Source organism: Sapajus apella, unplaced genomic scaffold (genome assembly GCF_009761245.1).
Source record: "Sapajus apella isolate SASKATOON/1434 unplaced genomic scaffold, GSC_monkey_1.0 scaffold32, whole genome shotgun sequence".
NCBI lineage: Eukaryota > Metazoa > Chordata > Mammalia > Primates > Cebidae > Sapajus > Sapajus apella.
Window position 1 is genome coordinate 20,899,687 of NW_022436972.1, and position 144,179 is coordinate 21,043,865.

The following is a 144,179-nucleotide window of genomic DNA, read 5'->3' on the forward strand; positions in this document are numbered from 1 at the left end:
GAGAATTGCGTGAACCCAGGAGGTGAAGGTTGCAGTGAGCCAAGATCCCACCACTGCACTCCAGCCTGGGTGACGGATAGAGACTCTGTCTCCATATCACAACCATCAACAAACCAGGGAAGTTGTGCAGTTCTCATGTTCACAGATAATGAGCGAAGGTAGCCTGGCAGCTTAATGGTGGTGGACACCCAGGCTCCCTTTGTCCCGCTGCTCTCCTGTCCCTTATCAGTTCACCATTATATTTGCCTTCAGGCTGTTGCAGAGAGAAAGAGAAAAGAAGAGGCTCCCCTCCGTTCCTTCTAAGTGCTACACTCAGAAGTTGAATGCATCTCATTGGCCAGATTCCAGCCACGAGGCTACACCTAGCTGCAAGGAAAGCTGGAAAATGGGGTTTCTGACAAGCAGCTTACTGAGGAAGACAGGAGATCGGCCTTAACCTCAAAATCACACAGTGACAGCCTTGTAAGCCAAAGAAGACACGAGAGCAAGAACCCTGAAAGCATATAACAGGGAACTCTGATCCAGACATAGGGGTGGGGTGAGGAGGTTTAGGTAACTGACTTTTTCCAGAGGAAATGATTTTGAGCAGAGATCTGACAGAGGTCACTGGATGAAACAAAGAAGGGGGTTCCAGCAGGAGGAACACTGCACAAAGGCCCCAAAATGGGAAGGACGAGGGATGTTTGAGGAATTGAAAAAGGTTTAATTTAAGGAGAAGCATAGATGGGGTTTCTTCCCAAGGAACGGAGCCTGGCTAGTGAAATACATTCCAACATGAGCACCAGCTCTCACAGATACCATTTGTTTTCTGTGGCTTGGACACATCCCACGGTGGTTTGTCTGGCAGCCCAGAGAAAGCTGACATTGGTTTGAGAAGGTCTAATTATTCCTCGTGTAAGACTTGGGTAAATGAGTAAAGTCTTTGTGTGGGTTGCTTTAGAGAATTTGGCCAAGTTGTATGCCTCGTTTGTGTTATTTATAATTTTAAGAAAGCTTAGGAAACAGTCTTATTGTCTATAATATATTGAAATGCAGTGGCTTTGAAAATCATTTGCCTTTTTGAATTAAAGGAACAGATTGGCAATTGAGTAATGGATCCACCCTGGGATGTGGGAGGTGACAGCAAAAGTGGTTGTTGACTCATCTCCATGTATGTGTGGTAACACATGAAAATCAGTTTCATTACTTTGTAGCTTTACCTCCTATTAAAGCCCTGCAAAGTGTGAGTCACAGGAAACTTGAGGTACTAGAATTTTGAGAGAGCCTAGTATAAAAAATTCATGAAATCTTTCTGCACCACTTACTCCACTTTTTCTTAGTGCAACTGGGTAATTGTTTTTTTAAATTTTAATGTGCTTCTCCTTTGCTTTCCTGAGGACACAACCTCTACTTTAGCTGACTCCAGGCATCTGTCTGATTGAAGAAGAGGAACATCTGTTTATGGGAGGAGAGCCGAGAGAAAGACCGGGTAATTTCAAATTTTTGGCACTCTAAACCAGGATCGGGAAGCTGGCTTTCATCTTGAAGGTGGATTTGGCATTTCAGCATCTTCATCACACCCAGAAACCAGGGTTTGGCTCAGTGTGGGAAAGGGCAGTGCAGCGCAGAGAAGACTCCTAAGGCGAGCTGCCAGAGAAGATACAGAATGCCCAGTTAAATGTGAATTTTAGATAAACAATGAATAATTTATTAGAATAAATATGTTCCAAATATTGCATGGAACATAATTACACTAAAAAATTGCTGTTTATTTAAATATAACTGTGCATCTTGTTTTTTTTTTTTTTTTTTGATAGAGTCTCTCTGTCACCGGGCTGGAGTGCAGTGGTGCAATCTTGGCTCGCTGCAACCTCTGCTTCCTGGGTTCAAGCAATTCTTGTGCCTTAGCCTCCCAAGTAGCTGAGACCACAGGTGCATGCCACCATGCCTGGTTAATTGTTTGCATTTTCAGTAGAGTTGGGGTTTCACCACATTGGCCAGGTTGATCTCGAACTCCTGAGCTCAAGCAACCCACCTGCCTTGGCCTCCCAAAGTTAAAGTGCTGGGATTACAGACGTGAGCCACCGTGCCCAGCCTATATTTTTATTTGTAAACCTGGCAATCCCACCCCTAGGACAGCTAGGTAAGTACCACTCTATCTATAGTGGGAAAATAAACAAGGAGGGAAGAGTGGAGCATGCCAGTCACACTGACAAGCCAACCTTGAAAGCCCCTTTCTCTATTTGAGTAGAACCCACTCCCACTAGAGAATCAGAAAATAGCAGATCTTGCTTTTCCAGCTCGTTGAGCACATGTGAAGGCACATGCCAGTCAGGGCCATGTTCCCTAATCCTGATGAGAAAGCAGGGGTTTTGAAGAAGCAGGTGCAGGGCAGAGCCCACACTGACAACAGATGATGGCAGTGACTGTAGCTGCATTATTTGTCCTGTGTTGTCAGTGGTGGAGCCTGTGAGGTCCAGGGCCCACAGCTGCAGAAGCGTTTCTAAGGCCTTCTCTTGGGCAATTGTTCCTGGCTGCGGAGCCTCGGTGCCTGGGTGTGGGCCTCTCAGGCTCTGGGCAAGCCATCCAATATCCTTCTGATAAATTCCTTTGTCCTTAAGTCCAGCAGTGTTGGTTCTGTTTCTTACACCTCAGAACTGAGTGATAAATGAAATAAACGCCTTTCGAGGTATGAGGAACTGTGCAGAGAAGAACAAGAGGAATGAAATGGGAGAACAGAGTGGGTAGAAATGTGCCCGGAGAGTGGGTGGCATAGAGTAAATCAGGGGAGGATGGGGCCCTCTTACAGGATGTCTCTGTGCCATTCTGCACTCATTCCGCACTCACAGAGCCACTGGGGAGGTTGCAGCCAGTGTTGGTTCATAAGGACCAGTTTCCATGCTGATTGTGTGGTGCTTGTACTTTACTGGCTTTTAAGCATTTTGAATGACTCCTGGGTGCACCCATTTCACGTTGGTTGGGCAGAGAGAATCTCTGAGAGTTAGTTTTCCAAAGCCTCCTTTGATGCCAGTATGTTACAGATAAAATCTAGAGTTTAGAGGAGGAGTCTGACATGGTGGGGGAGAGGTGGCTCCACAGCAAAGGACTGTGCAGTGAGCAGCACTCAAGCCAGGGCTGACTGGGAAACACGGACAGACTGCACTGTGTTAGGGCCCAGGAAGGGCTCATAGTCTAGGCAGTGCCCCTGGGCCAGGTCTAGCTAAGTTCGGCTAGGATAGCCATGGATTTTCTGCCTCAAATGCCAGCACGGCCAGCAGCACCCTGGAGGAAAGAGATGCTGCCTATGTTCTTGAAGTCCCCAACTCTTTTTGGCCATTATGAGGTTATAAAAACCATAATCTTCCAGGCTCCCTTAGGGAGAGAAGCAGAGAGCAAGGTGGGCATAAGTGACACAGTGGACATAAGTGACCTACATGGATGGCCAAATTATTGTATTATATATCTAGTCACTTTTGTGGCCTATGCCTATAATCTTAATACTTTGGGAGGTTGAAGTGGGAGATCTCTTGAGGCCAGGAGTCCAAGACCAGCCTAGGTCACATAATGAGACCCCTGTCTCCCCTTAGAATGTAAAATGAATTAGCTGGGTGTGGTGGCACATGCCTATGGCCCAGATATCTGGAAGGCTGAGGTGAGGGGATTGCTTAAGTCCAGGAGTTTGAGGCTGCAGTGAGCTATGGTCACAACACTGCCCTCCAGTCTAAGTGACAGAGCAAGACCCTCACCTAAAAAAACAAAAAAAAAGAAAGAAAGAAAAAGAAAAAAAGAAGGAAAGAAAGAAAGAAGAAAAGAAAAAAAAATTCCTTCTGCACACCTGAATAATGACATGTATTAAACTTGGTGACCCTGCTATCTTTCTCCACTTCCCAACCCACATCTTGTGCCCCAGCCGTCATTCTCCAGATGCTGCATATGTCGCCCATGGGCTCGTGAAGCCGATGTTCTCATGTGGAGTTCTGGGTAGTGGCTCAGCTGCTGCTGCTTGTGACCTGGGAAAATCAATGGTTTCCAAGGTGCCTCAGCGTCGAAGCCTATGTCCTCCTCTTCATTCTGTTCCCTCGATGTGGAACTCTGTCTTCTACACTTGAAAAAACCCATTAGCCCCTCAAGAGCCAGACCGAATGTCACGACGGAGAAATTTCTTGAGACCTGTGCTCCATTCTGTGTTCCCTTTCTAGACAGAATTAGCTGCAGCCCTTTTTCCCTGACCTTTGCATTTGAAGGCTGCGTCGCTGTCTGCCTTGCTGGGCCAGGAGCATATGGAGGGCAGAGACTGCATGGTTTTCATTGTTCCACCCAGCTTCCGACATTGACCCAGCAAAGAGCTGGGCCCTGACAAATGTCAGCTCAACTAATTAAATGAGTACCCTCCTCTGTCTCCTCCTATTTACCTACCCTAGTCTCATATCGAAATGGCCTTTAATTGTATTTGTCTTTGATCTAAATACTGGTAAGTGTTCATTCCTATCCATTTATTACAGCAGTTAGTGCCATAGCTTGTGCAACATAAACGTGCACATGGTGGTTGATTTAATTGGATGACTTGGTTGAATGCCTCCATCACAGGATGTGACTTTGAAGAGACCTTAGAAGTCATCTAGTGCTAGCCAGGCACGGTGGCTCACGCCTGTAATCCCAGTACTTTGGGAGGCCGATACGGGCAGATCACCTGAGGTCAAGAGCTCGAGACCAGCCTGGCCACCATGTGAAACCCTGTCTCTGCTAAAAATACAAAAATTAGCTAGTTGTGGTGGCGAGTGCCTGTAATCTCAGCTACTCGGGGGAGGCCGAGGTACAAGAATCGCTTGAACCCGGGAAGCAGAAGTTGCAGTGAACTGAGATTGTGCCACAGAACTCCAGCCTGGGTGACAGAGCGAGACTCTGTCTCAAAAAATAAAATAAAATAAAATAAATAAAAAAGTAAGGTAGGACATTTCAGCCAAGTTCAAGGATGGGGAAAAAAATCTCTAAGGTAGGATGGGCTTGGAGCTGCTGACATACTGAGTGGAAGGTGCCACGAGGAAGGATTGGGGATCAGAAACAGAGCAGTAACTGAGGGAGCAAGGAACTTGAAGTTGGGGTGGGAGGATTAGAGGAAGGCTGGTTCTTTCCTCTGAAACCTGGTCTAGGGGCTGATGAAGATGTTGGTTCGTGGAGGCAGATGTTGGTGCTGAGCAGGAGACATCTGAGGGAGTTCATCTCATTGGACTCTGTATTCACAGTGAACATTATCATTGGAGAAGGCCTGACTATTGAACAGTGGCTAAAAGGGCAGACTTTGGAGACACTACTAGAGTTCAAATGCTTTTTCTGCCGTTCTGTAGCTTATGATCTTGGGAAATATCCCTAAACACCATGTACCTCAGTTTTCTCATCTGTATAGTGGAGATGACAATAATCCTCAATGAATTGTGGTAAGAATCAAATGAGTTAAAATATGTGAAGTGCTTAGAACAGTGTCTGGTGTCTAACAAGCCTCATAGCACAGCTGCGGTTGTCATCACTGTCTCCATCGTTTTCTGCTGAGACGGATGGTTGTTTGCTTTGTTGTTGCTGTTTTGAGATAGGATCTCGCTTTCACCCAGGCTGGAGTGCAGAGGTGCAATCTTGGCTCACTGCAGCCACCACTTTCCAGGCCCAAGTGATCTTCCTACCTCAGCCTCCCGAGTAGCTGGGATTACCGGCATGAGCCACCATGCTCGGCTGGTTTTGAATGCATTGTTGGAAGCTGTACACATTTAGGCCACCTATTGAGTAAAATAAGAGAAAGGGCTAAGAACATGAAAGACTGCTGAGTGATATTGGGAGGTAAAGTTAAAACCAGAAGATAAAACTTTAGCAGTCTACAGTTCCACAGTTGTGTGAAGTTGCCACTGAATAACCTAAAGAGATTGGTTTTATCTCCCCTTTACAGATGAGGAAACTTAACGTTTAGGAAGGTTTGATAGCTTGTCTAGGGTGACACATGGGTAAGTGGCAGGCACAGATTTGACACTGCACTCTACCTTTTCACCACACTGGTGTACAAAACATGCAACAAAGCAGCTCCCCAAACCGTCATCAAGGCCTTTGAACCTGTGGTTGCTGGAGGAGTGATGGGGTTGTAATGTGCACAGGAAAAGAAGAAAAGAAATGGGACGGAGAGAATGGTCTGACTTTGTGAAGCACTTCTATGCCATTGGAATAATGAACATTTCCTTCAAAATGAAAAGAGTCTAGTTCTCATCTCACTTACTAGAAGCACAAACCCAAATTCTGACAGATTCTGGTAAAGAAAGCTTCTGATAAACGGACCCTTTTATTTATTTATTTATTTATTTATTTTGAGATGGAGCTTCGCTCTTGTTACCCAGGCTGGAGTGCAATGGCGCATTCTCGGCTCACTGCAGCCTCCGCCTCCTGGGTTCAGGCAATTCTCCTGCCTCAGCCTCCTGAGTCGCTGGGATTACAGGCACGCACCACCATGCCCGGCTAATTTTTTGTATTTTTAGTAGAGACGGGGTTTCACCATGTTGACCAGGATGGTCTCGATCTCTTGACCTCGTGATCCACCCGCCTCGGCCTCCCAAAGTGCTGGGATTACAGGCGTGAGCCACCGCGCCCGGCTAAACGGACCCTTTTATTCAGGATTTGCCTGGGCATTAAAACTGCTAGGACAATGTATATGAACTGGGATATACAGAGATAATGTGTATATCTGTGTATTCATCATATTATATAATGTGTATGATGGAATCCAGCAGAGTGCCCAGCACACCAGAGTGATTACAAGATAATTAGCATGTGTTTGCTGAGTGAATGATAAGTCATGACTCTGGAGGTGTGGTAAGATGGTTGTGCAGAAAGATGTGGAGGATCCTTCAGAAATTAGTCTACCATAGGAAGCTCTATGAAAAGGCTTTCTCTTGCACATTTTAAAGCATTGGCAGTACCCAGAAATTACTTAAATGTCTATCATACACTCACCTAAACAATTGTCATCACTTGACCATATTAACTAGGGTTAAGTCCTTCTAATTGCCACAGCCCACCAGCTTCTAGATGGTAATGGCCCAGCCGGTTTAAATGGGTCTCCATGGTTACACTCATGCTCTGGTTTCCATGGTTACATTTCCCAGTCTCTCATAGGAGTTAGATATATATTTGAAATTTAAAAGGATTTTTTTTCTTTCTTGTCTGCCTACACAGAAATCTAGGGTTCAAAGGTCCAGGATGAAAGTTTCAGTGACCTCTTGGGAGGTTACCAAGGAGGAAATGGGGATAATATTTGTGACAGCTGTGATCTATCATGGCCTGAGGAAGAGAGCACTCAATTGGGAAATACTGTGGAGCTAGAATGATAACCTAATGATAAACCTTGGTGTTTTGCTTCATTAGAGAAGGTGAAAAACTGGAATGAGAAAACAATATCCGATTGTTTGGATGCATAGCTCCCAGGGCCAGGAGTAGGATGTTGTCCAGAGGTGGGGTGGGGGCTCTCTATTGAAGTCCCTTTAAGATGCTCATTCATTTCTTTACCATAGCAGTGTTGTGGCCTCCCTGCATTCATTCCTCCTGCAGTTCTCATTTCAAATCATCTTTCTTGGCTTGCTCAGCTAAACCAGGCATCTGTTAACAAGGTATCAGCCGAGATCAAGACTCAGTTGGCTCCAGCTTGACTTGGCGGAAGAAGACAGGTGGAACTCTAGTGCCTCCTTGTGGAATCTCTGACATTTCCAGGTCTACCTCACCTAGAAAAGAACGCAAGTTTCTACTCCTAGGATTTAAGAAGTCTCCATTTCTTTTGATGTATCCATCTCTCCCTCCCTCCCTCCCACAAACTTCAGAGTATCTATTATAGCTAGGTCCTAGAAATAACCAATAAAAAAGATAGGATATTGCCTTCACAGAGTTCATAATCCATTGCAAAACAAGTACACAGCTCATAACAGTCCCAAGAGCTAATGGAAGGATGAGTGTGGTGACCTACTGGCTGGGAACGCTGTGTAAGCTATCGAGCTAGAGGATATTTTTGAGCTAGTGTTCACGGATTCTGTCCCTCAAGGTTGAAAGATAAAATAATGACAACGTTTTATCATTAGGTGGACTTTGTCATCAAAATAAATCAAAGGATAACATGTGGTGATTCCTGTCTTTATTTGGGTTCGTACGCTTGCTACCTTCCAAACAGCTCTGCAGGCGGAAGCAGGTACACCGAAAGTGCTGGTGGGAAAACCTGACAGCAGCTGTCGGTGTTAGACCACATACGGCAGCCTCTTTGGGACCTTGCAAGCCTCCAGCGCAGAGAAGGTAGGCATCTCCTTGCAGGAACAGGCTGTTCACTGGGCAGGGGGAGGGAAGGAGTGTGAAAAGAGTGGCAGAAATGAATGGCTTTAAGTAGGGGAGTAAAGTCATCAAACTCGAATTTTTTTTTTTTTTTTTTTTTTTGAGACGGAGTTTCGCTCTTGTTACCCAGGCTGGAGTGCAATGGCGCGATCTCGGCTCACCGCAACCTCCGCCTCCTGGGTTCAGGCAATTCTCCTGCCTCAGCCTCCTGAGTAGCTGGGATTACAGGCACGCGCCACCATGCCCAGCTATCAAACTCGAATTTTACACTTTTGTTTCTATGGCATTACATGGATAACCAAGTTCCAGAATGACTCTCTGGCCCTGGATTGGGTGACTTCATTGTCTGTGCTTCTGATTCTTAGAAAGAGGGAATATTGCCGGGCGCGGTGGCTCAAGCCTGTAATCCCAGCACTTTGGGAGGCCGAGGCGGGTGGATCACGAGGTCAAGAGATCGAGACCATCCTGGTCAACACGGTGAAACCCCGTCTCTACTAAAAATACAAAAAATTAGCTGGGCATGGTGGCAAGTGCTTGTAATCCCAGCTACTCAGGAGGCTGGGGCAGGAGAATTGCCTGAACCCAGGAGGCGGAGGTTGCAGTGAGCCGAGATCGCGCCATTGCACTCCAGCCTGGGTAACAAGAGCGAAACTCCGTCCCAAAAAAAAAAAAAAAAAAAAAAAGAAAGAGGGAATATTGGGAAAAGAGGCTGGAACATGGCCGCTACACACTGGTTTCTTGTGCTTTCTCTCAGACATACTCTTTGCTTCTATAGGCAGATTTTGATTTAAAGTAAATATTGAATTCTCTTTTGGTCCTGCTGTGTGTGTTTGAGAAGCCCATGGATTATCCAAGTGGAGAGAGCGCCAGCAAGTAGGCCCTCCTTACTTTTTTTTTTTGATAACACATTTTTCTACCCTTCAGTATTCTTACTGTATCTTGGAGTTGGATATATAGAACTGACTCATTCTTTTAATAGCAGTGTGGAATAGAGGTAGAGTGGAGGTAACAATGTGTTTACGTCCCTTTTGGTGAGCTTTCAGAGGCCACATCAATTTATATTTGACCAGCAATGCCTGAGGGAGCCAATTTCCCACCACCTTTTCCAACACAGGGTGTTTCAACATATTTTTTACTTTTGCTAATCTATCAGGTAAAAAGGGATTTCTCATTGTAGCTTTAGTTTGCATTTCCTTTTTATGAGTCGGGTTGAGTTTCTTTTCATAATATTTAAGAACTCTTTTTCTTTTCTTTCTTTTTTTTTTTTTTTGAGACGGAGTTTCACTCTTGTTACCCAGGCCGGAGTGCAATGGCGCGATCTTGGCTCACCACAACCTCCGCCTCCTGGGTTCAGGCAATTCTCCTGCCTCAGCCTCCTGAGTAGCTGGGATTACAGGCACGTGCCACCATGCCCAGCTAATTTTTTGTATTTTTAGTAGAGACGGGGTTTCACCGTGTTGACCAGGATGGTCTCGAGCTCTTGACCTCGTGATCCACCCGCCTCGGCCTCCCAAAGTGCTGGGATTACAGGCTTGAGCCACCGCGCCCGGCTAAGAACTCTTTTTCTTCTGTGAATCGTGTTCGGATTCTTTGTCCATTTATCTACTGGCTTGCTGGTTCTTTTTTTTTTTTTCTTATTTTTGTTAGCTGTTCAAATGCTAAGAGCTTAGGCTTTTGTCTGTGATGTGAGTTGCAAATATTCATGTCTTTTGATTATGCTTTCTATGCAGAATTTTTCTTTAATATAGACCGATTTCTTGATGTTTTATTTTAGGGCTTCTGGATGTTATGCGATCCTTAGAAAGTCCTTGCCAATTCCAACATTATCAAAAAAAAGTTTTATTTTGCATCATATATATATAAAATACAAAAATTAATTCTCCTACGTTTTCAATCAGAACTTTTATGATTTCACTTGCTACATTTATAAATGTTTAATCTGGCCAGTTGTGGTGGCTCATGTCTGTAAACCCAGCACTTTGGGAGGCCAGTACAGGTGGATCACTTGAGGTCAGGAGTTTGAGACCAGCCTGGGCAACATGTTGAAACTCTGTCTCTACTAAAAATACAAACAGTAGCCAGGTGTGGTGGTGTGCGCCTGTAATTCCGGCTACTTGGGAGGCTGAGGCAGGAAAATTGCTTGAACCCAGGAGGTGGAGGTTGCAGTGAGTCAAGATGGCGCCACTGCACTCCAGCCTGGGTGACAGAGCGAGACTCTGTCCCAGGGAAAAAAAAGTTTAATCTATCTGGAGCTTATTTTGATTTACAGAGATCTAAAGTATTTTCCCCCCACATGTCTACCCAGTAGTCTCAACATCATTTATTGAGTAATCTGTTTTTCCTCCCACAGATTTGAAATGCTATCTTTACATATGCATCTGTCTCAGAACTTTCTGTAGCAGATGAGCTTTAATTCCATCTAACCTTGTCCTTGAAGGAAGCTTCATTGTTTCTGCTGTTTTGTTTGTCTTGAGCATGTTTGTATGTGGAGGGAAAAGAGCAAGTAGTCAGGAAGAGGTACACAGGAGATCCAGATGGGACCATGAGGGGAAGACGGGCTTTGAAAATTAGTGACAAAAAAAAAAAAAAAAAAAAAAAAAAGGGCAAGCGCGGTGGCTCACGCCTGTAATCCCAGCACTTTGGGAGGCTGAGGTGGGCGAATCACAAGGTCAAGAGATCGAGATCATCCCAGCCAACATGGTGAAACCCTGTCTCTATTTAAAAAAAAAAAAAAAAAAAAGGCCGGGCGCGGTGGCTCAAGCCTGTAATCCCAGCACTTTGGGAGGCCGAGGCGGGTGGATCACGAGGTCAAGAGATCGAGACCATCCTGGTCAACATGGTGAAACCCTGTCTCTACTAAAAATACAAAAAAAAAAAAAATTAGCTGGGCATGGTGGCACATGCCTGTAGTCCCAGCTGCTCGGGAGGCTGAGACAGGAGAATTGCCTGAACCCAGGAGGAGGAGGTTGCAGTGAGCCGAGATCGTGCCATTGCACTCCAGCCTGGGTAACAAGAGTTAAACTCTGGCTCCAAAAAAAAAAAAAAAAAAAAAAAAAAAAGAAAGAAAAAGAAAATTAGTGACAGATCCAAAGAGCTAATGGGGGTGCCTACCTCAGCGAGGGAGGAGGATCAATGCATTTTTCAAGGAGTTTCTGGTATAATGTGAGGTAGCATCCCTTCCTGCTCATGAGGCCTTCTGTCCCAGTTTGTCAGTCCCCTCCTGGACTCTCTTCTTCCCTCACTGGTCTGGAATTCATGTTCATCACTTCAATGTTCCCTAATGGGCATTCTACTCTCTTAAGTTCCCAGCCTGGATCATTGCTGCAGTTCACCTTGGCACAGCTGTGCTGACAGACATGTCACACCACTATTTCTAACCCAGGCCGAGAACTTTAGCTTTGCAGTCTGCTTGCCTTCGTCTCAGTCCCTCTCACTTGGCCTGCAGGCTTTATTCCAAACCTTTAAGCACCCCTATCCCTGCAGTTCCTTATTCTCAGCAAATGACCTGTCTTCCCTGGGTAGAATGCAGGTTCTCCACCTGGTGTCTGTGGTTGGGATTCACAGATTAAGAAACTGAAATTATATGTTAAAATTTGGGTAATGTGCCTTTTTTTGAGACATGGTCTTGCTCTGTTGTCCAGACTGGAGTGCAGTAGTGTGATCTTGGCTCACTGCAACCTCTGCTTCTGAGCTCAAGTGATCCTTTCACCTCAGCTTCCCTAGTAGCTGGAACCACAGGCATGCACCACCACCCTCAGCTAGGTTTAATTTTTTTTTTTTTTTTATACAGACAAGGTCTCATTATATTGCCCAGACTGGTCTCGAACTCCCAGGCTCGAGTGATCCTCCTGCCTTGGTCTCCTAAAGTGCTGGGATTACAGGCGTGAGCCCTGGCTCCTGGCCTAATGTGCTTTTTTGAGAGAAAAACATCCATAGTTTTCATCAGATTCTCAACATCCTGAAAGGTTAAAAACTTCTACTCCAACCAATTGAATATACCAGGTCTGATCTCCCTTAACTTTCTAGCCCTATACCTCCAACCTTATGATTACCCAAAACCATCTTTATCTGCTCTTCTCTGGGTTTGGAGGAAGTTGGGCCTCTCTCCCTGTTTATTCTGAGCCAGCCCACTATACATCATCCCGTATAGCCTTCCCGCTGGATCTGTTTTCTCTTAGTTACTCCAGCTCTCCCCTTCCATTGCTTCTTCCTGTCAAGCTGGCCTTTCTCACTCCTAAATGTACACATAACAGCAGCAGCAACGACACCCACAGGCCCCTCTGTATTCCTCTCTCGTTCTGTCTGTTCTCAGCTCATCCCTAGGCATTCCTAGTGCCTCCCTTCTGTGACCTCAATCAGTGTCCTGCACATATCTCTGTTCTCTGCTCACCATATTGCATAATGAGAGCTATTTCTGTGTCTCTGTCTCTCCCATTAGACTGTGAAGCTGAAAACCATGTCTTTTTTATTTTTGTATCTCTAGACCAGTTTCACACATTGTGGAAGCTTGATAAATATTTGCAGACAAGAACTATTAATCCATTTAGTTGTTCTTCTCTAGATCTTCTTTTCTTACCATGTTTTTTCTTGAGATAATCAAAACTAGAATAAGAAACAGGTTTTGCTTTTGCTTTTCTGAGAGGGAATCTCCCTCTGTCACTCAGGCTTGAGTGCAGTGGTGTGACCTCAGCTCACTGCAACCTCTGCCTCCTGGGTTCAAGTGATTCTCATGCCTCAACCTCCTGAGTAGCTGGGATTACAGGCATAGGCCACCACATCCAGCTAATTTTATATTTTTTTGAGGTAAAACCCTCATAAAAATAGAGATGAGGGTTTTTAGAAGAGATGAGGGTTTCACCATGTTGGCCAAGGCTGGTCTCGAACTCCTGACCTCAGACGATCCACCCGCGTTGGCTTCCTAAGGTGCTGGGATTATAGGCACGAGCCACTGTACCCGGCCAATAAACAGTTTTCTAGATAAACCCACCATAGGTTTGTCCAAGTGTAGCACAACTTTTTTTCTTTTGTATTTGTTTTTTCTCTTCCACTATCCAATATTCTACTAGCTTTTTTTTTTTTTTTTGGCTATAACTACATCCCTGTTTTTGCATTATAACTGAGAACTCAAAGCTTACACTCTAATAGGAATAATTTGTATTATTAAATGCCTAAATTGATGTCATTATTGCTCACACTGAAGTTCAGCTACTTACTAGGCAGTATAAACAAATTCATTTAGGAATATTTACCTATGTAAGGAAAAAAAAATACTTTCTCTGTTGTTGTTTTTTTTTTTTTTTTTTTTTTTTTAAAACAGAGTCTTGCTCTGTCACCCAGGCTGGAATGCAGTGGCACGATCTTGGCTCACTGCAACCTCTGCCTCCCGGGTTCAAGTGATTCCTGCCTCAGCCTCCCGAGTAGCTGGGACTATAGGCACGTGCCACCATGCCTGACTAAATTTTGTATTTTTGATAGAGACAGGGTTTTGTCATGATGGCCAGACTGGTCTTGAACTCCTGACAACAAGTGATCCTCCTGCCTGTGGAGGATCCCAAAGTGCTGGGGTTACAGGTGGGAGCCACCATGCCTGACCTATTCTATTTGGAATAATATATTTACAAGTTATGTAATGGCCATGTATGGGAGGCCAGCAGGATTACAGCATCATATGTGATTGCTAATTATAAACAACCATTTATTAAACAACGACCTCACCATAAGGCTTTAAGAAAACCTTTTCCAACTACTCTACGTCAGGCTTTTAACTGATTGTAGTTTCTTTTTTCTTGTTTTTGCCTACCTAGAATATGTTATCTTCTTTTGGTAACCATACCTCTAGTTTCCTTTAGGGAAACATTATGGTGCACAGAGGCTAGAGAACTGCAGAGCAGCTGAGGAATCCAGTGGCCCACCAATGTCCTCAACCAGTGATAATCGTCAGCTGGGAGTTGCTAACTTTAGGCCCCTTGGGCCTGAAGTTACGGTGAATCTGCTTTCCACTTTGGCTAACCTCTTTCCAAGCCCCCTGTCACTGGACATCTCATAGCCAAGAAACACAATTAATTGGCAGAGTCAGGTAGGCTTCCTTGCTATTGATTGGGCTGGAGCTGATTATCCTTCATATTTTTTTCATTTCCCTTTCTTCTTATTTTTTTTTAAGATGGAAAGGCTAAATAAATCATTTTGAATTGTACTCTGATTTATAAGTTGCAGCAGAATGTGGTGAATAAGCTGTGACAGCTCATTTCTCATCTACCTTGTTTGTGCTAAATGTACTTCTTGATGTCAGAGGATGTGATGGAAGCAAATCAGGAAGGGACGGGCAGGCATTTTAGAAACAGTGCCATCATACTGGGCAGCACCTACCCTGGCTGAGTCATCTCTGAAGCATGTCGATGTGAGCCTGTGCCCCCATCCCCTCTGCACATGAAAATTCATAACCATGAGACAGGACTAGCTGATATCTAATGAAAGAGGGTTCACATGGCCAAATGCTAACATTGGTAAACTTGTGATGAACAGACAGGTAGGTGGGTGAGACCCCAATTTGGTAAACACAGTGTCTATGCTCTCATTAGAAAACTGATGGGAATCAAAGGTGAGATGGGGCCATAGCAAGCATCAGATGTTTTTGCCTTTCTAGTATACGTTGTTTCCCATAACATTTCTACTTTCTTTTGGGGAGCTCTTCTGCCAAGTTCTTGGTCTAGGTGGTTTAGATAGAGTTTAACCCACCCTTTGGCTTCATGGGTGGAGATATGAACTAGCCTGGGTTATTGGGTGTTTTATCTCATGACCATGTGATTGATTTAGGATGAATAAGTGAGCAAAGGTAAACCAATTGGCATCAGTTCTTGGACATCAGCAGGAACTACTGGAAAAGAGCAGCTTTCTTTTCACTGGTTTGTTAAACTGGCAGAATGTCACTTTAGATGTGCTGCTATCCAGTTTGTCCCTGTCTAGGAAGCCCACCTGAGGTGAGGTCCACACAAAGGAAGGCAGGCCAAGGAGCAGAGACAGAATCCTGTGACACATTTTGGGCACCCAGATCCAGTTGTACCTGAAGCCAGGGCTACGGTCCGGACTTTTAATTACATGAGAGAATAAATCTTTATTTTTTCTTCCTTTTTTTGTTGTTCCTTTTTTTTTTTTAAATTATATTAAAAAAAATCTTTTAATTATTTTTTTGAGAAGGGATCTCACTCTGTCACCCAGGCTGGAGTGCAGTGCCACGAACATGGCTCATTGCAGCCTCAACCTCCCATCTCAGTCTCCCAAGTAGCTGACACTACAGGTACACACCATCATGCGCAGCTAATTTTTAAAATTTTTTGTACAGACATGGTCTCCTGTGTTGCTCAGGCTGGTCTCGAACTCCTGGCCTCAAACAGTCCTCCTGCCTTGGCCTCCCAAAGTGCTGGGATTACATGTGTGAGTCACTGCGCTTGGCCACGAGTGAATCAACTACTAAGCCAATCTGAGTTGGGTTGCTATTACTTGCTGCCAAGAGTTCCAATACACGAATCTTCTGAGGTCATAAGTGAGCCTGTCTACCAAAGTTGTCTGAGTACGTCTGTTAGCCACGTGGCTACAATAACAACCATCATTTATTGCTGGATTTTGTGCTTTTTTTTTTTCTTTTTTTTGGTTTCACTGTTGTTACCCAGGCTGGAGTGCAACGGCGCCATCTCGGCTTACCGCAACCTCTGCCTCCTGGGTTCAGGCAATTCTCCTGCCTCAACCTCCTGAGTAGCTGGGATTACAGGCACGTGCCACCATGCCCAGCTAATGTTTTGTATTTTTAGTAGAGACGGGGTTTCACCATGTTGACCAGGATGGTCTCAATCTCTTGATCTCGTGATCCACCCGCCTTGGCCTCCAAACTGCTGGGATTACGAGTGTGAGCCACCGTGCCTGGCTGTGCTAATTGTTTAAATATGTCAACTCATGTAATCCTGGTAACACCTTGTGAGTTGTTATTGCCCCATTTAAGAGACAAAGACAGTTGAAATTGATTAAGAAACTTTTTCAAGTTAACATCGCTACTGTTTACATCGGAATTGACTGCAGGCTGCTGTCTCAAAAGTTTATACCATGCTTAACCGGCATGGTGTAACTTCCATATGTTAATCAGGGCTTAGTTGCAAACAAAGTAATAAGCAGACCCAGAAGTTATATAAGCAGGAATGTCCATCCACACTGCAATCCTCCTCTAGAGAAGCCCCAGTCTGTCACAGCAGTTGACACCACTGATGCTTGGAACTGGGTGCCAGACATGCCAACTCTGCTGCTGTTGAAGATCTGGCCACATCCACTAACAGGCCTATCAGAAGATGTTTCTGGGAATGCCAACTTCTTCCCTATTCTCCCTTGGAATACCGATTGCATGTGGGTGCAGCTGATTGGCAGAGACCAGGCCACATACTTGTGCTCTAGCAGCAAGGGAGCCTGGGAAAATGAGTTTTGCCTTCTATCTTTTGAATCAAGAGGCTCAGTGGTCACAATCTGACAAAACAACATCTTTGATTCTAGAAATCTTAATCTTGATTCTATTAATCTTAATGTTAGATTCTAAACTGTGGTTTGACTATAAACATTTTAAATTTTAAGAACCTCTAGAAATGTCATGTTTGGGCCAAACCAAGTTTGATTCTCATACTTCAGAGTACACAGAATCACCTGGGCAGCTTGCCCCAAATAGATGGCCCAACCATCTATTGGGCTCACCCCCAAACCTACAGATGAAATCAAAACCTGATTGGTTGGGCACGGTGGCTCACACCTGTAATCCCAGCACTTTGGGAGGCCGAGGTGGGCGGATCACTTAAGATCAGGAGTTCGAGACCAGCCTGGCCAACATGGTGAAACCCCCGTTGTTACTAAAAATACAAACAATAGCCTGGTGTGGTGGTGCATGCCTGTAATCCTAGCTACTCAGGAGGCTGAGGCATGAGATTCACTTGAGCCTGGCAGCTGGAGGTTGCAGTGGGCCAAGATCACACCACTGCACTCCAGTCTGGGTAACAGGGTGAGACTCTGTCTCCGAAAAAAATCTGATAAGGTTAGGGCATCTATGGTTGTAATAAGCTCCCAGGGGATTCTGATGAACATCAGAGTTTGAAAGACATTGATTTTGCTGACAAAGCTGGTCATCATTTTTGTTCAATCATTACCTTCCATCTGCCTAAGCCTAGGTTATACACAGTTCTGGTAAATACTCAAAAGATGCAGCCCCACTGTGTGTTCATATATGCTCACTGGAAAGATTATAAATGTGATTTAAAAGAGCTCTTTATGATTTGCTGGTAGAAGGAAATACTCTGAAGCCATCTTTTCATATCATTTTCTTACAGGCAACACAGTATAATGGATTGATTAACATCTTACAAACTGACAGGTTAAGAGATAGTTTTAAATCTTTATTGATAAACTGTCATTTGACTGCAAACATTTTAAAATTTAAGAATCTGTTTTCAAATATGACCATTTTATTAACCTATATACAAGGCTGTTGGGGAAAAACACAAATTTAAATTCAATTAAAATGAAGACTGAAGAATGATCACAATTTCTAGATTTATTTGCTGGTCAATATTAAAAATTGTATCTGTACCTGTTATAAAAAGTAGCAATCTTAGGCTGATGATTAATTGCTTTTGTTAAGTGTGCAGTGTGAGTTAGGTATTATAGTATTATTTATCCTTAGTTGAGCAAAATGTGTTGCTTTCAGCCATCACCTAGAAAGACAAAAATCATCATGTTATATACATAAGCAACTTCATTTGTTCTTTTGTACCCAGTGATTAAAAAGGAACAAGTTGATTTTCATCTCAGAGCTCTGATTGTATGAAGATAAAACTAGTAGTAAATCCCTTATCATATAGCCTCTTTGGCCAACATTACCCCATCATAAAGAAAACAAATAGAAGCTCTATAAAGGACAGGACAGTGGTAAGTAATCAGAGGTATGAAAATGAGCTTTGAAATGCTTCTTTTCAATATTCTTGAAATTTGTCCAGATCTCAAAACAATGATGCAGCTTTTATTTGTAGCTTTTATTACTTGTCTTTCATACCTAGTTCTGCATGACTTTAGTGCTTTTTTATTTTTCCTTTTTAGAGACAGGGTCTCTCTCTAACTCCCTGGTTAGAGTGCAGTGGCACGTTCATACCTCACTGCAGCCTTGAATTCTTAGGCTCAAGTGATCCTCCTGCCTCAGCTTCCTGAGTAGCTGGGACTACAGATGCATGCCACCATGCCCAGCTAATTTTTTTTTTTTTTTTTTTTGAAACGGAGTTTCGCTCTTCTTACCCAGGCTGGAATGCAATGGCGCGATCTCGGCTCACCGCAACCTCCGCCTCCTGGGTTCAGGCAATTCTCCTGCCTCAGCCTCCTGAGTAGCTGGGATTACAGGCACGCGCCACCAGGCCCAGCTGATTTTTTGTATTTTTTTTAGTAGAGACGGGGTTTCACCATGTTGACCAGGATGGTCTCGATCTCCTGACCTCGTGATCCACCCGCCTCGGCCTCCCAAAGTGCTGGGATTACAGGCGTGAGCCACCGCGCCCGGCACAGCTAATTTTTTAATTATTATTTTTTCTTTAGATACAGGGTCTTGCCATGTTGCCCAGGTTGGCCTTGAACTCCTGGCTCTCAAGTGATCCTCCTGCCTTGGCCTCTTGAAGTGCTGGGATTACAGATATGAGCCACTGTGCCTGGTCTTTTGTTTCTTTTTAACATTTTTTTTTAACCTACTGTTATTTTTCTTTGTCAGCAAATACAGAAACTGGTATCTAAAAGTAAACTTACTTGCTTTTGAAATTATTACCTTAGCTGCCAAAGCAGTTATCTAAGACTTCAAAGTAACATGAACTGGTTAATTCCCCCAAGGAAAATAATCATAAGGTAGAGACCACCCTTTGTAGGTTACCTACAGCCCACTAGTGCTCCTGTTTTGTGCTCTCTCCCTTTTCAATGTTCTGCATTTCTGGGGCATTCAGTCATCTTATGTGGCCCCAAGTCAGCCAGGGACAAGGACCTTATAATCTGACTATTCCTCTTACAGACTTATCTATTTTAAAAGGTGCTGAAGAGAGGGCAAAGTGCAGTGACACTGAATTATCACTGGCAGTAGAATCTTGAGCACTGTAGCAGCTGGTTGGTAGATGTTTGAAGGATGAATGCTTTTAGGCATTCACTCAAGAGAAGTGACAATCCATTCTTCATAAAGCAAGTATTGCTGGTACTGGTGTTTGTTGCTATGCAACATAAAGTGATCATATATTTAGGAATATACAGTGAAAAACCAGAACATATAACAAGGGAGAGGGGATTATTTATAGGAACACATGTAAGTGCAGTGGTTCTTTTTTAAAAATTTAATTTCTATTTAGAGACAGGGTTTCACCATATTGGCCAAGGTAGCCTCGCACTCCTGGCTTCAAACAATCCTCCCACCTTGGCCTCCCAAAGTGCTGAGATTACAGGTGTGAGCTACCTTGTCTGCCCATAAGTGCAGTGGTTCTTAAACTTGAGTTTACAAAGAATGGCCTGGGATAATTGTTAAAAGTGAAGATTCTGATTCTAACCCCAAAGATTCCTATTCAGTAGGTGTGGGCCTGGAGATTTGCATTTAAGTGAACTCCTAGGTGATTCTGATAGAAATGGTTAAAGGATTACAAATTAAGAGACAGACTCATCTACTGTATTTTTCAGTCCCTAAGTAAAAACATGCTACTATGTCCAGAATTCTAAAGACTTGACTAATAATTGTTGAATTCATCTGGTGCTATTCAGTTCTTAAAAAGAATGTAAATAACCCTCAATAATTTGGCCCAGGAGGAAACAAGTAATTTATAAGCTCTGAAAAAAACAGCTATTCTTAAATATTTATGGTTTTAATGATAAAGTATAGGCTTAATGTTCAGTTCAATGTATTAATGTTCCCACATACAGCATGTTTGCAGAGAAAGGGCCTAAGAGTGAATTCAGACATATTTGGGAATTCTGAAAGGCGAGCAGGGTAAACCTTTGGTGTAAGAACCATCTGGCCAACTCCAATGTCACGTTTATAACTTGGTTAAGTAGTATTCTCCATTGGAGGCTGAGTGCACTGGTTCACGCCTGTAATCCCAGCACTTTGGGAGGCCAAGGCAGTTGGAGCACTTGAGGTCAGGAGTTCAAGAACGGCCTGGCCAACATGGTGAAACCCTGTCTCCACGAAAAGTACAGAAAATAGAGGCAGGCACCTGTAATCTCAGCTATCAGGAGGCTGAGGCAGGAGAATCACTTGAACCTGGAAGGCAGAGGCTGCAGTGAGCCAAGATTGCACCATTACACTTCAGTCCGGGCAACAGAGTGAGACTCTGTCTCAAAAAAAAGTATTCTCCACTGAGAAGCTCCTTTTACCTCCCGGGACTGGGTTAGATGCCCTTATATAGGCTTCATAGTATCAGTAACAAGACCCAACCCTGAGCCATTATATTTCTCACAATATACCTGCCACACTGGTGTAGTTCTTCAAACACCAAAGAACTACTGCTTCAGGGCATTTGCATATGTGATCAGTCACTTTTGACGCTGTTAGCTTCTTTTTATTTTTTAAGTTTCAGCTTAAATGACACATCTTCAGAGACTTCTTATTACCCTAACTAAAGAGAATTCCCATTCTCAACCACTTGTTCTAGTCTCTCACTACTCTGTTTTCTAACACCTATCAACAATGTGCAATTAACTTGATCTTTTTTACTCAGATCTTTTTTTGCCCTCCCCCTAGAATATAAAATCACAAATCAAGGAATCTGCTTTACTTATCTGTGAATACCATGTAAGTGACCAGCACAGTATCTTCTTGCAGGGAGGAGGACTATGCCTGCCTGGTTCACCATTGTGTTCTTAGCACCTACCACATACTGAGGCATTTAATAAATTTTTATTGAATAAATTAACAAACATATAAGTTCCTCAAAAAATACTTACTATAGGGAAATGATCTGAGAAAGCAAAGGCTCTCTTTTTGACCCTACATGTTCAGATTCCTATCATTCAACACTTAGCTTTTAATGTTGCAAAGCATCTTTTTTGGTCACTTTCAATTTGGGAGGTAGACAGACCAAACCAAACCAAAAAATCTCATAATTAAACAATCCAGAAAAAATCCTACCCACTGTTATATGTCCTGAGATATGAGGAACAATGGAATCTTGGTTGTAACACAGTGCCATCGTGCTCTTAAGAGCATTTCCAGTTTGCCTGCCTTGTGTTTCTAAATAAACAAATATCTGTATAGTTACATTAGGATAATGAAAATCTGGCAAGTGAGTTGGAGTTAAAAGTTGTTGTTGTTGTTGTTTACAATAGCCTACAATGACCTGGTTGGCCGGAATAAACCTTTACAGAATATTCTCTACCAATGCTGCCTGCTTCAGAAAAGCTAGTAACATTAAAACAAAACAAAAATAAAAATTACAACTTCTCAGATATAGATAAAACTTTATTTACACATAAAAAATTACACTTCAGGAATTCTGTTTCTATAAACAGTCTCTTAGTAAAGCTGAAAATGAAAAGGTTGAAAGGGGCAGTGAACAGCTTTTTAATTGTGCACATACTGCAGTCACAAACAAGTTTTTAAGCTGCAAAAAACACCTCTTCTAAGTGGCATGAGCTTTTGAAACTGCAGACTTAAATCTCACAATGGCATCAAAAGCCAAAGAAAAATAAAACAATACTCTGAAATAGAAGACTTGGCTGTCGATGTTAATTGGGGGCTATCTCTAACTACTTTCTACCATGTTAATTCTTCCTCTTAGGTGTAATTCAACAAATAACTTTTTTCTAATAATACCTATCACTGCATGGAAAAAGTGAAAAGAGAAGTGATAAGGGCCTCCTGTAAGTATAGTAGTTTAATATTAACATTATCTACCCTCCATAAAAACCAAAAAATGTCATAATGTTTTGGGATCAAATTATTTATACAATAACCACAGATATATTCTAAAGCAGGTAAGCCTTGGTACCACGCAAATCTCAACCTCACTTCTAAATAAGTCGTTAATTCAAAGAATCATTCAATGTTAAAATGATAAATTAAATGTCAAGTTATTGCTACATCTAAACCAGATTAAAAATTCTTAGATCAGGGCTTTTTTTTTCCTTTTTAAGAGCAAGACTTAATTTACTATGTTGTGCCCAACACAAAAAGGATTTCATTTATCTACTAAGACGGTCTTATTAGGGGTGTAGCCACCATCTCCCTTTTTTTGTTCAACTCTCTTTACTTCCACACCTGCTAAAACCAATAACCCCACCATTTACTTACCGGTAATGTGGTTACTATTTGAAACATCTAAATCTATTGAAGATGACAATTTAGAGAGCTGGACAAAATCATGTAATTTCAAGTATTACAAACTTAAATGGCACCTTCAATGGTAAGAACATTAAAAGTATCTACTCCATTATATGAATGTAGTGTTACTCTTTTTTTTTTTTTTTTAAATATGGATTGCTTCACAAATTTGCGTGTCATCTTTGCACAGGGGCCATGCTAATTTCTGTATCGTTCCACTTTTTAGTATATGTGCTGCTGAAGCGAGCACCAGTGTTACTCTTTTTTTCTCCTTCATTTCTAAATTTCAAAAGAGGCCACAGTCCCGTGACACTTGGCCAAGAAATGTAGGAAATTAAAAAGTTATTTTAAAATGTCTCCTGCCAGATGGATAGATTTGATTCAGTTAGGCCTTTTGCAGCTTTGAAAGTGGGGAGGGGATGAAATAATGAATATCTTTCCATCCTGTGCAGTAACTACTTTGTCCTTTTGTTGTCAGTATTTTTGAATTGGGATTAGTCCCTCCATGAGGCAAAACAATCTCTGAAACTGGCCTTACATTTTGTTAAAACTGTCCTCAGGTTGGCACAAAAGAGCACTAGCTCCAAGGCCAGTAAGGTGGTAACTCCTGGAAGCATTAGGCGGAAAGCAGAGGTTTCTCTTCTTTATGCCAAGGTCATGGTCACTCCAAAGGTGAGGCATAAAACAGTAACTACGTAACACAGAAATATCCCTATTCTCTTTAAAGTAGGAAAACAAACCAAAATAAGTCTTCAAAGATAACATTTTTACTTTAAAAAATACAAATTTCTCAAAAATATATGTTAAGAATTTACATAAGGAAGAAGAGCTAGAAAATACTTTTTCCTTTCATTGGGAAAAAACGATAACAAAATTAAATGAATGCAATGGAAATACTCTTGTACAAAATTTTGTGTTCAGAAAATATTGCTCATTAAAAATGACATTTTTAGTCAAAATGTAGCTCTGTTCAATTCTGAGTAGACAAGAAACTTTTAAAATTTGCTTAGGAGAATAACTCATCTTTTTAACAGCAATGCTCCTTTAGTTCACTATGGTTTACATTGATGCTATGGAAAAAATATATTGTACTGCTATTACAAGAGGAAGAATAATTTGTACCATCATATAAACAGTTTACTCGATTTTCATAAAGCTTACATGAACTGGGAATCAGAATCTTTTTCCACTAAAAATTTGTGTCTCATCAAAACTAGAATACCAGTGGAACAATTGGGATTAATCTGCAAGAAAATATAACTTATAGAATTGGCATTTATTTAACAATAGTTTAATAGTTTAAATAGAATTTCTCATCTTATAAATATATTATTTTTAGAGGCAGTGCTTAAAGCATTACAAACTTATAATACTCCCAATTAGGGGGGTTATAATAAATTTTCCATTTCCATTTTTGTATTTGTGGATTAATTTTTTTCTATTCATAATTGATATAAAAGATATGATCCCCCTAAATTAGCTACAAACTGTTAAGTACAGTATATAAATGGGTAAAGTGAGATCATCCCAAAGCAAAGTTCCAGGACTCAGAAAGCTTTGGCTGAGATCACAGAGACTGAGTCTTGCAGATTTCACGCTGCTAACAGTTAATGGCATACTTGTCCTGATTGCCTCCCCTAGAAATACTAACTACTAAAGTTGCAAAAACCAAAATCATTTTTCCTTAGCGCATGAGATAACCCAGAGATCTTTCTGACTTAAAAACAATTCAAGAAATGAAACAACAAATAAAAAGCCCTGAGTGCTAAAACAAGCAAACTGATTATAAAACAGACAAAACTCCATACCCTCTGTTTTCAAGTAAATTTGTATTCACTGGCTGCAGTTTAAAGGGAAAAAACAACCACTTTCAAAATCATGTGTTTACAGGAAGGACTTGACACACTCACTCTAGAACAGGTCAGGTATACTTGATGAGGAGATCCAGGCTGTCGTAGAGATTCGGCGGTCAGTCCTGATCAGACCTTAGAGGGTACTTGTGAGACAACATGAAAATCAGGGGGAATGGAAGCCTCTTAAAATAATTATTGGAAGAAAAGCCCATACTTCCACAGAAGCTAAAGGCACATAGAATATTCCGTTCTACCAAAGAAACATTAGTTTTATGTTTCCACATGACCTTAAAAGGACACACGGAACAAGGCAAATTTGTGTGGTTTTTAAGACTAAAGTAATCTCTAATCTTAAGAAGCCAAAAACAAAGATGGACAAAGAAAATTCTTCAACTTTTCTTCATTGCATAGGGAAATCCCCCTGAGGTAAAAATAAGAAAACTCAGTAAGTTGGAAATATTTCTAAATTTGACTGTATTTTCCTCAAAAATCTGATTTGAATATTGATATAGGTTTCATACAATTAAAAATCATAAAGATTTTAAGAAGCAACCTCAGCTTTTATGTAATTTCTTTTCTTCTTTTCCTTTTCTTTCTTTTTTGAGATGGAGTCTCTCGCTCTTGCTGCCCAGGCTAGAGTGCAGTGGCTTGATCTTGGCTCACTGTAACCTCTGCCTCCCGGGTTCAGGCAATTCTCCTGCCTCAGCCTCCTGAGTATCTGGGATTGCAGGGGTGTACCACCATGCCCAGTTAATTTTTATTTTTATTATTTTTATTTTTAGTAGAGACAGAGTTTCACCATGTTGGTCAGGCTACTCTTCCAACCTCAGGTGACCCACCTGCCTTGGCCTCCCAAAGTGCTAGGATTACAGGCGTGAGCCACTGTGCCTAGCCTCTTTTTTTTCTTTGAAAGAGATGAGGTCTCACTTTGTTGCCCAGGCTGGAGTACAATGGCACAATCACAGCTCACTGCTGCCTCAAATTCCTGGGCTCAAGGGATCCTCCTGCCTTAGCCTGCTGAGTAGCTGGGACTATAGGTGTGCTCCATTGCACCTGGCTAGTTTTTTTTTTTTTTTTTTTGGTAGATATGGGGTCTCACCATCTTAAGCAGGCTGATCTCAAACTACTGGGCTCAAGTGATCCTACCACATTGGTCTCCCAAAGTGTTGGGATTACAGGTGTGAGCCACTGCACCCAGCTTTATGTAACTTCTTAATCACTATTCTGAACCCTTGTCAGATTGGGCTATGGATGAATATTGGAAGAGTTTTGAACCTTAACTTATAGGGGACCTTTTAAAGCAATAAACATTTTCTTGTTGGGATTTTGTTTAACATACAAACTACCAGCAAGCCTCCTTTCTTCATCTTTAATAAAGCAGGCATATTTACCCAAGCATCAATCCACACCTTCCTTTGCTATTTCTTACAAGCTGAATTTTTATTTTAGCATTTTAAATAGCAATATCCTATTAGGTTATTATGACGGAAAGGCTATTTTTTCTAGCAAGCCATATTTTTCAACCCACAAGGCTGACTTTTCTAAAACCACAGTTTACTTATTAAAAAATATATAATTTTTAATCTATTGTAAAAAGAAATTGACTTCAGCACAATTATTAAAGACAACAGAATTTTGAAAATTTCACATTGATCAGTATTAAAATATACCTCACTGAAATATACTTACTTATAAAAACATATTGCCTTTGCCATGTGAAAATCTGGTGTTTAGTTCTCTAGATTTTTTTATTAGGGCTTTTTTTTGAGCTTCATCAAACCGATTAACCTTGAGATCCTTATCACGGTCAAATGGTATTCTTTCTTGAGGCTTATTTTTGTCTTCAGCAGCCTTACTCTTTAACTTTTTATGATGTATGTCCATAAGAGATTCTGATCTTTTTGATTCCTGGAGAGAACAGGAGAGCAAAAATAAAAACTATAGTTTGTGTAGATTACTGATAAATATGATCATGAAACGGAATAATTAGATAGTAATGGTATACATTAAGGAGGGCTACTTATAAACCCCAATAGTTTTTTTCCCCCAAATTCAAGACAGCATTTATAAAGAAAATACATAATGAAAAGCATTATGGTTATTTAAATATTAGACATCAGGGTACAAACCAAGAACAGGGTTGTGAAAGAAAAAGCAATTATATTGTCACTTCATAGATTTGCTGGTCTTTGAAAGCTATATTGATGGATAGGAAGGGAAGGCACAGCCAGGCTGAAGCAAAAACAAAGGTAAAAGACAAGAGCAAAGATGTGGCAAAATTCAAGGCCTGTGCAGCATATGTTGGCATGCTCCATAGCTAATTTTTGTTCCTTTCAGTTTTCTGTTCTTTCTCTTTTTCCCTTAACTCCCTCATTTTTCTTTTCTTCTTAGCTAGGGTAGGTGTTCACATTTTCAGATGTATTTAGGAAGACAAGGTCTGAGCAAAAACAATTGATTTAATAAACTAAGGATTACAGACCTCTGAGTACTGACTAAGGTAAAGGATAGAACAGTCTTGGATGGAAGGAGCAAGGAAGGGGATGGAAAGGAGATATAGGTAGTACAGATCAGCAGCCTTCAAACTGGGGAATAGAGTTTGTGGAGGATGAAGGCATGGGTAATTTTACGGTTATTTTTCCATGATTCTCTACTTCTTCATGTAGTCTTTCTTACAAGTGATTTGGCCTAGACTGCATCTTGTGTATAAGGTAGCAAAAAGCAAACAAAAATGGAGAACTAAAGATGGCAGGTTTCAATGTACCAATTCCTTATATTAGTAAGTTAAACATCAATAGAGACAGAGGAATACATTAAATCACTGGACTATTATACAAGCAATCAAAACAATTCAAGTGCTCAAATTCATGATGATAAAAGAAATAAACTTTAATATCAGTTGTTTCAAGTGTACTACTGTTGGTCTGATTTAGGATAATTTGCACACTGTGACACACAGGACCAAATTAGTGCTAAATTATAGTAAAATAAAAATGCCTAGAGGCAGTCAATTCACTGAAAATCAAAAGCTGAAACTGATTGATGTAAGAGATTAATCTGCTAAATTACTAATTTGCTGATTTACCATATTTAATCATTTAACACAAATGTTTGCATTTTCTAACAATTTACAATATTTAGAGCATTTTTTATTTATTAAAAAATTTTTTTTAGAGACAGGGTCTTGATCTGTGTAGACCCTGCCATGAAGTGCAGTGGTGTGGTCATAGCTCACTGTAACCTCAAACTCCTAGGCTCAAGTGATCCTCCAACCTCAGCCTCCCAAGTAGCTGGGACTACGAGTTAATTTTTTACCTTTTTATTTTGGTAGAGATGGGGTCTCACTATATTGCCCAGGGTGGGCTTTAACTCTTGGCCTCAGGAGATCCTCCCTTCTGAGTCTCTCCCAAAGTGCTGGGATTACATGTGTGAGCCACCATGGCTAGCCATGAGCAATTCATTTTAGAATAAGATGGGTTTGTAATGGCTTTTGAAAACGAATGCCAAACTTCTTGACTGGTTTTTATTTTGTCTTCATTGAAGTATTTTAAAAACTGCTCAATTTATCAAAAGCTGAGGTTTCTAGAGTGGTTTAGTCTTAAGGCTATATTAATACTTTGAATAGAAAGTATCTGGAATTTCATCATGAGTAGAACCCTAATTTTTTGGATGTATTTTAAAGTAAATTGTAAACATCGCTACATGTCCTCCTAAATACCGAAGCATGCATTTAATCTGAGTTCAATATTTGTTTATACATTTTTAAGACAAATGTACATATGATGAAATGCATAAATATTAAGTGTATAGTCAGTGAGTTTTATAGTTCAAACTTCAATCAAGATCTGGAACCTTTCTATCACTTCAGGCATAGGAAAGTATGCTGTTTCCTGGTCAAATTCCATACCCCTATTCCAACTACTAGCATTCTAATTTTTTTCCACCATAGATTGATTTTGCTTATTTTAGAGCTCCGTATAAACGCAAGAAGAAGTATGTACTTGCTTGTGTAAGACTTCTTTCACTCAGCATAATGACTCTGAGATTCATCCATGTTTTACTTATTATTATTATAAAGGAAAATAATGTGTTCCTTTTTATTGGCGAGTAGTTTCATTTATACCACAGTTTGGTTTTCTCTTACTGATAAACACTTGAGCTGCTTACTGTATTTAACTATTACAAATAAAGCATCTATGAAATTCTTGGATAAGTTTTTTTGTGGCTATTAAGAACAACATATTCAACTCTTTGTGTGGATATGTTTTCATTTTTCTTAGGTAAATACCCAGAAGGAAAATAGCAGGGTACGTCTGTTTAGTTTGATAAGAAATGCCAGTTCGGAAAAAGGCTTATCTTATTTATTTTCAGCCATTGGTCTTTTCTCACATAATTCGTTATGGCTCTAAATTTTCCCTCTAAATACCACTTCATATGGCATCCCACCCATTTTGATATGTTGTATTTTTGTCATTCAGGTCTATGTTTTCTAACTGCCGTTATCGTTTTTTCTTTGATGCAAAATTTAAATTTTTGAGTTTTTCTGATTTCCAGTTTTTAAGTTATTCTGAACCCAAACTTCAATTCTTTGTGGTCAGAGAATTTGGTTTGAATGATAGTAATTCCTTCAATTTTGTTGAGACTTGACTTTTGAGCTAGTAAGTTTTCATGAATACTCCAAGTGGGCTGAGTTTTTTGTCAATTTCCAAAAATGTTTTAAGCATGCTTCACTGTGGTACTGTTCAACATATATACAATAAATCAAGCTAACTATATTTTAGAGCATGGAATTTTCTTTAGTTAATATACTGGGAACAGAAAATAATTTTCCTAAATACCTTTCAGGGACCAACAGGTTCAGTAATTTACATTTATTCTTTGAGCTGGGACATTTATCATTTTCTTTTTGTGCAGGCACCATCCAACATTTACCATTTTTTTAAAAGACAGAATATAACAAAATAATATGCCAAATGAATACTGACCATTAAGTTTGTAAATTTAGATTGAACTGCATTCAAAAAACATTTTTTCTCCCATATTTAAATATTTATTATACAACTTTCCAAATCTGCTTATAATTTAAACATTTATAAATGGAGGCTCTCCATAAGTGAGTAGGGTTCTTGCTTTCGCTCATCAAGTGCTACCTATCATCTCTAGTAATTAGATTTTTGCTAATTTAATAAGTAAAATTTGAATTGGAAGACACAGAAGAACTTTATACAAATACATATATATGTTGCATATGTATTTTTATACATTTATCCTGAAAAGTTTTTTTCAGAATAGATGTATAAAAAGTGCATGGTAAAGAGGCAGACATATCAAAGAAAGAGAAATAGGTAAAAAAAACAAAAAAAAAAAACAAAAAAAAAACAAAACTAAAAGAGGAAAAAGGCTATATATTTTGTTTCTGGCTTTTTTTTTTTTTTTTTTTTTTGAGACAGAAGGCAGGGAAGGCCTTCAAGTGATCTTCCCACCTCAGCTGGCGAATTAAAAAATTTTTTTTTTAGAAACATGATCTTGATATGCTTCCCAAGCTGGTCTTGAACTCTTGGCCTCAAGTGATCTCCTGCCTCAGCCTCCCAAGTAAGCTGGGATTATAGGCAAGAGCCATCACACCTGGCTCTACACATCTTATTTTCTTACTTACATTATATGAAGATACCTGCTCAGCCAGTCTCTTATCTCTTCCTGATAATACATGTTCTTCATCTTTCTTATTTGATGACTTCCTTGCTTCTTGTGTTTCCTGAGGAATGAACACAGATAACACACTATTGAATCATAAAATTAAGATAAAATAAAAAATATTATTTTTACTCAGATTAAGTAACAAGAGACACAACCAAGCCAGGCTTGTGAAATCCCTTCTGATTAGAAATATTAACATACTTGGTCAGGCATAGTGGTTCATGCCTGTAATCCTAGCACTTTGGGAGGCCGAGGCAGGTAGATCACCTGAGGTCAGGAGTTCAAGACCAGCCTGGGCAACATGGTGAAACCTTGTCTCTACTGAAAATACAAAAGTTAGCCAGGCATGGTGGTGGGTGCCTATAATCCCAGTGACTCAGGAAGCTGAGGCAGGAGAATTGCTTGAATCTGGGAGGCAGAGACTGCTGTGAGCTGAGATTGCAGCATTGCACTCTAGCCTGGCAGATGGAGTGAGACTCAGTTTCAAACAAACAAACACACAAACAAACAGAAAACCCTGAAATATTAACATATTTGATAAGGGATCAGTAACTGCTCTAGTCTATGATTTTCTTGAATACAAGGAAAAAAAAAATACCCCAATCAATCACCCTATTTATTGAACTTCTATATCTCACTAACAATGGTGAGATATAGAAGTGAAAATAAGGCTTAAAAATGAACACAGATAACACACTACTGAATCATAAAATTATAAAATATCCTACATTACTGCTTTCAAAAATAATAAAATCAGCATGGAGGGAAAAAAAACAGAGAAAAAGAAATAAAAGGTGTATATTTTGAAAAAAAAAATGCATTTATTCACAGATCCTAGCACTATGTAGCAAACTGTGGACTATGTAGGAAACTCCAAAGAATTTACCAAAAAAGCTCCTGGAACTACTAAGCAAGTATAGCAAAGCTGCAGGATACAAGGTCAATACATACAAATACAGCAGCAAGAGGCCGGGTGTGGTAGCTCACGCCTGTAATCCTAGCACTTTGGGAGGCAGAGGCAGGTGGTCTGCCTGACCTCAGGAGTTTGAGACCACCCTGGGCAACATGTGAAAGCCTCTCTCTACTAAAATACAAAAAATTAGTTGAGTGTGGTGGCAAGTGCCTGTGGTCCCAGCTACTTGGGAGGCTGAGGTACAAGAACTGCTTGAAGCTGGGGGCTGAAGGTTGCAGTCAGCTGAGATGGCGCCACTGTACTCCAGCCTGGGTGACAGAGCAAGACTCTGTCTCAAAAAAAACCCAAAACATTATATATATATATATATAATATATATATGCAAGAAGAAACTGGCATTTAAAACAAAACTATCATTTATATTAGCACACACACACATGAAGTACCTAGTCTAACATATTTTAATTAGAAAAAATGTTAGAGTGATATTCTAGAGAATATGCTCCCAACCAGGAATGGGGAAGGCCCATATAAAAACTACTGAAAACCACTGGTCTCTAAGAATATATATATATATATATATATATATGCACACATACACACATATTTTTGAGATGGAGTCTCCTGTTACCAGACTGGAGTGCAGTGGCACAATCTCAGCTCACTGCAACCTCTGCCTCTCAGGTTCAAGTGATTCTCCTGCCTCAGCCTCCAGAGTAGCTGGGATTATGGGCGGCCACCACCACGCCCAGCTAATTTTTGTATTTTTCGTAGAGATGGGGTTTCATCATGTTGGCCAGGATGGTCTCAATCTCTTGACCTCATAATCACTCTGCCTCAGGCCCCCAAAGTGCTGGGATTACAGGGGTAAGCCACTGCAACCAGCCTCTAAGCACATTCTTATATTGCTTTTATTTGCTTAGGAAAACTAAGGAGACCTCATGGACTAAAACAACACTGTATTTAATAAAGCAAGTTAAAAACATAGAAATAGCTCATTTCTACATTTTCCTGGAAAATAGATGCTTTTGCTTATAAATATTAAAAGAAAAGTGATGTTATGGTATAATGGAGATAAAAACCTAACCATTTAATATTAAAAGGTAGTAGATATTGTCGAGAGTGGGAAGCGATGAGGTAACTGATCTCATTCAATTAATGTATGTAAAACATTTTCATTACTTTCTAAAGAGCAATCTTATTTCTTTGAGGTCACATTGGCTAAATTAATGTGAGAACAGTAGAGGTATGAGAGGTATGCTGGAAAAACAAATATAAGAAGTAGGATGGAGTGGAGAGGACCTATCAATAAGGAAATATGGCTAACATCTGTCATAAAAATTAGTTGTGAACTTTACACAGGATCAAAGACGACAGAAAATGAATAGCTCTGTGATACTATCTAGTTTGTGACATAAATATAAGTCTGTGGTACTATACTCTGTAATATAGTATTCTATAAAATTTAAGAGGTATTAATCATCCCTTTATGAGTCCACTGCAAATACTAAACAAAACATTTCAGCACAGAAAAGAATGACCAGGTTTAAAGAACTCAGTCACAGGGATTATAAAATCTCTTAAGTTCAAACAATACAGGTTTCCATGTGTTCCATTATTCCATGGTATTTTCCTCCAAGGAAGACTCCCTGTATACCTGGCTGTAAGCTAGACATTCATCTACAATGAGAAACAGAAGGATATAAAAAAGAACAAATAAATACAGACACAAATAAAAAGACCATGTAAGCAAGGGAATTAACTGTCTTTTTGGAGATAATTTTAGAGGCTAAATTATAAAAACTCCAATAAATAATTTTTATTTCAAAACCAGCTAAGAAAGAATAAGCATTCCAACACCAGCATTTCAAGGTTTTTGTGGCCCTCTTGGATCCACATCCTTGCTGCCTCTCCTGCCCCCATGTGTGTTGGTTCACCTCACCTTCCTATTACAGCTCTCAGATTCTTTTTAATCTTAGGACAAAAGAGCAATTATGTATGATGCCGCCCAATATGCAGGCAGGGTGCTCAAGTGTGGAGTCTGCTCTATGCCCTCCACACTTTAGGGTACCACTGTTTATTTCACAGGCAGTTTCCCACTAAAATGAAAACTCCTTAAGGAGCACTTGCATCTTTCTATCACTTGCAACCAAATACAATTCCTGACAGAGCAGGAGAATTGATCATTACAGATTGAAAACAGAAATCCTGAAACTTCTAGGTATTGATGAATGAGATAACAGTTAGTGGAATGAACTAAGTGTGGAAATGCTTTAGTCAGAACTGATAAATTTATAATCGTGACAATTAGTCAAGCATTTGAGAATTGAATAGGATGTCTTACAGAAATTAAAACCTTTAGAGAGATGTTGTGCACAGTGGCTCATGCCTGTAATCCCAGCACTTTGGGAGGATTGCTTGAGCCCAGGAGCTTGAGGCTAGCCTGGACAACACAGCAAGACCTTGTATCTACAACAATAAAAAATAAAAGAATTAGCTGTGTGCCCATAGTCCCAGCTCCTCAAGAGGCTGAGCCCACGAGTTTGAGGCTGCAGTGAGCTATGATTGTGCCACTGCAGTCCAACCTGGGTGACACAGAGACCTTGTCTCTTAAAAAATGAACAAACAAAAAGAAAAACAAAACCCACAGATAGAGTAAATTTAAGGAGTAGTGCTGGGGATACTAGTTTAATTCCTAATAGACAATGAAATGTTTCGTAATAAACAGAAAAAGATTCAAGACGAGAAACTTAAAAATAATGTATTCTATGCATACATTTTGTTTTGTTTTGTTTTGTTTTTTTGGATGTAGTCTTGCTCTGTCACGCAGGCTGGAGTGCAGTGGCGTGATCTTGGCTCACTGCAGCCTCCACCTCCTGGGTTCAAGTGATTCTCCTGCCTCAGCCTCCCAAGTAGCTGGGATTATAGGATCATGCCACTATGCCAGGCTAATTTTTCTATTTTTAGTAGAGGCAGGGTTTCACCATGTTGGCCAGGCTGGTCTCGAACTCCTGACCTCAGGTGATCTATCTGCCTCAGCCTCTGAAAGGGATGGGATTACAGGTGTGAGCCACCGTGCCCAGCTGGTATTTTTTGGATAATTTATTAATGATAGTGCTTCTTGTCTATCTTGACAGTAACATAAAGCTTAGTGCACCTGAGATATGATCATTTTGAGAGAGATTTCTCTACGTGTCACTTATTTGCTAGGTTAATATGCAGCTTTATTTATTTTTTTCCAAAATATTTTAGAAGATACATGTTCATAAAGATAGTATGGTATGAAAAGACCAGGGAATCTGGAGTTAGAAAGGTCTAAAATCAAATTGTTTTTCATCACTTACTAGCTCTGTGACCCTAGAAAAGTTGACTTCATGCAGGTTAGTTTCTCCATCTGTAAAATAAGGTCATTATCCCTACATCTCAGAGTTTTCTTGAGGTTTAAATGAGACTGTTTATTGGTAAATAGTAAACAGCATGCAATTGGTGTCACTTTCCCTCCTCATAACCTTCTTCCAGAGGAAAATCTGTTTTATCCTTTTGGAATCATAATTAAAAAAAAAAGAGTAACCTTAATTAATTTTGCATTATGTCTTTTCTAAATCCAGCCAACAAGAACAGAAATACATGAACAAACAAACAAAACCTCTCACCTTAGCTTTCCTTTCCCTATCAGCTGGAGTATCTGTCCAGATTGATCGATCTCCAGATTTGTCATCAGCTCTTCTCTTAAAAGTCCTTGGCCCAAGACCAAAGTCTTTCATTTCTGGAGGAAGTTCAGTCATCCATGACTCTCTTACAATGGGTTTAGATGAATCCTTTAAGAGAAAAAAAAAAAAAAAAAGAAAAAAAAAACAGCATGGAAAGTATACATAGTGTATAAGATGGGTACATATATATGTATAAGCAACCATGTCATGCAATTGAAGTTTTAAAGTGACTTAACAAACTCTAAAAGAAAGGATTGATGTTTTGTCACATATGTTTGTCACAAACATTACAAAGACTTTAATCCAATTTGTTATTTTTCTTTTACAGTTTCTGGGTTCTAACTCCTAAGTTAAAAAAAAATATATGTTATACATAAAAATAAAATGTATTAAAAGTTATATAGTTTAGTGTTTATTTCTAAAATTTACATTTTTAATCTATTTAGTTTATTTCCTAAAATGTCTTTAAAACTTACATCATCTCCTTTAGTCAGTTTTTCTTTCATTCTCTGGGCCCTTTTCTCAAACTCTGTCGTTATATTATAGTTAACTGGTCCTTTTGCAGGCATTGGTCCAACAATGTCCTCATCTTCACTGCTGTCTGTTTCCTTTTAAAACAAGACATTACCTTTAAACCAAGAGGAGAGCTACAGGTTATAAAAAATAATTCTGAATTACCTAATTTAACTGAAACTTATTTTCCATAAAAAATAAAAAAGTAAACAATGTATTGCTGGCTCATCACTGAATCATGAGGACTTTTTCCTCACCTTCCTCAAGTGCCTAGCACAGAGATGACAAATCCATGGCACGCAGATCTCTCCCATCTCTCTTCCTGATGGACATAGATGTAGACTTAAAGGTCTTCTCAAAATAGTATAATTAGACAATTATATGCTGTTTTGTGGCTTACTCTAACACACACAGACACACACACACGCACACAAACACATTCTTAATAACTATGGATTTTGGCATACATCTCACTTGATCCTTGTAAACAAACTATAAAATGGCACTACTTCTGTTTTTTCTTTTTCTTTAGGAGACCTAGGCTTAGAGAGTGTAATTAGAATAGGTAAACAACTTGCCTGGTTTTATAAAACTATTATCTAAGAATCAAATACTCCAAGATCAAGGCCAGCATTTTTTCTGTGTATATGACAGGGGTCCCTCTATTATTTTATCTCAACTGTTAGTGATTTCAGTGTTTCTAGCTTGTATCTACAATAGTAAGCTTTCTAATGTCACAGACATTATGTTAAACATATTTATAACCCCTACAAATATAAATATTTGGTGACACAAAATGTTCAGATGTAAAAGATATAATGAACTTTTTAAAACTATGAGACGAAAACAAAACAAAGCACAAACTATAAAAGTCATGGCACCAATACAGGGTTAGTGGAATAAGCTAATGACAGTCTTACTTCCATCTCAATAAAAGATGGTTTTATAAAGGTAGAATTTTAGCATGTATTGGTAAGATGATGCCTTTAATTTTTAGAAATAAATATCACTTATGTTTGGAGGCAAACAAAAAGGGGATGGAGAAGCAAACAGGAAATCAGGCCAAACACACCAAATTGAAAATCAGAAACAGAATAATATGTCCAAATCCTATCTAGGCATTAAATCATTTTGGTGTCCTGGATATTTCTTTTAATTAAAAAAAAAAGGTGTATACTTTATACAGAATTACAATAGAAATTAGGTACCCTACTGGTTTATACTTTGGCCTGACTTTGCGGAAGGCCTCATTTGCCAGTGTACTAGCCCTGAGACTTCAGGTATGTTATTTAACCTAAGTGCTGGTTTTTTTGTCTTTGACATGGGAATTATAACAGCTTCTACCAATAGCTATTCTATTGCCAAGAGAACCCAGCATTTTGTTTACCCTCTTTGGAGCCACACCCTTCTGAGGGAACTGGGACCTTCTCTAATACCTGGGGAAAAATATTCATAATTCTAGGCCAGTCACTAAAAAAAAAAGTAGTAACTATTGTATGGACATGTTTATAAAGTAGTTACTTTGGTCTTATTCTTTTTGCTCAGCTGACTGGTTTAGGCATATGACACAATTTTTGTGAAATAAACACAAAAGGTCTACAGGAAACTGGTAGGGTTTTCCTTCTTCTACAAAAGAGGCACAGGGAAAGGACTATTCCTTCTCTGTGTCTGGACACTGCTAGCTGTGTGTAAGTCTTAGAACTTTGGCAGGCTTCTTGGTATGATGAAGACAGCCAGCCAAAGAGAATTAACTCTTAGTTAATTCTCTTATAGAGCAGGAAGGTAGAAAAAACTGGAGCCCTTTATGATTTCATGAGGAGAATGAATTAATCAATCCTGGAATGATCTTACCTCTAGACCTCCTATTATATACGAAACATATTTTCCTTGTTTTGAAAATACAGAACAAGTATCACCAAGGAAATTAACCCATTTGCTAACTAAGTAAAGATAAAGTTCCATTTTGAGTTGGATTTTCTGTTATTTGCAGCTGAAGGCATTCAGCTGATACACTACCTCCCTGGGTTGTTGTTTGGATTAAGTTAAGTTTATGCTGCTATTGCAGTGTCTGGCTTGTGGTAAGTGTGCAAGAAATGTCAACCATTATGTTGTGTATTTTTTTTTTTTTTTTTTTTGAGACAGAGTCTTGTTCTATCACTAGGCACCAGACTGGAGTGCAGTGGTGCGATCTCGGCTCACTGCAAGCTCTGCCTCCCAGGTTCAAGCAATTCTCATGCCTCAGCCTCCTGAGTAGCTGGGACTACAGGCACATGCCACCATGCCCAGCTAATTTTTGTATTTTTAGTAGAGATGGGATTTCACCATGTTGGCCAGGATGGTCTCGATCTCTTGACCTCATGATCCACCCGCCTCGGCCTCCCAAAGTGCTAGGATTACAGGCTTGAGCCACTGTGCCCGGCCTACTGTGTATGTTTTAATTTGGGGAGATATGCTGGGAATGAGGCTAAGAGAAGTCCATCTTTGAGAAATGAAAATCTGAAACGGGTCTTTTGAAAAAGGTTCAATTAAAGGGAAATTATAAACAATCAGAGCAAGAATACCTCACACATGGTCCTACAGTGTAATCCCTCACATTTCAACAAAAGAAGTTAGGGAATGTAGAATGTGTACCACCTAGGAAATGATGTAAGCAATCCATTTGCTAACTAGGTAGGTTAGGACAAAATTCCAAGTGTGAATAATGCTAAATTACTCTACACCTTTGGAAAGTATTTTCCCGATTTTTTATTTTGAAAAATTTTGAACCTACATAAAAGTGCTAAGATGAGTGCAATAAACACCAACACGTCCTCACTCAGATTTACCGAGTGGTACATTACACTTTACCACATTCATCTTTTTGTTTGTTTGTTTTCCGTTCCTCTCCCCCTTGAGATTGACAGACAGACACACACTTTTTTTCAGAACCATTTTAAAGTAGGTTACAGATAGTATGACAAGGCTCTAGGCAGAAGCAAATTTCCTTGCCACCTTCCTAAGGCGGAGATAACTGAATCATGGGGTCATCCCCCATCCTGTTCTTGTGATAGTGAGTTTGTTCTCACAAGATCTGACGGTTTCATCAGAGGCTTCCCCCTTCGCTGGACACTCATTCTTCTCCTTGTTGCCGCCATGTGAAGATAAAAACATTTGCTTTCCCTTCTGCCATGATTGTAGGTTTCCTGAGGCCTCCTCAGCCATGCTCAACTGTGAGTCAATTAGACCTCTTTCCTTATAAATTACCCAGTCTTGGATATGTCTTTATTAGCGGTGTGAAAACAGACTAATACACCTACTATTCTGATTTAATCCTTATAACAACCCTATGAGGTAAGGGCATGTTACGGATCATGAAGCTAAGCTTGACACAAGGCTTCGAGCAGCTCTTACCTGCTTTCCTCACCTCTCCCTCGGCATTCTCCCTGTGCTCTCCTTTCTAACTACACTGAACATCTTTAACCCTAACTTTCATCCTCTTCACACTCTCTTTTGCCTTCAAATAAGCCATCTGCTTTCTGGAACAATGTTCCCTACCTGCTTTGCTGAGCTAGCTCCAATTCATCAAACTTCAGATTAGTAGACATTCACTCAGATAAAAAGACCTTTTCTTTTTCTTTTTCGACAGGGTCTTGCTATCACCCTGGCTGGATGCAGTGGCACGATGTCAGGTCACTGCAACCTTTGCCTCCTCGGCTCAAGCTATCCTCCAACCTCAGCTCCCAGGTAGGTGGCAACAGAGGCATATGTCACCGTACCTGGCTAATTTTTTTGGATTTTTGGTAGAGATGTGGTTTTGCTATATTGCCCAGGGTGGTCTTGAACTCCTGAGATCAAGCAATCCATCCACCTTGGCCTCCCAAAATGCTGGGATTATAGGCATGAACCACTGTGCCTAGCTGAAAAAGACCTTTTCTCATTTTCAGATTAGATTCCCCCATCATGGTTCCAGTTATATTTTGTCTCACCTTTAAATAATTCGTAATGTTAGAAATTGATGTATGTATTCCCCACTACCTTGTAAGTGTGATTAGGGCAGGGACTGTGCTTTACTTATTCATTCAACAAACACTTCTGAATATCCACTATTTATAAGGAACTAGTGGTAAGATAAAAAATCTGTTCTTACAGAGTCACATTCTAGTGGAAAGAGGCCAACAGTAAAGAAAAGGCAGAAGGAAAATTAACGGTATCTTTAGTGGTAAAAAATACTATGGTGAAAATTAAAGGAGGGATGAACAGGTTAGCATATTTTAATTTGGAGGCCAGAGATGACTGTATTGGAAAGATAATATTCCAGCAAAAACCTGAATGTCTAGGAGGTCAGCCATACAGATATCCAGGGGAAGACCATTTTGCATAGACTTGGACAGCAGGGGCTCAGGAGTAGGAGCTGGCCTGCTATATTTGAGGACGAAAAGCAAGGAGCCCAGTGAAGTCACATCAAAGCAAAAGATAGAGTACTAATAATGGAAGCTATACTGTACAGGACCCTAAAAGGACTTTGGCTGTGACTTAGGGAAAGGAGGAGCAATTGGTGGTTTTGAGTGTTAGTGATATGATCTGACCTTGATCTACCTTTGTTTCATTTGGACCCCTTTAGCTGTTGTGTTGACAAGGGGTAGTAGAGTAGAAAGGACTACATAAAGCATGAAGACCAATAAAAGGGGTAAAATGTGATGGTCACTTGGACCAGGGTGGGAGCAGACGTGGCTGGATCCTGAACGTCTTATGAAGATAGGAACAAAATAATTTGTTGACAGGTTCATTTCTGTGACTATGGGCCTGCCACACTGCAGGTGTTCTACAAGCATTTGAAAGAATAAGTAAATGACTCTGAAATTCATAATTTTAACAACCACTGCATTATATGTCCTTTGAGTAACAACCTCAGTGTAACTGTTGAATGCTTAGTGGAGATAAACAGGAGTCTCTGGAATATATGAATTCATATATAGGAAGACACTGCAGTATAACAGACTGAACAAGTGATTTAAAGTCATAGGAACTGGGTTTGTGCCATGGTTTTGATCAGTAAAAATTGTGGAATCTTGGGTAAGGTACCCAATTTCTTTGGTCTTTAGCATTTGTAAGGTGCAGATAATATCTATTTCATGAAGCTGTGGTGAAGATAAAATAAGGTCCACATGCAGGGGAAATGCATTACAAATTATAAAGTACTTTACAAATCTCAAATCTTGTTAAGGAGAAAAATGGCCTTTATACTTTACTCCAAAGTCATTTGGTCTATCTTTTCCTAAAATTACTTATCCACCAGTGCATTGTTTTATACACAGGTCCCAGAGCTGGGTAGAAGAAAGTAAATTTCAACATAAAGACCATTATTAAAAAGCTCTTCAACTTTCTCTCCTCCAGGCCAAATCACAATCATTCCTTAAAATTTTCTTCATGTTCCATCCTTCTAACACTTTAAAGTCTCCCTTCAAAGATAAGAAGCATGAATAGGTAACACCCTGTTAACCTTGTTATTTGCCTAACAGAATCTCAGGTTTATGAACAGCTTTTGATTTCATCTGCTTATGTTACAATCTTAAATTAAATCCATCTGAATATAACTGAGTCTTACATTACATTTGAGTCCAGTTACAATACATCTTATTCTTTTATTGAAAACCTTCCAAACCTTAGAATTGAAATGGGATGATACCTGTTCTTCTGGATCGTCTCTGCCTTTGTCACTTTTCTGTGTAGCTTTAATGAAACCAGGTGGCAATGCAGGACCTATTATAGGCCTGAAAAATAAAAGGTACTTTTATCATTCTGACTTTAAAAAGCAGTTTTCAGAATAAAAGTTCACAAAATAATAAAGTCAGATAGTAACAAATGTTGAAAATAAGAATTTCATTTGACACATTTTTACTAGTATTACCTAGTATCTTTCTGCTAGATATCTTTTAAAAACCTAATTTTTACATTTCAATTTTCTACTTGTTAGACAATAGAGGCTAAGCCAATAATTCTCAATCTTTGTGACATTGACATATGTCCACTTCCTAAAAATATTAAATAAAAATGGCAATGTTTTAAAAAAATTGATGTACCAAAATATGTGATGGTCTTTTTTTATTTTGTGCCTTGGTGTTCCTTCAGTTTGATATGCGTTATCCAGTGAAAAAATACCGTAGGGGCATTATAATTATGGTCAGAACTGCCAAAGTAGAAATTGAGTTCTTCTAAGGACATATGTCTATATGCCATGGCAGTATTAAAAATCTATACATTGTTCTCACTAATAATACAGTAATTATATGGAACTGTAGAAGAATGCAGCTAGTTCATTCAGACTCATAGAAAGGGAAAAAGGTACTATGCTAACCACATTCCAAGCAGTGCACCTGTTTCCTTAAGACAGTCCTGGTCAGTAGTCACTCTGCTTTTAAGATGAGCAAAATAATGTCCAAGATTAACACAATTACTAAGTGGCTGAGCTAGAGTTGAAACCCTGGTCTTCTTGATGTCAAAGTTCATTTTCTTTCGAGCTGTCCTATTTCCACATAATGCGGCAACTGCCATCACTTCAAAAGAGAGACTTGTCTGAATACTGGGTCTTAAAAAGAGACAGCCTTACTTTACGTAGAAAAAAATTAAAAAGATAAAAATAAAAAAGTACTCTCTTTCATACTTTTAAGTTTCTTCATCCTGGCTTTTGCACCAATGTTTTTTCCATAGTTGTCACTGTGCCAGTTACCAACCCAGATGGCACTGAAGTCCTAAGCTAAAATTTCCAGGTTGCACTGTGTTCTATTAGAACCCCACAGACAGGCATCCTGGCAGGGGGAAAAAACAGTACTGTCAGTCAGAAAGTCTGGATTTCCATCCTGACCATTTAATAATCTCTTATCTTTGGTTCACGAAACTTCTTTAAGCAGAACAATTTGCATATGAAAGACAGAGAAGTTTGGCACTGTTAAAAAGATGAAATTAGGTGTCATTTATAAGCTAAGAGTACAGAATAGGTTTTTTCTGAGTAAAATTTTTAGCAATCTACAAATGCAAGTATAGCTTAACTTTCTGGCCTCAGGGGATTGGTCATGATAAAATTACTGATATATAAAATCTTAAAATACAGTAAAGGAATATAACCATGGCATGTTATGGTACTATAAAAGGTTTCTAACTCCAATATATGATGCCAGCTGTTTATTTTACCCATATATTTTATTATTGTTCAAATATAATTCTCAAGAAAAAAACCTACTACACATTTAAGTAACGTGTTTTCTTAAAAGGCATGTTACATCCTAGGGGTCAGCAAACTTTCTATAAAGGGCTAGATGGTAACTCTTACGCTTTGAGAGCCACATGTGGGTCTCTGGCATATCTGTCTTTGTTTTTTTAACTACTCTCAAAAATGCAAAAATCATTCTTACTTTGGGGACTGTAGACTGCCTATCTCTGTATATCTAAAAGGATCAAAGTAAATGAGAAAGTCAGGAGCTGCCAATTGTGATTATAAATTTTGAATATAAAATAAACAACCTTTTCTGCTTGCTCTTGCAAACTGGTGTACAGTATTATGAATTATCAACAATTTAACATGTAATCTTATATTTGGCTTTTAAAAATTTACAATTCTGGGAAAGAGACAGGAATAAATATTTACTATATACTTACTCTGTGCCAGGCTCCATATAAATTAAACACACACACACACACACACCCCCCCCCCCCGCCAGGTATATAACTATGAAACCTCAAACATCACAACAATTCTGTAAAGTACATGCTGTTATCCTAGTTTACAGATAACAAATTTGAGATGTAGAGAAGTTAGTCCAATTGTCTAATATGGCACACGGGGATTTGTTTCTTCTATTGATAAATAATTAAGAAAACAAATGAATTAAAAGTTAGAACATCAAGATTCTAGCCCTAGGTCTGCTACTTACTATGTGTGTGACCTTATCTGTTTATAAAGTGGGGAGAGGGATAATCCACCCCGTTTACCACAAAACATTTTTGTAAATATCAAATAAGAGATGTGGAAGTTTTTTGTAAACCATATAAGTGTCATAATCATGTAAATAATTAATTTTATTATAGGAAACTTCTTTTGCCTATGAATGACCCATTTCAAAATGTTATATAAATATTTCAGTTAAAACACAATTTCAGACAATTCTTTAGTTAATTAAGGATTTATTAGTTAAAATATTAAAGAAAGACTAGCCTAAAATATTACACATTATCACCTTGGAGGAGAATCATCCTGCTTTTTAAATCCAGGAGGAAGGGCTGGTCCAAAAAACCCATCATCATCATCATCATCCTGATTTTTCCTCTGTTTTCTGAAAACACAGTAGTATAACTTTATGCATATATGTCAACATTGTTTTCACAAAAACACATTTGAAACATTAAATCTAGTTGTATAAATACTACAACAATAAATTAATCTTGCCAAATAAAAACTGGATACCACAATAGTTCTTTGTGTTTTTTTTTTATTTTTTATTTTTTGAGAGAAGTGTTGCTCTGTTGCCCAGGTTGGAGTGCAGTGGCATGATCTTGGCTCACTGCAACCTCCACCTCCCGGGTTCAAGTGATTCTCCTGCCTTAGCCTTCCAAGTAGCTGGGATTATAGGCACGCATCACCATGCCTGGCTAATTTTTGTATTTTTAGTAAAGACAGGGTTTCGTCACGTTGGCCAGGCTGGTCTTGAACTTCTGACCTCAAGTGATCTGTCCACCCTGGCCTCCCAAAGTTGCTGGGATTACAGGCATGAACCACCACACCAGGCCTACTACAGTAACAATAGTTCTTAACTAATCTTTTCCTGGAATTTATTTTTGGCCTAAAATACAGATTGGTTATTTCTTTACAGCAGTAATATATCACTATTCTATATTTTCTGTGGTATTAAAGATTCCCTTAATGAAGTTGCCAAGTCTACTAGTCAGATGTTTCTCAGTAAAAAGTTTATGACTGTGACTTTTATTCTCATTTAAGAAAGGGTTTTAAGTTGTTATTTCCACCTGATAATATTTAAAATGAATCAAAAAAGCTTGCTACCCAATAATAAACAAAGATTTGACTTCTTACTAGACCCATAGTGGGTAAGGCTAGATTAAAAGAAAATCATTCAGCTGAGTGAGGTGGATCATGCCTGTAATCCCAGCACTTTTGGAGGCTGAGGCAGGTGGATCACTTGGGATCAGGAGTTTGAGACCAGCCTGGCCAACACGGTGAAACTCTGTCTCTACTAAAAAACACAAAAATTAGCCAGGTGTGGTGGCATGCGACTGTATACCAGCTACTCGGGAAGCTGAGACAGGAAAATCACTTGAACTCAGAAGGCAGAGACTACAGTGAGCCGAAATCACACCACTGCACTCTAGCCTGGGTGACAAAGTGAGGCTTTGTCTCAAAAAAAAAAAAAAAGAAGAAGAAAATATTAGTTTATTTAAAGGAAATATACACTGCATATATAATTTTAAGAAGAAATTCTATGGTTTATGTAGCCTATTTCGTCAATTCAATGACATCTTAAGAAAAATCCTGCCAGGTGCAGTGGCTCATGCCTGTAATCCCAACACTTTGGGAGGCCAAGGCAGGCGGATCATGAGGTCAGGAGATCGAGACCATCCTGGCTAGCCCAGTGAAACCCCATCTCTACTAAAAATACAAAAAATTAGCTGGGTGTGGTGGCGTGCACCTGTACCCACCCCGGCCAGCTACTTGGGAGGCTGAGGCAGGAGAATCACTTGAACCCAGGAGGCAGAGCTTGCAGTGAGCCAAGGTCGTGCCACCGCACTCCAGCCTGGGCGACAGAGCGAGACTCCAACTCAAAAAAAAAAAAAAAAAAAAAAAAAAAAAGAAAAATCCTTTACATAAGAATTTTATTGGCTGGTGTGGTAGCTCATGCTTATTATCCCAGCACTTTGTGAGGCTGAGGTGAGCGGATCACTTGAGTCCAGGAGTTTGAGACTAGCCTGGGCAACATGGCGAAACCCTACCTCTACACAAAAAATGCGAAAATAATCTGCAAAAAATACAAAAATTAGCTGGGCAAGGTAGTGCACACCTGTGGTCCCAGCTCAGGAGGCTGAGGTGGGAGGATCGCTTGAGCTCGGGAGGCAGAGGCTGCAGTAAGCCAAGATAGTGCCACTTCACTACAGTGTGTGTGACACAGTGAGACCCTGTCTCAGGAAAAAAAAAAAAAATTGAAATTCTAGATATCTCTATAGCTGCACACTACTAGAATAAACTTCCTTGTAAAAGGTGTAGTTCAGGGTGAAATGCCATAAAAAATGATTTCTTCCGGTGCTGTGTAAACAGAATATATCTCCTTACTAGCTATCTGTTTCAGCCAGCTTATACCAACTCTGAAGTTTGGCCTATCATTTAATTTAATTAAATGACTGACCTTGCAGTTGGACCAGTGTCATCTTCTTCAGATTCTTGATTTCCTTCTTCGTACAAAGAACTACTGTCTTCATCGCTGTCTGATGAATCGGAACTACTGCTTTTGTAATTAGGGGGCAGAGCTGGTCCTGCAACTAAAGATTTGTTGTGTGTTATAACTAGCCACTACTGTTTCAAAGAACCCTTCTAGCTGACATTTTCACTTTCTTTTCTGAAATAAACAGCACTGGCTGTCTATCATTTATTATTCACTTTAATCTCACTTGCTGTTGTTTGTGTAGTGATTTTGTCTTTTCAACTCTAGGAAGGCAGAAATCATGTCTTACACAATCTCTTTTTACGAGATTCACAAAAACTTTGTTAATATCTGAACTTAGAAACCTGAACTTATAGATATAACAATAGCATGTCATTTCTTTGATAACATGCAGTTTTTGCATTGGTTGGTGTACCTGCCAAAAAAAAAAAAAAAAAAAAAAAACAGGCTTCATGATTTTTTTTGTTGTTGTTGTTACAGTTTATGGTAGAAACAGTACTTCAAAAAAAATCTTTCCTGGCATCTCCACATTTCTTGGTTCATTTTCTTTTTGAGATGATTTTTCAAGCAGAAACAAAATTAGAGTCACTCTAAGTTTTACTGCTTGCTAATAGAGATACAGGGAAGAGAATGAAGCTGCATTGTAATGGGGAAGTTAGGGAGAGTGGTGGTAGGGGTATTCTAGGCCCACCTGTCAGAATGACTTGCTCTCACTTTAAATCTCAGCAAAATTACAAATTACTGCATGGTGTCACTGCAGTGTTATGATGTCACTGATCATGTCATACAGACACTATTTTCCAGGTTGATCCTAAGTAATGATGCTAAAAGACTACCATCATAGTTCCCAAGTTTGGATATTTATCAGACTCCCTAAAATATATTTTTAAAAAAGATTCATGGGCCCTTTTCTCTGATATTCTGACTCAGTTGGCCTGGAGGAGGGCCTGGAAATATGATTTTCCATAGAGCATACTGGGTATGCCATTTATTCAATATTATAATAATAGTAACAAAAACTTAAATGTAATAAATAAAAAACAAATAACATGGTTTGAGTTATTAGGATTTATAAATTGTTTTAAGAGATATGTGCATTAACCTATTTAATTCTGATAACAATCCTATGAGGGAGGTATTATAATTATTTCTATTTTACAGATAAAGAAACTGAGGCAGAGAATTAAGTGACTTGCCTAACTTCACACAACTAAATAGTAGGGCTGGGATATGAACCCAGGAGTCTGATTTCAAAGCCTAGATCCCTAACCATTATACTAGCCAATATTCAACAGTCAGCAACCATCCATCCAACAACAGTTATTAAGTAAATACTTCTAGAGAAACAAACATAAAAAGAATTAAGATCAATTCAGGTAGTGTAAGTGCTGCTATGAAAATAGGAAAAAGGTGACACTGTATATGTGGGAGGGTAACTTTAAAGATAGTGGTAAGGCAAAAATCTCTCTGAGAAAAAGACATTTGAATGGAGATTTAAATGATGAGATGACAGAGGCCATGGACAGAGGAGCAGCCAGTGCAAAACTCCTATGCAGAGAGCAAGTATGATGTGCTCGAGAGACAAAAAGGCCAGTGTGGCTAAAGAGAAGCAAAATGACAAGATCAAGTTGGATGGTATAAAGGGGCCAGATTCTATGCTTTGGAGTCAGACTCTACGCTTTGAATTCCAGGTTGGCCACTTACTAGCTGTATGATTTAGATGAGTTACTTAACCTCCCTATGTTACACTCTTGCTTTATAAAATGAGGTTAATAATAGTTTCAACCTCACAGGACTGTTGTGAAGATTACATCAGTTAATATATGCAAAGCACCTAACAAAGTCTTTGGCATATAGTAAGCGCTCAATAAATGCTAGTATAGGCTATAATAAGGAGTATGGGCTTCCCTTTCCCATTCCATTTTCTGTTCCCTTTCCCTAACAGGCAAGGTCTCACTGTGTTGTCCAGGCTGGAGTGCAGTGGCTATTCACAGGTGTGATGCCACTGCCGATCAGCACAAGAGTTTTCACATACTTTGTTTCTGATCTGGGCTGGTTCACCCCTTCTTAGGCAATCTGGTCCTTCGCTCCCAGGAGGTCACCATACTGATACTGAACTTAGTGTGGACACCATACTGCATAGTGCACTATAGCCCAGAACTCCTGGACAAGTGATCCTGCTGCCTCAGCTTTCTGAGTACCTGGGAGTACATGCATGCACCACCACATCCAGCAGGAGTTTGGATTTTTAATTACAGCAGGCAGTCATTGGGAGGTTGTGTGTCAGGAGAGACATGATATAAATTATCTAAAACAAAACAAAACAAACAAATGAACAAAACGGTCTGCTTGTGGACAATAAAGAGAGATCAGCAACAGGGGATATGCATTAGAAAGCTGATAAAAAATGGTTTGGGCCAGGTGCAGTGGCTCACTCCCATAATCCCAGCACTTTGGGAGGCCGAGGCGGGCAGATCACCCAAGGTCAGGAGTTCGAGATCAGCCTGGGCAACATAGTGAAACCCTGTCTCTACCAAAAAAAAAAAAATATTAGCTGGGCATAGTGGTGTGTGCCCGTAATCACAACTACTCGGGAGGCTGGGACAGAATTGCTTGAACCTCGGCAGTGGAGACTGCTGTGAGCTGAGATCAATGTGGATATGGTGGTGATAGTTGTTCAACCATGTGATGTATTTAATGCCACTGAATTGTACATTTAAAGATGGTTAAGATGGTAAATTTCATGTTATGTGTATTTAATTATAATTTTTAAAAACTGAAAAAAAAAAAAAAAAGAAAGAAAGAGGCTGGGCACAGGGGCTCACACTCCAGCACTTTGGGAGGCTGAGGCAGGTAGATCACTTGAGCCCAGGAGTTCGAGACTAGCCTGGCCAACACGGTGAAACCCTGTCTCTACTAAAGACACAAAAATTAGCCAGGTGTGGTGGTGTATACCTGTAATCTCAGCTACTTGGGAGGCTGAGGCAGGAGAATCACTTGAACCAGGAGGCAGAGATTGCAGTGAGCTGAGATCATGCCACTGCACTTCAGCTTGGGCAACAGTGAGACTCTGTTTCGAAAAAAAAAAAAAAAATCCCCTTCCCAGCCAGCCATCAGGTTTCTTCCAGACTCCATACAAAGGACTGTGGTTAACTACATTCATGCAGGTCCTGGCTTCCCCAGCCCCCATAAATCCTGGGCCCCTCTTAAGGAATTTTGTTTTTGAGACAGGTCTTGTTCCAACACTCAGGTTGGAATGCAGTGGCGTGATCACAGCTCACTGCAACTTCAAACTCCTGGGCTAAAGCAATCCTCTTGCCTCAGCCTCCTGAGTAGTTGAGACTGCATGTGCATGCTACCATGCCTGGCTAATTCTTAAGCTTTTAGTAGAGATGAGGTCTTACTATGTTGCCTAGGTTGTTTTTGAAGTCCTGGGCTCAAGTGATCCTCCCACCTTAGCCTTCCAAAGTGCTGCGATTTAGGCATGCGCTACTGTGCCTGGCCAGGAATTTTTACTCTGTCCTCTACTTGGCCAAAAGGAATCTACTGAGTACCCACTTTGTGCTGGGTACCCTGCTAGTATTGGGAATTACAGAGGCTTGGGAGGTGGTTCCTTTCCTGATGGTTTAGTGGGGCAAACCAGCAAGCAATCCAGCACAATAACTGCAGATAGAGAAAACCACATGTACTCCCATCCTTCACCACAAACACTGTGGTCCTGGCACCAGCAGGACCAGCAGCAGCAGCTGGGAGCTTGTCAGAAATGCAGAATTGCAGGTCTCACCCAGATCACCTGAATAAGAGTTGGCATCTTAACAAGATCTCTGGGTAATCCATGTACATGTTCAAGTTTATGATGCACTCCTACAGAAGACAGAAATAGGGTGACCAACTGTGCTGGTTTGCCTGGGATTGAAGGGCTTCTTGGGATATGGGATTTTTAGTGTTAAAACTGGGACAGTCCCAGGGACTGAGGGGTTAACTTAGTCTTTGTTTCTGAACTTGGAATACATTAAAATCCTGAAAGGGGAGGAAAGAAGAGAAAGAGGCTGGGTAGGACATTGAAATCTTTTTTTTTTTTTAGAAGTTCATATCCTGTTTTAAAGATTCTGATAGGAACTTTTATTGGGAATCATTAAACAAAGATGTTAGATAAGCATCTAAGTTTTTATATAAAAACTTTCACCCTATGGGTGGGAATATCATCACTGAAAGAAGAGAACAGCGTATTAAAAAAGAGGGCTTGGGAGACAGCTTTGAGAATCTTTAACACCTGAAGGTTTAATAGAAGATAAACTATTTAAGGAGATGAAGAGGAGCTGCCCGAAGAGAAGACAGAAATGAGGAGTATGGTATCGCAGAAACAGAAAGAAGGGGGGGTGTGTGTGTGTTTATGTGTTTAAAGATAGGGTCTTGCTCTGTGGCCCAGGCTGGAGTGCAGGGGCATGATCCTATATCACTGTAGCCTTGCCCTCCTGTGCTTAATTTATCCTCCCATTTCAACCTCCCCAGTAGCTGGGACTACAGGTGCGCACTACCACGCCTGGCTAATTTTTAAATTTTTTAGTAGAGATGTGGTCTTGCTATGTTGCCCAGGCTGGTCTCAAACTTCTGGGCTCAAGTGATCCTCCCACATCATCCTCCCAAAATGCTAGGATTTATAGGTGTGAGCTACCATGCCCAGCCGCATGAGAGTTTTAAAAGGAGTAGGTAATATTAAAATACTGTTAAGCATCAAGTAAGAGAAAGACTGAAAAAGTTCCATTTGATTTAGCAGCATGGAAGGATCTATATACATATTACCTGTGAATACAAATGCAAAAAACAAAAACAAAACTAAACCTTCAATGACATCTGTTGCTCTTGGAATAGAGACCAAGGTCCTTCACATGGTCTCTCCAGTCCTTATTTGCGGTCCTGCCAGAATGTGGCCATCCAGGCAGCAGCGATCTCATCTACCCCTCCCTCACTTTCACTGCTTCTGTTACCTGGTCTTCTCTTGTTGCTGCTGTCCACCATGTCCCATCCTACCTTAAAGTCTTCATACATGTTGTTCCCTCAGTTTGAGTACTCCCTCCCATCCCTCAGTTTCATTCATTTTGCTAGTTTTCAAAGCTCAGTACAAAACTTAATCGTGGGATTCAGGTGTTATGGACCTCCTCATGTGATTAATATAAAGTCACACAGTTTTCCAAAATACATGGTTTTCTTCTTAATGTAAGTATTCTTAAAATTATTTATTCTTTTTTTTTGTTGTTTTTTTTTTTTTTTTTTTTTTTTTTTGAGACGGAGTTTCACTCTTGTTACCCAGGCTGGAGTGCAATGGCACGATCTCAGCTCACCGCAACCTCCGCCTCCCGGGTTCGGGCAATTCTCCTGCCTCAGCCTCCTGAGTAGCTGGGATTACAGGCACGCGCCACCATGCCCTGCTAATGTTTTCTGTATTTTTAGTAGAGACGGGGTTTCACCATGTTGACCAGGATGGTCTCGATCTCTTGACCTCGTGATCCACCCGCCTCAGCCTCCCAAAGTGCTGGGATTACAGGCTTGAGCCACCGCGCCCGGCTAAAATTATTTATTCTTTGTTGTTGTTGTTGATTTAGGGTCACTGTTCAGAAATATCACATCATATATATCTATAGACAATTAGAAATGTGAGGCATTGAGGAGAGAGCACTGTTTTCAGACATGTTACTTCGGAAATTAGACTCTGAATTCAAGTTTGTTTGTTTGTTTCTGAGACAGGGTTTTCAAACATTTTACTTCAGAAATTAGACTCTGAATTCAAATTTCTTGTCCTTCCTTCCCCGCTTCCCTCCCTCCTTTCTTCCTTCCTGTCACCCAAGCTGGAGTGCAGTGGCATGATTGTAGCTTACTGCAATCTCCAACTCCCAGGCTCAAGCAATCCTCCCACCTCAGCCTCCCAGGTAGCTGGGACTACAGGCATGCACTATCTGTATTTTTTGTAGAGATGGGGTTTTGCCATGTTGCCCAGTCTGGTCTCGAACTCGTGGGCTCAAGAATCTGCCTGCCTCAGCCTCCCAAAGTGCTGGGATTACAAGCGAGAGCAACCACTCCTGGCCCAAATTTCTTAAAACTGGATGCACAAGCGATAAGCATATGAAAAGGTGCTCAACATCACTAATTGTTAAGGAAATGCAAATCAAAGCAATGAGATACCACTTCACACCCATTAGGATGAGTACAATAAAAAGAAAGACAAACAGAAATTAACAAGCATTGAGAGGATGTGAAGAAACTGAGACCCTTGTACACTGCTAGTCGGAATGCAAAATGGTTCAGCTGCTGTAGACAACAGTATGCTAGTTCCTTAAAAAAAAAAAAAAAAAAAGTATTTTTTTCAAGACAGAATCTTGCTCTGTCACCCAGGCTGGAGTGCAGTGGCGTGATCTTGGCTCACTGCAACCTCTAGCTCCTTGGTACAAGCAATTCTTGTGCCTAAGCCTTCCGAGTAGCTGGAACTACAGGTGTGCACCATCATGCCTGGCTAATATTTGTATTTCTAGTAGAGACGGGGTTTCACTATGTTGGCCAGGCTGGTCTTGAACTCCTGACCTCCGCTTCCTTCTGCCTCCCAAAGTGCTGGGATTACAGGTGTCAGCCACCGTGCCTGGCTTCTCAAAACGCTGTAGAATTACCCCATAGTCCAGCAATTGCATTTCTGGGTGTAAGACCAATAGAAATGAAAGCAGGGACTCGAACAGATTGTTTGTACACCCATGTTCATAACAGCATTATTCACAATAGCATACATAGCAACCCAAAGGTCCAACAACAGATGAATAAACAAAATGTAGTCTGTACAGTATACACATACATGGAATGGTGTTCAGCCTTCAAAAGAAAGGAAATTCTGGCATGCTACAACATAAGTGAAGCTTGAAGGCATCATGCTAAGTGAAATAAGCCAGTAACCAAAGGACATGTATAGTATAATTCCATTAAATGAAGTACATAGAATAGTTCAATTAACAGAAAAAGAAAGTAGAATGGTGGTTACCAGGGACTGGGAGAGAGGGGAGAATGGGGAGTTATCGTTTAACAGGTATTAGGTTTCAGTTTTGCAAGACAAAAATAGTTCTAGAAATGGATGGTGGTGATGATTACACAACAATGACTGTACCTAGTGCCACTGAACTATATGCTTACACATGGTTAATATGACAGATCTTATGTATATTTTACTGGAATAAACAAGAAATAAACTAGATGCATATATATGGTTGCCTGATTTATAAAGAAGGTGACAGTGGAGAAAGGATGGTCTGTTCAATAAATGGTACCAGGATACCCTTCCCAGGCAAAAAATTTTCATCCCTAACTCACACCACATAGAAACATCAATTCCAGACGAACTACAATGTGAAATCTGAAACCATAATCCTCTTAGACGAAAACATAGAACAGCTTTATAACCTTGGGGTTGGCAAAGTTGTCTTAAATAGGATGCAAAAAATTCTATCACAAAAGAAAAAAATTAAAAGTCCAAATATATTAAAAACTTATGTTAATCAAAACATACCAACACGAGTGAAAAACCAACCTCAGAATTAGAGAAGGTATTTCTGATACACATATCTGGAAAATGACTCATATCCAGACTCTATAAAGAATTCTATAAATCAATATGAAGACAGACAACTCAATGGAAAAATAAGCAAAAAACGAACACGGCACATAACCATATGGTCAGATAACACATGAAAAGATGGTTAATTTCATTTGTCACCAGGGAAATACAAATTTCATTTGTCACCAGGGAAATACAAATTAAAACTACCATGAGATATTGCTGCAAACCACCAGGTTTAAAAGAAAAAACTAAGTATTAGTGAAAATGTGGAACAACTAGAATTCTTGTACATGCTGAGAACTGTGGTAACTTTGGAAGCTGGGAGTATCTACCATAAGACATATACTACAATGCATAGCAGCACTTTTTATATCAGCCTCCAAATGGAAGTTACTCAAATGTCCATCCACAATAAAATGGATAAATAAATTGCAGAACATTCATCCAATGGATGACTATATAGCAATGGAAAGAAACAATCTATAATAATTCCATTTCTTTAAAGACCAGATTATGAACTTCAACAATCTATAATATGCTAATTTACATGAATGAATCTCACAAAGTAATGCAGTACCAAGATAGGAAGCCAGTTACAAAAAGAAAACATGTAAAATGAATCTGTGATGTTATCAATCAGGACAGCAATTACCCCTTGGTTGTAGGAGGGGTGGTGATGCAGGTAGTAACTGAAAGATGGTCCAAGTGCAGCTTCTCTGATACAGTGAATGTGAAGGCCATTGGTACTGGCAAACTTCTTAAAAAGCCAGATAGATGAAGTAAAGATGATATATGCAGATTTTTTGGCAACTGTTTTAGGTTTAGCCGTCTAGGAGGTTATGAAGGGAATGGAATTATAGCAGGGGGATTATGTGTTAAAAATGACACACTATGCATAAGATATTGTGCTTGACAAAGGGGTGAAGTCATTCAACAAATATATACCAAGAATCTTTTATGTGCCAAGCAGGTTGTAATACAACTCCTTCGAGTAGAGGTCAATACACACATCACACACGCACAGTGTTAAGTGCTGTAAGGAGCGGAGAACAAACACACACAAGAAACAAAAAGAAGAGAGTAGAGAAAGACAGACGTACTTGACATAAAAAGTGGTAGAATGATGGAAGCAAGCCATAACAAAACTATCTATGCAGGCGATGGTGTTTGCTTATCTGCAAATCCTGCCTTGGTTTAAAACCAGGGAATATGGGCTGGGTGCTGTGGCTCGAGGCTGTAATCCCAGCATTTTGGGAGGCTGAGGTGGGCAGATTGCCTGAGGTTGGGAGTTGGAGACCAGCCTGGCCAACATGGTGAAACCCCTTCTCTACTAAAAATACAAAATTAACTGGGCGTGGTGGCACATGCCTGTAATCCTAGCTACTGATGAGGCTGAGGCAGGAAAACTGCTTGAAGTCAGGAGGTGGAGGTTGCAGTGAGCTGAGAGCAAGCCACTGCACTCCAGCCTGGATGACAGAGTGAGACTCCATCTCAAGGAAAAAAAAATCGGGGAATATGGTGAACTAGAAACAATATACACATAGGAACCCAACTAGATAACTTAGTTAACCATAATTTTCTTCAGCCTTGGTTGAAAAGAACCTTTCTTGCTAAAATAAAATCATTATTTATTTATGTATTTATTTATTTTGAGATGGAGTCTCACTCTGTTGCCCAGGCTGGAATGCAATGGCATGATCTTGGCTCACTGCAACCTTTGCCTCCTGGGTTCACGCGATTCTTCTGCCTCAGCCTCCTGAGTAGCTGGGATTATAGGTGCACACCACCAGGCCCGGCTAATTTTTGTATTTTTAGTAGAGATGGAGTTTCACCATGTTGGCCAGACTGGTCTTGAACTCCTAACCTCGTGATCTGCCCACCTCAGCCTCCCAAAGTGATCACAGGTGTGAGCCACCGCGCCTGGCCTTATTTTATTTTATTTTATTTTTTCGAGACAGAGTGTCACTCTGTCTTCCAGGCTGGAGTGCAGTGGCACCATATCGGCTCATTGCAACCTCCGCCTCCCGGGTGGACAGGAGTGCGCCACCATGTCCAGCTAATTTTTTGTATTTTTTTTTTTTTTTTTTAGTAGAGATGGGGTTTCACTGTGCTGGCCAGGCTGGTCTCTAACCCCTGACCTCATGATCCGCTTGTCTTGGCCTCCCAAAGTGCTGGGATTACAGGTGTGAGCCATCGCACCCGGCCTCTTATTTTTTTAAAGCTATCTTCTACGGGAAGAAAAGCCTAATTTTTTATTTTTATCTTAATTCGAGACCAACTCTTGTTCTGTTACCCAGGCTGGAGTGCAGTGGCGGGATCTTGGCTCACTGCAACCTCCGCCTCCTGGGTTCAAGTGATTCTACTGCGTCAGCCTCCCGAGTACCTGGGACTACAGGGGCCTGCCACCACAACTGACTAATTTTTGCATTTTTAGTAGAGAGGTGGTTTCACCATGTAGGCCAGGCTAGTCTCGAACTCCTGACCTCTAGTGATCCGCCTGCCTCGGCCTCCCAAAGTGCTGGGATTACAGGCTTGTGCCACCACACCCCGCCGGAAAGCATGATTTTTAACATGGTTATGACAGAAATTAGATTAGAAGGAGGCCTGTAGTAGAAACATGGCCTCTGGGTAGACAAGGAAGACAAATTAGATTCAGAAACGGCAGGGTTACTCTTTCAGACTTACTCTTCTCCAACTGAGTTGTCAGTCCTAGTCTACAAATGTGAACAAACATTAAAGCAGATAGGTATGCATGGCGGAATGTGAGAAGCATTTGTTTGGTATACACGAAGTGCCTGTTGTGTTTTCTGGTAGAAGACCATAATGCATTGGTGGAGACAGATATGCCGACAAATTATTCAGATAAAAGTGTACTAAATATGCAGTGTAATTAGGAAAAACCCGAGGGCAAAAAGAAAGGCGTGACAATGCTTCGGGGAATTTGAAATGGTTTTATTGTGTGACATTTAAGTTGGCCCTTGAAGGATAGGTAGAAGTTTGTCAGTTATGCTTAGAAGTGCAACCAGCCGGGCGCGGTGGCTCAAGCCTGTAATCCCAGCACTTTGGGAGGCCCAGGCGGGTGGATCACGAGGTCAAGAGATCGAGACCATCCTGGTCAACATGGTGAAACCCCATCTCTACTAAAAATACAAAACATTAGCTGGGCATGGTGGCGCGTGCCTGTAATCCCAGCTACTCAGGAGGTTGAGGCAGGAGAATTGCCTGAACCCAGGAGGCGGAGGTTGCGGTGAGCCGAGATCGCGCCATTGCACTCCAGCCTGGGTAACAAGAGTGAAACTCCGTCTCAAAAAAAAAAAAAAAAAAAAAAGAAAAAAAGAAGAAGTGCAACCAGAGGAAGCCCGTAAGCCTGGAGCGTTAAGGAACTGCGCAGAAACGCAGGCTGGTTTGAGTATTGGGCTGTGTGTGTCAGGTGCAATAACAGAATGCGAGGCTAGGAAGGCAGGTCGGGGCCGGAGAGAACAGGATCTGCAAGGTTCTTGTACATCAGAAGGTAATACGGCACAGAGGTCAGGAGAACCGCTTCCTTCTAAGTCGCGCTCCATCACTTGCTAGCAGTATGATGTAGACCCTGGCATGGGCGTACCCATTTGCAACTTGGGAAAATAGTCTTTTCCTTAGACGGATTAAATGACTGAATGAGTATCAGTCAGTTAGGGCAGCGTGCAGCTCACATTAAGCGCTACATGAGAATGTATTGTCATTACGAAGATTACTACGCCAAAACTCGGTTTCTAGGAGGGTACCCCAGCCTCTTCCCTACTGCTAGCGTTTGGGAAGAAAAGTTCTCTCGGGTCGGGCGGTGCCCACTCCCCACTCCTCCGTCCTCCTAGGCCTCCGACCTTTCTTCAGCGTGCAGGGCCCGGCCAGGGAGGGGGCAGATAGGCCTGGTGGGCTGCGGAGACGCCGCCGCTTACCGGGGCTTGGATCCCGCTCTTCGTCCTCCGCTGTTCCGCGGGCCTTGAAGCCGGGCGGCAGGGCCGGTCCGATCAGGTCCCTTGCCATCCGCGGTGGCGGACACTGGTCACAGATACGAGTCTATCCAGGTACGTCAAACCTATCCCAAAGTAATCTCGCGATCCGCATAGAAGAATGGAAGGTTCCCCGGCGCCGACTAATGACGTAAACTCTGTGGTTGGCTGGACCGTGTAGTTTACGGTCACGGAAGTGACGTCTAATACTTGCTCCACAGTCGCGTGCTAGACTCAGGACCCGGCAGAAGGTATGGCTGAGCCGGCTAGTGATTTCGTAAGTCCTGCCGGGTGGCGTGCGTCTCCCGAGCTGACTCCCACGTTAGGGCCCCAGAGCGACACTGCCCCGCGGCGGGACGGCTGGATGCTGTGGACAATGCCGCCACCGCCACCGCTTACGTCTTCGTCTCCCGCAGCCGGGTCAAAGCCTTCCTCTGAGTCGCAGCCCCCCATGGAGGCCCAGTCTCTCCCCGGGGCGCCGCCCCCCTTCGACGCCCAGATTCTTCCCGGGGCGCAACCCCCTTTCGATGCCCAGTCCCCCATTGATTCTCAGCCTCAACCCTATGGCCAGCCTTCCTGGAATTTCCACGCTTCCACATCATGGTATTGGAGACAGTCTTGTGATAGATTTTCTCGTCATCAGAAGTCCTTCAACCCCTCAGGTAGGCTATTCCTGCACGTGGGTCGACCCCTTTACCTTTTTTCCGTTCTTTCCTCTCCGCTTTCTCCGTTTCCTCTCTCCACTCTGCCTTGCCTCTGCACTCTCGGAGTCTGGTCATTAGTGCCTCAAAATACGTCTGACTAGAATGTTTCCCTGGTGCCTGTTAATTCCATTTAGCAGTTACTTATTGAATTCCAACAATGTATCAGAATCTGGTTATATAGCAGTGAGCAAAACATACAAAAAAATTCTTGTCTTTGTGGAGCTTAATATTAATATCTCGTGTAGGAAGACAGACAATAAGCAAAATAAAAAATTGTGCATTAGAAGGTTATGAGTGCAGTGGATTGAGATAAAGAAGAATGATAGGTAGTGTAGTTTTTTTTTTTTTTTTTTTTTTTGGTAGAGTGTCCCTCTGTCTTTCTGGCTGGAGAGAAGAGGAGCGCGATCTACTTCACTCCAGCCTATGCAACCTCTGCAGAGAGGCTCACTGCAACCACTGCCTCCTGAGTTCAAGCAATTCTCCTGCCTCAAACTCTCGAGTAGCTGGGACTATGGGCCTACGCTACCAGGCCCAGCTAATTTTTTATATTTTTAGTAGAGATGGGGCTGCGTGGTGTTGGCCAGGCCTTCCTGGATCTCCTGAGTTCGGGCAATCCGCCCTCCTCGCCTCCCAAAGTGTTGGAATTACAGGCGTGAGCCACCTCGCCTGTCCAGGTAGTGCAGTTTTAAATGTCATTGTTAGTCACAAGGAAGGTGACATATTAGCAAAGACTTCAAGGAGGTGAGGGATCACAACCATACATACATCTGGGAGAATAGGGTACAGGCTGAAGGAACTGCAAGTGCAAAGGCCTTGAGGCTTAGAAGCTATGCATCAGAATGGGAAGCAATCTGGCTACAGAGGACTGAGCCTGGAGTGTAGAAGATGAGGGAAGAGGATAAGACCTGGTAGGTCTTTGTAGATTGTGGGACACTGACTTTTACTGTTGTGAGGTGGATGGTAGAGGGGAGTGACATGATCTGATTTATGTTTTAAGAGGTTTAATGTGTCTGTTGATGGGAATTGACTGAAAGGAAAACTGGTTAGGAAGCTATTGTAGTTACTTGTCTAAATGAGAGATATTGGAGACTTGAACCAGGGCGAAGCTCAAGGGATGGTGAGAAGTAGTCGGATTCTAGATCCAGGGATGCCTTGGAGCTCTTGGGGGTTCAGTTACAGACCACTGCAGTAAAGCAAGTCACATACTTTTTTTTGTTTTGTTTTCCAGTGCATATAAAAATTTTCCTGCAGATCATATGGGGCAAAAAAGTTATTTTTACATTATATCATAGTCTATTAAGTGTGCAATACCTTTATGTCCCAAAAAAAAAAAAAAAAAAAAAACTAACATACCTTGATTAAAAAATACTTAGGCTGGGCAGGATGGCTCACACCTATAATCTCAGCACTTTATTTATTTATTTATTTATTTATTTATTGAGGCAGAGTCTCACTCTGTTGCCCAGGCTGGAGTGCAGTGGCGCAATCTTGGCTGACTGCAACCTCCACCTCCCAGGTTCAAGTGATTCTCCTGCCTCAGCCTTCCAGGTGGCTGGGATTACAGGTGCCTGCCACCACGCCCAGCTAATTTTTGTATTTTTAGTAGAGATGAGGTTTCCCCATGCTGACCAGGCTGATCTTGAACTCCGGACCTCAAGTAATTTGCCCTCCTTGGCCTCCGAAAGTGCTGGGATTACAAGGGTGAGCCACTGCATCCACCCTAATCTCAGCACTTTGGGAGGCTGAGGCAAGAGGATTGCTTAAGCCCAGGAATCTGAAACCCGCCTGGGCAAGAAAGTGAGACCCCCACCTCTACAAAAAATAAAATTAGCCAAATATGGTGGGATGCCTGTGGCCCCAGCTACATGGAAGGCTGAGGCAGGAGGATTCCTTGAGCCCAGGAAGTCAAGGCAGCTTTATCAACCAAGTTTATGTATATTATAAATCCTTTGTTCACATTTCAACAGTGTTCACAGCATCTTCACCAGTAGATTCCTTCTCAAAAAAGCACTTCCTTTCCTCATCCATAAGAAGCCACTCCTCATCCATTAAAGTTTCATCATGAGATTGCAGCAATTCAGTCACATCTTGTGGCTCTACTTTAATTCTACTTCTCTTGCTGTTTCCAGTACATCTAAAGTGACTTCTTCCACTGAAGTCTCGAACCCCTCAAATTCATCTGTAAGGGCTGGCATTTCTTCTTTCAAACTCTTGTTAATGTTGCTCTTTTGACCTCCTTCCATAAATCATGAATGTTCCTAAAGGTATCTTGAATAGTGAATCAAAACCTCCTTTCTAGGAGGTTTTTAATCTACTTTGTTCAGATCCATTGGAGCAATCACTATCTATGAATCACTATGAATTTCTTTCACAAACTTTTTCAGTCAGGCACGGTGGCTCACAACTCTTATCCCAGCACTTCAGGAGGCCAGAGCAGGAGGATATCCTGAGCCCAGGGGTTTGAGGCTGCAATGAGCTATGACTACACCTTTACGTTCCAGCCTGGGTGACAGAGTGAGACCCTTTCTCAATAGTTGCATTCACAACTTGGCTAGCCATTTGGCACAAGAGGCCTAGCTTTTGGCTTGTATCTTCTTTCAACATGTCTTCCTCACTAAGCTTAATCTGACTTTTGATTTAAAATGAGAGACATGCGACTCTTCCTTTTGCTTGAACACTTAGAGGCTGTGATAGGTTAATAAGAATGGGGAGGCCTGAGGAGAGGGAGAGGAGGACCACCGGTTGGTGGAGCAGTTAGAACTTACATAGCATTTATAAACTTCACCATCTTATATGGCCACTGTGTCTCAAAACATTTACAATAGTAGTATCAAAGAGCACTGATCACAGATCAGTATAACAGATGTAATACAAATGAAAAAGTTTGAAATAGTTTGAGAATCACCAAAATGTGACACAGAGACAGCACATTGTTGTTGGAAAAATGGTGCTGTTAGACCTGCTCGATGCAGGGTGGCCACAAATCTTTAGCTTGCGAAAAGCTCAGTAAAACAAAGTGAAGAGAAATGAAGTATGCTTTTATACTTTAAAGTTGGGGACAACATGATTTACTAAAGGTGGGATATATGGGATGCAAGATAAATAGGAGAGAAGGATAACTTTAAGTCTTTTGCCAAACAATTGGAAGGATGGAGTTGCTATTAACTGAGATAGGTAAGAACGTGAATGGAGCAGCTTTGGAAGGAAGTCCAGGATTTGAAGTTGGAATATATTTGTGTCAGGTAGAGATATTGAATAGGCTTTTAGTCTGTACTTTCAGGGGAGATTTGTGGCTGGAGCTATAAATTTGGGTGCTGTCACCATATAGATCATATTTCAAGCTACAAGATTGTTCACTTAAAACCATTCTCCAACTCCGCCTAAAATTCAATTCTGAATCCAATTAGTGTTTTATTTATGTATTTATTTTTTGAGATAGAGTCTCCTTCTGTCACCCAGGCTGGAGTTCAGGGGCACCATCCTGGCTCACTGTAAACTCTACCTCCTGGATTCAAGTGATTCTCTTTTCTCAGCATCCCAAGTAGCTGGGACTACAGGCATGCACCACCATGCCTGGCTAATTTTTATATCTCTGGTAGAGACAGGGTTTCACCATGTTGGCCAGGCTGGTCCCAAGCTTCTGACCTCAAGTGATCTGCCTGCTTCAGCCTCCCGGACAGCTAAGAATACAGGGATGAGCCATGACGCCCGGCCTAAACAGTTAGTGTTTATTGCATGCTACATGCTGGAAATACGGGCTTGACTAAGTCAGATGAGATATGTTCATGAGTATGAATCAAAATATAGTGTGACTGATGATAGAGGCATATAATAGCTGATTTTAGAATATTGAGGAAATTGGGAAAAGGTTTTGGAAGAAGTATCTTAGGAGATATATAGAATTTGGTAAGACATGTTTCCTAGGTAGAGAAAGAGGTGTCAGTAAAAGGCAAGTTCTGGAGATTGCAGGGTTCTGGTGAGACTGAAGCAGAGTGTGTGAAAGGTATGGGGGAAGTGTAAGAAAATAAATTGAAGGCCGGGCGCGGTGGCTCAAGCCTGTAATCCCAGCACTTTGGGAGGCCGAGGCGGGTGGATCACGAGGTCAAGAGATCGAGACCATCCTGGTCAACATGGTGAAACCCCGTCTCTACCAAAAATACAAAAAATTAGCTGGGCATGGTGGTGCATGCCTGTAATCCCAGCTACTCAGGAGGCTGAGGCATGAGAATTGCCTGAACCCAGGAGGCGGAGGTTGCGGTGAGCCGAGATCGTGCCATTGCACTCCAGCCTGGGTAACAAGAGCGAAACTCCGTCTCAAAAAAAAAAAAAAGAAAAAAAAAGAAAATAAATTGGAACCTCCCGGAAGGTCTCTGAGAAGCTGTCTTAGTCCCTATTGTGCCGCCATAACAGAGTATGACCTGTAGGGTATTATATAATGTACAGAAATTTATTTGGCTCACAGTTCTGGAGGTTAAGTCCAAGATCAGGAGGCTGTTGAGGACCTTCTTGCTGCATTGTAACATCAAGGAAGGCATCACATGGTGAGGAGAGAGAGAAGGTCAAACTCATCTTTTATTATTGTTACTTTTGAAACAGGGTCTTGCTCTGTCGCCCAGGCTGGAATGCAGTGGCACATACATGGCTCACTGCAGCTTTGACCTGCTGGGCTCAAGTGATTCTCCCACTTCAGCCTCTCGAGTAGTTGGGACTACAGGCAGACGCCACCAAGCCTGGCTAATTTTTGTATTTTTTGTAGAGACAGAGTTTTGTCATGTTGCTCAGGCTGATCTTGGAACTCCTGGGTTCAAGTGATCTCCCTGCCTTGGCCTCCCAAAGTGCTGGAATTATAGCTATGAGCCATCATGCTGGGCCCTTTTTTTTTTGAGAGACTGGGCTAGGGGCTGTGGCCTGTAATTACCCCTGTAATCCTAGCACTTTGGGAGGCTGAGGCGGGTGGATCACTTGAGGTCAGGAGTTTGAGATCAGCCTGACCAACATGGTAAAACCCCATCCCTACTAAAAATACAAAATTAACTGGGCATGGTGGTACATGCATGTAATCCTAGCTATTGGGGAGGCTGAGGCAGGAGAATCACTTGAACTTGGGAAGCGGAGGTTGCAGTGAGCCAAGATTGAACCATTGCACTCTAGCCTGGAAGAGTGAAATTCCGTCTCAATCAATCAAGAGACAGGGTCAGCTGGGCATGGTGGCTCATGCCTGTAGTCCCAGCACTTTGGAGGCCAAGGCAGACAGATCACTTGAGCCCAGGAGTTCAATCAGCCTGGGCAATGTAGTGAGACCCCATCTCTATAAAAAGAATAATTTTTTTTTTTTTTTTTTTTTTGAGACGGAGTTTCGCTCATGTTACCCAGGCTGGAGTGCAATGGCGCTATCTCGGCTCACCGCAACCTCCGCCTCCTGGGTTCAGGCAATTCTCCTGCCTCAGCCTCCTGAGTAGCTGGGATTACAGGCACGCGCCACCATGCCCAGCTAATTTTTTGTATTTTTAGTAGAGACGGGGTTTCACCGTGTTGACCAGGATGGTCTCGATCTCTTGACCTCGTGATCCACCCGCCTCGGCCTCCCAAAGTGCTGGGATTACAGGCGTGAGCCACCGCGCCCGGCAAGAATAATTTTTTAAAAAAGAGACAGAGAGAGAGAGTCTTGTGCTGTTGCCCAGGCTGGAGTGCAGTGGCATGATCATAGCTTACTGCAGCCTCAAACTCCTGAGCTCAAGTGATCCTTCCACCTCAGCCTCCACAGTAGCTGGGACTACAGGTGCATGCCATGATGCTAAGCTAATTTTTAAAAATTTTTGTAGAGATGGAGTCATGCGAGGTTACCCAGGCTGGTATTGAACTCCTGGCCTTGAGCAGTCCTCCTGCCTCAGACTCCCAAAGTGCTAAAATTACAGTCATGAGCCACCACGCCTGGCCCATATGCACATTTTGAGCCAAGTTATGACAGGATTGGAGAATTATTTTTGTAGTGTCAGTATGCAAGGTTTGTTGAAAGAGGGGGCTTATCTAGGATAATCTGGTGGAAGATCAGAATTTCCGACTTGGGGCATGGTAATAAGAATGGAAAAGTACAATGGGATTTGAGAAGAGATGTATTTCACAAGGTTCTGTTTTCTTGGTGTGAAAGTGATGCTGAAGGAGCTGTGTTGGGGATTTTACTGGTTACATTTCTAATATTTGAAATAACAAAAGGAATTTCATCAGGTTAGGTTGTCCATTTCTGCACTTTGATGCCTAAAGCATCTATGGACATATAATCACACCGGTGTTTCTTCATTTGAAAAATATTCATTTGGTAGACTAATTTTAATCTTTGTTGTTTTGTTTGAACTACTATTCTTCCTAGAAAAGTAGTTTACCAGTGTTTTACTGAAATAATCTGTAACATGCTATAGTAGATAAAATTTAATTATTTAAGTAATTATATTGTTGCAAACATTTATGGATCTCTCTTTTTTTTTTTAGTTAAACATTCTTATCCACGAAAGTATGATGCAAAATTCACAGACTTCAGCTTACCTCCCAGTAAAAAACAGAAAAAAAAGGTATTTGAAAGATGTTCTTCAATTTGATCCCTTGGTCCCTATGTTACTGTTTTATATCTTGCATTTCTGTCATAACTGTCATCAGTGCTTTGCTTCCATTGTTGACATAGTGGAGCCTTGCTATAAAAAGGAATTTTATGGTTAAGCATGAATATAGCAAATTGGGATTCAAAAATAACTAATATTTACCTAAATGTTTTTTTTTTTAATTTTATTTTCTGTGGTTTTAAAAATAGATACAGAGTTGATACTTTTATTTATTTATTTTTTGAGATGGAGTCTCACTCTGTTGCCCAGGCTGGAGTGCAAGTGGTGCGATCTTGGCTCACTGCAACCTCCGCCTCCTGGGTTCAAGCAGTTCTTCTGCCTCAGCCTCCTGAGTAACTGGGACTGCAGGCGCCCACCACCATACCTGGCTAATTTTTGTATTTTTAATAGAGACAGGCTTTCAGCATGTTGGCCAGGCTGGTCTCGAACTCCTGACCTCAAATGATCTGCCTGCCTCGGCCTCCCAAAGTGTTGGCATTATAGGTGTGAACCGCTGCACCTGGCCATGTTGTCGATACTTGAAAAAACAGTAGTTGGGGTGCAGTCAAAAGTTTGTGTATAACTTTTGACTCCTCTAAAACTTAACTACTAATGGCCTGCTGTTGACTGAAGTCTTACCAATAACATAAATAGTTGGATAGAATGGTGTCTACATATATTTTATACGTTAATGACATACTTAACTGTTTCTTAATTTTTTTGATATTTCTAAGGCTATGTGGTTTATCTGTTTTTCTAAATTGTCACAAATCTCCAAACAAATTTTCCAATATATTTATTGAAAAAATCCTTTTGTAAGTGGACCCTTGCACTTCAAACCTGTATTGTTCAATGGTCATCTGTAGTTATTTTTTTTTAAAGGATGAGCTGCTGTTTTTTACTGTATTTTCAGATCATTTCAACATATTCTGTACTGAGTTAGATAACCAATTTGCAATCTGCTCATAATTTATATTAGCACTATTTGGATTAAAAAAATAAAATTATGCCTGGGTTTTACTAATATATTTGTTAAAAATAAAATGAAAGAAAGACATAGAATATTCTCTTCACTGGAAATATACTCACAAGTTTCTCCCACATGGAAGGGTTATTGGAAACATCAAAATATGTATTACTAGAATGATAGTTGTGTTTTTACTGATTTGACATTTTTCACCAAAGCCTAATTTCTCTCTGTTTTTGTTTGCAGAAAAGAAAGGAACCAGTTTTTCACTTTTTTTGTGATACTTGTGATCGTGGTTTTAAAAATCAAGAAAAGTATGACAAACACATGTCTGAACATACAAAAGTAGGTTTTCTTAGTTGTCCTGAAATTGATACAGCAAAGTGGCCTTCTTCTATCTGTGTATTTGGTAGCAATTCCAAGCTTGTTTTCCTTTAAAGTTTATGGTTTCCATAGAAATATAGTTTGATGACTTGACAGTTGGGGGCAGTGACCCTAGGGTTTGAAAGTGGGGATTCCACTGCTTCAGGGACGAGGTAAGGTGGCAGCTCTGGCAGCTTTTTGTATGCGTGTATCTCTACTGCTTGGGAAGAAGTTGTCCTCCCCGTCAGTTTCCTTGTGCATCTTAGTGAGTTCTTTCCCCTTTAACCTGCCCTTAACTGTTAAACCATGCTGTATAATGTGGCTGTGCCTGTCACCCTCAATGGCTGGTCCACAGCTTGTTAAGTACTTTTTAGAAAACTTTAACCAAAATGCTTAAAGAGTTAAAAAGGAAGCCTTTGGTTTGGAAAGGTTCTCTTTCTGTTTTTGGGAATGCCCCTCAACTTTAGGAATTAAGAACATTTTGAGGCCGGGCGTGGTGGCTCACGCCTGTAATCCAAACACTTTGGAGGCCAAGGCGGGCGGATCACCTGAGGTCTGGAGTTCAAGACCAGCCTGACCAGCATGGTGAAACCCCGTCTTAAAAAAAAAAAAAAAAAATTTAAAATGAAAAAAAAAAAGAACATTTTGCTGTTTTACTGATGTATGGTTTCACTCGAGTGGTGAAGTAAATGAGATAAATTATTGTGCCATGTTCGCTGAGGGTGTCATTCCTTTGCCTAAAAGCAGCCCTGTTTTGGTGTAACCTTTGTTTTGCCACTGACATAAGTATGCAGAGATAATGTCATATAGATGGGATAACTATGTAATATAGCCAGAGTTTGTCTGTGTATGTATAGTGGGGTAAATTTAACATGGAAAACATTCATTACATAGTTTTCTTTTTTTTTTTTAAACTCTTGTAGTGCCCTGAAGTAGATTGTTCTTTTACTGCACACGAGAAGATTGTCCAGTTTCATTGGAGAAATGTATGTTCTGTTTCTTTTTGTCCTATTTTTAAATACATGCTCTTTTTATTTTATTGATCTGTTATCTTCACAACTGTTCATTTATATACCTAATAATAAGTAACATTCATGGAGTGCTTTGTAAGGATTTTGACATCATTTATTCAGTTTTGTCTTCACAAACAACTGTGGTTGTTTATATTGGCCCCATTTAAAATATTTTAAAAAATGATTTGCCCAAGGCTTGAGAACTGATTCTTGGACTTCAGTTTCTTGACTCCAAATTCTATACTGCTTTACTATACCATGCTGCTACTGATTGTCACGTCTACTCATATCTTTGGTGGACTCCCTAGGTTTTGGTTGGTAAGTCATTCATTTGGGTGTTTAATGTCTTTTGAGAAAATGGGTGACATATCTACTTTGTAATCAAAATTACGTTACCCTCTTCCCCCCTATTAATAGCACCAATTAAATCCATGATAGATTCTTCTTTTTCCTTTAAAGGAAAAGCTATAATACAGTTAGATAAAACCTGCTTACTTAGTTTTAATATTATATCTAACATAAGTTTACTTGTAGAAACAAAGTCTCCAATTTAGTCAAAAGCATATGATATTGCCTCCTGATATTAATCAGGCTTTTTTCCCCTAGATGCATGCACCTGGCATGAAGAAAATCAAGTTAGACACTCCAGAAGAAATTGCACGGTGGAGGGAAGAAAGAAGGAAGTGAGTAGAGTTCAGAACTGGTGAAATAACTATTTTGCTGTGGCAAGGCTTAGTAATGTAGTTAAATTCATTGAATTCTCTTACAATGTTGGAACTAGGGAACAGGGCTGTAAGCCATATTATAGAAGACTATCATTGAATGTAGTTTTGGGAAGACCTAATAAGAACTCTTCATTTAAATAACAAATGTGTCATAATGGGACTGTATGTTACTCTTTGAGGGTGGCTACTACATTTCACCTGTTAAATGTTCAGTGGTTGAGGCAATATGAGTGGGTACTCTTACTGCAAAGTGTATTCTACTTTGCTACATTTAGTCCTTTATTTTTTTCAACAAAATATTGTTGAGTGACTGCTTGCTATATACTAGGCGAAGGGGACACAGCTGTGGATAAGATATACAGTTGCTTGTTAACAATGAGAAGATCGGGAATTCATTCCTATAGTTAAAGAAATTTGAGCATCACTGTGTAACTTGTGGTTTTACACTTAATAGGGAAGAAAGTTTAGTTGATGTCTAGCTGTAATATACTTAAAATTCCACTAGGGCACTGTTCTAGTCTCAGAAAAGACTAGAACACTTCATCCTGAAGCAGAAGACTACGCAGAACTACTCTATTGATCTCTTGCACTTTTAAAGTCAACTGCTCTTTTCCTGGAATTAAAAAATAAAGAGAGCATGGGATGAAAACAAAAGAACTATCCTTAAAGATCAAGAAAGGTACTTCCAAGTCTTGTGAGCAGCAGGTTACATTTGTACTTAGTTCACTGTAGTTTAAGGTTTCAGTTTAAATCCACTGACATGGTGGTGATGGGCCAGATGTACTGTTCTGTGAAGAAGCTAGATGCTGCCCTTTAAGGCTTTTGGAGGTAATTCTGGGGAGACCAGCAGAAGCATGAAGATTCAGAACTAACTGACAATAAATATAATTCAGTAAAAGTGTATGTAAATATCAGGTATTAATACTATGTGCAAAGGAAAGAGTTGGATGACAGTGAAGGGGCAATTATAGGAATTCAGTTTGTGTGCGTGTGTGTGTGGCAGTCTCACTCTGTTGCCCAGCCTGGAGTGCAGTGGCACCATCTCGGCTGGCTGCAATCTCTACCTCCTGTGCTCCAGCGATTCTCCTGCCTCAGCCTCTGAAATAGCTGGGATTACAGGCATGCCCCACCACACCTAGCTAATTTTTGTATTTTTAGTAGAGATGGGGTTTTATCATGTTGGTCAGGCTGGTCTTGAACTTCTGACCTCCAGTGATCCACCTGCCTCGACCTCTCAAAGTGGTGGGATTACAGGCGTGAGCTACCACACCCAGCCTAAGAGTTCAATTTTTAAACAAGTCAAGTCCAGCCACCAAGCAGATACTTGGTGGACATAATAGCATTTCAGGAGCATCTGTGGCTAACAAATGAAGGAATCTAGGCAACGTGGAGTAGAGTATATGAGTATATTAGCATATCCTTTGATCTCTTTGGAAAAAATCTTACCTGGTAGGCCTGTTTTAAAGGTTGGCTGACTTACTACTCTCTTACTCTTCAGTTACTCTTCTGTCAGTGCTACCAGAGTGCCAGTCTATAACAAAATAAAGAGTTTGTACCAGAGTATAAATCAGTATATTACTTCCTTTATTGAAAAAGTCTTGATAAGAAAAAAGTGAATAAATGTCAGCTGAACTAAATAGCATGCTTAGTGACATACTTGATTTGCACTCTGGTGTATGTTGATTGGCCGGTTGCCAGTCCCTGAAACACAGTACCCTAAAGCATTATTTACTGTCTCCTTTGGAAATTCATAGCTTATTTATACAACCATAGTACATTTGTCACATTCCGTTATAGTTGGCCCTAGTCTTATGGATTTTTGATTCCACTGTGCTTTGCACGGTGCCTAGAATTTAGTATGTGAGAAATACATATTTGTTGGCTGAAGTAATGTTAAGTGGTATAGTGTGGGAAGACTTAACCTTGGCAGTGATAAGGCAGCCTTAGCCAATTGCAAGGTCAAACTTAGAAGCTGAAGGAGTTTGAACCATGCTGTGGTTTGAGTGTGTGCCCCAAAAGTTCATTTGTTGGGAACTTGAGTCCCAGTGTGGCAGTGTTGAGAGTGGGACCTTTGGGAGGTGATTGGGTCATGAGGGCAGAACCCTCATCAATGGATTAATCCATTCATGGATTGGTGGACTAATGGATTGAAGGATTAGTGAATTATGGAGGGAGTGGGCTTGTTATCATCAGAGTAGATCAGTTATAAAGGTCAGTTTGCCTGTCTCCTGTGAGCCAGCCCCCTTGCCCTGTGATGCCCTCTGCTGCCTTGGGACTCTACAGAGAGTCCCCACCAGCAAAAAGGCTCTTATCAGATACAACCCCTCAGTCTTGGATTTCCCAGCCACCAAAATTGTAAGAAATAAATTTCTTTTCTTTATAAATCATCCAATCTCATGTATTCAGTTATAGTTCATGTATATAATTATGTCATATACATAGTTACAGTGTATTTATAAGTCATGTTTGAACTATACCTTTGTTATTAGAGAAATTGGGCAGAAATGTGTTGATATGATTAATATGCTTGTAAATTATAGTGTAACTAAAAGCACCTAAACTGCTATGGTCTTGAACATTAAATTCTCACTACATAGGGTAGACCATCACCGAGACAAATAAAATTGATCTATATTTTAAAGTATTCATGGCTTTTCCCTATGCGAGTTGGAACTATTCCCCCTTGTAGTTTTGTGCAACAAGTGATTAAAGGAAAAACTTTCCACTGGCTAGAGAAACTTGAGGAGTATTAATATTTGAAGATGAAAACTAGCTTAGGCAGCATGTATTTATATAAAGTTCCTGGTAGAAGAGTAGTTTGATTTTCTAATGTTAGCAAGAAAACTCAGCAACCTTTCAAAATATGTTAATAGACATGCTTATTTTTGAATAACCTCTTGACAATAGTTTGAAAATTAGAGGTAAACATTCAATATTTGAAAGAACAAAGATTTTGCTGTATGTGGCTGAGTTCCCGGAAAAGAGACATAAGTAACCTGCCTTTAGGATTCTCACTGTAATGTGAAATGAGCAAATATACATAAGGTGGCCATAAGACCACAAGTAGCTGAAGCATTAATTTTAGCCATGTAGGGATAATCCTGACTGGTCAAGGGATATTTGAGTTTTTGGAGGGCAGGGCTGTCAATGTGTTTGCAAGACTTCCTGTAAGAGGTGATGTGCCTCCCTCCCCCAGTTTATCTTAATGTGTATTATATGTATAGTGAAATTCACCCTTTTAAGTGGATAGTCCTGACAAATGTATACTGTCATATAAATAGCACCAGAATCAAGATACAGAACAGTGTTTCTTCACCTGGAAAAATTGCCTTATGCTCTGATGGCAGCCTCCCCTTCACCCACTGGCAACCACTGATTTGTTTTTTGTTCTTATATTCATGCCTTTGCAGAAACATCACATAAATGGAATCATACAGTATGTGGAATTTTTAGTCTGACTCACTTATTTTTAGTTTGCATTTGAGAGTTGTTGCATGTAGCAGTTGTTTGTTTTTTATTGCTGAGTATTACTCTTTTCCATTGTATGGATGTATCACAGTTTGTTTTTCCATTCCCAGTTGAGTGTTGTTTCCAGTATTAGACTTTATATAAAGTCTTCATAAACATTCATATGTAGGTTTTTGTTTTGAATATAGGGTTTTATTTGGCTTGGATAAATATCCAGGAGTGGGGTTGGTTGGTCATATGGTAAGCATATGTTTAACTTTATGAGAAACTGCCAAACATTTTAGGAGGATGGTTTTAAATCAAGATACGCCTATTTGAGCATGGAAAGTATTCAGATTAAAGGAGATGGTAGGGTGCATTGGTTCTAAGAAATGGAATGGGAACTTTACTACCATGGCTTAGTGCAAAGAGGTGTCATTTTCCCAAGGTTAAAAAAACAAAACAAAACCCAAGGCTGCTGTTGCTGCATGACAGTACCATGGACCTAGGCCGTCTCTTGTTGCTCCTTAGTAGGTGGCTCTCCTCTTGCCTGTCACCAGACGGTTCTTGCATATGCAAATATTAAGCCACATTATAGGCAGAAAGAAGAGAAAAAGGCAAAAGGTACATGTAGCCTAGTTGCCCCCCCTTTCATTGAGAAAACAGTAGCTTTGTTTTTAGTTCCAACCAGGAGATATTTATATGGATCTCACTGGCTGGAGGTGGGTTGCTTGACTACCTCCAGTGGAGTGGAGTTGATGGGAAGACCGAAACAAAATTGTTAAGAAATGGAGGAGAATAGACAATTAGCAGTATTGCTTTAGTGCTTGGTGGCACAGTGGAATTTCAAAACTGTAAGTGAATTTTGGAAGCAGCTCTATCCTTCTGAATAAAAGATCAGCTTGAGCAAGTGTTTAATAGGCTTGTTGGTGATTGTTTTAATGTGGGACAAGTGGAGGCAGAGGGGATAGACTCTAACTCTGGTTTCCAGAGGTATGCTATGACAGCAGGCACAGTACCTTGGAAGGGGAATGAGCAAAATCTGTTGAGGGAATACGTGAAGTTACAGGTTTGTGAAATTAAGAGGTGTTTAAAGGGAATGAGGAAATGGGGTGAGGATGACAATTCTGGATGAGGTTTATTTGTACCTGTGATGTTGCCTGGTTAGTAAGTGCTCTGGAATTTGTTTAGGCACTGGCTGAGTTCATCTGAGGTTCTTCCATATTTTGTTTCTCAGGTTCTTGCTCTTTAATATATTCTGAAGTGTTCATTTTTTTCCTATATGAATATTTTATTAATAGAAGATATGGGAAATGTTGCTCCTCTTTTGGTACATTTGATAGATTTCTCTAAAATACACAAATACTGCCCCTACTAGCCATTTTAGAGGCCGAGGTGGGCGGATCACTTGAGGTCAAGAGTTTGAAACCAGCCTGGCCAACATGGTGAAACCCTGGCTCTACTAAAAATACAAATATTAGCTGGTCATCATGGCATGCACGTGTAATCCCAGCTACTTGGGAGACTGAGGCAGGAGAATTGCTTGAACCCGGGAGGCAGAGGTTGCAGTGAGCCAGGATCGTGCCACGGCACTCCAGCCTGGGCAACATAGTGAGACTCTGTCTCAATAGAAAACAAAAAAACAAACCAAAAATGCCCTTATTATGAAAATATATTACTTCCTACACTTCTGTCATTCTCAATTTTTAAAAAATATTACTTGAACTCCTAAAAAGAGTAAATTCCACATGGTATGGCCGAATAGTCCTTTTATGAATTTAATCTTTCTGTGAGAGCTGCATTCTTTCTGATGAAGCCACTATATTCTTTGACATTCAGGAAAAATAAAGTCTTTATGTAATTGCTGTGTTAGAAAAGGCTTGTGAAAGATTTCGCAGAGTAAGAATTTCAAAGCTTAAAGAAAATTGTAAAGGTTTGCTTGGCATATGGCTTCCTTATCTTTAACAAAAGTGCATCTTTGTCTTTATTTCTTCATCTCTGTATTTTTCAGGTTAGTCAAACTCAGAGGTACCCACTGTATTTAATAACTTAAGGCTTCTACTAATAGCCTGCTTTCCCTACCATCCCCCCCAACCACCGAAAAGCCACTAAAAAAAAAGTGGTTCTTTCTTAATTCCTGAACTGTGCGGTACCAGTGCTGTATGATTTGGCTTTATGGAAAATGAGAGGTGATTTGTTTCCAAAACCTTGCTTTTATTGTAGAAATGGTGGAACATTTTTCACAGCAGACTGGGAGTCCACTAGGTGGAGTAGTTTTACAATGTATTTCAACACTTAACTGTGGGTCTGAGGAAGTCCTTTTGTTTCCCTGGTTCATGCAGAATTCCAGTCCAGGAGATCTGCTCCTAAAGAATGCTACATCTCTTTGATGTTCAGAAAGAAATAAAAGTACAAAAGTGTAGCTTGTGTGGAAGCAGTTGTGGTTCAATAAAAGTGGGAGAGGGGAAAAGCCAATAAATGGTCATGATTTGAGCATAAGGAAAAAAGTGGAGAGAATAATGTGACCAGAATGATTCTGTGCTAAGATAATGGTTAGCATGGTTTGCCCATGTGTTGGCTTTCTAGTGCTTAAAGACTGTCACTGGGGGCATAAAGTATAGGCAATGCAGAAGGTGAAGATGAGGTAAAAAATGAAAGAAAGAAGAGAGGAAGGAAAAGAGCATGGTTTCAAGACCATTTCATTTTAGTGAACTGGGGAAAGATAGAAGTACAGGGAGAAAATAATTTTAGTAGATAAAAATATAGAGAAACCAACTGAAAATTTTTCTTGTCACAGTCTTTATAACTTCATATTATCCATTCTCTAGCAGGGGATATGGACTAAGTTTTACATATATGTAACTGCAGTGTAAGACATAATTTCTGTTTTTTTCAATAGGTTTTGGATTTGTTATTTCTTGTACATTGGGAACCTGAACTCCTTCATCAGAGCTCCTTTCTTTTCCTTATTCACTTTTCTCAGCTTTATGTTGGTGGAGTGGGGCTTCCTCCTGTTGTTTATGTGTGTTACTAGGTCTTGTGTTTCTGATTTCTCTTTTTTGGGTTAATTTGCTTTCTATCAACTTTTTTTTCCCCCTAGTTTTAAATCTCTGGGTTCTGTATAAATAAGAATGGAATAAATTTTGGGAGAGGATTTTATTGAGTTGAGCACCAAGAAAAATAAAACCCTACACCTCTTTTTTAACTCCAATCTTAATACCTTTAGGAATGTGATACTTAATTTTAGGAAGACAAATTTCCTTACCTTTACGAACATGATACTGCAGTCTACCAGAAAGAGAAAATCAGCTGTTTTAAAAGGCTTCCACCAAAGGAGTTTCTGCAAATCTTTGATGTTTCATTTAGGGAATTCTTTCTTATATCTTCTCTAAAGTCCATTTGCTATAACAAGTTTAAATTCTTTCCTATTGAAAAGCAGTTACTTAGCATCTGCTCTCTGGCACCTCGTGTAGCATATGGCCCAACATGGTAAGAGTCTGCAATACTCTGCAAAAATGTTGAAGAAACGTAAGTAATAAGAAGTTTTGAGAGTTGTAGAGGATGTTTAGTAGCTGTGAGTTACATGTCTTGCCACTGTGGGGGCTGTCAAAGTCATCATTATATTCTCATTTCTACTTCTGCATATTCTCTTCAGCTTGAGAACCACTGGACCAATCCTCTCTGTGAAACTGTTTTTCTTGTAGCTTCTCATCTTCTTTTAAAGGCTGCAAACGGTTCCTTTCATCTTTCTTTGGAGGTTTTATTTTTCATCCTGTTAATCATCTTTGAGTCTCTTCTGAATCCCTTCCAAGTCTTTTTTTTTTTTTTCCTTCCATGTTCCTTTAGTTTAGAAATATGAAACTGGACACAGTCCCTGAGAGTATCTGACTACTTTTGAGTATCCTGGGAAGAAGATTTCACACTTGTCCAAGTGCCAGAGTCTACTTCATATAACCTTAGATGATATTTGCTTTCCAAAAATGTAGTCATGTGTTGCTGACTGGCTGTCAGATTTTTATCTCCTATGACCTTGATCTTTTCCTCTTATGTTTATTTATAGTTTGTACATTCATCATCTTTTATTTATGGAGTCTATTTTTCTTGACTGGTTATATATTGCTTCACACTGTCCTCATTGAAATTCATTGCGTTTTTTTCTGATTACTTAACCACTTGCCCAATGTCATTTCCATTGCTGTCTTTCAGTGTGGCCCACCCATAGGCTTTATATATTGTCTGTGCTATTCAAGTCAGTAATGCAAATGTTAAAAAAAGGAGAAAGGTAGAGAAGTGTTCTAGAAGCAGTGACAAAGCACATTTGTTGATGTTTCTCAAAATTTACTTTGATTGGCCAGGCGTGGTGGCTCATGCCTGTAATCCAAGCACTTTGGAGGCCAAGGCAGGTGGATCACCTGAGGTCTGGAGTTCAAGACCAGCCTGACCAACATGGTGAAACCCCGTCTTTAAAAAAAAAAATTACTTTGATCAGCAGTCAGACTTAGTAGTAGAGAGCTGTGTTCCCCTCCTTCTGTGTTTTTTATATGACTAGAATCTATTGCCCTCACCCCGAAAGTTTGGTGTCTGCATCTCCACACAGCTATGCAGAAAAATAAAGCAATTCATCTTTCATACTTCTGTCAGATTTCATCTTAGTCACTGCCTTGTATATGTCTCTCCCTGTTCATAACTTTCTGTGGCTCTCCATCACCTGCTGAATTAAATATAAACTTTCTAGTGTAGTATTCAAGGCACATTTTGGCCTGTGTCTCCCTTTCCAGTCTGATTGCCTGTGACTGTGTTTCATACCATATTAAGTACTTACCATTCTCCAGATATCTCTTTCTTTTTCTTTTTCTTTTTTTTTTTTTGTGAGACAAAGTCTTGCTCTGTTGCCCAGGCTGGAGTACAGTGGCACGATCTTGCCTCACTGCAACCTCCCCCTCCTGGGTTCAAGCTATTCCCCTGCCTCAGCCTCCTGAGTAGCTAGGATTACAGTCACCTGCCACCATACCTGGCTAATTTTTTGAATTTTTATAGTATGGGTGGGGTTTCACCATGTTGGCCAGGATGGTCTCGAACGCCTGACCTCAAGTGATCCACCCACTTTGGCCTCCCAAAGTGTTAGGATTTAGGATTACAGATATGAGCCACCACGCCTGGTCTTTTTCACTTTCTGAAGTCTTGGTTTGCATTGTTTGCTCCACTTAGCACACTCTGATTTCTGTTACCGTTTAAGATCAATTTCTTTCATTTCTTTTCTTTATGGATTTTTCCAATTAAATATAATCTTGCCCTTCCACTGTCCAAATCTTTATACCCTTTTGGGTACTTTTGTCTCATGTTTTAGCTGTTTGTGTGCTTTTCTTCTTGTCCTGATAGACTATTTTGAGAACTGTCTTTTCCTAATCTTGGTAACTTTGATATACTTAGCATGTATTTGCATAAGAAATTGAATAGACTTAAATTTTTTCTTAAAGTATTTATAGGTACATGCCAAATAGATGAATTAGATCAGTTTGAGCATGTTGTATGATATATTTGATTTAAATTCTAGGGCACGCTCCTTATCTAGTTGCAGACTGCTAGCAAAATTTGTGGATCAGCAGCTGGTCCACACTTTCAGTAACATTGTTATAATGTACTTTTTTCACCTCTTAAAAAATTGTAGAAGCACTTAAAGGTTTATAATGATTTGTTGTATTGGTTGTTAACCAAATTTCTAAATTCAGCAATTTCTTGATTGCTTATTTAAAGCTGTACTCAAAATGCTCTATTATAATTAACTTTTATTATTTTCTAGAAACTATCCAACTCTGGCCAATATTGAAAGGAAGAAAAAGTTAAAACTTGAAAAGGAAAAGAGAGGAGCAGTATTGACAACAACACAGTATGGGTAAGTTCCTTATGCTTATGACAAATCAAAATCTTAAAATCTTTATGTACTCAATTCTGAAATCTTTGCTTTTGTAACTTAATTTTAAAAAATTTATTTTTTTGACACCAACCTGATAGCACTGATAATTATATCTTAAAATAAGGATTACCCTATATTCATATGGTTTTCAAAAAATAAATAGTTAATAAGACCTTTCAATCTTTTTTTTTTTTTTTTTAAAGTTGAGGTTTCACCATGATGGCCAGGCTGGTCTTGAACTCCTGACTTCAGGTGATCCACCCACCTCGGCCTCCCAAAGTGCTAGAATTACAGGCATGAGCCCCCGCGCTGGCCAGACCTTTCAATCTTTGTCCCCCACCTAATTAGTTTCCTTCCCAGAGGCGATCCATTTTATTCTTCCAGAGATACCTGCTCCCCTGAGATTAGAAGCATGATAAAGATGTCCGATGTTACCACTTTTATAAATGAATTTAGCAAGGTTGCCAAATACATGTAAGATCAATATTTAAAAAATCAACTCTATTTCTATAAAGTAGCAACAAACAATTAAAAAGTGAAAATTTAAAAGATACCATTTAAAATAGCATCAAATGCCTGGGAATAAACCTAACAAAAGATTTGCAAGACTCTATACTCAAAACTACAAAACATTGCTCAGAAAAATTCAAGGCCTGTATAGATGGAGCAATATATAATATTCATGGACTGGAAAACAATGTAATTATCTTAGTTCTTCCCCAAATTGATTACAGTCAAAATTCCAGCAAGGTTTTTTGTTGTTTTTTTGGTGGAGGAGGGATAGGGGACATTGGTAAGCTTTAAAATTACAGTTGTGTCACTTAATGACAGGGATACCTTCTGAGAAATGTATTGGGCAATTTTGTCATTATGAACATCATAGAGTGTACTTCCACAAACTTAGAGAATACAGCTTACTACATACCTAGGCTGTGCAGTAAAGTCTATTGCTCTTAGGCTACATCCCTGTACAGTGTGTTACTGTATCCAATTGTAAAACAATGCTAAGTATTTGTGTATCTAAATATAGAAAAGTTTCTGTAAAAATACACCATTAAAGGTAAAAAAGGTAAAAAGGTATACCTGAATGGGACATTTACTATGAATGGAACTTGCAGGACTGGAAGTTGCCCTGGGTGAGTCAGTGAGTGAGGGTGAGTGAATGTGAAGGCCTAGGATGCTACTGTACATTTCTGTAGACATTACAAACTTTGTACCCATAGGCTACAGTAAATTATTTTATAAAAGTAATTTTTCACTTTATGATTTTATGACATTACTAGGAATTATTTAGCTTTGCTATAATCTTCTAGGAGTACTGTCATATATGTGGTCCATTGTTGACCAAAATGTCATTATGTGGCGGATGATTGCATATGAAAATACAGAGGCTCTAGAACAGCAACTAAGAAAGTTAGAGTAATAACGATAATGTGGTGTTGGCCAAAGATAAATTGCTAAATAGAACAGAATAGAGCCCACAAACAGATCCACTGAGAAATAGTCATCTAACTTATGATAAATCTGGCAATATAATGCAGTGGAGATAGGATCATGTTTTCAACAACCTATTACTTTTAAACTTTTTATATTTAGAGTGTATCTATATTTAGAGTGTATCTTTTATATATTGTATAATTTTGTCTTTTTCTTGGTAATCCAAACTGAAATCTTTGCCTTTTAACTAGTGCTTAGTTCATTTACATTTAATGTAATTCCTAATATAGTTGGGTTTTTAATTTGTTCTTTGTTCTTTTCTTACCTTCTTTTGCTTGTCTTTTATTTTTTTTTTTTTTTGAGACGGAGTTTTACCTTTTTTTTCCAGGCGGGGGTGGAATGGCGCGATCTCGGCTCACCGCAACCTCCGCCTCCTGGGTTCAGGCAATTCTCCTGTCTCAGCCTCCTGAGTAGCTGGGATTACAGGCACGCACCACCATGCCCAGCTAATGTTTTTGTATTTTTAGTAGAGACGGGGTTTCACCATGTTGACCAGGATGGTCTCGATCTCTTGACCTCGTGATCCACCCGCCTCGGCCTCCCAAAGTGCTGGGATTACAGGCTTGAGCCACCGCGCCCAGCCTTGCATGTTTTTTTTTTAGTATTCTGTTTTCCTCTCAATTAGCTTTTTAGTTAAAATTATTCCTTAATATCTCCATTTTATGTACATCTACACTTTTATTTACATTATGCCTTTTAAAACTATTTTTAGATGGTGGATTAAATAAACTTTTCTTTTCAAATGATTGTCAAATCGTGATAGAACTATTCCCTTGAAGGTGAAATGGAGTGCTAATACCAGATATACTACTTTCTCAATTAAGTCTTATAGATGTCATTACTGAAGGATCTTCCTAACTTACTATTTATTAGTGAATACCTTAATAATGATCATTCAGAAGCTAGCTGCAGTCACATGCTATAAGAGAAAAGATACAGGGAAGGCATCTGTGAATGGGAGCCCACGGAAAGTGGCACCTCTTCATTATCCTCATGGGGTCAGTGGACCAGAGGCAGAAGCTATACTTCTTTTCTTTGCAGTGACCCTGTAGGGTTCTTAGTCTGACATCTGTGGATGGACATTGGAGATTGGTCCATGGCTTTCTGCAAAATTTGGACTATATATATTAATTTTTTATAATGAGATTCTCCCAGGGTTATTGTGACCCTAAAAGGATTAAAAATCTCTGAATTGCAGATATATAAATTAATCATGTTGGTTTAACAAATTATTTCAAAAATTTTATGATAGTAAACTGCCATTTATTAAGGTTTTCATGTGTTACCTTGCTCTGTGAAGTACTATATTTATATTATCTTAATTCTCTCCATGCCCCTGTGACTCCCATTCTGTTTAAAAGAGTAAACAGGTTTAGGCATACAAATATTTATAACAGACACAGCCTGTAAGTGACAAAATTGAGATTTAGATACAGATTTCTAATTAATCTATTTACTGCAGCCTCCATTATTAAGGAAAAATAAAATTTGCATGATAAATGGCAAACTGGCAAAGCCTGTCTTTGTGAAAACTCAGTCCCACCAAAGAATACCTTGTGTTGTTGTCTACCATGAAGAAACCTTTTTTAACTGTCTCCTGCACCTCCTGCCCCACACGGTTTAAGTTAAAAGATGCTCACAAAAATACTTGCTTTCTTTTTCTTTTTCCTTTTTTTTTTTTTTTTTTTGGAGATGGAGTCTCTCGCTGTTGCTCATGCTGGAGTACAGTGGCACGATCTTGGCTCACTGCAACCTCCACCTCCTGAGTTTAAACAATTCTTGTGCCTCCGCCTCCCCAGTAGCTGGGACTACAGGCACCTGCTGCTACCATGCCTGACTTATTTTTTTGTATTTTAGTAGAGACAGGGTTTCACCATGTTCCCAGGGTGGTCTAGAACTCCTGAGCTCAGTGATCCACCCACCTTGGTTGGCCTTCCAAAGTGCTGATGAAATTACAGATGTGAGCCACCGAGCCTGGCTGATACATGGGTTTCTGTTTAAAAGTAGTTGTAGCTGTTGAGAGAGTACTTGATTTGGTCTGGCTGTGAAATTGTGATAGGCCTATGTATTGTGATAGGCCTATAAAGTAGAGACAATAGTACCTGTCTTCCCTATTTCAGAGGGTTTGTGAAGCTCAAACAAGACATTTATAAATGCTTCAGAAAGTCAAGACATACTTGTAAATGCTTCAGAAGCTTCAAATGAGTAGACAAGGCTGCGTGTAGTGGCTCAAGCCTGTAATCCCAGCACTTTGGGAGGCTGGGGCAGGCAGATCACCTGAGGTTAGGAGTTTGAGACCAGCCTTGCCAACATGATGAAACCTTGTCTCTACAAAAATACAGAAATTAGCCAGGCTGCTGGTAGGTGCTTGCAATCCCAGCTACTTGGGAGGCTGAGGCAGGAGAATCGCCTGAACCCAGGAGGCAGAAGTTGAAGTGAGCCAAAATCGTGCCATTGCACTCCAGCTTGGGCAACAGCGCAAGACTCCATCTCAAAAAAAAAAAAATAAAGAATAGACAAAAGTGAACATACTTTATAAACTCAAAGAAATGCTTTCATTTGTAATAGAAGAATGAAAGAATGCTGCCAGTTAAATTGGCCTTTAATGATAATACGACACAGCCCAATTTCAGAAGGATAACAATATGGGTAGAAATTTGCGGCCTAGAATCAATAACGTGTGGTATATTGTGTGGGGTATTGTCCTTCTAAAGTTCTACCATAAGCTTCTCTGTCTTTGGAAGTCACTGGAATTTCTTTTATTTTGGTCTCTTTAATGTACTAGGTAGGCTACAAGTTACCAGTTTTACAACTAGATTTCTTTTGTATCCAGTAGTCTTTTTCAGAATTTTCTTGGAAGGTCAGTGCCTTTTGTATTAAGAATTGCAATTTTCTTACTCCAGCAAGATGAAGGGGATGTCCAGACATTCACAAATGGCAAAGATCAGAAGTCCTGGCAAGAATCACATATGGAAAAACGACAATGCTAGACAGAGAGCAGTCACTGGACCAGGCAGTCACTTGAGTGAGTTGAAGCCAGGAGGTCCACCTGAGGCAAATGCAGATCCTCTTGGTGTTTTGATAAACAGTGATTCTGGTAAGCTAAACAGGAAAATAACATGTTTGTAAGTGTATAGACAATGATGCTGAAGTTGATTATTCACAGCCTTGTTTGTGGAAAGTTTAATGTCAAGTGTGTAACAATGCAAAATGATGCATTTGTTTGTTTTTTTTTTTAAAGGAGTATCTTATTTAAAACGCATTTTAGAACATCTTTTCTGAGTCTTGGTTGGGTACATGGGGCAGGGAGGCTATGGCAGAAAGACTATATTTGCTGGATAATTTTTATTAGTATGATATAATCATAGAAATTTCTTAAGATTGTTTCAATGTATTAATGCTGTACATTCAAATTTGCCCAAATATGTGGATTTTCCCTTCACCTATGAAGCAGCAATTCTAATGGAAGTCAGTATACTTTATGCTACTGAGTATGACCATGATCTCTGTGCAAGTAATACTAATTCATTATGTTTGATTAGTACTGTTCTTCAGAGCATAGATTATATTTATACATATTTGTCCTTGAATTTCCTCTGAAATGCATAGGGCAATTTAACTTGCTTATTAGTTGAAAAATGAAAGTATTACAATGCTGCTATTACATGTAGATATCGTTCAGCCTTTGAGACTCCATTTCTCTTTCTGAAAAACTAAAATGTATATGTAAATACACCACCTTTTTTTCCAGTAACATTGTGAGGCTTTACCTAATTGCAAATACTTTGCACTGCAAAGGAATACCCAAAGATTATTAGTGAGTGAACTAACATTACTGACATTGAAGGGTTTGATTGTAGCCTGTTTAGTTTGGATGATGTTGGCTTCTGTGATAATCACATGGCAAGTTTTTGAACTTATGGATGGCAAGAAAAGAGAGGATAGCTACTTTGTTGGCTGAATTTGGATGGAAAAAGATCATGGCATAAGGGAATATTGGGCTAAGTATAAGAAAATTTAATAATATTAATGATTATAAATTAATGTCAACACTTACTGAGCTCTGTATGCTTTGTATAGATGAAGTCTTCTCATGACAACCTTTTACACATATACCGTTACTGTTTCTATTTTAGAAATGAGGAACGTAGAGACTAAGTATGTTTATGCCATTGAAAGCAATAGTAAAAATGCAGTTACTTTTGCATCAACCTAATAGTTTATGTTAGTGATTGTGCTCATTAGTGGCAGAATGAGAATTTGAACTTATGAGTCTGACTCCACCAGTACACTATACATCCTCTAAATATGAAGCCTGAATTTGTGTAAAAAAAAATTGTTTGAGTCTAGGATAGTTGAGATGTGGGAGAGAGCAAGAAAAAGGCAGATGATATTTTGAGCCAGTGCTGAGTTTACTCTTGGGCACTGATTGTTGTTGTTGTTGTTTGTTTTCTTTCAAAAAATTTTAGAGAGCGCTCACATGCTTCTTCAGACTTGTAATGTGTGGCCTTGATGACAAAAGACCATCTGTACTCAAATATAAACTTTATGTCATTAAAACACTTAAAACACAAATGTGAAGACTACCATTATAATCAGTAAGTTACTAATTTGAAAATTACATAATTGTTTTACTTTGTGCAATTTTCTAAATGAACACTTGAGGACTCTAAGACTCTGATATTGGATAGTCTTTGTTGTCTTCATTTTGTTAACTTAGCTTTGGTAGATGGTTAATTCTGTTTCCCCTTTTTTTAAAAAAAAAAAAGTATTTCAGTATGTACTAATCTGGTAAAACAACTAAAAGATGATTGTATTTTGCTTCTATTTAAGCTTGGCTAGTCCTCAGTAGGTGCCTTAGCTTGAGAAACAGTGTTAAATCCCTCTCATCCTCATTGATAGAAATAATTCAGTTGGATTCTGAGGAGCAGTTGAAAGAGAGATCATAGGCCAGTCATGGTGGCTGATGCCTGTAATCCAATCACTTTGGGAAGATGAGGCAGGTGAATCACCTGAGGTCAGGAGTTCGAGACCAGCCTGGCCAACATGGTGAAACACTGTCTCTACAAAAAATACAAAAATTAGCCAGGTGTGATGGCACATGCCTGTAATCCCAGCTACTCAGGAGGCTGAGGCAGGAGAATCTCTTGAACCCGGGAGGCAGAGGTTGCAGTGAGCTGAGATGGCGCCATTGTACTCCAGACTGGGTGACAAGAGCAAAACTTGGTCTCAAAAGAAAAAAACAAAAAGATCTCAAATAATTTTGTTTTGATTTAAATGTTGAAACCCTTACCTATACTGAGCGTCAAGGATAGGAACATGCCTTTTTTGAGGGTCAAAGATGAGAACATATATCTTCAATATAAAAATTATCCATATAAGCCACAAGTTCATATAAGCTACATAGATCTTGAATATAAAAATTATCCATATAAGCTACAAATTTATAATTTTGAATATTTTTAAAATTATTATTATTATTATTGTTATTTTTTTTTTTGTGATTGTTTTTTTGAGACGGAGTTTCGCTCTTGTTGCCCAGGCTGGAGTGCAATGGCGCAATCTCGGCTCACCGCAACCTCCGTCTCCTGGGTTCAGGCAATTCTCCTGTCTCAGCCTCCTGAGTAGCTGGGATTACAGGCACGTGCCACCATGCCCAGCTAATTTTTTGTATTTTTAGTAGAGACGGGGTTTCACCATGTTGACCAGGATGGTCTCGATCTCTTGACCTCGTGATCCACCCGCCTCGGCCTCCCAAAGCGCTGGGATTACAGGCTTGAGCCACCGCGCCCGGCCCTTAAAATTATTAATTTTTATAACATAACCAAGGAAGTCACAATAACAATGATCAAATTATGGTGGCTTCATTTTGTAGGAAAGATGTCATTTAAATTCATGTTATTCTTTACCTGGGATTTCCTCTGGACTTTGACATTTTCCAAATCAGTGTTTTAGACCAGGGGTTCTTAACCCCTGGGCCACAGACTGGTAGCTGGTACACGTTCTTGACCTGTTAAGAACCCCGGGAAGTGGAGCAGGGATGGGGAGGCAGGGAGCAGCAAGCAAGCAAGGCTTCATCTGTATTTACAGCCATTCTCCATTGGCTGCCTTACTACCAGTGAGCCCTGCCGTCTATCAGATCAGCGGCAGCATTAGATTCTCATAGGGGCAAGAACCCTATTGTGCACTGTGCACACGAGGGATTTAAGTTGTGTGCTCCTTATGAGAATCTAATGCATGATTATCTGTCACTGTCTCCCATCACCCCAAGATGGGACCATCTAGTTGCAAGAAAATAAGCTCAGGGCTCCCACTGATTATACATTATGGTGCTTTGTATAATTCTTTCATTATATATTACAATGTAATAATAATAGAAATAGAGTACACAGTAAATGTAATGCACTGAATCATCCTGAAACCATCCCCCCCCCCCCCCCCCCCCCCCCCCCCCCTTGGAAAAAGTTGTCTTCCACAAAACTGGTCCCTGCTGCCAAAGAGGTTGGGGACCGCCGTTTTAGACCATAGGTTATTTAACTTTTCACTGCAGGTATAGCTACAGGCAATTTATCCTCCTGTTTTCATATGTCCTAAATCAGACTTGTCCAACCCATGGCCCATGGGCCACATGCAGCCGAGGGCAGCTTTGAATGCAGCCCAACACAAATTTGTAAACTTTCCTAAAATATGAGATTTTGTGTGTTTTTTTTTTAAGCTTATCAGCTGTTGTTAGTGTTATTTTATGTGTGGCCCAAGACAGTTCTTCCAGTGCGGCCCAGGGAAGCCAAAACATTAGACACCTCTGCCCCAAATATTCTCCACTCTCCAATATATGTCTTCCACTTGAGTGGAGGCATCTTCTCTTACCTTGGGCCAGAGCCAGCCAACCTTAAAATCTGGTTATTCAAGTTGTCAGTGGCAGACCAGCGGCCAGCATTGTGATAACATGACCCACTGTTCTCATACAGCAGTTGACATTTTTCAGCACTAAGCTCACTTTAAGAACAAAGTTCTCCCAGTTGCTTCCATTTTTTGCCTTTTTCCGGCTCAGAACTTAATCCAGATATGAGCACTCAGATTTTAGACAAGACCGGAAGTTCTAGAGGATCTTCATAAACTTCAGATCATGCTTAGAAAATCCTTGCCTGGGCTCACCTTTTCTTTGTAGTTGGTGGTATGTGTATTCTCAGTAATTGTGCAGCTGCTTTGAATTGGGAATTAACGTTGTTTTGATGGGAAAGGCTTTTATTTGGAGTCTCCCAATTTATAAGTTTTGCGTGTGGCTTATTGGCTGTCATTAGATTTCCTTAGTAGCGTATTTTCTATTTTCTTCTGTATTCTGCTGGATGGCCTAACTTAAGGATTGTTTTTTCTTTGTTTGTTTTGGTGCCTCATTAGTTAGCATCCAGTTCATTTTGTTGCCATTGTTTAAATATACATGTGACAAGTTTATGGCTTTCCTAGCCTGTAGTTTTAAATACTGAGTTAGTTGTCTAAGCTAGAAAGAAAGCTGGTCAGTAAGGTGGCATTGAGCATCTGTGGCTGAAGTGCCTCAGCATCCACAAGACAAAGGCAACCCCACTTACTAGTCATTTGTTAAAATATAGCTATTGTCGTGGAACACTGGGACGTGAGTCTAGCTATATGCTCGCATAACCTAGGTTGTTTTAAGGTAGACATTAAAGTAAGAAAATAAGCTGGCCCAGCACATTGGGTGTCATGGACACCCACTGTTAACTGTCTTCTTAGAGAGTTGGAGACTATAAAGCACAGTCTCTATTTTGAGGGTGACTTTTAAACTATATCACATTTTTAAAAGAATGCTCAATTACAAATCTTGGGGTAGAACATATAATTGTGCTTTGCTCAATAAAGGTAATAGGAAATAGTGGGATGGGGGTTCATGAGGGGGTGGGGGAGATCAATAAAGAAATAAGTTTTAGAAAGAAGCCAGATAGGAAGCTTCTACAGCTGGTGTTTAGAATAAACAAGACATTCAAAGGGCAGTGTTATTTTGCTACTTTTCTTTTGGTGGGAATTTATAAGGTCCTGCGTTTGGCTCACCGAGCACTGTAATTGACTAAAATGTCATGGATTTCCAAGGAGTCTCCCTGCCTTCTAAAAACTCATAGTCTAAGGATAATTTTTAGATCATTGCATTAGATTATTATTTTTTTTTTTTGGATGGGGGAACATGATGTGTATATATGAGAGAAAGGGGTGAGATTTACCCTAGAAAAAGTGTCACTAATGTTTTAATGGTAAGAGAAGTAGTTTGAGCTAGAATTTTATAAAAATGCTGAAATCTGGTTTTATCAGATCAGTTGCTGCTATCTTTATACTGATATTTTCAGTTTAGAAAGATGTTTTAGCTGCTTTTATAAAATGAGGTTTCTTGAGTATTATTTGTCAGCCAGTACAATGCCTTCAGCACAGTCTTTACAGTTAGGTGCTAAAAATGCCTGCATTAGAACTGGTAGGTAGATCCCAGGCACTTTTTTTTTTTTTTTGAGATGAAAAGTCATTGTAGAAGATGTTCTGATAATGCCAAAAGGACAGTATTTTTCGAAGTGTTACTACATGTGGTGTGTCCCTTAAACATTTAACTGAGGGGAGAAGAAAAAATAGGGAAAGAGTTGTTTATTTGTGTGAATTTGTAACTTACCCTTTGGGTAAGTCAAATATAGTGAGCTTTGTGACCCTCCTGGGAATAAGTACACCCAGCACTCTAATTGTGGTTTCCAAATACTATTCTCTTGGTAAATGAACCAGAGCCTCTTGGAGAAATGGCTGATTCTGGGGTTGGGACAGGGGAAATATAAGGTGCCGGAAAGTAAGAAAATGTTCAAAAAATGTGAAGATGTGGGCATGTGAGAAAGATACCAGAAAGAGTTCCCAATGGCCAAAGTTGGAACAATTGGAGCCACAAAATAAATAATAAATTATAGCCCTCCATCGAATAAATATCCATGGGTCTATTCTAAGTGCCTAAACAAATATGAGAGAGGAGGGACAGATCTTTCTTACAAAAGAATTCTAAAAATGTAGAAGAAATGAGAGAAATAGCAAGTCAGCATTAGAGCACCACAGTAATAATTGTTTTTGGCAGGAACCACTGATGAGTGGTAAAATTAGTGGTGAAATGTTAAAATGAAACTATTTGTTATAGCCTCAAAATATCTCCCCCCAAAATATTTGTTAGTTACAATAATTATTAATTACTGTGGTTTTAACATATGTCCAAAATTCTTTGATACTCCTTACTTGAGTTGAAGCTTAATTCTTCTTCCCTGGAGTGTGAGCTAAACTTAGTAACTCATTTTAAGAAATAGAATAATGAAAGAGAAAAATAGTAACTGTGTAGTAGAGAAAGCAGAGTTTTCTTACCTTAATGGTCAACATTACCAGTAATTAGTCCTACTGACATCATGGACCCTGGGATGTGATGAGAAGGGCACATCTCTGTGGTATTACTCCCCCAAATTCATAGCCTCAGTCTAATCTTCAAAAATGTCAGGCAGACCCAAATGGGGGGACATTGTACATATACCTGACAATAATCTTCAAAATGTCAAGTTTATGAAAAACAAGGAAAGACTCAGAAACTGTCACAGATTTAGAGAAGATTAAGGAGTCAAGACAACTGAATGCGATGTAGTATGGCAGATTGTATCCTGGAACAGAAAAGGGATATTAGTGGAAAAGCTGGTGAAATTACAGTACAGTGTTGTAGTAGTTTAAATACTAGTGTGGTACCAGTGTTAACTTCTTAGCTGTGATAAAGTACTTTGGTTATGTAAGATTGTAACATTAGGGAAGTTGGATGAAGGGTATATGAAAACTCTGTACCATCTTTGCAACACTTGTATAAATCCAAAATTGTTTCAAAATATAAAGTTTAAAAAAGAAGGGAGGAGGGAAAGGATTGTGTAGGCCATTGCCCTTTGCTTCATTAATTAGATTGTGAAGATTATAGTTTTTCAGGGTCAATTTCCCTTTGTTTTTTTTTTTTTTTTTTTTTTTTTTTTTTCTGTTATTTTCTGATTATAAAGGTAATACAGAAAATGTGGGAGCCAAGCATAGTGACTCACGCCTGTAATCCCAGCACTTTGGGGGGCCAAGGCGGGCGGATCACTTGAAGTAAGGAATTCAAGACCAGCCTGGCCAGTACAAAAATTAGTCCAGATTGGTGGCAAGTGCCTGTAATTCCAGCTACTCAGGAGGGTAAGGGAAGAATTACTTGAACCCAGGGCAGCAGAGTGAAACTCAGTCTCAAAAAAAAAAAAAAAAAAGGAATTATAAAGATGAATGAAGCTAAATAAAAGAATAGAGAATGGTAGTCAGAGAAGAGGATATGCTGTTTTATCTGGAGTGATCAATAAAGGCATCTCTGATACGGTGACATTAAGGCATCTGAATGAAATAAGGAGCTGATAACCTAAGGGAATAGCAGTCAAGGCAGAGAGACTGCCACAGTCACCCCAACGTTTAGAGACCACAACTCTGATCAGTCAGCAGCCAGCAACATCAGCAAAATATCACAACTTCCTGAAGTCTCAGATGATTTTTAGCATTTTTTTAGCAATGAAATATTTTTAAATTAAGGTACAAACATTGTTTTTTAAGACATAATGCTGTTGTACACGTTATATGCTACAGTGTAGTGTAAACATAACTTTTATATGCAGTGAGAAACCAGAAAATTTGTATGACTTGCCTTATTGCCATATTCACTTTATTGCAGTGGTCTGGAACCAAATCCACAATATCTCCAAGGTATGACTGTATATCAAATAACTATTTGGAGTTTGACTATAAAAGGGAATGGAGCTATAGCTAGAAGACATTATTAGCATTATCGTGGACCATAGAAGCACTTCGATAGGATGGCTTCATTTTAAGAAGACTTTATATGTCTGTAGGAAGCATTCTAGCTCACTGATAGCAATTTGGATTTGGAGTCAGATAGCCAGGCTTTAAATTTGACCCAACTAATTTATAGTTGTGTTAAGGAAAAGTTACTCAAATTCTCTGGATTTTTGTTTCATCACTCATCACATACCTAGGATTAGGTCAGATCATGCTTTTGAAGAGCATAATATTCAACTATTACTGTACTTTTTGTTACCTTTGAGGCTTGGAAATAAATGATCTTTAATTATTTAACCAATGAATGGAAAGTCTCCATACTAACACTGTGATAGATTTCTGCTTAATCTACTAGTAATTCACATATATAAACTGCATACTTTACTTTCCCTTTATTAATCAGGAGAAAAGGTATTTTAGCTTAAAACTGACAAGGAGTACTTTTGTAGGTATGATGGTGGGTAGTGAGGAGAGAGGATTTAGCTTCATTCAGCAGAAGCTGGCTGTTTAATATTCACATAAATGGATATTCCCATTTCCCATTGGCATGCTTTGGTTTCCCCTAGACTGATTTGGTGAACATTGAATGCTCAGTCTTGAAACATTTTATGTTGGTTTTGGGTAGAGTTGGTTAATTAAATAGACAAATTACTTATTGTCTTCAGTGAAGCCTTATTTTTATTGGTTGTCTAGAATAGAGTTAATACTTTGTTAGAGATGCCAGAAAGAAATGTAATAGTTGCTGTCCTGGGGCTACAACCAGGCTTGCTGGGCCCAGATCAAACACTTTACCTTTGGCAGGCACTTTATTATTATACTTGGTAAATTCTCATGGTTTCTTGTTTATTTAAGTTCTTAGAAGTTTTAATTAATAAAAACTTTGGGTGGGCTGGGTGCAGTGGCTTACACCTGTAATTCCAGCACTTTGGAAAGCCAAGGTGGATGGATCAACTTGAGGCCAAGAGTTTGAGGCCAGAGTGGCCAACATGGTGAAACCCCAACTCTACTAAAACTACAAAAAAATTAGCTGGGCATAGTGACACACGCCTGTAATCCCAGCTGCTCAGGAGGCTGAGGTAAGAGGATTGCTTGAGCCCGGCAGGCGGAGGTTGTCATGAGCCGACATTACACTACTGCACTTCAGCCTGTATGACAGAGCAAGACTCTGTCTCCAAAAAAACTTTGGGTGGATTAATTTCAGCATTTCTGTTTGACTAAGCCTCTAGAATGGTTTGAATATTATTTGGATCCCGAAAAAGTCTTGAAAACAATTAAAAGTATAGATATTTTAATATTTTATTTATTTCTAAACTTAATTTTCAGAGTCAGTGATCCCAAATCCAGTGAAGTTGAATAAAGTTTTGGCCTTCTTACTATCTGTAAAGGAACAGCAAAGACTATGTAATTAACTTAGAGCACATCCAGATTGTATAACCTGTGAAGCATGCTAAGTAACTGAGCTCTGTAAAGCTTCCATTTGCCCCACTGTCTCCTCTGGGGCAAATGGTTTCTCTGCCCATGAAGATGTGTAAACCAAGGGAGAATGTTTCTGACCTCCTAGAATTAGTTTTTTGGAAAGATTGAGGAAGTGATCAGAAATTACTCAGTTTTCACTAGCAAATGAAGGAGTGGGAGATGGTCAGCTTTTTTATGGTGGTAGATGTTTTGATGTACACTTTTGAATCTCAGTTCTTTTCTTTTCAGAGTCTGATAAGGAGGAGAAACCACAACGTTCTGTCATACCCAAGGAAGTGACACCAGCCTTATGCTCACTAATGAGTAGCTATGGCAATCTTTCAGGGTCAGAGAGTGAGCCAGAAGGTAAGTCATGGTGTGTGTTGTTACAGGGTTTTGTTGCTTTTTGCCTTAGGTACATACTGTGTATTAATAACATTCAGGATGTGCATTCTTTATTTGGTCTTCAAATTCCTTTTTCATTTGAATCAGAAGTAAAGTTAACATGGGTTAAAGGAACTCTGGAGTAATAAAGAAATGTGTTGCTACTCTGGGAGAAAAAGGCAAAAAATACAATATAATGAAAGATAGGAAGGGAAAGAGAGAATATCCACTAATGGAATTGAAGAAAATTCTAAAAGAAATGGCAAAAAGAAAATTCATTTCTTCTCTGTGCTCTCAAGAACGCTTGTTATAACATGTTTATAGCATCTTTGGTAGATGGAGAGAGGTTCTTTATGACAAAGAGTATGAGAAAATTGTTTTAATGCATAAGGCATTGTTCTTCCTAGAGCATGTTTACATAAATTATTTCATTTGGAAAACACAACAACTTTACCTATACTTGTGGTTGCATTAGCTTGTGCATTTGAAAGGTTGGAAGAATTGGAATCTTTTCAAGAGTCTTTCTGAGAAGTCAGTAATGTTCAGGATAGATGTCTTACTTTTAAAGATAATGTCACAGATGATAATGTGTGAGGCTTCACTATGAAATTTAATTGTGATAAACCAGTTTAATTTCCTACAGCATGTCTTTCAGGGCTACCTGAAAGAGCCATGAGCAGGCTCTTGATCTGATGCAGTGTGGCAGTTTTTAATCCAAGGTTTATATCAATAATCTAGCATGTGTTTAATGAATAAATCTATGTCCTACTATTATGGAAACCTGGCTCTGTGTGGTAATTTTGTTTAGACTTTACCAGCCGTGAGAGAATTCATGTGTATGTCTCAGAACAAGGTGTATAATCAACTAGGAGCTGTACTGAGGATAAGAATACAGGTCTTTGAACACATGGACTGAGGGAGAGGAGCATCACACACTGGGGGCAGTTGGGGGGGTAGGGGAGAGACAGTTGGGGGCGGGGAGGGATAACATGGGGAGAAATGGCAGATATAGTATGCACCTAAAGTAAAATAAAAATAAAAAAAAGAATATAGGTCTTAAAGTGTTTATATAGAATGAAGAGAAGATTCAAATGTAATTGGATGGGCTGGGCACAGTGGCTCATGCCTGTAATCCCAACACTTTGAGAGGCCATAGAGAGTGGATCATCTGAGGTCAGGAGTTTGAGACCAGCCTGGCCAACATGGTGAAACTCCATCTCTACAAAAAATATGAAAGTTAGCCGGGCATGGCGGCACATGCCTGTAGTCCCAGCTACTCGGGAAGCTGAGGCAGAAGAATTGCTTGAACCCAGGAGGCAGAGGTTGTAGTGAGCTGATATAGTGCCACTGCACTCCAGACTGGGTGACAGAGTAAGACTCCAGCTCAAAAAAAGCAAAAGAAAAAAGAAATATAGTTTGATGGAGATTGGAGATGGCAGCACTTTTAATGTTGACTAGGCTAATCAATGTTTATGTATTTGGAAGATGTTGAATAAGGAGCCATGAGGCTTTAATATGAAAGATAATGTTTATATGTATCTGTAACATGGGAAGTTTTTTTCTTTTTTAAGTGGGTCATGGCTTGCTATGGTAGCTTCTTAATAGCTACTTAAATTTTGAAATATAAGCTGCTGTGGCTTTATCAGAGTATTCCTTAACAGATGGTTGCCTCTTTTTAATTTTAAGAAAAACAGCATTTTTGTACTCTTGTTTCTCATACACTGGTATGAAGATGGAGTTATTCTTTAAACACATATTACATTTCCTACTTATCAGTTGTATTCGTAACAGGTGATAACAAAGAAAACTATTACCAGAATTATAGAATCCCATAAAAACATGCTGGACTAATGCTTTCTTCTCTATCTCTTAAGATGGAACAGCATTTTTATACTCATGTCTTTATTTTGAGACTGCCATTATTTTAAATTAGCAGGAAGAAAGGAAACTAGAAGGGATCTTTGAGATCACCTTTTTATTTTATAGACTCTTAAGCTTAGAAAGGATAAGCTTGGCTGGGTGCGGTAGCTCACGCCTGTAATCCCAGCACTTTGGGAGGCCAAGCCGGGTGGATCTCCTGAGGTCAGGAGTTTGAGACCAGCCTGGTCAACATGGCGAAAACCCTTCTCTACTGAAAATACAAAAATTAGTTGGGCATGGTGGTGCATGCCTATAATCCCAACTACTCGGAAGGCTGAGGCAGGAGAATCTCTTGAACGTAGGAGGTGGAGGTTGCAGTGAGCTGATATTGTGCCACTGCACTCCAGCCTGGGCAACAGAGTAAGAAACTGTCTGAAAAAAAAAAAGTGGGGGTGGGGACATAAGCTTGGCAAGTTAGTATGTAGCAGACCTGACATAAAATGCAGGTTTGGAGACTTAAAAGTCCAAAGAAGCCAACTTACTTTGCCTTCCATCATTGTCTTTCTGTCTTTGGCATTTATTGTCATCCTGCAGAGCGATACATAGACTTTTATATGTAACAGCAGAAGATATTATCTGTTAAAAGATATATATGATTTTGTATGAAGTTATTTTGACTAATTGTTAAAATGTCCTACTTTAAGAAGAAAACTCTTGTTTCACATTCCTAAGTCTTAAGAATTATTTTATATAGGTTGAATTCAGCTTTATAAAGCCATGCAGGTTGCTAGCAAATTTCTAGATTGCAGTATTAATTCTGGGCTGTTGGATAGGATATTGACACATAGGGAGTTTTAAATAAATAAACCAAGGAAACAAAGTGGGCTTTTGAGCCATGAAATAGTATCTAGAACACTGCTTATTTACATGGGTTCTAAATGTATAGGAATAGTCTGTTTCTTTCTACCAGAGTTTAACAATTGTGTCTTCATAATTAAGATCTGTCTTGACTTAAGAATTAACATGAAAGTGTTTGGAATCTTAAACATGAATAGTGTTTTTCTGGAAAGATTTTTAAACAAGGAAAGGGTCCCTCAAGTAAGACTCAAGCAAAGGAAGAGGTAATACTTCTGGGGCTATAAGAATCACTAAGATATAGATTTAATAAGAAATACTTCCAAATGGGTTGGTTTAATATCTGTTCTGCATGTTAGCATTTTAGCATTTTTAAAACTGTATTGGAATTTAAGCACAGTTTTACAACTCCCCAAAATTATGTTTCCTCAAACCAATTTGGCTATGATGGGAAGATTTCCAAATTAAAGACTGTTTCAGAAGGCTGCAAACCAAAAAGAGTGTTAAACGTTTGATAGAACCGAATGGCTATATTTAAAATGTAATTGGTGAACCTTACATTAATATGTCATACTCAGCTGGAAAATGTAGTAAATCTCAAGAAAGAGAAAAATACAAATGTTAGTCCCCGTCCTCAATTCTTAGTAGAAATTGATAATTATAAGCTCTGATTCATTTGATTTTGTGTTCCTGAATTGAGTGATCGGTACTTGACAGGGAAGGAGATAAGAGAAAGTGGTGTTCTGATTTTTCTTATTTATCATCTCTATTTTATAATGAAGAAATTTAGGTAAAGAGAAGTAGCTTGCCCAAAGGTCACATGGCTAGTAAGTGATGGAACTAGGACTCAACAGTCTGGCACGAGTCTGCTTTTAACACTTGTCCCTATACTTCTTTTCAAATGTAATTTCTACATTCAGTCCTATGTAATGTTTGACTATTACAGATTTTGCCACTCTTGTCTAGGCAATTGCACCCTGTCTCCCAACTTCTAGATTAGAATTCTTTGTCATATCACATTGATTCATAAATAATGGTGAAATGTTAATTGATTTTCAGTTGTCAAACCAGCCTGTGTTCCTAGGATAAAATCTACTTGGTCATGATCTATTACCCTTTTAATATATTGATGGATTTGATTTGCTAATATTTTATTAAGGAGTTTTGCATACATCTTCATGAGGGATATTGGTCTGTGGTTTTCTTTTTGTAACATTTGGTATGGGTAGGGATCTGTTTCTTCCTTTTCAGAGGTTTGTGTAGGATTTCTACCAGTTTTTCTTTTTGTTTCTTGTTTGTAGAATTCAATAGTGAAGCCATCTGAACCTGGCATTTTGTTTTTGGGAAAAGTTTTAAATTATGAATTAAATTTCCTTAATAGATACAGAACTATTCATATTTTCCCATTTCTTTGAGTGGGTTTTGGTAATTTGTGTTTTTCAAAAGAATTTGCCTTACCTAACTTGTTAATTTATTGGTATATAGTTCATAATATTTTCTGTGATATCTGTGGGATATATAATGATGTCCTCCTCTTTTATTTCTCAAATTGTTAATTGATTTTTTTTCTCTTTTTCTCAAAAAGTGTTTATGCATTACTGTTGTTAATCTTTTTAAATAAACAACTTCTGGCTTTGTTGGTTTTTCTCTATTGTCATTGATTTTCACTCTAATCCACTGATTTTCACTTTTCAGTATTTCCTCTTTCCTCAGACTTTACCTCATCACAGTAGAAGCTTAGATAATTGATTTTAGACTTTTCTCATTTCTGACTTAAGCATTGAAAGCCACAAATGTATCTTTATGAACTGCTTTAGCTCTAGTCCACAAATGTGATACATTATGTTTTCATTTTTATTTATTTCAAAATGTTTCCTAATCTCTCTTATGATTTGTTCTTTAACTCATGGTTTATTTAGAAGTGTGTTGTTTAGTTTCTAAATATTTGGGGGTTTTCTAGCTAGTTTTCTGTTAATGATTTTAGTTTAATTCTGTTACGGTCAGAGAATAAACTTTCAGTTTCTTCAATTTATTAATACTTGTTTTATGGCCCAACACATGGTGAATGTTCATATGAACTTGACAAGAATATGTGTTAGGTCGGGTGTTCTTTGTCAATTTGAGTTCATTGTTAATGGTATTCGGTATCCCTACTCATTTTCTGTGCAGTTTTTCTTTACTGAGATTGGAGTGTTCAACTATCCAATCATAATGATGGATTTGTCTATTTCTCTTCTCAGTTCCATCAGTTTTTGCTGCATGTGTATTGAAAGTCTGTTCTTGGGTGTTAACTGTTTTGTCTTATTGATGAATTGACCCCTTTAGCATTATGAACTGTTTCGTTTCTCTTTACCCCGGTGATGTTCACTGTTAAGTCTTTTTTGTCTGATATTAGTACAGCCTTTCTAGCTTTCTTTCTTTCTTTTTTTTTTTTTTTTTTTAAACGGGGTTTCGCTCTTGTTACCCAGGCTGGAGTGCAATGGCGCGATCTCGGCTCACCGCAACCTCCGCCTCCTGGGTTCAGGCAATTCTCCTGCCTCAGCCTCCTGAGTAGCTGGGATTACAGGCACGCACCACCATGCCCAGCTAATTTTTTGTATTTTTAGTAGAGATGGGGTTTCACCGTGTTGACCAGGATGGTCTCGATCTCTTGACCTCGTGATCCACCCGCCTCGGCCTCCCAAAGTGCTGGGATTACAGGCGTGAGCCACCGCGCCCGGCCTCTAGCTTTCTTGTCATTGGTATATGCTTGATATGTTTTATTCTTTTAACTTCTTTATTTTTTTATGAGTGTGTCTATAGTTTATATGGTATACAACTTAACTTTTTATAGTGCAGTTTCAAATGATACTATCTACTTCACATGTAGAATTTTACAGCAATATACTACTTACATATTCCTTCTCCCTTCCTTTTTACTATTGTTGTCATAGATTTTATTTCTGTAGATGTTATAAATTCCACATACACTTAATATTTTTGCTTTAAATAGTCAATTTAAAAAATTTTTCTTTTGATGAGAAAAAAAGTATTTTATTATTATTATTATTATTATTATTATTATTTGGGATGGAATTTCACTCTTGCTGCCGAGGCTGGAGTGCAGTGGCACAATCCGTGCTCACTGCAGCCTCTGTCTTTTGGGTTCCATAGAGTCTCCTGCCTCAGCCTCCCAAGTAGCAGGGATTACAGGCGCCCACCACCACGCCCAGCTAGTTTTTGTATTTTTGGTAGAGACCAGGTTTCACCATGTTGGCCAGGCTGGTCTCGAACTTCTGACCTCAGGTGATCTGCCCACCTCAGCCTCCCAAAGTGCTGGGATTACAGGCGTGAGCCCCTGAGCCCGGCCAAAATAGTCTTTTATATTTATTCACATACTTATTTTTCAGCACTTATCATTCCATTGTATAGATCCAAATTTCCATCTGGCATTATTTCCTTCATAGAGGTCACTTTCTGTAGCTCTTCGTGGTAGTCTCCTCAATTTTTGGTAGTTAGAGCTCCCAACTTGAAAAATACCAGAATAGCCGGGTGCGGTGGCTCAAGCCTGTAATCTCAGCACTTTGGGAGGCCGAGGCGGGTGGATCACGAAGTCAAGAGATCAAGATCATCCTGGTCAACATGGTGAAACCCCGTCTCTACTAAAAATACAAAAAATCAGCTGGGCATGGTGGCGCGTGCCTGTAATCCCAGCTACTCAGGAGGCTGAGGCAGGAGAATTGCCTGAACCCAGGAGACAGAGGTTGCGGTGAGCCGAGATTGCGCCATTGCACTCCAGCCTGGGTAACAAGAGCGAGACTCCATCTCAAAAAAAAAAAACCAGAATACATTATAAATGCCTTGCAAAAATCTTTCACAGTTTAAAGTTATTAAGTGACCAGTATTATGGCTAGGAGGATTATTGTGGATTTTTTGGGTTACTTTTGAAAGGTCTACCAGTTTTTTATTTTTGTGTTTGTTTTTTTATCATACTTAGAAACTCCCATCAAGACTGAAGCAGATGTTCTGGCAGAAAACCAGGTTCTTGATAGCAGTAGTCCTAAGAGTCCAAGTCAAGATGTTAAAGCAACTATTAGAAATTTTTCAGAAGCCAAGAGTGAGAACCGAAAGAAAAGTTTTAAAAAGACAAAACCTAAGAGGAAAAAAGATTATCAAAACTATCGAACATTATTTGAACCAAGAACACACCATCCATATCTCTTGGAAATGGTAAATTATTTTTCTTTAGGTTCTAATCTTTGTGTTCTCATGTCAGAAAGATAGAGCGTGTGTGTGTGTGTGTATGTGTGTGTGTGTGTGTATGTGTGTGTGTGTGTGTGTGTGTGTGTTTGTTTTAGGGTTACCAGAGTCACATTCTCCTTGGAGACTTTGTATCTTAATTCTGCAGCTACATTTGGCATATAGCTGGTATGTTCAGTGAATGTAGAATAATAAAATTTTTAGAGCCACTTAAAAGAATCTAGGTTTGACTATTTGGTAAGGAAGTATGTGTTGAGGTTTATTGACTTTTAAGTTTCCAGTGAAAGCACAGCTAAAAGTACAATGGCAAGCTGAAGGGAAAAAAAGATTTTTAATGCAAATATCTATTGAGAACCATAAAGTAACAGAAAGAAAAGGCCTAAGATTTTCTGACAATTCTCATTTGTTTTCTTCTGGGATTGTCTTCCCTGCCTCCCTGTCCCACTTTATTTTTTTTAAAGAGTTGGGGTCTTGCTTTGTCACCCAGGATGGAGTGCAGTGGCGTGATCATAGCTCACTGCCACCTCGAATTCCTGGGTTCAAGTGACCCCCCGCCCCAGCTTCCCAAGTAGCTGGGACTACAGCCATGTACTACCATGCTAATTTTTTTCTTTGTATACCTTTATTTCTGTTTATTTTGTGCATTCTTGGCTTTATTCTCTGTATTATGTGCTCAAAAATCTAATAGCTTTCTTCAAATTGTAAAGAAGAAGTAGTGCATCTGAGTTCTCAGTAGTGGACATGAAGCTATTCAAAGATCAAAGATTTTCATGTCTAAGCAGCAGAAGTATTCCACAGTTTTTAGTGGAGTTGTAAAAATGCTGACATTCTGTGAAAAGTTTGTTTGGTTTTGACTTAAAAGATAAGTGCTTATTTTGTAGCTAAAGTGTTCAGTGGCTACCCTCTTGAGGTGCCATATGTAGACTCAGTTGCTTCCGATTAAAATGGATCCGAAATATACTATTACATTTTTTTAAATGTTACCTTATAATTGGTAAATTAATATTTCCACTGAAAGTTTCTGTATGATGTTTCTGAACTATATTAATCACATCAGAAAATAAATTCCTTTTTGGCAAATTACACGATTCCTTGATTATGTGCTTATTGTAAATAACATTGATTTTTAGCTTTCTTTTAATTACAATAAGCATAAAAATGGAAAGTTATAAAAGGCCAAGAATATTGGAATTTTTTACTGCTATTTTCATTGTTATACGTAAATAGATGTACTTATCAATTTCTAGACTGCTTATGAATTTGGGTTTGGGCAATCCTCTTTGACATAATTTTTAGATTAAAAGATTGCAGACTTTTTTTATTAAAGACAGGGTTTCACCATGTTGGCCAGGATGGTCTTGAACTCGTGACCTCAGGTGATCCGCCCACCTCAGCCTCCCAAAGTGCTGAGATTACAGGCATGAGCCACCACGCTCGGCCAAGATTGCAAACTTTTAAACCCATTTTCCTGTTTTATGCTAGATACTCCTAGAGAGGACTCCAAATATGAGCATTAGTACTGTTTAAAAAGCTAGATAGTCTTGATGTAAATTTAAAGGACATGTTCTTGGATCATTTTTTAGTGAATAGTAAATATAATACATACTTCTTATTGTTCTGTCTTCTTTATATGGAGAGGGTACATGCAGTAATATTTTAGATTGTATTTCCCAGATATAATTTATTTACCAGTTAATTTTTTTTTTTAATTTTCTTTTAGCTTCTAGCTCCAGATATTCGACATGAAAGAAATGTGATTTTGCAGTGTGTTCGGTACATCATCAAAAAAGACTTTTTCGGACTGGATACTAATTCTGTGCAAAGTAAAGATGCATAGGTGTCTGATGTGTCAGCACATGTATCTGAAGCATGTGAAACGGTATCATCCTCGTTAGTAGAGGAAAACCAAAACCCTTTTTTCCCTTAAAACTGGATTTGTAATTAAATTGTAAGCCTCATAGGATGTATGTTGGAATTTTAAGTCTTTCCTATGGTTCTATGCAAATAAATACATAACTGATTTTTAAGACTGTGTCTGTATTATTGGGATTGAATCTAATATTTGCTGGGAGAATTTTTTTCTTTGTATTTATTTTAATGTATTGTTCTCATGTAAGAAAGATTGACGTGTCAGTTAAGAATGGAAGATAGTGGTTTAGCAGTAAAGAAGAAAGCTTTTAAAAGGATGATTCAGCTAAGCAAAGATGGGCAGAGAAATACAGCCATTTTGCTTTTAATGCAGAAAAGGAAGATGTTCTATAGCAAGGGGGAATATTTTTAAAATAAACCAGATTGAATTAATACAATCAGAAGGTTTTGAAATGTAAATATTCCCTGTTTAGGACATGTTTAAATTCACCTACTAGCACGACTTACATAGCTCAAATATTGAATGTTTAAAATATTAATACAGATGGGGCCTCTTTGTATGTTTAGATACAACTGAAGTGCTTAATTGAAGCTTTTTAAAAATTATAAAGTAAATGAAAGCTACTGAGATCTTTTTGTCTCCTATAATACCAAGGAATTTGATTTTGTTTTCTAGTCATTTTACTAGCTGTGGCTATTGGTCTGCCCTTTTGACATACAGCTAAAAGGGACCGATTTTTTTCAAAAAATTAGTCTGTTATAGTTGAAGATTAATTTTACCTAACATTGTGATTACGGAAGTTCATGCATCTTTGCTGTCAAGGAAGAAAGGTAAGAAAGCTGATAGCAGCTCCTCCATGTTGGTAAAATCCTTTCCAGAATCCTGGAACACCTGGCATGTGACCCTGGTGACATCACAGACCAGGGATGAAGATTCATGTTTAGCCACTGTTTTCCAGGCTTGTACTCGCCACACAGATCTGTTTATTCTATTTCACCCTACTCCTTCAATGCCCTATTTTGGGAAATTATCTGCCTCACACATTAGTTAATTCAATTCCTATAACACTGTTGAGTGTTTACTCTATGTGCCTCTATTGTGCCTATATTCAAGGTATACAAATAAATAAGGCCATGTCTGACTTTAAGGAACTCAGTTTAATTTTGATATATTCAAAGATGTGATTCCCAGCCAACTCATCTCATCAGGCTGAAGTAACTACTGTTACAACTGAGTTGATATTCTAAAATATAACACAGTCTGTATATTACTGGTTAGCATTTTATAGGCGTAAGGTTAATAAATGAATTTAGACTTCTGGCCTACTTTCATTGATGACCATATCTCCAGGGATGTTGTTGATCCCCACACTGCCTTAAGGTGTATTATATAAATAATTTTATTTTCTATTTTTCTTGTTTCCTGATAATAAATGTATTTAGGACTGAAAGTACTCCTCTGAGTACTCCCTTGATTATGTCTGACAGTCTTTAGCTGTGGTGACTATTGTTTATTTGTAATGGTTATTTCAGATTCAATTGCCTTTATATTTAACCCAGAAAGTATTTCAAAGTATATTTAAAATTTCTAAGCAGATGTAATATAGCCTGTATGGCTTCTACTTTATGGAATTATATGGTCAATATTTGCAAATATTCTATGAGTGTTGGGGGGATAGAGGGGTGCTTTGCCTATTTTGGGTACGAGTTTTTTTGGATTTAGCTTGTTAATTGTTCAGACTTACTGCCTTCTACATTCCTATCTATCTTATTGTTCATTTAATCAATTTCTGACATGTAAGAGCATTACATGACTGTTGGTGAGTTGTGCCTTTTATAACTATGAAATACTTCACTTTTTCTCATATCCTCTGTAATTGACTTCTATTTTCCTTAATATAGTCAAAACAGCTCTGGAAAATTTAATCCCTTCATATTAATTGAGATTATTAAAACGTTTGGACTATTCCTGGCTGTCTTATTTTGTATTTTCTATATATCATGCTTTCTTGTTTTTGTTTGTCATCTCATTGGCTCGATTGCTTGTGCTTCATTTTCTCCTTGTTTTTCCTCCAGTGGTTTGGAAACAACTACACCTATTGCTATTTCTTTAGTGTTTACCTTTTTGCTTTATGTTTAAAGTTAATTAGCAGCCACATTATCCACCCATCTCCCAATTAAGTCGGTACCCTTAGCGCTGTTTCACTTCCTCACAGCGGCCTCTTCTTGTGATGTCATCAGATGAGATTAATTTAGTTTTAATCTCTATGATCTTCGTGTGTATGTGTAAATAGTTACTAGGCAGCTATGAGTTTTACTGTTTTCTTCTGATTGCTTTCTCTTGCATCCCAGGATTAGTTTTCTGGTGTGCTGCTGCATATCTTCAAGTAATTAAATGTTGAATCTTCAATTTACAATTTTTAAGATTGAGTTACGGTTTTAGACTCAAAATCATTTTCCTTCAGAATTTGGAAGCAATAACTCATTTGCTATTATCCAGTATTGCTGATTAAAGTCAGACACCAATGTGATTACCTCTATTTATTGGTAATTAACCTATTTTTTCCCATGAAAAACTTTTAGGTTTTCTTTTTATGATTGGAGTCCTAAAATTTCACCAATTTGTGTCTAGATCTGTGGGACATTTGTCGTTCGTGGTGCATACACCACAGTCCTTTCATCTGGGTCATTGTACCATTCTTGTACTAAAGGCAATTTTAAATATGATTTTTTAAATTATTTTTCTTAGGTGGATGTCAGACCTATTAACTTACCTTCTTCATTGTACTTTTGTATTTTGTCTTGATCTATTTATTCTGAAAGAGTTCTTCAAATATCACCTTCCAGAACACTAATTCACTCTTTGGACATATCCATTACCTTATTATTCAGCTTTTCTATTTCATTTTAAGTTTAGTAATTCTTTATTTTTTATTTTTTAGGGACAGGGTATCACTCTGTTGCTCAGGCTGGAGTGTGGTGGCATAATCATAGCTCACTGTAATCTCAAACTCTGGTGCTCAAGTGATCCTCTCACCTCAGCCTCCTGATTAGCTGGGACCACAGGCACACATACCACTATTAGCCTGGCTATTTCTTTAATTTTAATTTTAATTTTTTGTAGCGATGAAGTCTCACTATGTTACCCAGGCTAGTCTCAAACTCCCAGGCTCAAGCAGTTCTGCCTTGGCCTCCCAAAGTGCTGGGATTACAGGTGTGAACCACCTTGCCTGGCTACTAATTTGTATTTAAATATTCAAGATTGCTATCTCTAATTCTTTTTTCTTTTTTGAGACAGGGTCTTGCTCTGTCACCTAGGCTGGAGTGCAGTGACACTATCTCAGCTCACTGCAACTTCACCTCCTGGGCTCAAGAGATTCTTCTTCCTCAGCTTCTGGAGTAACTGGGATTACAGGCACATGCCACCACACCCGGCTAATTTTTGTATTTTTAGTAGAGACGGGGTTTCACCACGTTGGCCAGGCTGGTCTCAAACTCCCGACCTCAAGTAGTGCCCACCACATCCAGCCTCTAATTCTTTTTTCATACCTATAGTACCCTTACATCTCAGAAGAGATCAACCAGAATTCTCACATTTTCTTTTCCTTGAGTTGTTTTCCCTTTTGATTGTCAGTGGTTCTGTGTGCTATCTGTTGTCCTTAAATGTTCCCTCTTAGGAAAGAGGGAGTCCTTGATTAATATATTGGTAGTTGGTGTACGTTTTCCCTGCATTTGTATAAGCCGTCTTTCTGCATTTACCTTGACTGAGAAGGGAGCTTGTTAACTGGCAAGATTTAGAGCAGTGGTCCCCAACCTCTTTGGCAGCGGGGACCAGTTTCATGGAAGACAATTTTTCCACGGACAGGGCAGGGGGAACTTTCACCTCAGATCATCAGGCATTAGATTCTCATAAAGAGTACACAACCTAGAACCCTTGCATGCACAGTTCATAACAGGGTTTGCCCTCTTAGGAGTCTAATGCTGCTGCTGATTTGACAGGAGGTGGAGCTCAGGAGGTAACGCTCGCTTGCCAGTCGCTCACCTCCTGCTGTGCATCCTGGTTCCTAACAGGCCATGGACTGATACTCGTCTGCAGACTTGGGCCTCGGGACCCCTGGTTTAGAGGACCCGGATGGAAAGTGGTCGGAAGATCTAGGCTCTTGTCCCTTCTTCATTCCCATCTCTTTGCCAGAATACAGAACGCTTTATTCTGAGGATGGAGCTCTTCTCTCCTTGGCAGACTATCTCCCAGTCCCACCCACCACTCGGTTTGGAGGTGAGGAAGATAAGGCTTGACTCTCAGCTGCACACCTCGCTTCCTGTCACTCCTTACTCTGAACTTACAGCATCCCTGGGCTGGCTCTGACCTTTCTGATTGTTGGCTCCAGGGCTAGTTTGGGCTGAGGTTTTCCTCTCTTGTTGGTCTGATCAGCTTGACAGTAGTTCACAAACTTTAGTGTGCATCAGAATTACCTGGAGGGATTGCTAAAATCTAGATTGCAGAGTCCCACTCCCAGAGTCAATTGTTCAGAAGGGTTGGCACATGGCTCAGGAATTTGCCTTTCTAACAGGTTTCTAGGTGAGGCTGATGTGGTTAGTGTTGGGGACCACACTTTGAGAACCACTCTGAGTAACTGATGAGAAATTTTTCAAAATCACTGATATTCTGATACTGTTCTTTTTTGTATTCCTTCATTGTTGTGACTCTGGTTCTTTTAAAATATGTCATTTCAAGGGATTTGGAGCATAAGAAAAGAGGTGGTCAACTGTTTTAACTCAGACTTTTTTTGAGACAGAGTCTTGCTTTGTCACCAGGCACCAGGCTGGAGTGCAGTGGCGTGAGCTCGGCTTACTGCAACCTCCGCCTCCCGAGTTCAAGCGATTCTCCTGTCTCAGCCTCCCAAGTAGCTGGGACTACAGGCACGCGCCACCACGCCCAGCTTATTTTTGTATTTTTTAGTAGAGATGGGGTTTCACCATGTTGGCCAGAATGGTCTCGATCTCTTGACCTCGTGATACACCCGCCTTGGCCTCCCAAAGTGCTGGGATTACAGGCGTGAGCCGCCGCGCCTGGCCCTTAACTCAGACTTTTAACAGAATCTCTTTAAATATTCCTCAGGTATTTGTTTGTTTGTTGTTGTTGTTTTGGTTTTTCTTTGAGGCTCCGCCTCCTGGGTTGGAGCGATTCTCCTGCCTCAGCCTCCTGAGAAGCTGGGATTACAGGCACGCACCACCACTCCCGGCTAATTTTTGTATTTTTAGTAGAGACAGGGTTTTGCCATGTTGGCCAGGCTGTTCTTGAACTCCTGACCTTAGGTGATCCACCCGCCTTGGCCTCCCAAAGTGCTGGGATAACAGGCGTGAGTCACTGCTCCCTGCCTATTCCTGTTTTTTGAGCAAGCATCTTTAATTTCTTGTGTCCTTTCAATGACTTTTTACAGCAGCATTTTATTTTGAAAATGTTTATGTGTAAAAATAATGGAGTAATGTAATGACACTATTCTCTTTTTTTCGTTTTCAAGAGACAGGGTCTTGCTCCGTTGCCCAGACTGGAGTGCAGTGGCATGATTATAGCTCGCTGTTACCTCGAACTCCTGGGATCACAGAATCCTCCTGCCTGAGCCTTCTGAGCTGCGGGGACTACAGGCGTGCACTACCATGCCCAGTCATGACACCCCTCTCAACCATCATACAGCTCCAACACTTTAACAATCTGTGGCCTCTCTTGCTGTGATCTACACCTCACCCATTTCTCCCCACCTACTCCATCTCCCTTGAGATTATTCTTATCCCTATGTATTTTGATATATAAGAAGATAAGGACTTTAATACCACCAACTATTTAGTAAGTTCCTGAAACTTTTTGAGATAATGTAGTTGAGATCATTCTGTAATATTCCATATCAAAAGTGCCATATTGGAAAACTACATTTTGGACATATTTAAAAGCACATCCAGAGTCCAGTTACTGTATTGTGACCTTCCTCCTTTTTTTTTTTTTTGAGATGAAATCTTGCTCTGATTCCCAGACTGTAGTGTAATGGCACAATCTCATTGTAACCTCTGCCTTTCGGGTTCAAGCGATTCTCCTGCCTCAGCCTCCCGGAGTAACTGGGACTACAGGCATGCACCACCACACCTGGCTAATTTTTGAATTTTTAGTAGAGATAGGGTTTCACCATGTTAGCCAGGTTGGTCTCGAACTCCTGACCTCAAGTGATCTGCCTGCCTTGGCCTCCCAAAGTGCTGGGATTACAGGCATAAGCCACCGTGCCTGGCCATCTTCGTCTTCTTCGTTAAAAAAAAAAAACAAAAACAAAAACAAACAAACAAAAAAAACAGACTTTTAATTTCTGAAATGCAGTGAGGTGCTGAGTAGTTTTTATTTAAATGTGAAAATGGTGGTACCAAGTGCTGTGGAGTTGCCAGCTTCAGCTAGGTGGTCAGCAGGTTCTTTGTGGGAGAGGAGAGGAAAAGCCATACAGAGTCCATACTGTGTACCAACCTTTGAAGTTGCTCTATTCACTTCCTTTGTCCAATAGCTATTAGCCTGAAACAAGAGGTCAGAATGGACTGAATGGTCCCTCTGGGAGAGGAGAAGCCACTGAAGCTTGGTAGAAGCAGGTGCTTCTGAGGGCAGACTCGTTCTCCACAACAGTCTCCTTTAGCACAGCTGGAGACTGCTTGTGGGGGTAGAACAGAGAGCAAATGAGCATTGCTTTTTCAATTATGGGAAGAGAAGTTTGGTAAATGTGAATAAGTGGAATAATAAAGAAGATAAATATTCAGAATGTACAGAGAGCCCCTGGAGGAAGACCCCAAGTTGAAATTCTGCTTTTGATCGGGTGCAGTGGCTCACGCCTGTAATCCCAGCCACTTTGGGAGGCCAAGGCAAGCAGATTACTTGAGGTCAGGAGTTTGAGACCAGCCTGACCAGCATGGTGAAACCCTGTCTCTACTAAAAATACAAAAATTAGCCAGGCGTGGTTGTGCGCACCTATAGTCCCAGCTACTCGGGAGGTAGCTGTGTCTGGCCTTATTTTTACTCAGGAGGTTGAGGCAGGAGAATCACTTGGACCTGGGAGGCAGAGGTTGCAGTGAGCTGAGGTCATACCACTCCACTCCAGCCTGGGTGATGGCGTGAGACTCCATCTAAAAAAAAAAAAAAAAAAAATTCTGCTGAAAAGCTGTTCCGTGGACTGTACTCTGCAGGCAGTGCGTACGGCGAAGCACCAGTCACCAGTAATGTTTGGAACACTTTCTGGGTCTCATAAAGAGAGACAAGTGTCTTCTATAGACCTGTACCCAGTTGATTTAAATTAGCTTTTGTACACACTCAGGAGTACAAATGCCTTCAGTTCCCTTTCATAGTTTTGTGTGAAGGTTTCCACATCCCAGCTTCTGACAGTCCTCATCTTGGGTTATTAGTAGGTAATGCCACCATTTCCTGGGTCACAAAATATTTGCAGCATAGCATCTAGATGTTTTTCTGATTATTTTAACCTTTTAATTCTTAAAGCTGAACTTTTAATTCTTACATACGGTTGTCAAGGGTTTGGTGTGTATTTCCAGACTTTACAAAAACATGCAATTACTGGCTTTATTTGGAGTTCATCCGTTTTTCTGGGATGTCCTTTTTGATGATTCTGTCTGAGATACTATATTGCATTTTGTCGTTCTGTCTTGTTACCTTGTTTTTAGTTTAGGTTTTTTTTTTTTTTCCTTTTTCTTTTTATTTGAGACAAGGTCTCGCTCTATCACCCAGGCTGGAGTGCAGTGGTGTGACCATGGCTCAGTGCAGCCTTGACCTCCTGGACTCAAGGGATCCTTCCACCGCAGCCCTCTGAGTAGCTGGGACTACAGGTGCCACCAAGCCTGGCTAATTTTTATTTTATTTTGTTTTGTAGAGACGACATCTCACTGCATTGCCCAGGCTGGTCTTGAACTCCTGGGCTCAAGACATCCTCTGGCCTCAGCCTCCTAAAGTGCTGGAATTATAGGCATGAGTAGAGATGGGGTTTCACCATGTTAGCCAGGCTAGTCTCGAACTCCTGACCTCAGGAGATCTGCCCACCTTGGCATCCCAAAGTTTTGGGATTACAAAACTTTGGGATGCCAAGGTGTGAGCCACTCTGCTACTCTAGCCTGGGTGACAGAGTGAGACCGTCTCAAAAAAAAAATAATAAAAATGAAAAAGTTTGAGAAACAGTGTACTAGAGAACTGTCAAACAAACTCACCTAATTAGGGTAGTTGACATAATATGACTATGATTTACTGTTGATTAGGACCCAGACTCTAGAGCTAGATGTTAACTTGTACAATATTGATAAGCTGCAAACGATTATCTGGTAGAGTGATATGTTATTTTTCTGTGATAGAAAAGAAGTTACAGTTTTTTAGCCTCGTAGAACATTAACTACATTAGCATTTAACTATGAGATCTTATTCCAGCATTCTTGTGTGACATTCTGTTTTGTCATCTCGTGGGGTCCTTTGGTAATAAGTTAAATACGTTTTTTGACCTGTTACTTTGTTATGTTTTATACTCTCAGAAAATTATTCTTTGACTAGTACATGAAAATTTCTTTTTACCCATGTTCTTACCAATGTATTATAAATCTTTTTTACTAGTTTTGCCAATGCATGAAATGTGCCAGTGTGTAAGATGTATCCTAATTTAGAAAAAAAAATTAAATATTTCCTCAGAGTTCAGTTGGGGCTTTATCACTCAGGTGCGTCAGGAGAATGTGAGACTGGAAGAAGGACCAGGTAGTGTCCTGGCCTCCTTTTTCATACCCCACATGACTTTGGGTGGGGAGTTGTGCCTTTCCTTCCGGAGCACCCTCTACCCTGAGGACTGATCCAGTCAATCCGCAGCCCCCAGTCCAAAGCAGTAGTGCAGGGATCCCAGCGTTGGACTTTTTAAACGTAACACAGTTGCATTTAGATGATCTTACCTAGAGACAAGAACATCCCACAGCAGCACATATGGTAACGTTACTCTGTCAGGTGAGAATGCCTTTTTATTTTCTTGCATTCCCCCGACACTAGTGAAGCCATGCTTTTTTTTTTTTTTTTCAAATATGTGTCGTTTTGGCCCTTGTATTCTGTGAATTATCTGTTCTAATCCTTTAATCCTTTCTCTAATCCTGTTGCTTTGCTTACCTTTTTCTTTTTTTGAAACAGAGTTTCGCTCTTGTTGCCCAGGCTGGGGTGCAATGGAGTGATCTCCACTCACCACAACCTCCGCCTCCCAGGTTCAAGCGATTCTCCTGCCTCAGCCTCCCGAATAGCTGGGATTACAGGAATGCACCACCATGCCCAGCTAATTTTGTATTTTCAGTAGAGACAGGATTTCTCCATGTTGGCCAGGCTGTCCTCGAACACCCAACCTCAGGTGATCCACCTGCCTTGGCCTCCCAAAGTGCTGGGATCATAGGTGTGAGCCACCACGCCTAGCGCTTTTACTTCTTGATTTGTACAAATACATTGTTATAGATCTCAATCTTTTGTTAAGTATTTCAATGCTAGTATTTTAACTTTTGCAGAGGTTGGATCTATTACTTTTTCTTTGGCTTTGGGGCTTTGTGTCATCCCCAAATACATATTTTTTCCTATTTCGTGATATTACACGTCAGTCTTTCGCCTGTTTTCCATATGGTATGAGATAGGGATCTGTCATGTTTTTCTTTTAAACTCTCTATTTTATAGAGTAGAAAAGAGGACCTCCAACTTTTGTGTTTGCTTTTGCTCTAATCCCCTTACTTTTATAGGTAAAATGGGCTATCTTCTTGATAATGCCTTCCAGGTTTTGCGGGGCTTTTTTCCTTTGAAAATGCTAATACCATACCACTGCAAACAGTTCGCTATCATTATGCAGTTTTACAGTTAGCGATTTCATTTTCGCTATCTTCAGGGGCGGGGTAATGCCCTCAAGCCTACCTTTTCTTCCTTCTTATGCTTTTTTCCATTGTCTTAAAACTATTAAATTGCCTCCTTGTTTTATTAGAGTCGCAGTAGCAGCTACTTTATACATTCTGATTTTATGTCCTCAAAGGTTGCTGGCTGTAAGCACGGAAACTATCCTAACCAATAATTGGACACTTTTTACATATTAAAGTGACCACTTATTTTTTTTTCCTCTTCTTATGGGGTTGCGACCTTCTTAAATCCTGAAGGAAGTGTGTCACATAACATTATCTTGCTTAAGAGCTTCTAAGAAATGTAAAATTACCTGTAAGAGACCAGTCAATATTATCTGTAGATCAGCTGAATAAATGTCGGCATATGGAAAAGTTCTTGAAAATGCTAATACTTGAAAATGAATCTAGGATAATAACTCTTCTTTCAGCTCTGGAAGGCTTTTTGTTTGCAAACATAATACATTCATCCCACATTTATTTGTATGTTTATTTAAAACAATGCTTAGGCTGGGTGTGATGGCTCACACCTGTAATCCCAGCACGTTGGGAAGCCAAGGTGGGTGATCACTTGAGGTCAGGAGTTTGAAACCAGCCGTAGCCAACATGGTGAAACCCCATCTTCACTAAAAATATAAAAATTAGCCGGGCATGGTGGCAGATGCCTGTAATCCCAGCTACTTGTCTGGCTGAGGCAGGAGAATTGCTTGAACCCAGGAGGCGAAGGTTGCAGTGAGCTGAGATCATGCCACTGCACTCCAGTGTGAGCAACAGAGTGAAACTCCGTCTCTAAATAAATAAATAAAACAATGCTGAATCACAATAATAGAAAATGCATTTCCTCTCAGAGGCAGAAAAAAGAAAAAGTTCTGAATTGGGTGCTTATTTGTATTACAAGGTTGGAGGATTTTCTTTTTGATATTTTGAAACTGACATTTTCCAGAACAGATTTTTAGACTGCAGCTGAAAGCATAATGCTTGAATTTGGTAAGCACTTATTAAATCTCATCCAGTTTGTGGTGGTTGTGATGATATGAGACTGAGAGACAATGAAAAATTTCTCAATAAATGTGAAAATGGGAAATGTCTAAGATATGTTGTTTTAAAATTGAAGAGCTAAGGAGCTGGAAGATAACAATGAAATAATGTACTGAATTTGACTGGTAGAGCCTGAGGTACTTACTACCTTTAATTACTTGGCAGGGACAAATGGCACTTGAAATTAGCTGCTCATTCTGTCAGACACTGTGTTACTTTGATATAGACCAGTGGTTCTCAAACTAGGGTGACCATCTCAATATAGATTCCCAAGCCTTACCCTGAGATTTCAATTCTCGTAGGTATTGGGGTGTGGCCCAGGAATATTTTAACAATCTCCTAGATGCTTCGGATGATCAGACAGGTTTGGGAAGCACTGATTTAGACTATTGTCTGTGGATTAGAAGCCCCTATGGGGCTTTTTGTTTGTTAAAATTCAAATTGCTGAGCCCTACCTCCCATATTTCTAATTCATAGGTTTTGAGTGGGGCCTGAGAATTTGCATTTCTAATAAGTGTTTAGGAGATGCTGATGTGGCTGGTCCAGGGACCACACTTTGAATATCACTGACATAGACCATCCCAAGACTCTGGGGCACACTCTACAAAGAAAACTTCCATAGTGAGCTCTTCAGTTTTTGTGGCTCATGTTTTTGCATTTCCTTTTTATGTTCTACTTTGTGATTTCTTTTTTTACCCTGGAATGGGCATTAGCTAATGGACCTCTGTCCCAGGTGACAGTTTTGAGAGGAAAGAAAATGATGACTGTTGACTAGGAAGATGGTGGTATAAGGAAAGTATCCCAGAAGCTGTGTAGGTGTGGGCAGAATTCTCGTTCTGTGACCTTGGTTTTACTGTGATCTGGCAGGTCCCCTCATCTTCCTGAGCTCCAGCCGTGCTTCCTCAGCGTGCTTCCGCCTGCCAGGAGATGTTTGCTCTTCTCTAAGCCTGGAAAGCGCTTCCCATTTCCCTATTGTCTTATTGCTTGCTTAAACTTGGGTCTCTGCTTGGTCATCGCTTCCTCAGGAAAGCCTTTGCTGACCTCCCTTTTATACACACTCAGCACCATGTACTTGCCCATCTCAGCAGTTACCACAGGGGCAGTTTTTTTTCTTTTTTTGCGTGATAATTTGATTTGTCTCTCTCCACTAGACTGTAACCTCTGTGCTTTACAGTGTAAAAAACCGTATCGTTTGTTTCCTATTGTGTTCCGGCCTCAGGCACTGTGCCTGGCACACAGTAGCTGAATGAGCAGCAACGAATGGGGTCACACTGTACAGGGTGGCAAGGGCAGGGTAAGTACTCCAAACTTGGCTGCATTTCTGCCTGCGGGTTTCTGGAAGATACTGCTATTCTTATAATTTCCTATTTTTTGCTCAGATTCTTTTATTTGCCAGAGTCCTGACAATACAAGTACTATTTATTGAGTGCTGACTACACAGGCCAGGCATCTGCTATGATCTCACATTTGACACTGATGGAGAGATCAAGAGTCGTAGTCTACTAACATTTAAGGTAGCATTTTTCCTCTAACATTCTAAAAACCACAGTGTGTGTTGTAAAGATATAATCTATAGATAGAAATAGGTTTTTTAAGTTTTATATTAAGGAAAAACAGCAGAAAGCAATTTTATTTTTAAACTAAGGCTTTTTATGGAATTGGGGAGAGGTGGTGCCAAAGGATAGATAGTAAGGTCATTTCCAACCACTTGCAAACAGGACTGCCCTCTAAATCTCATAATTGGTAATGCCCAGAAAATGCACTCACTTTATAGAGACAGGGTAGTTTAGTTATTGGCCAGAACAAGGCTTGACTAACAATACTTAAATATCCAAACCGTATCTATGTCAATAAGAAAGGGATTTGGGGCGTGGTGGCTCACACCTGTAATCACAACATTTTGGGAGGCCAAGGCGGGCGGGATCACCTGAGGTCAGGAGTTTGAGACTAGCCTGGCCAACATGGTGAAACCCTGACTCTACTAAAAATACAAAAGTTGGCCATGTCTGGTAGCACATGCTTGTAATCTCAGCTACTAGGTAGGCTGGGTCAGGAGAATCACTTGAACTTGGGAGGCAGAGGTTACAGTGGACTGAGATCGTGCCACTGTACTCCAGCCTGGGCGACAGAGCAAGATTCTGTCTCAAAAAACAAAAAACTATTGAGTGAAACAGGTTTGTTCCATTAAAAAAACAAAACAAAAAAAAAAAAACAAAAAAACAAGAAAGGACTGGGGGAACCCTGGCCCAAAGTCTCAACTACTGTAGATCCTGTTGATAGATCTCTGCTGTGGAAACCAATTGAATTATCTAACTAATTGCTCTCGGTGGAAGTCCATGTTTACATCCAAGCTCTAAATGAGTGTTGGGAGATAGTTCTTCCAGAGTCCCTCATGCTTCTTATGTGCTGGACTTTATTTTCAAGGATATTTGCGTAGCAAACAGCCTTGGGAAAGAGCCATAATGGCTCTCTGTGGAGCACAGGGCAAGCAAGCTTACATAAAATATATGAATTTCCTAAGACCAGGGTTCCCTCTGTAACTCAATCCACCGCATATGCAGATATCACCTAGTCCTCTTCATAGTGTCACGTGGCAGTTGGGGGTTGGGGAATACTGACACTCCGGCTACTGCTATGGCCATGAATAGAAAGCCCTCTGTCTCTGACTCAGAGGTTTTGTGCTTTCCAGCATCCATGAAATTGTGGCAGGCTAATTGTGGTCATGCTGGCTCAGATGTCTCTTTCCTCATGACAGTGACATGAGGGACAGATTTCCTTTTGTTTTTTTGCTGACACAACCAATTTCAGAGCCTAACAAGTTGAAGCCCAGCCCCTGGAACAGGAATTAATGAAGATAAAGACCTCCTGGGAGGTTACAATGGCAGCTGCATCCTTAATTGTTCATGTGAAAGCAGAAGACAGAGTTCCTGTATGGGACTTGTATTAGTCTGAATCCAGTCAGGAGACAGAAACCGTGACAGAAATTCCAACAGGTAGCTTAATATAAAGGATTGTTAGCCAGGTATTAGGGAAGAGAAAGGCAAGAGGGGATACTCAGGTATCACAGCGGTAAGAATAACAGGAAACAGGCCAGGCAAGGTGGGTCACACCTGTAATCCCAGCAATTTGGGAGGTAGAGGCGGGCAGATCACTTGAGCCCAGGAGTCCAAGACCAGCCTGGCCAACAAGATGAAATCCCTTCTGTACTAGAAATACAAAAATTAGCCGGGCCAGGTGGTGCATGCCTGTAATCCTAGCTACTTGGGAGGCTGAGATCGGAGAATCGCTAGAACCCAGGAGGTAGAGGTTACAGTGAGCTGAGATTACTCCACTGCACTCCAGCCAGAGTGACAGTGTGAGACTCTGTCTCAAGAAAAAAAAAAAAAAAAGAATAGGAAACAGCAATCACCTCTGGGGCTGGATGAACAAAAGTCAGAGACAAAGATTTTTTGAAACTTAGAGGCTTGGAGCAGGCCCTGCAGGGTGGGGACTATGCTGAGGAGGGGATGCCAGCCAGTTAGCACCGGTGTCTCTGAGCAGGGAGAGACAGGGAGGAGGTGGTGAGGCTGATTCTGGAAATGCTGCAAAAACTGGAAGCAATTGCTGCTGCTGGGATGAGGTGTGATCTTGGTCACTTTTTGGAACAGGAAGCCAACAGCTCCCTTCCTCTAGCGTCCCTCTTGGCAAAGCCAGAGAGAGCCATCTGCCAAAAGGAGCCTGGGCTTCAGGGTCCCAGTCCCGGCATCCCAAAGGATAAAAAATAATCAGCAGAGGATTTTAAAAGGCTGTTGGACTACAGGTTAGAAAGTGGGAGGAGGGAATGGCCTGAGAGGGAGTTGGCCAGTTGTCTAGGGGGTTCTCCAGCATAAACTTGAACTTGAATCTTTCTTTAGGTCGGGAAGGGAGCAGCCAGAAACAGCTGACTTGGTAACCCGGCGATTACCGGGACTATTTGGCAGGGCATGCTGGAGGGAGGCAGGAAGAAACATGTTCATATGCTGTAGGGGAGATGGTCCCATTAGCTACTTTTTAAGATTGCATACAATTTTATGGGCTTCACAGAGAACTGTGCAAATTCTTATGTCTGTCCCCCACCCTGATAATGACTGCTATCTTTTAAGAGAAAGAACTCAGCAGATGTTTGATTATATCTCACCCACTATTTGTGGCCCACATGACTTTACATGAACTGATTTGTAAACCATGAAGCAGGATGCAAATGAGAAGTGGCATTTATTATTTGTATCCTTTCTGGCCATTGGCTGAGTTCCAGCGAGCTGATGATGGGTTTTTGTCTTCTACAGAGATTTCAGATGAGACCAAGATTACAGAGAGTAAACACTCAGAACTTATAAAATTAACAGAATAGTCTCACACTTCGGATTTGGCGTTTACACATAATGGCCCTCCTGAACACTCTTTTTGAATCTAGAATTTGGACCCAGATAAACTGCGTGAATATCTTAAAAGAGAGCATTAGTGCATGTATTGTTGCAGTTTAAAAATAGCTGTGGACTGATTTTAGACATGTATATATTTGAAAGCTTTATAACGGACAGTTTAAAAAATTATTTTGCTTGTTTTTGTTTTTTTTTGAGATGAAGTTTTGCTCTGTCGCCCAGGCTGGATTGCAGTGGCACCATCTTGACTCACTGCAACCTCCGCCTCCTGGGTTCAACCGATACTCCTGCCTCAGCCTCCTGAGTAGCTGGAATTATAAGTGCGCACCACCATGCCTGGCTAATTTTTGTTTTTAATAGAGAAAGGGTTTTACCATGTTGGCCAGGCTGGTCTTGAACTCCTGAATTCAGGTGATCTGCCCACCCTGACCTACCAAAATGCTGAGATTATAGGCGTGAGCCACCGTGCCCAGCCATATATTTATTTTAATTGAACAGAACTTATTATAGTGCTGGTACTGGGTACTGGGCAAAAGCTCGAGCCACATCAGGCTTTCCTGGAAGATAATCCGAGGTGTTTCAGGAGCCAATCTGAATCTAGGTAAGGGCATTGCCATATTGCGATGCTGTTATGTTCGCCTTTATTAGGCTTACCCAATTTATTTTGTAGTTCTGATTGTGAATGTGGAAGGCTGATTTCATTCTTTTTATTGCCATGTGGCTTTAGTTTAATAGCTATCATAGGTGAAATCTTAATTAAATCAGTACCTGGGTTTCATTTACACATCTAGATACTGATTTAATTAAATTCTCATCTATGATAACTATTAAATGTTATTTAATATTTATATACATATAACATCGGGTGTTATATATAATTTTGTCACTCCTCAAACAGAGCTGGGAAACTGTTTTTCCAAATGTAGAGGATGCACACAGTTCTGAAATGCCTCTGCTGTGTTTCTAAATTTAAAAGAGGGCCTGAGGAGAGAAAGCTATCACCCAGGGCCAAGCAGATGATGTGAAACTCTTCTGTCTGGTTGACTGGCATTGCTCTCGGTTTTTCGAAGGCATAGCTCTGTCTTTTATCCTTCAGAACCATTTACTAAGCACTTCTCTGCGTGTGGCACTATCCCAGGCTCTGAACAGTCTTGGGAAGCAAACATAGCCACTGTTATTTATGTTAATACCCCATGATAAATATGTGTACTTGTAAACAAGGACCCATAAACACTAGAGAGAAAAGGGAAACCGGAGTTTTTTGGAAGGGGGCTAGCATTAGAGACTGCATGAAAGTGATTTTCTTTTTTTCTTTTTTTTTTTTGAGATGGAGACTCACTCTCTTGCCGAGGCTGGAGTGCAGTGGTGTGATTGTTAGCCAGATGGTGTTGATCTCCTGACCTTGTGATCCACCCACCTCAGCCTCCCAAACAGGCGTGAGCCACCTCACCCGACCTCTTTTTTCCTTTTTCTTTTTTGAGATGAAGTCTCACTCTGCCGCCCAGGCTGGAGTACAGTGGTGTGATCTTAGCTCATTGCAATCTCTGCCTACTGGGTCCAAATGATTCTCCTGCCTCAGACTCCCAAGTAGCTGGGATTATGGTCATGTGCCACCATGCCAGGCTAATTTTGTATTTTTAGTAGAGATGGGATTTCACCATGTTAGCCAGGCTGGTCTTGGACCTCCGACCTCAGGTGATCTGCCCACTTCGGCCTCCCAAAGTGCTGGGATTACAGGCATGAGCCACTGAGCTGGGCCAAAGGTGATTTTCAAAATAATTTTAAATATAAAAGAGATGTCTTGCTCAAATAGGTGAGGTAGGAGGGATGCTACAGTGAGGAAAAGATGAAGGGAAGATTTAGCATTGTTGGGCCTTAGGAGAGGGGTGCAGGCTGGCAAGTGGAAGAAGAAGTGAGGGGACACTGGATTATACCTTGTCATGCAGCAGAGTTTTGAAGGAGCGGGGAGACTGCTGACCCTCCTGGAAATTGAGAGGCTGTGTACACAAATGGGCAATGGCTGGACCACATGTAAAAATGGAGCTATGGCCCACAGCCTGCAGCAACCCGCCCAGGAAACACCCCCGTCTCCATAATAAACAGCCCAGGGAGCCAGCCTGCTCTGTCAGACTTGGAGGAAGTCACACTGCTATCTCTAGAACAATCCAGGAAGCTAAACAGTAGCTTCTGTACTAAGAAGCTCCAGGATGTGATTAATAACTTACAGCTTCTTTAAATATTTTTTTTTGAAATACATTTTTTTTTTTTTTTTTTTGAGACAGGGTCTTCCTCTGTCATCCAGGGTGGAGTGCAGTGGTGCGATCTTCGGCTCACTGCAAACTCTGCCACCCAGCTTCAAGTGATTCTCCCTCATCAGCCTCCTGAGTAGCTGGGATTACAGGTGTGCACCACCATGCCCAACTAATGTTTATTTTTAGTAGAGATGTGGTTTCACTGTATTGGTCAGACTGGTCTCGAACACCAAACCTCAGGTGATCCACCTGCCTCAGCCTCCTAAAGTGCTGGGATTACAGGCGTGAACCACTGCACCTGGTCTGAGACAGAGTCTTGCTCTGTAGCCCAGGCTGTAGTGCAGTGGTGCAATCTCGGCTCACTGCAGCCTACGCCTCCCAGCTTCAAGTGATTCTTGTGTCTCAGCCTCCAGAGTAGCTGGAACTACAAGAGCATCCCATTGCACCCCACTAATATTTAAATTTTTAGTAGAAATGTGTTTTTGTCATGTTGGCCGGGTTGGTTTTGAACTCCTGGCCTCAAATGATCTGCCCTCCTTGGCTTCCCAAAGTGCTGGGATTACAGGGCGTGAGCCACTGCACCGGCCTCTAATTTTTGTTCTTACTTTTAATTTAGGACCAATCAGGGAAAGCCAGATATGCCCCCACTAACCAATCCTGTAAGATGTTCTTCTTCTAGTTTGCCTGCCCCTGTGCAGGTAGCCTCCAATCAGGGCACACCTGAAACCTTTTTCCCACTTTCTTTCCCGCTTCTCTGCTTGCTTTGGAGTCTCACCAAAACACAAGTGATGGTGGCTGTCTCCCTTGCTACGGCAAGTTCTGAATAAACTGCTTTAACTTTTCTCATTCAGTTGGTCTTTGTTTATTTCCACAGGACTATTGCTGCTGCTGGTTCTGATTCACCTGCTGCATAGCTTCTGTCTTGCATTTCTGCTTCTCCTCTGAAAAGCATTGTTCCTTACGCAATGTTTTTTTCCGGGGAAATAGGGGAAAAGATTAACAGCAATGCAGATGGGTATTGATTGTTTACTTGTAGGTAGAGTGGAAAGACCCTGAGCTTTAACAGAACAGGCAATGGGAGACAGTGCTGTTCTGATGTAGTCTGAATAGCCTTTTAATTTTAAAGGATTGCTAAGAGGAGATTCAGCTCCTCTTGGGCCAGTAATGAGCAGCTGACTTAACCTGTACTCAGTAGTACATCCCAGTCCCCTTTATAAAATTATTATTCTGAGAAGAGCTCCAAAGAAAGATATTGTTCAACAGTTTCTAATGGTAGGGAACTGTCTATCAACTGCTTGGAAATTAACTGCATGTTCTAGTGAACGGCCCCCTCTCCAAATCACATTTGCTTAACAGTTTGAGGCAATAATTACTTAGCTTGCTTTCTAAGTTGTCAATTTTCAGTCATATACCCCTAACACTAGTATAAAGGAAATCATAATATACTGACTGTAAGAAAAATTTCAACTTGTCCTTAAGTTTTACAACTAGATTGTATACACTGCTGAAAGTCCTAGCATTCAGACCTTTGGGTCAAAGTTGCCTTTCTGTTCTTGGTGTAAGGTCTTTTTTTTTGTTTTTTTCTGTATGAGATTGGTTGATCATGAGGCTCCAAGGGGCAAGCTGGCCTCAGAGTTTCCCAAGTCCACATTTCTTTGCCTCCAATTTTTACGTGTCCAAAGACAGGGAACCACAGACACGCCTTTGTAGGAGGGTGGTGTAAGGTCTTTTAGGCCAACTGACTGCAACGTGGATGGATGGCATGGTAACCTCTGTGACCTGCACATACACTCCAGATGAATTCCTGGAACTAGAAAGTCTGAAGTAACTGGAAAACCACAAAAAGTGGAAGAGTGACCAACCCCTGCAGTGCCTAATTAACTTTGAGACATTCTTCTATTGTTCCTTATTCCCACCTCAAATGATAAGGCAACTGGACTTTGTAACCGACCGTGGTCACCCTCTTGACTCCAGGCCCTACGACCCCCTCCCAGCTTGCAAAAACTGCCCTGAACTGTAACTTCTGTAACTTTCCACCGCCCGCCCCAAACCTATAAAACCAACTCCTATCCCACTGCCCTGCACGGACTCTCTTTTCAGACTTAGCCCGCCCATACTTGGCTGAATAAACAGCCACGTTGCTCACACAAAGCCTGTTTGAGGGGGTCTCTTCATTCAGAGTGTGCATTTAACTTGGGAAGCAGCAAGTTAGCTGCCTCCTGAGTAGCTGGGATTACAGGCACACACCACCATGCCCAGCTAATTTTTTGTATTTTTAGTAGAGACGGGGTTTCACCATGTTGACCAGGATGGTCTCGATCTATTGACCTCGTGATCCACCCACCTCGGCCTCCCAAAGTGCTGGGATTACAGGCTTGAGCCACCGCGCCCGGCCAAATGTTCATTTTTATCAGTTTAAGAAGAACCTATAGCCTCTTCCTCATTCTCCCTTGAAGATGGCATCAGGCTTCAGAATGTATGCTGCCACTGCTGCTGAAGGCACTATTATGATTATCTATGACAGTGCCCTGTTTTATGCAATATGCTTATAATAATAGGGGTAGATTTATTAAGGTATATGAAGATACATTAAGACTCCAGAGATGAAATATCTGGGTTTGAATCCTGAATCTACTACTTATAAGTTGTCAGACTTCGGGCAAGCTACTTAACCTCCCTATGTTTCAGTTTTCTAATCTGCAAAATGGGAATAATATTGGTACCTATATCATTGGTTCATTGTGAGAATTAAATTGTTAATATAGTAAAGCATTTAGAATGATCTGGCACATAGCGAATCCTATATGTGATAGCTATTGTTTTTATATCAAGCACTGTCAAATATATATTGGGTGCCATGATGAACACTAAACTTGGCATAATCCCTGGCCATGGACCTACTGATGATTATTGAGATATATTACCTCATGAGGAAAGAAGAAAATTAGTTTAGAAAGCTCACTCCACTCTGAACTACTGCTGAGAAGTTCAGAAATAAACCAGAAATAGTTTTAACCTCCCATAGAAGGTCCAACTTGATTTCAACCTAGCACCTAAGGAGCAAAGTAAATTAATTGAGGGTCTCAGTGGGCCATAATTTCAATATTTGAGCAATTGCAACATGGAACAAGAAACGATAATGGTGGGCAAGTTTTCTGGATGCCAGGCCATGAAGTCCTTGTGCTCACAATTCCTTAATGTATTCTTGAAGAAAAACAAGAAAAGCTCATCTCATCCCACATCTGAGCCCTGCTAGGAGCACACAGATGAAGGTGAATATGATGATGGTCTGGTAAAGCTCTTCCTGTCTTGTTTTGTGCTATCGGATGTTGTTACTTAAATATTAAAGTTGTGGCCCTCTGAGACTCTCAGTTAGTTTGTTTTGCCACTTAGGTGCTAGGTAGAAACCAAGATTTCTCTGGGATGGATTGATTCATTATTGAATGAAGGAATGAAGCAAGCCATCAATCATGCAAACATGCCATGAGTGCTGATGATGTGCAAAGATGCCACACTGTGGAGATATTTTTACCTAGCTAAGGAATAGTTCTCTCTTGTTATATGCTGATTTAAGGAAAAAGTTACTTTTATAGGAGGATGGCCAAAGAAATCAAGATATTTTTAAGTAGTTCATTAAGTTGGTGCAAAAAGTCTTACATGAAAAAACATAAATATTTAAAAAAGAGATTCATTAAGTAATTAAGCCCAGATGCAATGCCTGGATTTGAATCCTGCTTCTGCAAGTTACTTAATCTCCTATGTTTCTGTTTTCCAATTTGTAAAATAGGAATAATATTTGGTACCTCATTGGGCCATTGTGAGAATTAAATCGTTACTATATTAAAATGCTGATTAAGTCATTATGTGTGCCAAGCACTGTGCTGAAAGCTGGGAATACCAGACTCTGCCATGAGGGAGCTTACTGTCTACCACAGGGAGGGAACCAGGGAACCACATCCAGCCTAATGATTGACAGGGTGGGCCCACAGAATGAACACCTCACCCAGCATTGAGAGTTCAAGGATGTTTGCCCTGAGTCACAGAACAAGTAGGAGTTGCTAGATTTGGCACAGAGGTAAGGGACAGAATTCTACGATCTAAACAAGCCCTTGAGGAAGCTCTGTCATTCCACTGGCCTCCTGAGATCAAACCCTATTTTAGAAACTGAACCTAGTGTTAGGCCATGAAGATTAATTCACACTGACTGGTCAGCAGGGGCAGGTGCTGTTACTCAAGAGAGCTTTGAGGTTCACTTTGAGCCATGGGCTGAGTTTGGGCTGACCAGTGCTCTTGGGAGAGTGGAATTTAATTGGTGCTTATTTGTGATGGCCTTATAAAGGATGACTCCTAGGCCTACTAAAGTGGAAACCATTCTAACTCCTAAATGACTGGCAAACATAAACCTGAATCACACCCCAGATTGCTTTGGCTAATGGAGATGCCTGGCAAGTACAATATGTTTGGGGCTTTTTTTCAGTATCAAATGGTGGATAAAATGGGACAGTTGCCCAGTGAAAAGCAGACCTCGATGCATGGGAACAGGAATAACTGTTTCTTGTGTCAAAAAGAAGGCTTTTTTTGTGTGTGCGGAACTAAAGAAATGCAGCTCACTTACTGGTCTGGCCAAACTTCAAAAATTCATGTTTTTTTTTCCCTCCTACCAGGAACATTTTGTTCCTGCTGATGGTTAAAAGGTGGCAGCTTTCATATAGAAGTGCAGCAGGAAGTATTTAAGTTAGAGAAAAGGAAGGACTATGTGACGGAATGATTGAGTGCAGGACAGGGTTCCCAGGGGGATTACAAAATCTGATTTTTATTCATGGGCTTTCCTGCTAAATAACTGAAATAATAAGGGTGGCAAGACGTAAGCTTATATCACCATTTTTTAAAGATCTGTGCTTTGGGATTCAGAAGAATTACGAATGCCTTGTGACCAAGAGGACCTGAGGTGGCTTCAGAGGCTGAGCTGACCTTGGGATTGGGGTCGGGCTTAGAAAGAAGAGTGGGAAGGCAGTGCAGAGCAAGGCGGAGCAAAGGGATGGGAAGGACAGGGCAGGTGGGGTGATCTGGAATGTGGCCCCTCTGAAGAGGACCGCGGCAGGATGGTATTGGCAGGCTATGACAGGGCTGGACTATGGAGAGCCTGGAAAGCTTCTCCAGAGAATTTAGATTTTACTCAACAAGCAATGAGATGCCATTTTCCCAGGCCTTTGATCAGCAACGGGAAATGATAGAAAGTGTGCTTCAGGGATCGTGGGCTTTTAGCAACTGAAGGGGTTTTACTGTCGTGTGGTTCAGTGTTTCTCAGACTCTACTGGCGTGAGAATCATTTGAAGGTGGAAGTACTTGTTAAAATTCAGATTCTCATTTGAAAGTCCTGGTGGGTGGGGCTGGGAATCTGCAGGTGAACAAAGCCACTGGCGATCCTGATACCAGTGGTCTGAGGCCCACACTGGGCAAACACTGCTACCCTGTCCAAGGGACCCAGACAATCCTTTGAGAAACTCACAGGGTACCACTGAGAAAAGGAGGAACCAGCCCTAAAACAAGTTTACGCCCAGAGAGCTGGACGCTGACTTTGGACAATGCCAGTTGAGTAGGAAGCTCTGTGCCCCTTTTTCTTCCTCTCCCTACACTCCAATCTTGGAGGACCCTAGAGCCTCGAAAGGCAGAAGGCCAAAGAGAGAAAGATGGGGAGCACGCCCTGTGTGATATTTAACCAGAACACTGGCTTTTCAAGGAAAAAGCCCTGCTAGTAGCATTTACCTGTTTCCATGGTGCAAACACTCCTAGTGTGGCCATCTCAGGCTACCAATGTGATGTCACTGAACACAGAGTTAGGAAGAGAAGCCCACAGTGGGCTCTTGTGAGCCAGCAGGAGTCTGCTCCAGCAAACTACTGCTTCGAGCTGGAAATCAGGCCGAGGCTGGGCTGGAGCAAATGATTTGAGGATGCAGACTGAGCTGTTGAACAGTGTATTGTGCTGGGCTGCGTTTTATTACTTAAAGTGACCACAGGGCTCCCAGTACTTTGGGAAACCAAAGTGGGCCTCTTGAGCCCAGGAGTTTGATACCAGCCTGGGCAACATGGTGAAACCCCATCTCTACAAAAAAGACAAGAATTAGCCAGCCTTGGTGGTGAATGCCACCAGCAGTCCCAGCTACTTGGGAGGCCGAAGTGGGAGGATCACTTGAGCCCGGGAAGTCAAGGCTGCAGTAAGTCTGCACCGAGTGAGACCCTGTATCAAAATAAATAAGTAAGTATAACTAAAGTGACCATAGGAATTTCTGCTACTGCTCGAGTTTTCATCCACTGATAAAGAGAAAAATGGAATAAATTTCAGTTTAGGGATAGTGAGAAACCAAAAGTAAATTCACATTTTGTTTACATTCTAAGGATGGTGCCCGTCCAATGGATGGGTTACTGTGAGAAATTAGACCCTGAAAACTGGTAAGATTTTTTTTTTAAAAGAATTATCATCAAAGGGAAATATAAAACTGAAAAGTATTTATGAAATCTGAGCCCCCAAATGGAAAACCAAGAATGTCAGGTATTCTGTAGTTAAAAGAGTTTGTTTTGGAGTTTTCTTTGGTGTTCCAAAGCAGATATCCTTAAAAGGAAAGCAGCTGTCTGATTAAAAAACAAATGAAACTCTGTACTCTGTTCAAAGATAGTACAGGAAGAACCAACCTTGTAGGTACACTATGAGGATTAAATAAACACATTTGAATGTGTCTGATACACAGAATAAGTTTGCTGTCAATTCTTCTACTTTTTCTTCAGAGCCACATTCATTTTTTAAAGACAGAGTCTTACTCTGTCACCCAGACTGGAGTGCAGTGGCATGATCTCAGCTTGTTACAAGCTCCTCTTCTCAGGTTCAAGTGATTCCCCTGCCTCAGCCTCCCAGGCAGCTGGGATTACAGGGGTGCACCACCACACCTAATTTTTGAATTTTTAGTAGAGATGGGGTTTTGCCATGTTGGCCAGGCTGGTCTCGAACTCCTGACCTCAGGTGATCCGCTCGCCTTGGCCTTCCAAAGTGCTGGGATTACAGGCCTGAACCACCGCGCCTGGCCCACATTCACTTTCAATTATGCTGGGTTATGTTCACTCCCTGTTGGGGATCTTCATCGTGGTAATGGGTGCAAGGCAGAACAATTTCTATTTCGTCTATTCCCGCCCCTCCTCTTTTGAGGATGACTGTCACAGGTGAACCTTGGCCTCAGAGGGAGAAGGAGAACCTGCGAAGGCCCTGTAGCAGGCGGGGTAGCGAGGAGTGAGCTTAGCTTTTAAATGGGCTTCTAAGTGTCCTCTGCTAGTTGAACTCTTCGAAGCTTCCACAATTTGTCCCCAGACTTCCATTAACACGGTTTCTGCTAGTAAACACAGTTTGTGTGTAGCTTAAGCCACTGAGGACACCAGAACCACAGCTCCCCTCCGCCGGCCATCCCCAATGACTGACACTTTGCATTTCCCTAATTCCAACGGTAGACTGCTAAGGCATCAACCGCTCCCTTGAAATGCTGCTTCAAATCGAGAAGGGCCTAGGAAACCACAAGGAGTTTCCGTCTATCATGAATGCGGGCAGTAAGAGACTTTCTCCACTTTTCCAAGCGACGTTTACAGACCAGCGCTGCCTGCTTTCGGTGACACGGGTCCTGCCTTTAGCCGTTGGGTCATCAGAACCTGGAATGTTCCAGGCTTCCGGGCAGTCCCCATTGCTGTTTCTTCAGAGGAAAAGATCCACTTTCAAGGACGGGGTGGTGCCTGTGGCCAGCCTGGACCAGCGCAGAGGGTAGGGGCAGACTCGGGCAAGGCACTGCGCGGCTGCGGCACACACCCTGTGGGGGACCCCGGCCAGCGCGGCGTGGGCTGCGCGGCGCGCTTTGACGACGCCCCGCCGTCCTCACTTCTTCACCAGCCTCTGACGTTCCAACCCCAGCGCTTTTGGACTTTGCAGGAGCTCTTGTGAGGCATTGTGAACAACAGCGCATCAAATCTAGTGTCTACATCGGGGTCGACATGGTATCTAGCGCCAGGAGAGTGGGTGACATCACGAAAGACGCGAGTGTAGATAGAAGAAAGATTTAAGCGGCCCGGCAAGAAGAACAGTAGAATGCGAGCCAGAATGGGTAAAACGGCTGCAGATTCTGCGCAGGCGCAGGTGCAGGCTTGACGCCTACAAACGAGCTAGGTAGAACGGGCGGAAGCTGACTGAGAAGACTCAATTTGTCTGGGCTTGGGTTAACGCTCATCGTCTCCCACATGGTCTAGCGGTTAGGATTCCTGGTTTTCACCCAGGCGGCCCGGGTTCAACTCCCGGTGTGGGAACGCCAAGATTTTAGAATCGCATTTAGTCAATTTAGATTCTCCCTAACTCTCAAGAGGCTAGTTTTTAGCCAAAACTATAATTCTATTTCAAAGCACACAGGATGCAGTGGGGCTGAAGGGAACGCAGGACCTACCCCAAGAGAAGGAGTAAAGGTCAAACGCACCCAGACCCCAACAACCTGCGCAGGTGGTGGAAGGGACATAGCTGGCAACAGCCGGAAGTCAGCTTTTGAAATGAGACATTAGGTCTGAGGTGAAGGAAAGAGGAGGAACCAATGCCAAAATACACCCACTGGTTTTTCTGCAGTATTTTCACCTTGTACTGTAGAGATGAGCAAATGACCAAAAAAGTGCTCTTTTTTGAAAGAAACAGAAAAGATGCAATTTTAGAACATTATGGGGCCTTTTTTGTTGTCAGGAGGATGCTGGGAGGCGGGAGAGGCATTACATGGCTTTTAAGTTACCTAAAGTGATTCTAGGACAGCAAGATTTCTAGAAAATACATATGATTAAAGGTTGGGTAGTTCAATGTACAATCTATTGCCATTGTGATGCAGAGAGCTAACTAAACCAGTCTGGAAGGTGGGGAAGAAAATTAAGTAACAAATACTGAGGCTCCAGCCGATGGCAAAAAACCAAACCAAAACCAAACCAACAAATTTTCCTTTTAACATATTTATTTGACACATTGTGTTTTAAAAAATTTTGTGATATGCGAGATTAGAATTAGAAGTCTTAGTATTGACATGTGACAGTTTGCAATTGTTATGCAAATTAGTGCATCCTTCTGTTATTAGATGAGATTATCTAAAATGAAGACTATTTTAAATGAAGACTAAAAGACTATAATCTTATCTAATAATAACATTATTTTTATTTTTATTATTTACTTATTTTTTGAGGCAGTGTTTTGCTCATTACCCAGGCTGCAGTGCATTGTAGCGATCTCGGCTCACTGCAACCTCTGCCTCCTGGGTTCAAGCGATTCTCGTGCTTCAGCCTCCCAAGTAGCTGCGGTTACAGGTGCCTACCACCACGCCCGGCTAATTTTGTATTTTTAATAGAGATGGGATTTCACCATGTTAGTCTGGCTGGTCTCAAACTCCTGACCTCAAGTGATCCACCAGCCTCAGCCTCCCGAAGTGCTGGGATTACAGGCATGAGCCACCATGCCTGGCCTTTTTATTGTTAGTGTTATTTTAGATTATTTTACTTTCAGATGATATTATTATCCCTGTATTGGCCAGAGGCCCTGTAGGAAACTGATGACACATCTTAGCAGAGTGCTTAATCAGGGATTATTTAAGTTTTTCTTAGGGTTTAGGGAAACAAGAAGGGGTGATGCAGCTCTCATGGCTCCTGAGCCTAAGGGGCAAGGCCAGGAGGGTAGCTGATGCCGGGGAGTTGCCAGGCAGAAGCTGTGTGTTTTTTGTTTGTTTTAAACTTGTTTTCAGGCCAGGCACCGGGACTCATGCCTATAATCCCATCACTTTGGGAGGCAAAGGTGGGAGTATCACTTGAGCAAGAGTTGGAGACCAAGACCAGCGTGCACAGCTTAGGGAGATAACGTCTCAAAAAAAAAAAAAAAATTAGCCAGGCAGTGGTGTGTGTCTGTAGTCCCAGCTACTCAAGAGGCTGAGGTGGGAGGATCACTTGAGCCCAGGAGTTGGAGGCTGCAGCGAGCTATGATTGCTACTGCACTCCATCCTGGGCTAGCAAGAGACCATCTCAGAAAAGCAAGACAAAACTGCTTTCAGGTGGCAGGTGAATTCCATTTATATGAAGGCTGTCACATCCACTCATCCTATTAATCATTTTCATAAAATAGAGTTTTGACCTCGTGGATTTGATAAATGCTTTCTTGAGATGCCTGTAATATTTAGTGGACTCAGAGCATAATAGATATTTCTGAAGACAGGTTCTTAATGAAATGAAAGAGTTTAACTTCGTGGGGAGATGGTTACTCAAGTTATATTTGGCATTTTTATGGCTTTGCATTTTTGTAAAACATTTTGCCATAACTTCCATTCATCATTCTCATAAGTCAGTCTTTAGATTCATAGACTATTTGAGCTGGAAAAGCCCTTAGCAGTCGTTTGAGACCCTCATTTTACCTGTGAAACGTCTATTCTGAGATTTTATTCCTCTGATTCTCTAGTATTTGACCTTAGATAGTATCCACAAAAAATTGAATTCCTGCATGGTGCTGTAGCCAGACATCACTCCCTCCAAATCCTGGCTTCAAGGAGGTAGGCTGAGGGGGATTGAGTGCAGAGAAGATTCATTTAAAAATTTTTTCTTTGAGACAGAGTCTCACTCTGTTACTCAGGCTGGAGTGCAGTGGCACAATCTCAGCTCACTGCAATCTCTGCCTCCTGGGTTCAAACAATTCTTGGGCCTCAGCCTCCCAAGTAGCTGGTATTATAGGTGTGCGCCAGTGTGCCCGGCTAATTTTTGTGTTTTTAGTAGAGACTAAAAGATTACCAACTCGGGCCGGGCGCGGTGGCTCAAGCCTGTAATCCCAGCACTTTGGGAGGCCGAGGCGGGTGGATCACAAGGTCAAGAGATCGAGACCATCCTGGTCAACATGGTGAAACCCCGTCTCTACTAAAAATACAAAAAAAAAAAAATTAGCTGGGCATGGTGGCGCGTGCCTGTAATCCCAGCTACTCAGGAGGCTGAGGCAGGAGAATTGCCTGAACCCAGGAGGCGGAGGTTGTGGTGAGCCGAGATCGCGCCATTGCACTCCAGCCTGGGTAACAAGAAAGAAACTCCGTCTCAAAAAAAAAAAAAAAAAAAAAGATTACCATCTCGGCCAGGCTGATCTTGAATTCTTGACCTCAAGTGATCTACCTGCCTTGGCCTCCCAAAATGCTGGGATTACAGGCATGAGCCACCACGCCAGGCTCAAAAAAAATTCTTTTGTATTTTTGGTCAGTGTTCATAGTATAGCTACATAAACACAGTAGTAATTTTTCTACTTGAAGTTTTTTTTTCTTTTTTTTTTTAAATTCATCATATATAATCATTTCTAGAAAGTGATGAGTATAACCTACTGGGGTATTTGAACCATCTGCTCTGGTATGCTTTCATTTTTGCATATAGTCGTAGACTCTGAGGGATTCTGCATGAAAATTGCTTTGTGTCCCTCGACAAGTGTACTTATAGTCATGCAGATTCATATGTATGTTCCCTCAGAGTATATCTGATGCTGTAAGCAAAAATATCCAAAATAATTACAACATTAAAACTTCATATGTTCACATAAAGGCAAATATGAATTTTAACTCACCCACACTGTAAAGCTGAATAACTTGGAAAAACACTGACTGCTTGGAAAATCACTGGAACAAATCATCAAAAAATCAATTTGCAAACTCCTAGAAGACCACAGGGTACTGGGTAATCATCCCACATTACTTTGTGAAAAACAAAGCTTATCAGATGAATCTAATTTCCTTTTGTCGCAGAGTGACAACCATGGTAGATGGGGGAACAGTCAACATAATCTATCCTGATTTAAGAAAGCTTGGGCTTTTGCACCTTGTTGTGTGCTCATTAAGAAAATGTAGGTAAGGCTGGGTGCGGTGGCTCATGCTTGTAATCCTAGCATTTTGGGAGGCTGAGGCGGGCAGATAGCTTGAACTCAAGAGTTTGAGGCCAGCCTGAGCAACAAAGTGAGACACCGCTCAACCCCTGCCCCCTCTTCTCCCCCTCCCCCTTGCCCATCTCTACAAGAAACACAATAGCGCCTGTAGTCCCAGCTACTCAGGAGACAGATGGGAGGATGGCTTTAGCCTGGGAGGCAGAAGTTGTAGTGAGTCCAAAGTGCACCACTGCACTCCAGCCTGGGGGTGACAGAGCCAGACTCTGTCTCAAAAACAAACAAACAAACAAACAAACAGAAAATGTAGGTAAGACTATTCCTGTTTGATAGAGATACATCCAAACTGAAGTTGGGGGCTCAGCTTTTTGCAAATAGGCAACTTAAACACAGTGTGTGCATAATTGACCTCTTTTTCCTTCCCAACTCCTTTTCTGCCTGGATTCCTTATTTTTTAAAGTGTCATTCAGGTTCTCCTTGTTTGAGTTATTTAATCTCCTTGTTCCTCAGTTTCCTAGAATGTAAAATGGGGGTAAGAATGGGACCTACTTCACAGGGTTGTGAAGATTAAATGACACAATGCACATAAAAGGCTTAGCTCAGTTTAAGGTCATCACCATCATCACCATCGCCATCATCATCATCACATCATCGACATGTTTAGTCCCTCTTTCTCCTGTCCACATCTAATTAAAGCTTATTTTATTTTAGTATTTATTTATTATTTTACTAAATCTTATTCTACATCTTCAGTGGTGCTCACATACACTCTTATCTACTTCCCTGGCCACTCTGCTGGTTTAAATCGTCTCATTCCCTGGACTATTGCAGTAGGTGCCACACTGGTTTCCCTAACCAATCTTGCCCATCTTTTCTGTCTTTCATTCTCCTGTCTGTTACAGTGTAGAGCTGAGCATGCTGCTCCCCTGCCTTAAACCTGATGGGTTTTGTCTTGCTGAGTGCTCCCAATATGCCTTTGCAGCCTAATTCCTAACTCTTCCCTCCATGTATCTGAGATTCTTGTTCATTTCACATGGTTTCCTATATCTGGCCTTTACTCAATTTTTCTTCTACTTGAGTTGCTCTTATATCCTTTCCTGAAATATCTATATCTTATCCATCCTTTAAGGCCCAATTCAAACATCACATGGTTCCTATGGCTTCCCTTACCTCTCCTGCGGATGCTGGTTGCTTCTGATTCCCCTGGCATCTTGTGTACTTCTCTTCTGATACTTACTCCTTTCTAAAGTTCGGTCCTAGCTTAGGTGTCATTTTGCCTTGACTGTGGGTGAGATGTTTTCTCTGCACTTTTCCCTGTCATTGCATTTACACACTTGTTGTGGCCCTGTTAGATTGTGCTCACCAAGGCCAGTGCCTTGCACACAGTAAACACTTAATAAACATGTGTTGAAGGATGTGTGAGCAGGACAAGGACTTTATTGATTGGAATACCTTAAGTTTCAAGTTACAGACAGCCATTGGAACTCTACTGGGAGAGAATTGCTGGCTAACGCCACCAAACTGTGGGAAGTGGAATGGGATGGCTGGCCTTGGGGACAAACAGAATCAGTGTTTTCTCTCTGTGTCTCTCTGTGTGTCGGATTTGTTCTTAGCTATCACGGACCAACCGCTTCCACATGGCAAGGGAGCTGGGCACCCTGGCTCAGTATTCATTCCTCTCAGCTTCCCCACCTGAGAAGGAAGGTCTTTCTTAGTTTCTGTTGGAAAGTGCTGGGGGAATGTGACCTTGCCTAGGTTCTGGGCCCTGCCTAGGGTTGATGAATGTGGGCATTATGATTGGCAGCTCCTATTAGAACCATAAGGTACAGAGGAAGGGGGACCTGGTATTAAAGTTAAGCCAGAGGAATTAAATAGTGATGGTTTAACATGAACAGTGGCGATTTACCATATTTACAAGCTTGCACAAAAATCCCTGAATTGTAAAAGACTGAATTATACGGAATCTGAATCATATCTCAAACAACTAGGAAAAAATTAAGCCCCAGATAAAATCTTTTGGCAAAAATAAGCATTTTTATATTCTTTACATTTGGGCTATTCATGTGTTCAGCAAACATTTACAGTGTGTCTAGTATGTGCTGGCACTGATCTAGGTTTATATTGTAGTGGGAAATCACGCACACACACTCACACACACTCACACACACACTCACACACACACACACGCACACACACACACAAAGGGTAAGAAGGTTGGATTTCATTCTAAATGTGATGGGAAAGTTCTGGAGGTTTAGGCGTGGATGGATGTCCATCCCCTGGATGAGAGTCCCTGGACTCTAGGGTCTTCTGCCTGGTGCTTTGCTGTGGTCAGCACAAATCACACCTTGGAAAGAAGATGAGACTGTTTTAAGAGGTCTCTTGCCATGGATTCCAGAACGCTTATTTTCAGAATTTGGCAACCTTGTCCTAAAATAAAGTTTTCCTTGTGGACTAACCCAGATCACATTATGCTTTGCTTTAAGCCTATTTGCCCAGAGTTAGCAAAATTGCAAAATTTGAGGGCACAGTTTCAAGACTGCCCTGACTTCTAACACCAACTGCAAGTGTCAGGGGTTCCCAGTACCACCCTCAGGTTTGATGATGTTCTAGAAGGATTCCAATAACTCAGTGGAAGCTGTAATATTCACGGTTATGGTTTATTGCAGGGAAATGACAGAGGCTGAAATCAGCCAAAGGAAGAGACAGAGACTGGAAGTGTTCTAAATGCGGAATTGTGTTGCCCTCTTTCCATGTGGAGTATGTGGACCCTCCTGATACTGATGTGTGACAAGATACACGCACTATTGACAACCAGGGAAGCTCACCTGAACTTCATCATCCAGAGTTTTTACTGGGGCTTCATTACATATACATGATTGATTGTCCGTGTGATTGAGCTCAGTCTTCAGCTTGACTGATACCATGTGACACAAAGCCCCCACTCTAAGGCACATGGTTGGTCTTTCTAGCATGACCACCTCCCACCCTAAGACTACTGAGTACGGACAGCCCCACCCTACAATCTGAAGTGATCAGATGATCACCTTAGGTGATCTGCCTGCCTCGGCCTCCCACAGTGCTGGGATTATAGGTGTGAGCCATCACGCCTGGCCTCCCACAGTGCTGGGATTATAGGTGTGAGCCATCATGCCTGGCCTACCACTCACTATTTCTTCCCGTTTTCTTCTCAGTAGAAATGAAGGAGAAAGGATTGTCTGTTGCCACAAACTGTTTGCCAAAAGATAGGTCAGTGTTCAGAGCAGCAGCTCAAGAGAAATCTGGAACATGCTGGCCCTGACCCCTCTCCACCTTTTCTCCAGACTTTCCAAAGGGAGGTTCCCAAAAGAGGGGTGAGGAGGGGCTGGGAGGAGTAGCCGGTTTTATGTGAAGCCTGCCCTATATGCCCTGAATTTTAAAATGGAAACAGTAGGTCCTTGGGGTGGGTCTGATGCTGGGGATTTCTGCCTCATCAGAACTGCAGGTTAGTTGGGGGGATGACGCCTGCATTAGGATTTCCACTGGAAGCTTCAAAACAGTTGCAGAATTGGGATGCTGCTGTGTGCGGCAAAGGGGGGCCAGTCAGGACTTTGCCTGGATGTTGCAGCACTGAACAGTGGAACTGGGGAGCTCGCCTTGCTGTTGTCAGGGAACCCCCCACCGTGGGTTTTGGCTCTGTTGGCGGAACACCTGCAGCCAGATCAGCTGCATCACCTTCCACCTGACTCTCATTATGCATAAGCTTAGCAAGTCTAAGCATTGACCCACCATTTATTTCTTGTCCCTGGGTCCCTCTCCATCCAGTGCTGTTTTCCACTGTCAGCGCTCATCCAGGGGGACTGTGTTCAATGTGTTCACTGAGTCTAAGGTAGGAACAGTAAAATTGACAGTTATCAGAAGTTGGAGTAATTTTCCATAACCTGCGCTCGTTAACGTCCTGATTGGGGTTAATAGATTCAAGGGAGGCGGAGAGAGAGCGAAGCACTAAGAGAGGTGAAGGAGGAATAATCAGAATTTGGCAACAGCTTGGTGGTGGGGCGTGAAGGGAAAGGATGATTTGTTGACAACCCCAAGATGATAATCATCCCCAGAGAGACAGGGAAGTGGGGCAGAGAGAATGAGATTTGTCTCCTCTGACAAATTTGAGGCACTGCTGGGATATCTAAATGGAGCAGCCTAAGAGGGCAGGAAACACAGGCTGGAACACCTTTGAAAGCAGACACCTCTGGGGGCAACTTTAATTTCCAGGCAAATAGGAGGTGCTGGGGTTTTCTAACTGAGCAGTGCCTGGCTGTTGCAATCACAGGGCGGTGGAGAAAAGAGAGAGACTGAGTGTGTGCTCCAGCAGGTGTGAGAGGTTCTGTCGTGTAGTAGGCCTGCTGTGACAGAGGTCAATTTTTGCATGGAATCCTCTAGACCTGCAGTGGCAGACATCTTGAGAGTGGCAAATGTGCACCACATGGCTCAAAGGACCTGCCTTCCCATCCCAGTCATCGTAGATTTGATATTTATTATGATCATTTTCTGGCAGATGGAGTAAAGTGCCTTGAGGAAGATGTGACTTTTTCTAATTTGTGCAAAGTTACAGCATGAGTTAACAGGGGCTCTGGGGTGCTTGTTAGTCTATTTTTCAAAAGTCTTGGTCAATAAAGCCTGAAAATTTTCCAATCCCTTCTGATCTTGTAACATTATGTGAGGAATCAGTCAAACAACCTGGCTCCCCAAAGGCCCTGTAATAATTGGTAAATGGGGTGCATTAATGTTGGTACTTAGCATCTTGCAGGCTGTGTGTGTGATTGTGGGATACACTGGGAAGGTGAATTGGCACCATTTCACAGAAAGTTGTTTAGCATGTAATACATAGTAAAGAGCCATAAGCATGCCTTTCCTTTCACTTGGTAATTCTACTTGCAAAGGTACAGATTATGAACAACAATGCTTTTCCTTACAGCATCACTTACAATAATGGCAGAGAAGGAACAAGGTCCCAAGCCAGCTGTGCTGCAACACTCCCTCCCCTCCCCCAGGGCTTGGCAGCTGGTCCCTCTTCTCACCCTGAAACAAAACTTAGATGCCCTGGGCCTTGCACAGGGAAGGTATTTGGGTTGTAGGTGACATTTTTTAGTAAATCAAAACTGTCAAAACCACTCACAAAACGCTCTTCTCTAGCGTTTGAAGACTTTTTAAGCACACAACCTAGGTCCCGTTGATCTTTTCCCTCTTGTCAGAGTATACCTTTCCTTATCCTCTCGCAAATGAAAATTGAAGTCTTTTTTTTTAAACTTAAATTCTTGTAAGGTGAAGTTTTGATCTGCTATTCCTTAGCCGGGTGTGGAAGGCCCTGGGGAGACTGATCAAAATGAATTTCTATATCGAGAATTACAATAATTTGAGCTCTTATTTAAGGGTCAGCAGAAACAACTGGTACTTTCACAAGCTGGAAAGAGGCCAATGTCAGATATGACAAATACGACTATAGAAAGGGAAAGTAAAATTCACTTCCTGTGAGGCTCAGCAATCACAAAAACAGAATGAAAAGCTTGGATACTTAGAGAGAGGTTCTGTCTCTCACATATATATGTATGTGTGTGTATAGTGTGTGAGTATATATATATATATACATATGGATTTATTCTCTAGAGAGGTTGTCTCTCACATATATATGTCTGCATTCATATATGTATATAAATATATATGTAATAATTCTGCTTGCAAGAAAATTAGACCCTAAGAGTTCACGAATGTCTAATCTCTTATTACTCTTGCCCTCATGTTGTGTCCCCCATAGGGCAAACAGACCTCCAAGAAAGGAAGATACGGTAAGTAAGACCACAGCTCTAGGCCAGGCATGATGGCTCATACCTGTAATCCTAGCACACTGGGAGGCCCAAGGCAGGTGGATCTCTTGAGGTCAGGAGTTCAAGACCAGCCTGGCCAACAGGGTGAAACCCCATCTCTACTAAAAATACAAAAATTAGCCGGGCATGGTGGTGGGTGCCTTAATCTCAGTTACTTGGAAGGCTGAGGCAGGAGAATCACTTGAACCTGGGAGGCAGAAGTTGCAGTGAGCTGAGATTGCACCATTGCACTCCAGCCTGGGTGACAGAGTGAGACTCTGTCTCAAACAAACAAACACTACAGGTCTTGTCTCAAGTACATTATTATTAAATTTTAAGAGTTCTGCAACTTCTTGCGGGCCTATCATTATTTCAAAATAGGAAGTTTTAAACAGTGAGGAGAATAAACATAAGGAACCTATGGACTATGTGAGTTCAATATGCAGACTACCACAATCTGCCAGCACACCTAAGTGCAGGACACAGAGGTAAAGGTAGGTCACTGGTTGGTGAGGGTGACTGGCTTGGGAGTTGCGGGTAGAGAGGAGGCAGAGGACCTGGAAGAGAATACCCACGCTTCCGCTGCTCCATCAGCACAAAGAAGCAGCAGCTGCTGTATTCCCTTGGTTGTTTAGTTTTAAATGACCAGGTATATAGATGTGAGTCCCTGGCAGTTCTCTGTTCCTTTCCTCACCACCAATTGCTTCCTTGTTTCACCCAAGGTTGAGTGGGTGAAACAACTTCAACAACCCTTGGAGATGTTCTGAGGGATCAAGTGTGCAGCCAATGCAAGATTCTTTTTGAAGTTCGTGTCATAGATTCATTCTCCAGCTTTTGCTTGGTCTATAAGCTCCTGGCAAGTAAAAGGAACTCAAAGACCAGACACCAAGCACAAAGCCTGACAGCAGGGCATCACTACTCCCCCGGCTGTGGCTGGCTTGATGCGCCAGCTAAACCCAACCTCCTCTAGCGAGTTTTCCAACTATCCCAAATTACGAAAAAGCCAGCAGATCTGGGCAGAGAACCTTGGCTACTTTCACCCGCCTTTTTGAGCCCAAAAGCTGGTTCCTTGTTGTAAGTGGTTGCCCAGCACACGGCTCTGAAAGGAAACCTTCACAAATGCTTTTCACTTGGCCTCGTAACTTGAGCTCACGCTCCCTTTTTGGCAAGGACACTGTGGAAAATTCCCTGTGCATAGAGCTGGCTCCGATTCCCAGCAATTCTACAAAGTTTTCTGTCTTTCATGGTAAAAATTGGAGCAGCTTAAACATCTCCAATGCATGGAGATCTAAAAGAGTACCTCAGGCACTGATGACAAGAAGCAGAGTCCTGCTTTTCAGCATGGAGCGTTTTGAAGTCGGAATACATCTGCCATCAAAGGTTGTCACAGTGACTGCTTCATCCTGGAGAGTACTGCACATTGGCAGGCCCCTAATATTTTGAATTTCTTGGCAGAGCTATCCCAGCCCCTGTTACCTTTCTTTAGGTTACCTTTCTTGTTATCTGTAATCATATGCAAACAGCTACTAGTTTGCAGAGAAAGCAAGCTGTGGGGAGGGAGGGAGTTAGTGAGCCCTGGGGAGCAGCTTCAGCCTTGATGGATGACTTGGGATGACTCTGCCAATGTGTGACCCTGGGGAAAGTTCTGTATTTTCTGCAAATCCCGGCTTCATCTACAAAAAGCAATAGCACACACAATGCCTGCCTGATAAGGTTAATGGGATGACGGCTAAATAAGCTGCTGTAGGTGTGTGCCTGCTCGCTATTCCTACCCTTCCTCCCTCCTCCTCCTCCTGCTATTCCTCTTCTTTCCTCAAATGTGATTTTCAGTGTTTTAACTGCTGGCACTTTAAAAAAATTCAATCAAATATGCATGTAGAATCACACATAGAAAACAGATAAAAACTCAAGCTGCTGCAAAGGAAGCACTGATTCTGTTCCTTCTTCCTCCCCTTAGTGGTGGCTTCCACAATTCACAAGCCATAGGCATGGCTTTTCTCATTGCCTGGGGGTCCTGCGGGGCACATGGGATTGGATCGCAGGCCCCTGGCTGCTTCCCGTCTTCCATGGCCCCTGCCTCCCAGACCTGGGCAAACGGAAACTTTACCGTAGAGGGCTCTGGTGTGTTTGGAGTTTAAATAAAGGCCCTTTGGACTTGAGTTCTTTCCATTCCCAGTGTTTTCTCTAATGAACTCATTTTCCGAAGGAACGGCTGGGCTGCCTGAGAGCTCTTCCCAAGCCTGAGACTTCCTTGGCTTGTTTAGCAGTTTGATGAGAGCTGTGTCAGTTCTTGTTTTGTGTCCATGTGTCAGAAAGCTGGGAGGCCCTTCGTGTACACAGCCCTTTAATTGGGCTTCTGTGTTTACCAGGCTTTTATTGGCACATGGAGAAGAGTGATGGAATGAGTTACGCTGGTGCATGAAGGGGCAAAGGGTAAATCACAAAACACTTGAACGTGAACTTGAACTTGGTGCCTGTGCCTCTCAAGGTCTGAAGGCCTGTCTCTGGAGCAGGGCCTCAGCGTGAGGCTGTTCCTGCAGTGCCTGCCACAGAAGGCAGCCACCCGCAGCTGGAATTAGGCAGGGAGACTCCTTGAAGTGCAAGGGCTGTAGCAGTTCCTCGGGTAACTCGTCCCTATCCAGCCTTTCTCTCATTTTGGCCTACTGTTTCCTGCAGGACCGTCCAGAGCCTTGAAAGAAGTGGCACATCCCTCGCCCCCAGGGAGGAGGAGCCCAGGGCTGGGAAAAGGGCTTCTCTCCCTTTCTGTGGCTTTGATTATAGATGCTGGACTTGGAAGATGAGGACAGGCTGGAGTCCTGCCCTGAGCTGGGAGTCGGAATGTACAGTAGTGCTTTCAAGACCTTAGTCATCAGTAAACAGAGCTATTATGTGCTGTGTCTGGATGTGTTCTTTCTTCTGCTGTGCGGCCTGTGGTTGCCATGGATATGGCTTTGTCTTTGGAGGCCCATAACCAAGGAGGATTGAAGTAAATCCTGATGGGTCAATATTTCCATAAAACAAAAAAACAGAAAAGAAAAAAGAAAGAAGAAAAGGGCCCACTTACTTAAATAACTCCAAGAAAATCCGTAAGCAGTTCTGAAATCGTGACCAAAACAACAACAAAAACCTCAGGCTTTAGCTGCCAGAACCTAAAGGGACACACGTTTTGAAAATGTCCTCAGAATTAAAAAGACGAGGTCTATTGATGGCTCTGATTGCAGCAAGTGAAAATGATGGTCTTTCCCCGTTGAGCGTTTTGGACAATATAAAGTTACTTTTTTACCCAGCCAGTGTTTATTTTTCAGAATGCTTCTCAATTTGCCATTGGTAAGATGTGTCATATTCCAGCATATAAATGAACCTGTGTTTCCAGCAAGCAATTGTTGTTTCTGTTTGACACAGGGGATTCGGTGACACTTGGTAATGAGTATGGAAGATGGGTAGATTGAATTAGAGGCTAAAAAAGGAAGGAAAGAAGAAAGAAAGACTCATTCCTGCGGCGTACCCAAACAGCTTGGTGTCTTTGTTGGAAAACATATGCATACCCTTGGAGATTCCTCATAAGTCACTCTAAAGAGAGGTGCTTGGTAAGCAAAGGTCAGAGGCTGGGAGCTGGGGGACAGCCACTTCTCTGCCATGCTTGGGCTTTTTGCTCAAGGACCACATCCTTTTTACTGGGATGCTGTTTGGGTATGTTTCTCTGTGTTTCCAGAAAACACGCTGCCCAGGCCAGGAAGAAAGCTATGGATTCTAGGATGAGAACCCCAGCCGGAGAGTGCCGAGTCCCTGGCTTGTTTGCCCACAGCTTGGAAGCTGCCTCCATAGTGTCTTTGACAGCATCATGAGGTTCCCCCTCCCCTCCCCTTAACACCCCAGCATTTTATCATCCACCTTGCTTCCTTCCCCAGTCACTGTCGCTGGCTACAGGCACCTCCAATGAAGGAGTTGCATCTGAACTGAATTATCCAGCAACCTCTTAAAGTGAAGTGGAAAAAGGCGATGTTAGTTTCCTTTCTGTATGCTTGAGTCTTCCCGTGTTTGTACTTAAACACTGGCTTAATCCACACCTCTGCTTCCCTGCCTGCCTCGGGACTTCTCCCCAGTCCCCTCCTATGATGTCACCTGGCAACTGCTGGAGCTTCCCAAGCGGAGGATTATGACATTCTTGCTCTGACTCCAAGTGCTCCAATGCAAAGGCCTCTGTGGTTGTTAGGAACAGCGAGGGCAGTAATGCGGCTGGCCAGCTGCCACCAGGGTCACTGGTGGCCAGCCTGGATGAAGAAAGGAAGCTCGTGCTTGAGCTGCCTCTGGTAGGTCCTGAGAGAAGGGACCTGCCTCCCAGACTAAGTGTAAACCGGCTCTCAAGCTTGCCCCAGCTGCTGCAAACTGCCTGGGAGGCTGAGGTTATACTCTGTAGCGAACAGAGACATGGCAGCCAGCGAGGCCAGGTTGAGCAAGGCTTCTTGGTTTGACCAGGCCTGATTCAGGGTAGGTCTGGGAGTGCCAAGAAAACTTAGTGTGAGGATGAAGGTCCTGGTCAATAGTTGCTGAGGCTCTGAACAACTATATCAGACCCTGAAAAGGAATTCTGACCCCCTGGCTTCTGTAGAGTCCCTCCCGGGTTGCAGCAAACAGGACAGATCTCATGGACAAGCCAAGGGCTCAACAGATCTTTACTTGATACCAATATGAGAGAGACAACTCTTGATCTGGACGGAAAGGAATTGTCTGATTTTCCAACTCGGTAAAATGGAATAGGGGGTGCCTGGGATTTGGATTGGAGGATGACTCGGAAAGGCCCCCGAAAGGTTGCGAAGCTTGTGATGACATCTCATCTGGAACATTGCAGAAAATCGCAACAAGGAAGAAAATAAGAGAGGCAGTTAAAGGAACCAGTATGGCACTGAGAGAAAGCCATTCTAGCTTGGATTTTAAATGAACACAAACAAAAGATGGAAGGAGGGGCACGTAATGAAGGATGTCACAAAAGAATAGCAGGAATCTATTTCTGAGTGTCAGGAAAAGCTGAGGTCCAGAATATGCGACGACTTGCGGAACAGCAGCTGACATGAGAATAATGCTCCATGGTCTGCAAAGCATTTTCATGTAAATGATCACATTGATCCTCACAATAACCCTGTGAGCGGGGATGGGAGTTATCCTCGGAGTGCGGAGGGGCTTCTCAGAGGCAAAGCTGGGATGTGAGCCCGGACCATCTCAGGCCAAATGCTGGCCTTTTCCCACCATCCCACATCATATTCTATGTTACATCGTCCATATTTTGATAATGTTTGGGGTAAGAAAAATGGGATGGGGTCGTGCTTCAGGAGATAGGATAATGAAGGCAGACGCTAGAAAGCAAAACCAGTTACTCCTGTTTTTTTCCTCCATTATACATCACAGAGCAAAACAATCTCTAAAGGACAGAACAAATGTCTCAAGATGGGTGAGACCTTTAAGAACTCACCCAAGGCGAGAACTCACCTAGCTCTCTAGGCCCAGGGCTAGACACTGAAGATGGTTGTTTGCAAAGGGACCTGATTTTCTCCTCCCTCATACTTCACCAGAAATTACTTATTCAGTACTGCGTCTGCCCCGCAGACCCTGGTGAATGGATGAAAGGAGTACTCAGACAGAGGTATGCAGTGTAAGAGCAGCTAGGTGACTATCTGGCTCTAGTGGCCAGAGAGCCACCTTGAGAAGCTGGAGCTGATTCAGTGCAGGCACAATACTGAAAACCTGGAGCAAACACAAGCTGTAGGTAATTAACATTTATTGTTCCCCTTTCAGGGATCATCATGTGAGCAGATGATCAAAGGTGAGTTCCTGGTCAATATAAGTAAATAAGCCTGTTTAAGATAAATTCTCCTACACTCCCTTGTACCTACTCCTTGCCCTCTGCCCTCAGGGTTATAGAACACCTGCCTTCAGCTATTCTCCCCCAGGGTTCTGCAGAACTTTCCAACCCTTCAGAAGATTTGTGTCCTTTCCCTATAGTTTTTCCCACCATCTGAACGATCCCCCACAACTCAGTATCTGTGTCCACAAGACTTGAGGGACTGTGGCTGGTCCATTGTGCTTTCCCCATCAACAGCACAGGCAATGAATAACTGACCACAGACTGGCCTGCAGTGACTTCTGTGAATTTATGGAGAACGGCAGGTATGCCGCAGAGAGAGGCAGAAGTTATCATGATTTACAAAAAAAAAAAAGAGAAAAAGTAGATTCAAAAATCTACATACCAATGAGCTGACATTAGTGTCTGAGATACTTACGTTCATTTCAAAGGTAAACCTGAAGTCTGAAGACAGAGGTCACAGGAGCCCATCTCATCCATCCAGAGACCTCACTGGAACCCTTGTCTCGGGCGGCTCAAAGCTGAGTTGGGGCCATCTGAGCTGTCATGTCCTAAATGCAGAGAAAAGGGGTTTCAAGGCAAGATTCTTCTTTGTCACTTTCAGCCCTGCTTTTAGGATGAATTGTTCCATTAACACTCAGCCTTAATAAAAAGGAGGTTTTACAATCTGAGTGTGCTGAAAGTTATGTATCTTAGAGGAGATGGAATTGGAAGAGGAAGATGCACTCAATGTGGAAGTTTAGTGATGCTGTCAATTGCCAGTACTTATCACTATCATAATTAGCATGTGTACAAGTATCAACACCGCAGGCAGAGTGTTCTCTAAAGGGCATTGAGAAGATGGGGACTGCGCCCAGGAACCCAGACTCCCAGAGGTTTCTTCAGCTCCTCTCTTCTTGTCAGGAAGAGCAATAGTTAAAGGTGGGCATCTCACTGCTTCTTTCCCTGATCTTTCCAATCTGTGAAAAGAGGGGCTGGAAGGAGCATGAGCTGATCCCATCTCATGCCCTTCACCTCTTATTCACTGCATTGTAGTCGTAAGGGTCTTGGGTCTGCCCCTCAACATACCCTGCGTGTTCCCATCTGGGAGTTTTGGCATCTGCTGCTCCCTTCCCCGAACAGAACAACTTCCTGTCATTGGTCAATCAGTGTCTCCTGGGAGAGACCTTCCTGATCCATTACCCATTGTGTTTTCTTCATAACACGATGAATTTCTTCCTAGCAATCTGAAATTGCTTCATTTTTCTTCTTTCCATTCTTCCCCTTCTCCTCTCTTTTGTTTCTCTGCTCCTCCTCTTCTTCCTTGCCTGCATCTCTCCAGCTAAAATGAGAGCTCTGTGTCCTTGACTGTCTGTTCACCAGTGTATCCCCAGTGCCTAGGATGGTACCTGAGCTGGTGCTTGGCAAACACTTGTTGCAAGAACGAGTTGACTTACCCCACCTTCTTTCTTGGCTGCTTTCATTTAGACTACTTAGGAACACGATGATCATCTCTATTCAACAAATGGTGAATGGGCACAGGTAAACAGAGATCACTTGAGAGCTCTTTGATATTTTTGATGTCTGAGGGGGTCTCTAATACCCTGAAAATAATCCCTGGGGACAAGCTCAGATCACATGTTCTGGAGGCATCTCTAAGGCGAAAGAAACTGTGCTTCCATTTTGGAACAGTAAGTGAAACCTCAAGGAAAGCTGAGAAAAAGGAATGGGGCAAATTCCATCTGGGAATGTAGGAAATATTGCTAGTAGGAGATAAGCCTGCTTAGCGTTATCCATATTCTCTCAAAGTATCCATTATTCAGATCCGTTGTGTGGCCTGATTAGTGTTCCTGGGCAAGATCAAGATAGGAGCTGAGATAAGGCCAAGGGTAGGTCAACGAAGAGAAGAAAGTGGGTGGCCAGAGAGGCCGAGGGAAACGCTTCCCAGGAGATGCTGTCTCAACATCCAGAATTTCTGCCGATTTCACTGAGCAACAGAGGCACACCCTATCTTGACCCTGGTTTGGCAAAATGGAGAGGGTACTGCTGACTTTTCTCAATGGGGAAGGTAGAAAAGTGTGAGGCCTACAAGGTCATCTTTTTAAGAAAGATCCCAAATAACAGTCACTTAAACAAAATAGAAAGTTCTATCTCGTGGAAACTTCTGCCCCGTCGTCCGGGCTGCATGGCAGTTGTGAGGCTGTTGACCCACTCGCCTTCTACTTCGTTGTTCTGCCATCTTTGGATGTTGTTCTCATTCACATGGTTGACACTACCACATCCACCTTTATGCCAGAGAGGGAAAGAAAGGGAAGACACTCATCTTTCAAGTGCACAGTCTGGAAGCTGCACATACTGTAAGGCCGGTTGCCTCGCGGGGAGCTTGGACACACCCACCTCTGCACCCGGCACCAGGCTCTGCGCTGGCACCTAGCTCTGCCGCATGGCTCCCCTGGGAGGCTCCAGCTGATGCAAGGCTCCTGGCCGGCTCTCCCACCGGAAAACCCGCCCAACAACCCGCCAACCAATAGCGGCCCGCCCTGTCTCAATCCCGCTCCCCTGGAGTCAATCAGAGCACCCAGGTGTTGCTCCTTCTTCCTAGCCATGAAAACCCCACGCCCCAGGAAGTTGGTGCGACTTCCCTGGCCCCTTTCTCCGGGACCATGGAACCTCGCCCAGGAGTTGAATAAATTGGCATTTAATTTTCTTATACTGGCCTCAGTTTCCTCATTTTAAACTCGGCAATAACCCTTACACATACACCTTCCATTCACATCCCACTGGCCGTAACTTTGTCTCCCGGCCATACTTAAGTGCAAGGGAGTCTGGGAAATGTGG

The 144,179-nt window shown here is 40.9% G+C and overlaps 2 protein-coding genes, 3 non-coding genes and 1 pseudogene across 8 annotated transcripts; 3 read left to right on the forward strand and 3 right to left on the reverse strand.

The window, feature by feature from the left end:
• LOC116562195 overlaps positions 1-1,705 on the forward strand; it is a 14,266-nt pseudogene extending 12,561 nt beyond the window's left edge.
• Positions 1,706-17,723: 16,018 nt separating this feature from the next.
• Positions 17,724-57,526, reverse strand: GPALPP1 (GPALPP motifs containing 1). 3 transcript variants are annotated; one of them, XR_004273954.1, is made up of 10 exons: positions 57,312-57,526; positions 45,747-45,879; positions 43,572-43,667; positions 41,027-41,111; positions 35,325-35,456; positions 34,792-34,956; positions 30,185-30,283; positions 26,221-26,439; positions 17,939-18,062; positions 17,724-17,833 (listed from the first exon to the last, which is right to left on the reverse strand). XR_004273954.1 is itself a non-coding variant. In XM_032294738.1 (9 exons), the coding sequence occupies exons 1-8, from the start codon at positions 57,397-57,399 to the stop codon at positions 26,221-26,223; spliced, it is 1,017 nt and encodes a 338-aa protein (XP_032150629.1). In that variant the 5' UTR covers positions 57,400-57,526; the 3' UTR covers positions 17,724-18,062. The 3 variants fall into 3 exon arrangements, 2 of the variants coding, with proteins under 2 accessions (XP_032150629.1, XP_032150628.1); XM_032294738.1 differs by having other exon boundaries at positions 17,724-18,062; XM_032294737.1 differs by lacking the exons at positions 17,724-17,833; positions 17,939-18,062 and adding an exon at positions 21,797-24,952.
• Positions 22,824-22,928, reverse strand: LOC116562566. Its single transcript, XR_004274018.1, has one exon. It is a non-coding gene; the product is annotated as a U6 spliceosomal RNA (small nuclear RNA).
• A 42-nt stretch (positions 57,527-57,568) lies between the features above and the next one.
• On the forward strand, positions 57,569-100,277 carry NUFIP1 (nuclear FMR1 interacting protein 1). 2 transcript variants are annotated; one of them, XM_032294734.1, is made up of 10 exons: positions 57,569-58,027; positions 64,556-64,635; positions 65,876-65,974; positions 66,916-66,978; positions 67,612-67,688; positions 76,978-77,070; positions 81,492-81,685; positions 91,162-91,278; positions 97,988-98,220; positions 99,971-100,277. In XM_032294734.1, the coding sequence occupies exons 1-10, from the start codon at positions 57,619-57,621 to the stop codon at positions 100,085-100,087; spliced, it is 1,482 nt and encodes a 493-aa protein (XP_032150625.1). In that variant the 5' UTR covers positions 57,569-57,618; the 3' UTR covers positions 100,088-100,277. The 2 variants fall into 2 exon arrangements, with proteins under 2 accessions (XP_032150625.1, XP_032150626.1); XM_032294735.1 differs by lacking the exon at positions 91,162-91,278 and having other exon boundaries at positions 57,571-58,027.
• Positions 100,278-119,313: 19,036 nt separating this feature from the next.
• On the reverse strand, positions 119,314-119,445 carry LOC116562582. Its single transcript, XR_004274033.1, has one exon. It is a non-coding gene; the product is annotated as a small nucleolar RNA SNORA38 (small nucleolar RNA).
• A 6,547-nt stretch (positions 119,446-125,992) lies between these two features.
• On the forward strand, positions 125,993-126,064 carry TRNAE-UUC. The gene has a single exon. It is a non-coding gene; the product is annotated as a tRNA-Glu (tRNA).
• Positions 126,065-144,179: the final 18,115 nt, after the last annotated feature.

What these genes read in the sequence shown, in the direction of transcription:
- GPALPP1 (XM_032294738.1), bottom strand. Translation starts at nt 57,399, where the DNA reads ATGGCAAGGGACCTGATCGGACCGGCCCTGCCGCCCGGCTTCAAGGCC. An exon ending in GAGACGATCCAGAAGAACAG is followed by an intron (nt 35,457 to 41,026) that starts GTATCATCCCAT and finishes TTGTTTTAAAAG; the next exon opens with GAAACAGACAGCAGTGAAGA. An exon ending in AACTGACTAAAGGAGATGAT is followed by an intron (nt 34,957 to 35,324) that starts GTAAGTTTTAAA and finishes TTTCTCTTAAAG; the next exon opens with GATTCATCTAAACCCATTGT.
- NUFIP1 (XM_032294734.1), top strand. Translation starts at nt 57,619, where the DNA reads ATGGCTGAGCCGGCTAGTGATTTCGTAAGTCCTGCCGGGTGGCGTGCG. An exon ending in TCCAGTTTCATTGGAGAAAT is followed by an intron (nt 66,979 to 67,611) that starts GTATGTTCTGTT and finishes TTTTTCCCCTAG; the next exon opens with ATGCATGCACCTGGCATGAA. An exon ending in TTGACAACAACACAGTATGG is followed by an intron (nt 77,071 to 81,491) that starts GTAAGTTCCTTA and finishes TTCTTACTCCAG; the next exon opens with CAAGATGAAGGGGATGTCCA.